At 47.1% G+C, this 139,115-nt stretch overlaps 19 protein-coding genes; 9 read left to right on the top strand and 10 right to left on the bottom strand.

The window, feature by feature from the left end:
• Positions 1–15,995: 15,995 nt before the first annotated feature.
• Positions 15,996–21,236, bottom strand: GSTUM_00004324001 (uncharacterized protein). XM_002835555.2 has 3 exons: positions 18,827–21,236; positions 17,729–18,714; positions 15,996–17,596 (listed from the first exon to the last, which is right to left on the bottom strand). Exons 1-3 carry the CDS (start codon positions 20,953–20,955, stop codon positions 16,713–16,715), a joined length of 3,999 nt encoding a protein of 1,332 aa, XP_002835601.1. The 5' UTR covers positions 20,956–21,236; the 3' UTR covers positions 15,996–16,712.
• A 6,208-nt stretch (positions 21,237–27,444) lies between these two features.
• On the top strand, positions 27,445–30,200 carry GSTUM_00004323001 (uncharacterized protein; the record flags this gene model as incomplete). XM_002835554.2 has 2 exons in its annotated part: positions 27,445–28,721; positions 28,785–30,200. The coding sequence occupies 2 exons, from the start codon at positions 27,445–27,447 to the stop codon at positions 29,920–29,922; spliced, it is 2,415 nt and encodes an 804-aa protein (XP_002835600.1). The 3' UTR covers positions 29,923–30,200.
• A 2,687-nt stretch (positions 30,201–32,887) lies between these two features.
• On the bottom strand, positions 32,888–34,246 carry GSTUM_00004322001 (uncharacterized protein; the record flags this gene model as incomplete). XM_002835553.2 has 1 exon in its annotated part: positions 32,888–34,246. The coding sequence occupies one exon, from the start codon at positions 34,244–34,246 to the stop codon at positions 33,029–33,031; it is 1,218 nt and encodes a 405-aa protein (XP_002835599.1). The 3' UTR covers positions 32,888–33,028.
• Positions 34,247–35,493: 1,247 nt separating this feature from the next.
• On the bottom strand, positions 35,494–38,198 carry GSTUM_00004321001 (uncharacterized protein; the record flags this gene model as incomplete). XM_002835552.2 has 5 exons in its annotated part: positions 35,494–36,361; positions 36,417–37,365; positions 37,419–37,675; positions 37,754–38,127; positions 38,183–38,198. 5 exons carry the CDS (start codon positions 38,196–38,198, stop codon positions 35,648–35,650), a joined length of 2,310 nt encoding a protein of 769 aa, XP_002835598.1. The 3' UTR covers positions 35,494–35,647.
• Positions 38,199–41,486: 3,288 nt separating this feature from the next.
• On the bottom strand, positions 41,487–42,292 carry GSTUM_00004320001 (uncharacterized protein; the record flags this gene model as incomplete). XM_002835551.2 has 2 exons in its annotated part: positions 41,487–41,811; positions 41,871–42,292. The coding sequence occupies 2 exons, from the start codon at positions 42,290–42,292 to the stop codon at positions 41,748–41,750; spliced, it is 486 nt and encodes a 161-aa protein (XP_002835597.1). The 3' UTR covers positions 41,487–41,747.
• Positions 42,293–45,290: 2,998 nt separating this feature from the next.
• GSTUM_00004319001 (uncharacterized protein) lies at positions 45,291–46,283 on the bottom strand (the record flags this gene model as incomplete). The annotated part of the gene is made up of 1 exon (XM_002835550.1): positions 45,291–46,283. The coding sequence occupies one exon, from the start codon at positions 46,281–46,283 to the stop codon at positions 45,291–45,293; it is 993 nt and encodes a 330-aa protein (XP_002835596.1).
• A 10,303-nt stretch (positions 46,284–56,586) lies between these two features.
• GSTUM_00004317001 (uncharacterized protein) lies at positions 56,587–58,944 on the top strand (the record flags this gene model as incomplete). XM_002835549.2 has 5 exons in its annotated part: positions 56,587–56,969; positions 57,053–57,154; positions 57,221–57,388; positions 57,466–57,833; positions 57,884–58,944. The coding sequence occupies exons 1-5, from the start codon at positions 56,878–56,880 to the stop codon at positions 58,942–58,944; spliced, it is 1,791 nt and encodes a 596-aa protein (XP_002835595.1). The 5' UTR covers positions 56,587–56,877.
• A 5,483-nt stretch (positions 58,945–64,427) lies between these two features.
• Positions 64,428–66,007, top strand: GSTUM_00004315001 (uncharacterized protein). XM_002835548.2 has 5 exons: positions 64,428–64,675; positions 64,733–64,801; positions 64,937–65,154; positions 65,210–65,342; positions 65,416–66,007. The coding sequence occupies exons 1-5, from the start codon at positions 64,615–64,617 to the stop codon at positions 65,745–65,747; spliced, it is 813 nt and encodes a 270-aa protein (XP_002835594.1). The 5' UTR covers positions 64,428–64,614; the 3' UTR covers positions 65,748–66,007.
• A 262-nt stretch (positions 66,008–66,269) lies between these two features.
• On the top strand, positions 66,270–67,009 carry GSTUM_00004314001 (uncharacterized protein). XM_002835547.2 has 2 exons: positions 66,270–66,486; positions 66,551–67,009. Exons 1-2 carry the CDS (start codon positions 66,310–66,312, stop codon positions 66,800–66,802), a joined length of 429 nt encoding a protein of 142 aa, XP_002835593.1. The 5' UTR covers positions 66,270–66,309; the 3' UTR covers positions 66,803–67,009.
• Positions 67,010–78,401: 11,392 nt separating this feature from the next.
• GSTUM_00004312001 (uncharacterized protein) lies at positions 78,402–84,374 on the bottom strand (the record flags this gene model as incomplete). XM_002835546.2 has 5 exons in its annotated part: positions 78,402–79,189; positions 79,263–79,616; positions 79,713–81,260; positions 81,344–83,933; positions 83,998–84,374. 5 exons carry the CDS (start codon positions 84,372–84,374, stop codon positions 78,638–78,640), a joined length of 5,421 nt encoding a protein of 1,806 aa, XP_002835592.1. The 3' UTR covers positions 78,402–78,637.
• Positions 84,375–88,392: 4,018 nt separating this feature from the next.
• GSTUM_00004311001 (uncharacterized protein) lies at positions 88,393–90,473 on the top strand. XM_002835545.2 has 2 exons: positions 88,393–89,042; positions 89,251–90,473. Exons 1-2 carry the CDS (start codon positions 88,733–88,735, stop codon positions 90,150–90,152), a joined length of 1,212 nt encoding a protein of 403 aa, XP_002835591.1. The 5' UTR covers positions 88,393–88,732; the 3' UTR covers positions 90,153–90,473.
• Positions 90,474–92,144: 1,671 nt separating this feature from the next.
• GSTUM_00004310001 (uncharacterized protein) lies at positions 92,145–96,093 on the bottom strand (the record flags this gene model as incomplete). XM_002835544.2 has 3 exons in its annotated part: positions 92,145–95,744; positions 95,801–95,851; positions 95,928–96,093. 3 exons carry the CDS (start codon positions 96,091–96,093, stop codon positions 93,334–93,336), a joined length of 2,628 nt encoding a protein of 875 aa, XP_002835590.1. The 3' UTR covers positions 92,145–93,333.
• A 1,120-nt stretch (positions 96,094–97,213) lies between these two features.
• GSTUM_00004309001 (uncharacterized protein) lies at positions 97,214–100,707 on the bottom strand. XM_002835543.2 has 3 exons: positions 99,804–100,707; positions 99,039–99,689; positions 97,214–98,905 (listed from the first exon to the last, which is right to left on the bottom strand). Exons 1-3 carry the CDS (start codon positions 100,138–100,140, stop codon positions 97,683–97,685), a joined length of 2,211 nt encoding a protein of 736 aa, XP_002835589.1. The 5' UTR covers positions 100,141–100,707; the 3' UTR covers positions 97,214–97,682.
• A 4,777-nt stretch (positions 100,708–105,484) lies between these two features.
• Positions 105,485–106,966, top strand: GSTUM_00004308001 (40S ribosomal protein S18; the record flags this gene model as incomplete). XM_002835542.2 has 7 exons in its annotated part: positions 105,485–105,523; positions 105,625–105,743; positions 105,829–105,855; positions 106,048–106,087; positions 106,291–106,418; positions 106,486–106,739; positions 106,806–106,966. The coding sequence occupies 7 exons, from the start codon at positions 105,485–105,487 to the stop codon at positions 106,847–106,849; spliced, it is 651 nt and encodes a 216-aa protein (XP_002835588.1). The 3' UTR covers positions 106,850–106,966.
• Positions 106,967–107,433: 467 nt separating this feature from the next.
• Positions 107,434–108,493, top strand: GSTUM_00004306001 (uncharacterized protein; the record flags this gene model as incomplete). XM_002835541.2 has 5 exons in its annotated part: positions 107,434–107,448; positions 107,503–107,554; positions 107,610–107,670; positions 107,720–108,353; positions 108,412–108,493. The coding sequence occupies 5 exons, from the start codon at positions 107,434–107,436 to the stop codon at positions 108,436–108,438; spliced, it is 789 nt and encodes a 262-aa protein (XP_002835587.1). The 3' UTR covers positions 108,439–108,493.
• A 1,718-nt stretch (positions 108,494–110,211) lies between these two features.
• On the top strand, positions 110,212–112,406 carry GSTUM_00004304001 (uncharacterized protein). XM_002835540.2 has 4 exons: positions 110,212–110,835; positions 110,899–111,238; positions 111,294–111,680; positions 111,734–112,406. Exons 1-4 carry the CDS (start codon positions 110,382–110,384, stop codon positions 112,158–112,160), a joined length of 1,608 nt encoding a protein of 535 aa, XP_002835586.1. The 5' UTR covers positions 110,212–110,381; the 3' UTR covers positions 112,161–112,406.
• Positions 112,407–117,956: 5,550 nt separating this feature from the next.
• Positions 117,957–118,804, bottom strand: GSTUM_00004302001 (uncharacterized protein). XM_002835539.2 has 2 exons: positions 118,463–118,804; positions 117,957–118,394 (listed from the first exon to the last, which is right to left on the bottom strand). Exons 1-2 carry the CDS (start codon positions 118,639–118,641, stop codon positions 118,310–118,312), a joined length of 264 nt encoding a protein of 87 aa, XP_002835585.1. The 5' UTR covers positions 118,642–118,804; the 3' UTR covers positions 117,957–118,309.
• An 11,691-nt stretch (positions 118,805–130,495) lies between these two features.
• GSTUM_00004300001 (uncharacterized protein) lies at positions 130,496–132,308 on the bottom strand. XM_002835538.2 has 4 exons: positions 131,184–132,308; positions 131,104–131,150; positions 130,972–131,036; positions 130,496–130,912 (listed from the first exon to the last, which is right to left on the bottom strand). The coding sequence occupies exons 1-4, from the start codon at positions 132,186–132,188 to the stop codon at positions 130,863–130,865; spliced, it is 1,167 nt and encodes a 388-aa protein (XP_002835584.1). The 5' UTR covers positions 132,189–132,308; the 3' UTR covers positions 130,496–130,862.
• A 160-nt stretch (positions 132,309–132,468) lies between these two features.
• GSTUM_00004299001 (uncharacterized protein) lies at positions 132,469–133,952 on the top strand. XM_002835537.2 has 4 exons: positions 132,469–133,027; positions 133,134–133,152; positions 133,221–133,276; positions 133,345–133,952. The coding sequence occupies exons 1-4, from the start codon at positions 132,659–132,661 to the stop codon at positions 133,657–133,659; spliced, it is 759 nt and encodes a 252-aa protein (XP_002835583.1). The 5' UTR covers positions 132,469–132,658; the 3' UTR covers positions 133,660–133,952.
• The last annotated feature ends 5,163 nt before the right edge of the window (positions 133,953–139,115 follow it).

The following is a 139,115-nucleotide window of genomic DNA, read 5'->3' as shown; positions in this document are numbered from 1 at the left end:
CTCCACTGGACCCTGAGAATTCTCAGAGTCTAGCCCACCCCCTCCAACCGAGACCAGCGTAGTACTGAAGTGACCGAGGGGACAGGCGAAGAGGGGATAACCGTAGGAGCTTCGGCTGCCAACATCTTGAAATAACTGCAATTGATAGTGCGTTCATTCTCGAGGGCAGCTGACAAGGCAGATATCTTTTTCCCAGTACGATGAAATCGCCGAGAAAGGATAAAGATATGATGCCGAAGGTGAGAGACTTCGGCCTTCAGGGCGAAGTTCTTCTCGACGGCACGACACAAAGCCACCGACGAATGTAGAGTGGATGTGGCGGAGGAGACAGAGGCTCACTTAGCTATTGCGACCATGAGGAGGTGACCGTAGTGAACAACTGAAAAGATAAGTAAAAGGAGGAAAAGACTTCCAGCAAACGTAGGAGGAGGTATAACAACGAAGTCTCCAAAAGGTATTCGAAGTTAAAGACTTGAAGCCTATTATGAGATAGAAATCAAGGGCTCTGATTGAATCATCACTGAACCTTCATGTCCGACATGGGGTAAAAGAAGGAGGAAAATTGCTTAGAACAATGCGTGAAGAACCTCTTCTCCTTGGTCGCATCAGCCTCCTTATATAGTGTTCTTCCCACCTATAGTCATGTGACCCAAAGTGGTCACATGCACAAAACCAAATCATAACAAACTAATCAAGTGACCAAAGTGGTCACACGCTCAAAACCCATAACCTCATAGCAAGGTCATGTGCGAAAACTCATAAACTAATCATAGCACAATAAACAAGTCATATGACTCGAATGAGTCATATGCGTGAGACCCATGACATCATAACGAGGTCATGTGCAAAACATAAATCATATGCGTAAGGCATACCTGCAAGGCATACTCGTAAGGCATACTTGCCAGGTGCATATCTCATGACTTATAATCGAGTCATGTGCGAAACATAATAAATCATAACATAATAAATCATATGACCCAAATGAGTCATATCCATGAAACAATAACATACCTATGACTCATAATCATGAGTCATGTGAAAATCTTTTCCATACCAAGCCATGTTCATGACAACTCCTCTATTCCTGCCTCTAATGACTACTTAAACCGCCATCAAGCTATCCAGAATGATGCTTTCCAAGCTGTTAAGACTACATGATTCTAAAGTACAACTACTGCCCAGAAGCAACGGCGTAAATATATACCTATTCTGCCCAGCAATATACTTAGTCCATGGAAACATGTTTATTACCAATGTTGGACGTAGCAAGAAACTGCAACCCGATGGCAAGGACCTTTCAAGGTCTTATCCTTTGATAATCATACAGAAAACTATGCTATTCAGATGGACAGACGCATGTACCGCCATAATACCAATATTTTCCATGTCTCCATTGTCAAATGTTTGCACCCTAATGATGACTCTAAGTTCCCTGGAAGATTCCACTCTCATCCTGCACCTATCATTATCGATAAGAAGGATGAATAGAAAGTTGAAGAAATCTGAGACCACCGCCTTTGGCATGGAATTGACCAGTTCTTTGTCAAATGCAAAGATATCCAACAAGTAAAAATAGTTGGGAGCCACTGGAAGGATTGGAGCACGCTATAGACATGGTGAACAAATAGTAGGAAGACAACATACCAAATAATTCCCTACCACCCACAATTAATTACATCACAATGTGCTGGACACTAACTATGCTAGAAACAGAGTAATGACAACTTGAACTAGAAGCCAAAGATGGATTTTGGGCACTATACTTCGAATCAGAATTTGAAAGCAGCGATGAGGAAAACCAGACTGTGGAACAAGTCCTCGACAACCTTGTCTAGTCACTATTCATTATCCAAATACCATAACGATATCAAACTATGTGGAACTCAATATGAGTGTTAGGCAGAGACAACTTGATAGACTTCAAGGTTGTCTAGGCCAATCGAGATTCGTTTTTGTAGACGGAGATTGTCTAGGAAGGCTCGAACTTTACTCGTTTCGCCTATGACTAGTAGGAGCAAGGTAAAATAAATAAAGTAGGGTAGAACCGTAAAAACAATATTATATTGTTAAGGTCTCTTCGCTGTTGCTTGATGATGTCTAAAGCTTAGGAGGTACTTCGATATTTATATTCCACGTCTGAGTGCTCGCAGACTACATCTATTTATCATACAACTATATACTTCTTCGATGGTAATTCACAACGTCGAGTTTTCTTCCAAGGTGCAAACACCTGTAGACTCTGAAAACCATCACGCCCTCTTCGGTAAATACGATATTTCTTCTTAGGAAGCATGCTGTCCCCAATAGTAATATCCCAATTAGCAGAATCTTTTGACTTATGGCCTAGTACTTAAGTCAAACTGAGTTGGCTCCAATTGTCTTCGCTATTGATAAAATGATCAGTTTTATCCATGGCTATATCTGCAAAGGTGGTCATCATTACAATTATTGTAGGTCGTCTGACTCCGATCCTTTGTAACTCCATACCCAACCAATAGATTTTCTTTGGATGACTTCCTATTAACTCGTAGGAAGCCACTCCACTAGGCCAGTAATTAATCCCTTGGTCAGCAACCCTTGGTTGCTCTCTGGGTAGTAGGTTTCAGTAACCATTGCAGTATTGAGAATTACCCCATGGCTACAACATATTCCAAAACCCAGTTGCAACACTCCGTGAAGTTCGTTGGCTTCTTTGGTAGTGTCTTTTGGAGTTCTAGGCTCTTCTGGTGGATGTAAATGTATTAGTCTCTAGTAGAGATCCTTTACCATTTGATACCATCTCTTTGTGCGAAATCGTCCCGTTACTTACGGCCCATGCCAAAGGTGTCATATCTTTGAAGCCAAGTAACTCTCTGAGTAGTTGACATAATTACCCTGTTCCACTTCCCAGGCCTAGCTGAATGTCTCCACTCATATATCCTGCAATCAGGATCTGGTCGAATGGACAGCGACGACGTATGTAGTATTATTCTAACACCTTCAATTCTGTAGTAATATAGTCACAGGACGCAACTGAGATTAATATATATGCTGATGCACGGGCCCCGTAAGGGAGCGGGAGGGGGGTGTTGGAGACCAGAGATTCCAATTCCGAGTGGGGTTACCCTACTTAAGGTGGTTCCTGGGTATTGGTTTCTGGTATTCCTAACAGTGAGGCCACGACAACAGCATGTTGGACTGTTATTAAACCGCAATGTTATCCAACCTGAAAACTACTTCGCTATCCTCTCGGTAGACTACTGTCCTGATTGCAATAACACTTCGGTAGACATAGAGCATGAATCTGGTATTCGTGACTACTATGACCTGCATTTCTTTGAGTTTCGTTGTTTCCTTAGAATTTTCTCTTGTCCCTGGTACAATACTTATGATAAAGAACTTATTGTAACGTATTCGCAAGGTGCTAATCACGTTGTCGGTAAAGATACGATAGTTGGCAGGTGGCCTGCTCTTCCAGAGAGGAGGCGAGAGCTGAGAACTAAAGGAGGCTTCGAGGGTAGTCACTGAGGAACAAAGAAGTAACCGTTCAACCAAGTATATTGAAATACTGTCTGTCGAAGTCTGCCTTTTCTATCATAGAAACAGGCGGTCTTTAAATACACAAATCTGTTCATGTCTGGCATGAACGAAACTAATCAAAGGTATCAATTGATACTCTTTGGTAAAACTCCTTAAGTATCAAAGCGATACTTAAAACAAAACATAAAACAAAACCAAGTATCAAACAATACTTAAAACAAACCAAGTATCAAAGCGATACTTAAAACAAAACATAAAACAAAACCAAGTATCAAACGATACTTAAAACAAACCAAGTATCAAAGCGATACTTAAAACAAAACATAAAATAAAACCAAGTATCAAACGATACTTAAAACAAACCAAGTATCAAAGCGATACTTAAAACAAAACATAAAACAAAACCAATAACCAAGTACCCGTACCGGTTACATTCCCCAAAACAAAACAACTATTTAAACAAACAAAACTTAATAATCATCAAAAGCGGAGTCTGAGAAACTAAAGGCTTCAGTTTCCGCTAAAAACTCTTCATCGTAAGTGTCACACCAGGGACAAGAGGAAATTCAAAGGAAACACTTTGACTCGAAGAAATCTAAATCACAGTAGTCACGAATACCAGATTCGTGCTGTACATCAACCCAAGCATGATCGCAATCAAGACAGTAGTCAATCCAGAGGATTTCGAAGTAGTCTTCAAGTTGGATAACATCGCGGTTCAACAGCAGTCCAACAATCTGTTGTCACTGCCTCACATTGAGCTCCACATAGTTTGACATCGTTATGGTATTCGGATGGTGATTGGTGACTAGATAAAGTTGTCGAGAGCCTGCTCCATAGCTTGATTCTCCTCATCACTACTCTCGAATTCCGATTCAAAGTATGGTGCCCATAATCCATCTCTAGTTTCGAGTTCTGCATGCCATCACTCAGTTTCTGGCATCGTGGGTGTCCAGCACATAGTGATGTAGTTGATTGTTGGGGGAAGGGATCCATTCGGCATATTGTCTTTCCACCATTCATTCACCATATCCATAGCGTGCTCTAGTCCTTCCAGTGGTTCCCAACTGTTTTCGCTCGTTGGATATCCTTTCCATTTGACTAAGAATTGATCATTTCCATGCCAAAGGCGGTGGTCTCGGATTTCTTCAACTTCCCATTCATCTTTCTTCTCAATGATGATAGGTTCGAGTTGAGAGTGGGTTCTTCCAGGGAACTTAGAATCGTCATTTGGGTGGAATCGTTTGACAGCAGAGGCGTGGAATACTGCAGTATTGCAGCGGTACATGCGTCCATCCATCTGGACAGTGTAGTTCTCTGTATATTCGTCAAAGGCTAAGACCTTAAAAGGTCCTCGCCATCGGGGTTGCAGTTTCTTGCTGCATCCAACATTGGTGATGAACATGTTTCCATGTACCATGAGCATATTACCTGGTGGAATAGGGACATGTTTGCGTCGTCGCTTTTGAGCAGTAGTGGTACTTCAGAATCTGGCAGCCTTAACCGCTTGGAAAGCGTCATTCCGAATTGCTTGATGGCGGTTTAAGTGGTCATCGGAGGCAGGGACTGAGGAGTTCTTGAATAGAGTTGTAGGTAGGAGAGAGTATTGGCGGCCAAAGACTGCCTTGTATGGCAACATCCCCAAGGTATCTGAAAATCCGGCATTGATATATGAAGCAAGTTCGACAAGGGCTGGTTCCCAGTTGGTTTGTCGATCATTGATCATATTTCTAATTCCGGTCTTAACCTCGCAGATTTTTCGTTCTGCCTGGCCATTAGTTTCATGGTGTCCTGGGGCAGCCATAATGTGGTTTATTCCGAGGGAGGTCAAGGTTTGCTTCCAGAATCTGGCGGTAAAGTGCGGATCCGCATCACTGACAATAGATAAGGGGTACCCGTGGGGGGTAAACAAGTATCGTTGGAGGTTATTCCAGGTGTCTTTGGAGGAATCGGTAACCTTCATTGGTATTAACCAGGTGTATCCGGAAAATCGATCCACAGCTAGCAAGATGGTGTCATATCCGGCGGACTTGTTGAATGGTCCTGCGAAATCGATGGCATAGGATTCAAATATTTCACATAGTAGTTGGAGGGTCTGAGCTTTCCCTTCAGGAAGTTGTGTTCGCTCCTTATTTGCCTGACAGAGTTCGCATTGCCTGACAAAATCACGGAAGTCCTTTCGCATTTCAGGCCAGTAAACATATTCTGAGACATATTGGAGGTTGCGATCCGCACTATGGTGTCCTTTGTTGTGGATTTCGGTAATAACATATTCTCTAATAGTCATTCCATTAAACATATGGCCTTTTGGTATGTATAGGCAGTGTTCACCATAACTGGTGCTGGTATAGACCATTCCATTTGATATGTTGTAGGGGGCGAGGTCTCCATACCTGGAGGCATCCATGGCTTTGAAGTAAATCGGGTCATGGCGGTATCCTGCTATCATTTGGCTTCGGAAAGAGGAGGTTAATTCTTCTGTGGTCGATCTAACATCTCGTTCATCCTCGATTAAGGATCCTCTTGTTGGTTCGATAGGAGCTTCCTCTTCCTCAAAGGTTTCATAGAGTTGACATCGATGCTCGGGAATAGTAGGGGGTATGACTGAGACAATGGTTTCATTGTTATATACTCGTAAGGGTCCACCATATAGTGGTCGTGAATCGATTATGGGAGGAGAGGATGGCGGGGCTGACTGTGGGGGGTGTAAATAGGATATTGCATCCACGTAGGCTGCTGCTTGTTCGAGTTCTTCAAGACCTTAGTATCATGTTGGAACAGGATTAAGGGTATGAGGAGGTTGGGTCGATTCATCTTCATTGATCATCTCTTCTGCTCCTTCTACGGTATCGAAGCTGGTGTCTTTGGAATCGTCAGCAGGCATATAGTACGGTCGCTGGTATCTGTTGCCGAACTTGATCTCAGTCTGGTGAAAAGGGCAGGTGTCGTGATAGCAGTGGGACCAGTGGAGTCTGCTTTGTTCAAGTTCGTGAGGAGGTGTGCTGCGGAGTGTGCAATTGTCTTTCCATTCTTCATCAATGTCCTTTCCTCGTTCTGTTCCGGCAGCACTGTACATGGTGTAAGAGAAAGGATTGGAGGGAGTGGCAGAGCTGGCGGCAGCCATCGATGGTTCTTGTTTATAGGAGGTGTCGTCAGGGCTGTCCTCGCTTTGTCTTGTGTGGTCGTGAATAAGGGGAGGGTTTGCGAGGTCTTGATTCTCATATAGGCGGGAGAGAGCATCAGCTAAATAGTTCGTTCTTCCTGGGGTGTAGATAATTTTTGCATCGTATTTGCTGATTTCGCCTATCCATCTTGTTCTTCTTCTTCCAGGTATCCTTTCTGTTTTAAGGTTAGTGAGAGGTTAGTGGTCGGTAACAATAGTGAAGGTATTGCCCATGAGCATGTGGTTGAAAGCGGTGAGGGCATCAATCACAGCAAGGGCTTCCTTGTCTGTTATCCCATAGTTCATCTGTGAATTAGTGAACTTTCTGCTGTGTAAAGCGGCCGGTCTTGCCGTTTCATGGGAGGCTCCTTGTCCAACCCATGCTCCAGCTCCAATATCCGATGCATCAGTAATCAGCCATATTGGTTCTGGTTTGCTGTAGTCGATAGGTTGTATAACGTTGGTGTTTTTTATCAATTCCTTGATGTTGGTAAAGGCTTGGTCATGAGTGTGGGTCCAGACAAATTCTGCATTGCTGGTAAGGTCTGTGAGCGGCGCTGTCACAGTGGCATGGTGTGGTAGGAACTGGGCAATATAGTTGACTAGTCCTAGGAATCGCATGAGTTCCTTTTGATTCCGGGGTGTCGACCATTCCGTTAAACAGGCTATTTTTCCTGGGGCTGCATGTATTCCTTCATCATCTATAACATGTCCTAGAATATCGAGTTTGTCAGCAAACAGGATTGATTTGTTTCTGCTAGCGTAGAATTTAGCTTCCCTAAGTTTGATACAAACCAAACCTATATGGTAGGCGTGTTCTGTTACAGTGTTCGAGAAGATGAGAATATCATCAATGTAGACCCAAACAAAATGGTGGAGGTATTCGCTCAGGAGGTTTTCCATAATTCGCATAAAGGTGGCGGGCGCATTCATATCACCTTGTAACATAACTCGGCTAATGAAACTTCCGAAGGGTGTTTTGAAACTGTTGTAGCGTTCGCTTTCTGGATCTAACCTTGTCTGGAAGTAGGCATCACTTAGGTCAATCTTACTTCAGAATCTAGCCCGTCCAACTGCATTTAGGATCTGGGTTTGGTTTGGGATAGCCGAGCTGTCCATAACCGTGTTTTCGTTCCGTAGCTTGAGATCTACCAAGGGGCGGATTCTTTTGCCATCTGCTTTGGATTGAACAAACATAGGAGCGGCACCTGGGGCTTCTGCCCGGTAGATGACTCCTCTTCTTTGTTGTTGGTTGATCCAATCACAAAGTGGGCTTTTGTATGCGTCAGGAATAGAGTAGGTGGGTTGGTTCTTGAGATTGGAGGGGTCTCGGAGGCAGATGTAGTGGTTCACCTCTCTCATAGGCGGTAGTTCTTCGGGTATTTGATCAGGGAAAACATCAGAGTATTCATCCAATAGTTTTTGGGTAGTTGCTTCACAGACTGCGGCTCAGTACTCTCCGCTTGTTGGCTTGCATGAGACTCTGACCTTCTGATCTGGGAAATCGATGGTTGATTCCCCACACCTGATTATAGCTTTGTGGCGGTTCAGGAATGGCATGCCTATTAGGGCATCGTATTTGGCTAGGTTTCCAATCAGCATTTGCTGGGGGGATAGTATAGCAGAACCAAGTCGAATAGTCGCAGAACAGGTTTTATGGCTTGTGGATCGTGATCCTTTTACTGCCATATTGACTGGTATGGGTTGGTTAAGGTCTCGGGTTGGGAGTCCATGGACAGAGACAAAGGCATTACTGATCATATCTCTTCCGATTGTGCCAGTGTCGAATTGGACTCGAGCCCTTTTGCCATTGATCAGGATAGTACTTTCCAGAGCGGTGTGTGCTTTGAATGTAGCTGGAGGTCGAACACTGTTGCATTCCACATCGATATATCCGATATGGATCTCTTCATATTCACTGGATTGGGCGTTATCGCTTTCAACATTGTTGGCCGATGCCTCTTGCTTAATTGCCTTTCCTTTTCCTTTCTTCGTAGGATAGTTCTTTGCCATGTGTCCTGTTTTTCCACATTCAAAACATTCTCCTTTTTCCCGTCTCGATTCTTCGGAGGATTTTGTTTTCTTCTTGAAAACTCGTGGGGTATCGTCTCCAGAGTTGCTGGAGGCTTTGTGTCGTGGCTGGCTATTCCTACTAGAGGATGTTTGTGTTTTGTAGGCCTTGGTCTCATGGAGAATGGAGTCCTTTCGTTCTGCTCTGGCAATTATTACTGCAATATCATCGCCATCTTCCTCGAGTGGTTCTACTTCTCGCCGGAGGGTAGGGTGCACGGTGTCGTAGAATCGTCGCTTCAGGATGTATTTGGAGGTACTTCCTCTCTCCATCCGGTCCTTATACATCACTAAGTCCGTAGCCACATCGGTGATTCGCTTGACATGCGTTCCGTTAACTTGCTGGAGCTGGTTGAATTTGTTGTATAGGAGGTCGTTGGTTATAGAGGATTGGAATCGTCCTTTCAGGTAATTGAGAACTGTAGATCCTCTTAATCTTACATTCCCGCCGAAATCCTTATAGCATTAGTGGTATGCGTCGGTTGCCTTTCCTTCGCAAAATGATCCAATGATAAGTCCGGTTGTAGGGTCTTCCACATCTTTTCCTTGTAAGAGTAGGAAGTGTGAGAGTTCTGTTGCCCATTGTTCAAAGGCTTCAGGTTTGAGGTCTTTCCCTTCTCCGGTGAACTTCGCTGGGAGGTGGAGTTTAAACTTAGGGGGTTCAAATGCTGCGGGTACCTCCTCTTCTTCAGGCCTTGCCCGAGACTTCCCTCCTCCAGAAGGCCCTCCTCCTGTGCTAGCCATATCTGATTCGCTACTAGATTCGGGGTCATTTGGAGGTTCAAAGGAAGGCTTCTTTGCTGGAGTAGAAGGGAATTCTCCTGGAGGTTGTGTATCTTCCGTGTTTGCAGGATCGCCCGGCTCTTTAGCAGAGCGCCGGGGTTGTTTCTTCCTTGTAAGGTCTTGCCGTGGGATTTGCTTCCCACTCCTGGTTGTCAAAGACTCTATCTTGGGTTTGAGATGAAGCCGAATGTGCTGTGATTCTGCCGCTTCTCTCCGCTAGCGTTCTGAGGTGGATATCGATAGGTTGATCAGGCCTAAATCCGGGGACAGGTTCTCTCCAATCACTTGCTGAAGTTAAAAAAATGTAACGTGTTCGCAAGGTGCTAATCACGTTATCGGTAAAGATACGATAGTTGGCAGGTGGCCTGCTCTTCCAGAGAGGAGGCGAGAGCTGAGAACTAAAGGAGGCTTCGAGGGTGTACTGAGGAACAAAGAAGTAACCGTTCAACCAAGTATATTGAAATACTGTCTGTCGAAGTCTGCCTTTTCTATCATAGAAACAGGCGGTCTTTAAATACACAAATCTGTTCATGTCTGGCATGAACGAAACTAATCAAAGGTATCAATTGATACTCTTTGGTAAAACTCCTTAAGTATCAAAGCGATACTTAAAACAAAACATAAAACAAAACCAAGTATCAAACAATACTTAAAACAAACCAAGTATCAAAGCGATACTTAAAACAAAACATAAAACAAAACCAAGTATCAAACGATACTTAAAACAAACCAAGTATCAAAGCGATACTTAAAACAAAACATAAAACAAAACCAATAACCAAGTACCCGTACCAGTTACACTTATAGCAAAAACTAAAGCCTTTAGTTTCTCAGACTCCACTTTTGATGATTATTAGGTTTTATTTATTAAAACAATTGTTTTGTTTTGGGGAATGTAACCAGTATGGGTACTCAGTTATTGGTTTTGTTTTTTTTTGTTTTACGTATCGCTTTGATACTTGGCTTGTTTTAAGTATCATTTGATATTGGGTTTTGTTTTATGTATCGCTTTAATACTTGGTTTGCTTTAAGTATCGTTTGATACTGGGTTTTGTTTTATGTATCACTTTGATATTTGGTTTTGTTTTATATTTTGTTTTAAGTATCATTTTGATACTTGATTTGTTTTACCAGAATATATCACTTGATATCTTTGATTAGTTTCGTTCATACTAGATATGAACAGATTTGTATATTTAAAGACTACCTATTTCCACAATGGAAAAGGCAGACTTTGACAAATAGTATTTCAATATACTTGGTTGAATGGTTATCACTTTGTTTCTCTGTATACCCGCAAAGAATTCTTTAGTTCTCAGCTCTCTCCTCCTCTCTGGTAGAGCAGGCCACCTGCCAACTATCGTACCATTTACTGATAACATGATTAGCACCTTGCAAACACATTACAAACACCCTCTGCAATGCTATGTAAGAGAGAGATCTCACTTATTGGATTAAGCTGAGATCAAAGAAGAATACTGATATTCAGTATCAAATGTGGTATGAAAAACAACGAGTCTCAGAGCTATCAAGGTATCAAGGAGGTAAGGTCATTGCCTGTTGAAGAACTAACGAATATGAAGTAGGATTATTAGAGTCAGTATGGGATCAGTTTGCGGGAAATTACAATAGTGACATTAAAGTTACTAGAGGATTATCAAATTACAATTATTAATTGGCTTCGCTTTAATCATTAAAACTTGCAACATCCAGTGGGCTGTTTTTGGAAGATTTTAGTTGAACATTTTGGCTGTCGATATAAGCTGTCAAATATCTGCAACCTTAGTAAGACCCCTCTTCTGTTTGTGTTTTTAGATGAAAACAGTTACAATATTACTCATGAGAAAACTATTTAGGCAAAAGAATCCAAATCTGGCTGGGAAAAAAGGAAAGCTAGTTTAGTGTTCTGTATATTTACAGATGGTATTCTTCAAATATTACCTATAATAATTTTTTATGGTACAGGACAAACACTAGGCAATAAGAAGCAGCAGTATGATCAATGAGTACTAGTTCAGTATAACCCTATAGTGTACATAAATAAAGATTTATTCAAGTAATATATTACGAACTATCTCCTACCAGTTCTCAGCAGCCGACCTATACTTTTTACCATGGATCTCATGGGATCTCACAAAACACAAGTGATTCTCGAACTTCTTTCTCAGCATAAGGTTATTTCTTCCTTTATTCCTACTAGACATACCAGCCTTGTACAGCTCCTAGATGTCTCGGTCAATAAACCTCTCAAAGACAGGCTACAATTTCTCACCAGTGAGCGAATTTTAAAACTTGAGTCTACCGATGAGTTTCAGAAGTAGACTATTCATAATTGTGGAATAATAACTACTATCTGTATTAGTGAAGTATTTTATGGGTTTAACAATGAAAAGGGAGAAGTTATTGGTCATACATTTAGAAAGGTTGGGCTAGTGTTAGGCAGAGACAATCTGATAGACTTCAGAATTGTCTAGGTCAATCAAAATTCGTTTCTGTAGACGGAGATTGTCTAGGAAGGCTCAGATTCACTCTTTTTATTTATAACTACTGAGAATGAAGTAAATTCAGTAAAGTAAGATAGAATTGTAAAAACAATATTATATTGTTAAGGTCTTGTAACGTTCCCCTTTTTGCTAGTTAGTTCTGGGTGACGGGGAGCGATACTTATCTCTTCTGTCTCCTTCGTTGTTTGTTTTACGATAGCTCTAGGCCTCTGCCTATGTTTCCAATAGTACAAGACCTTTGTCTTTTATTGGAAACACCTCTCGTAAGCTTTCTCTAACTCATCTTCGTGACGAGCACTTCTCGGCGTAATGATAACGTTGCAATCAAGATAAAGATCGTAAAGGTGTTTTATATTCGATAAAGTCATAAGTAGGAAAAGTACTTAGAACAAAGCGTGAAGAACCTATCTTCCTTGGCCGTATCGGCCTCCTTATATAGTATTCTTCCCGCCCGTAGTCATGTGACCTAAAGTGGTCACATGTGCGAAATCAAATCATAACAAACTAATCATGGGACCAAAGTGATCACATGCTCGAAACCCATGACCTCATAATGAGGTCATGTGCAAAACATAAATCATATGTGCAAGGCTTACCCGTAAGGCATACTTGTTAGGCGCACGTCCCATGACTCATACTTGAGCCATGTATGAAAGCATCACAAATCCCACACATAACAAATCATATGACCCTAATAAGTCATATGTGTGAAACAATAACGTACCTGTGACTCATAACTATGCGTCACGTGAAAACCCTTTCCTCGCTAAGCCACATTCGTGACAGGTCTCTTCTCCAGTGCTTGATGATGTCTAAAGCATGGGAGGCACTTTGATATTTATATTCGGTGTCTGAGTGTTCATGGACTACATCTATTTATCATGCTACTATATACCTTTTTGATTATAACTCGCAATGTCGGGTATTCTTTAAAAGGTGTAAACCCCTGGAGACTCTGAAAATCATCAAATCCTCTTTGCTAATTATGATATAACTAACTTGGAACCATACTGTTCCCAATAGTAGTTATCTGATCTTTAGAATCTTTAGACCTGTAGCCTAGTTTCCAAGTTGAACTAAGTTGTCTCCAATTGTTTTCGTTATTGATGAAATGATTAGTTTCATCTACAGGTTGTATCTGCGAAGGTAGTCGTAATCACAACTCTTTTTTAGTCGCCTGACCTTAAACCTCTATAAATCCTTACCTAACTGATAAATGTCTTTTGAAAGGCTTCCTACTAATTCGCAGAAAGCTATTCTACCGGATTGATAATTATTCCCTCGGTCACCAATCTTTAGTTGCTCTGAATGACTCTGTGAAGTCATGTATGTATCCTTCTTAAGTCACCGACTTTGAAGCTCAATATCTCCTGATCCAAGTGATAGATTCTTATCCAGTAACTTCTCTCATGTAGAGGAGAAGTACTTCTATAGGATAGAATTATAATCCCTCGTTCGGAGGTTCTCAGTTGTCGTGCAGGGAGCCTTGCAGTTGCACGTGACATTGGTAGAAAATAACTCAATACCAGAAATAACTTTGACGACAACAGGAGTTGAACACATGACCTTCGGTAAAGAGTCGCGTAATATTCCAATTGAGCTATGTAACTGAGATTGACATGTATGATGACGTGCGGGCCAGTAAGGAGGCCAGAGGGAGGTATTGGAGACCCGAGATTCCAATTCTGAGTAAGGTTACCCTACTTAGGGTGACTTCTGGGTATTGGATCTCAGTATTCCTAATAGCTAGATCTTCCAATTGGTGGAAGTTTGGATCACATATTAGATATAAAAGGTTTTGTTATTAGGAATACAGGGATCTGATACCTAGAAACCATTCTAATTAGAGTAACCCCACTTGGAATCGGAATCTCAGGTCTCCAACACCCCCCTCCAGCCCCCTTACTGGGCCCGTACATCATTATACATATTGATCTCAGTTGTATCCTGTGACAATAATGACACAGGATTAAAGGTGTAAGAATAACACCATATATGTTACTGCCGTCTCTCCGACCAGATCTCATTCACAGGTGATGGGATAGGGGACCTTCGGCTAGGTCTGGGAAGTAGAACAAAGTATATTCATCTACTACTCAGAGAGTTACTAGGCTTCAAATATGTGACATTAGTGGCATGAGCTGTAGGTAACGGGACGTTTTTGCACTAAGATATGGTATCGAATGATATGGGATCTCTACACATGACTAATACATTCGCACCCACCCTATGATAACCAGAAGAGTCTAAAACTCTGAGGAGTACTACCACAGAAGCTAATGGACTTCACAGAATGTTACAACTGGGTTCAGAAATGCACTATAATTGTAGGAATAATTCTCAATACTAGAACAGTGATTGAACTCCATTACCCAGAGCAACCAAGGCTGGCCGATGAAGGAATTATCTATCATTCCAGTAGAATAGCTTTCTGCAAATTAGTAGGAAGTTCTCCAGAAGATATCTATTGGTTGGATACAGAGTTATAGAGGTTTGAAGTTAGGCGATCTAGAAAGGTTACAATCACAACTACCTTTGCAGATACAACCTGCAGATAAAACTGATCATTTCATCATTAACGGAGACAATTGGGGCCAACTCAGTTCGACTTAAAAACTAGGCCATATGTCTAAAGACTCTAATGATTGGATAATTAGTATTCGAAACAGCATGATTTTTGATTAACTATATTGTAATTACCGAAGAGGGTGTGGTGATTTTCAGGGTCCCTGGGTGTTCGCATCTTCAAATAGTACCCAACATTGTGAGTTATGATCAGAGAGGTACATAGTTGTATAATAGATACTTGTAGTCCACAAACACTCAGACACGGAATATAAATATTGAAGTACCTCCCAAGCTATTAGGCATCATCAAGCAATGGAGAAGAGACCTTAACAATATAATATTGTCTTCATGATTCCATTCTACTATACCTACTTTATTTTGCTCTTAGTAGTCATAAACGTAATGAGTGAAGTCCAAGCCTTCCTAGACAATCTCTGTCTACGGAAACGAATCTTGGTTAGCCTAGACAACTCTGAAGTCTATCAGGTTGTCTCCACCTAACATTTGTGGGCCTCAAAATTGGCAATTGGAGACAGGATTTGGGGTCACCTTCTCATAGAAGTACTGTGGGCAATGTAGAATATCAGGAGATTGAATTTGTATCTACCGAGCTTGAAGATTGTGGTTATTTCAGCTGACTGAAGTGTTGACGTTAAAATTAAGGAATCTCGGCATCATGGAGGATCACTCGACCTCTTGGCTTAATTTCGCTTACCCGATTGCGCAAGTAGAAGCCACGTTGTCCGACGGTGGATTTAAAGGGTTTTTGCGGTATTATGATCTGCATATCCGATCCGACGAAAGCCGGCCCGAGCCAGACCTAACCTAACTTAACCATCGCGAGACACCGTTCTGCGTGTAACTTATCAACCTTCTAGTAGACTGCGGTAGACTATCCCCACCCCCGACGAGGCAGCCCTGCGCAAGTAAGTTACATATGTTTCGTCCAATCATGTGCTGTTACCATGATATCATAGTATGATACGGTACCAGTACGACTACAGCTTATAGAAATGAGCCATTTGATCAACTGATAATAACATCCCCCTCCCAACTTAACCCTATGTCAGGGCAACAATAGGGAATTATCATCCCAGCACGCCTGGATGGATGGAAGGAGGTATGATATGATATGATACGAAAGAGGGCGAAAGTGGGATCGATAGATATCAACTACTTGGTCGAAAATACCAAAGAAGAGCTGAGTGTTACGGCATTGGGCGAAAGGGTTTCGGACAAGCTATAAAAGGAGGAAATTGTTTCCAACTGCCTCGATGTCTCGAGGAGTTTGCGCCGGTATCTATAGACAGCACTGTACGTATGGACGGGGCTGCGCAAGCATCCTACACGCTTGTACAGTGCTTTCTGGCTACGGGTACATCAAGTGAAAACAAAGTATACGAATCAATATGCTCAGCAACAAGAGTTGAGTATGTACTTTCCGCCTCGATTAGTAAAGTTATGTAAACAAGGAAGAAAGAAATGAAGTCAACCCATAAAGAGAATAAACGAGAAATTATAAAAAGCAGCGCCATACCAAACCAATACGACAACAAATCAAAAAATACAAAAGCGCAAGCAAACATACACAGACCCGGCTATGAAAAGGGAAGGATATGAAATGAAGATGGAAAAAAGTGGGCCTGTTTACACAGCTCAAAGGACTAAAAGACTAAAGGAGTAAAAACAATGGAAAGAGGAGAGCAACAAAAAAAGACCAATAAAACTAGCTCATGTGTGGGCAATCAAGGGCAGAAATAAAGAGAAAATAACTATTTATAATGCAATGTGAATGGCCGTTTTTTTACCCGTTGCTCCTCCTTCTACCCCGGGAATACCGGGAGTAAGAGGCGGAAAGACGTGAAACGGGAGCAAATCCGAGCACCGGTCCTTTTCCGTCTTCCCATTCTCGTCAATCGGGGAGAGAGGAAGGGAAAGGGGGGAGGAAAGAGGAGAGAACAAAGGCAAAAAAAAAAACAAATACGATCGTCCGAAAGGGGTTAACATGCAGCAAAACCAAATTCAATCATCCCTATTCCCCACCACTTACATCATTCATAAACTCATTCTCACAGATTCCGCGGCGCTCCACAGCCACCAGTCTATGTTGAAACCTCCCCAAGATCTTCAATCAAGTCCCAATCAGGTCCAATGTCATCTCTCTGATGACCACCTCCATGACCGCCTTCCTCCCCTCTTTCAACCCACCCTTCACCCTTGGTCTCTCGCCATATGCTCTGAATGTACTTTTGTAGCGTCCTTAGGCCCCGCAAATACCCCCTATCAACACCATCCCGATCCTTAGGCGGACACGTTGTGACCTTAGGCAACGGATCCTCGGCAGTAACGCAATTGGCAAAGTCCACAATCTTGAGGTCAATATTCCTGTCGTGATCCATGCCATCATATATCATAAGCAAACTGCTAGCATAGAACCGGTAGCCAGGAAGTCCCCTTATCATGGCTTCCAGCGCTCTGAGTTTCTCGAGTATAGTAGGGATGTGGCGCAAGACGGAACTATTGGTTTTGCCATCGTAAAGGAAACGGATAAGTGCAGTCTGGAATTCACGCCCGGCCTTGAGGTCTCTACCGAAATACTTATCTTGAAAGAGATAGGTCTGCTCCTTCACGTTCCAAACTTGCATTCCACAAAGTCGAACACCTAAATCACGAGAGGTGGTAAGGGCGCATTTATTTGCTTGTGATTGCTTTTTTTTCTTAGAGGCTTCGACGCCATACTGCCGGGTTCCCATCTTGAGGTCAAGGACACAGGGCCTCTTCATGCCCGCTGTCAGGTCTTCGAGGAGAAGGAAATGTTCCACCCGTTCGATGGGCTGCTGTAGTACTTCTTTGGGTATAGGGATATTAGGGGTTTCGTTGATGGCGACAGGGTCTGGAGATTCTGTTGCCGGAGGGATAGAGAGAGGTGATGGAATGGGTTGGGGCTGCTGTGTCTGTGAGGTGCTTTCCGAGGCAGTAGAGGGGACTGATGGTGGTGATGGTGGTGGTGTTGGGGCTCTTCGGTCCAAGCATCTGGTTGCCCAAGTCTTCTTTCCAATTGGAATGCTTTCATCTTCGTCCATCTTAAATACTTCGTCTTCCCGGTCGCCTCCGTAACCTTCATCCTCTGCGGCATAATCACAAATTGGTGGGCTCAACGATTCTGGCTTGCCTGACCTTTTGCATATGTTACCACTCGACCGCCTTCTTGGAAAGCCAGCCCTCCGCCTTTCAGGTGTTGTCGGGGATCTACTCAAACAAGACCTAGCACCGCCAGTGATGTCGTTGCTCTTCGAAAGAGTCCTCAAATCTGTACTAGAGGCGTGTCTCCTCTCTCCCTCAATACGAACAGATGTGATTTTGCGATCCTCGGGAAAGGCTTGATGTCGGTGGGACGGCCCGAGATCCGTGCTACTCCTCCTGAAGCTGGATCTGCATCCTCTGCTGTCAGCGCCCGGGGGTGACCCATGATGGTGCCGGTGACCATGGGAGTGATTGCAATTGTAATGGCGTGGCCTTGAATGTGAGCGAGTGTGATGATGACCGCGGGGAATAGACGGAGATCCAAAAACCTCCCTCAATACTTGTTCCTGTAATTTGCGATTCACCGAAGTAGCACCCCAGATGGACTTCCTTGGATGGGCTTCGCCCTGGATGATCTCGTCACCGCTACCCGTAGCATTAGCCTCCGGCGTATCCGACACAGCCTCTGTGCTTTTCTGCCCTTTACCCTGAGTCGGCTCCGGCGATCGCCCTTCTTTGTCACTGGCGGAGCATGCTGGATTCGAAGAGTAAGATGGGGCACTGGCCGAAAAGCGAAAAAGATTTTCAGGAATAATGTGTCTGTTGTTCTCGAAGACCACCTGGGGAAGAGGAAAGGGTGCACCCCCAGAGGTCGCCTCCGAGTTATATACAACATTCGGAGCCTTCGTAAACTCTGTCTCGGTTGGTTGAGAGTCTGCACAATTTTTGCCGCTCCTAACAAAGACCTCGCTTTCCGTTGCCAATCCGCTCACCTCAGGTGAGCCTGTTGCAGCCTCCTTTTTGATGGTTTTCTTCTTCTTTGGTGCTCTTCTGAAGGTAACATTAAGAACCCCAATGTACCTTGATATTGTGAAACACGTTAGCCCCACAGCCTCTCGCAAGAAAAAAAGGAACAATCGAAAACCGGAACACAACTACAAATCATCAAAGGTTTAGAAAAACACAGGCTTACTTTGGTAGAAATCCTAAAAGTTGCGGATGCCTCTTCTCAACAGCCTCATAAAATTCATTTTCTTTATTACTCAAGCTTTTACAAACAGCTCTGCGGGAGAATCTGAACAATGCTGTATGACCTCCAACTTGATGATTGTATGGTTTTAACTCAACAGCCCCCAAAGGAACTTGAGGTACGGCCTTCGACTGGGCACTGGAAGAATGCTGCTTTCGGTTGCCAAGAGTTTGATCGTACTTGATATGAGGGCGCCGGGCAATGGGCGTAGCAGTTGGGGTGGTATCCTCAGTTTCAGATAAAGCAGTTCCATAGCCACTCCCACTACGATCATTTTCGCCACTTGAAAGCTCATCGTAACTATCCGAAAAATCAGAAAACCCTGACGCAGCCGACGAATAGCCTTCCGTATTGGAGTGGTAGCCTTTGTAATCATCATCCGCGATTACGGACTGTCGGCGGCCTTGGTAAATGTATTCGTCGTCCCCAGATTGGATAGATAAATCGAATTCTGGACTTTCTTCATGGTCCTTATGACGTGTATCATCATTCTTCTGTTTATCAGCCTCGATCAACGACCTTTGTGAGGCCGAGTTACTATATTGACCCTTCACTGGGCCTGCCTTATGACCAATTGAGGAGTCTGTGGCGGCACGATTCGGAGTCGGATGTGGGATATATAGGGCAGAGGAAATTTCATCTTTATCAGATTCTTCCTCTTCATCGTCATCGTCCTCCGGGTGGTCTGGCCTTTCAACCGGTTCAAAGCCGTCAGGTACTTCTATGGATAGATCTCGGCACCCAGGAAAAGGGTATTCGGTGTGACCTTCAGGAACCACTGTTGTAATCGAGGAAGGGGACGAGTCATCAGAGCCCACGCAGACACTTGACGAATCACCGTTGGTAGGGGAGATACTTTTGGGGGCCGAGTCTAATCTAGAATTAATTGTCGACTGAATCCCAGAAGACTCGTTCCCATCAACTGCTCCGCAAACAGGATTGGAATAAGAGGTCGGTATAGATGTTTTATCAGAAACTTTGGAAGAGAGCTCATCACTTGATGATTGAGAATATGCATCTTTCGTACTTTTAACTGAAAGGACATTAGAAGAAAGGTCTAGAGGGGGGGCATTATTTTCCTTAATTGTCTTGCTTAACTGTGCGACAGAAACCATTTTTCCATTACCTTTTAATCTTTCTTTCCTCTCCTTCTCCTTTGCGCGCAGCTTCTCTTGTCGCTCCCTCTCTTTCTCTTTCTCTTTTTCCTCGCGCCTCAGTTTCTCTCTCCCACGTTCTTCAATAGCCTGTTCATTCTCCCGGAACAACCCAAGTCTTTGTGTTGCCTTCCTGCTACGAGAATTGCTCTCACTCGCCATAACAGCAGCAATGGATCTCCCAACGTCATCCTCATCTTCCCGAATTGGGCTGCTCTGTATCGGAAAACTTGCCTCTCCATCAGCATCATTTTTTGCACCCCATCGCGCTACAGAAGTGCCTAGTCTTTCGTTAAAATCAATAGGACTATCGAGGCCAAGCTGAGCCTTGAGGATAGCATCAGAGCCAGCCCCATCGGTTGGCTTCAAAATGGAAGTTCCGGTCAAAGGTGTAGAGGGGCGATCAGTCGGACTGTCGGCAGGGCTTATGTAAGGTGGAAGGGTGATGTGGGGGTTCTTTTCCTTCTGACGACAGGAAAATATACAACCGTCTTTATGCGAATGGGCAATTCTAGTATCCGGATGTATACCCCCGCCGAGCGTAAATTTAGCCTCTAAAGGGAAGGATGTAGATTGAGGTCTCCAATAGCGAAATAGAGGACGAGACAAATCGGCTTCATCATAGGAATTTCCGTAGATCGGTTCGCTGGGACCAACGCCTGTGCTCTCGACAAGAGAGGGTGATGACGCAGATGGAGAAAGAGTAGTTGACGACGAAGTAGAAGTTTGTGAGACAGAAAGGGTATCGTCAAAGCTTGGGGATGTATCGAAATGGCTGCTGATTGTTTTATGTTCTTCGCCACTATCAGCGGTAAATGACGAGGAAGTAAGAATTGGAAATGTTCTAGAACGGACAGGACCTGAAGGGGCCAAAGGAGAGTCCTTTAGAGGTATGGGGTCATGGAACGGGACTGGCATGAGGAGTCATTGAAGCCTGCTGGAAGCCAGGTAAACTTGGGGGAAAAGTGTAGAGAGATGACGTTATTGCGAGCCGTGATATAACCTGGGAGAAGGCAGTGGAGAGGAGACAAGCGAAGGTGAACTTTTTCTCGCACCGAAAAACTGGGGGCAAGACACCGTCTCTAAGACAATTCTGGCGTGAGTAGGGTTCCTTTAGAGAGAGGGGGGATGGGGGGAAAGAGGATGATCTTGTTATCCCCTTGCTGAAGGATGTGTAGGAGTAGGAAAAGTTGCGTTGGAAGAGGCAGCAGAGTTGAACCAAGCAAATGGACAAAGCAACGCAGCATAGAAGGCACAGAATGAAAAGGCCCAGCCAACCAGCACCACACCATACAACAAGGCCATAGTAACCGAAAAGAAGAAAAAATTGTACGAAAAAGGAAAGAGATCCCCTCTACTGAGGAAGTGGAAAAAAGGACTACCGTAGAAGAGAACCAAAGGGAACCAGAGAGAAATACCACGAGTTACAGTACAAGTATCGGTACTTGAGCTTGCTATCATAATTACCTGCAGAGTTCCAATCCCAAAACAAGGAGAGCCCAAAGCACTGGACACCGCTCTCCTTTTGCATTGGCCCAAAACGAAGAAAACACCAACGAGTGTTATACGGCTACTCACTCGTAGGGCGTTTTCTCAATACCGACAAACGACCGATACCACATTCATTCACCACATTCGCATTCACAAACAATAGCAGCAACCCCTCATCAGGTCTCCGCAGTGTTGTGTCCATACGGCAGTGTCCCAGTGTCGACGGCCCCGTACAGAGCTGGACTATGGAGCAAGTTATCGTCGGCGGACCAGGCTGTCTATCCCCAACGTGTTTATGCATGCTACAGCTCTTTTCCGTCACGGGCACATTTTATTGGCTCTCGTCTCCCCGATCGGGGCACTGTGCATGGGAGCCGACTCTTGGCCAAGGACCTCCCGGTACTCGAGTAGGATAGTTCCTGAATTCTCAAAATTCCAATCTAATGTTGATACGATGTCTACTTGAGGATGGATGGTGGCTATTCGAGTACAGTACTGTACCGCACAGCACCGTCATTGCGCACCTGGTTTATGGGGAAGGGGGAGAGGAATCAAGATGAAAAAGAACGAACGAGAAGGAGAAGAAGAAAAAAAAAAATCCGCAGTCTTGGGTCCAAGCCATTGGGTTTCCTCCTCCCGGAGTATGACCAATCAATCTTGAGCTATGAGCAGCATGACAAGTCTATTGGAATCTATCTTCGGCTTCGCTACATGAACGAACAGTACAGACGGATCGATCTCACGATTTCAATGACCGAAATTGTCTTCCCCGTTTAAGGTCCAAAATGTAGTCGCTTTCAGCCACTGCCGTAGGTGCCTGGGGAAAAAAGGCTGCGGGATTTATCTTCCGCCCCCCCATGGGCTCCCATCCTACAGCTGCTTTTGTCTCACACTATTTTATTCACTTGCGGCACTGCAGTCTACAAGTGCGATACAAGTACTAGTACTCGAGTACAAGTACATCTGCAATCCAGTGGTCAAACCCCACCACAAGGAAACGCCAATTACCGCACAAAATGGTAGGAAAAACAAAAAATGGAGGCTCGTGTGATGTTGGTGATTTTCACCCCCTTCAAATCCCTTCGCTTGGGCCATCAGGTTGTTTCGCCGTCTGCTGACTTCCCAAGAAATCGTTGAACCCCCTGCCGTTAACCCCGCAATTTCAGGTCATTATCTGGCTCAAGTGAAAGCCGCAGCTTTCGGGTACTCTGTGGTCGTACCTTTATCAAACTACACTGTTTTGGACAAGCGGAAATACTTTCCTCATCATTCAGCGTAGTTCGATAGCCCTACTGTACCCATACTTAATAGTATCGTGGTACCGGTGTTTAGGTGCTATGGTATCATAGTAACAGTATTCTGGGAGCTGCCGTTTCCAGGCTTATCGACAATGGCGTTGGCAGCTGGCATCTCCATCTCTAGGCGCCTCAATCTAGGTGAAATAAACTTTTTAGCCTGCCCCCCCCTCCCCCTGTATGCGATTAACCACTTGAGTGATCATCACCAAACTGAGAGTGGCCAACTCTAGTCATGCAGTTGTCGATAGAACAATGCTTATTGCTTTATGCACTATGGTGTTGGCCACTTTCCCCATGGATGAGATCTCATCGAGGACGGGCCCCCTCTGGCCAACAATCAGCGACAGTTCTTGTTCGATGGCTACAGTAATATCCATCCTGCTGCAGACTATAACATGTGGGCTCTCTCCCTTCGGACTATGGAAAGGAAAAAATAATGAAACAAAGGACGAAAGAAAGCTCCCGGCTACCTCCCCGCAGCTTCCCATTCTGCCACCCACCTTCTGGCAGACACATTCGAATGATAATACAGCGGTGACTGAGCTTTGAGGGGATCGATCAGCTCTGTTGTGCACGCCCCACTGCCGGCGCAAGTGCTCGAGTACCGGTGAAGGCACATACCGGCGGTACTGCACCGTACCGTACTGCACCGCACTGTACGGTACAAGCACCGACAACCACTTGTGGTAAGCACTCGCAAACACAGATGCAAGTTGTATGCATCACCACACTTAATGCTAACAATGGGGCTGACGCGTACAGTTGGCAATCCTATCTCTAATCTCAGCATTAGAGTGGATCAGCTCTCTCTTATCGACCCCGATACAGACCGAGCTTGCTTCATACTTCTCCCCAAAGCCCACTTGGGGTTATGATACGGTAAGTAGGTATTCGGGTGGCCGAATAACAGTTCCGCAAAACTTTTGAGTGTTGCAATCGCCCTCTGCGGCCAAGATTTTCAAAATTCTTGTATGCGCACCCGCATATTTTTTTTCTCGCCCCAAGTATCCGCTGAAGCCAAAGTCTAGACCATTAAATTTTCATCCACTACAAGTCAGCCGGGGTTCTGAAATCTTGAGTGGGCCCTCATCCTAAATCACATGCGATCCGGAGCGGAGCCTTATACCTGATACCAGTACTGACCTTATCTAGAGGCTCCTTACTCCATGATGGACCGAATTGCAACGGCGTCGGTGTTCGCCTGATAAGAACACGGTAACATACTATCAGGGAGGGGGGGGGGGCAACGAACAGGAGGGGTATAGAGAATAACCCCACCAAAATTTGATGTTTACCACCAGATCCCGGAGCATCATTCGCCATCCCCCTCTGTTTATTGTTCACCTTGCTCCATCGTATTACCTAGTGCGATGGCCAGTGATTCCTCGTCCGCTTATAGCCGGAGCCCTGTGGAACATTACTGAAGAACTCTGAGACGCTTTGTTTTCATAGTATTATTATAGGGATCCAAAGAATGAATCCGCTCAACACTAAAGCTAGGGAGCAACGTTCCCGGGTGTTTACCAGGATTCTCCAGTACTCGTATGTGCCCGAGGGGCATGTCTTCGGTTTGTGGGGATAACCCAATCTTTCGGCGAGACCCCTCTGACCGAGCAAGGCTCAAATAATGTGTTCTTATATCCCTGACAACCCTTCCGGTTACAGTGCATCTCCCCTGGGTGAGCGAGGGCCCGAGCTCAGCCAACCCAGCGGCCTACTCTATTGGATAATATACCTAGGGGTGGGACAGGATGGAAAGGAGCGGACGCGAATCTTGCACTATCTGAACGCCAGCTTCTTGAAGGACCTGAATAAACGAAGAGAATCCCCATTAAGCATATCAATTTGTTGCCTAATACTTCCCCGTCTTTCACCAGCAACCCCTGCTCAAGCAATACCGGTATTTATTGAGAACGCAGGGTTCTACAGTACAGTACAGTAAGCGAAGGATGGCATGGTTTGACAATCTTCTTTCACCGTACCCGATTACAGGAACACCGGAATTGGCTTGCGCAAGGACTTCTGGGATCTCCCGGCCATCTAAAAATTTCAACCTATGGGCGGTGGTGCTATGCTATATGCGATGCCAGATGGTACCGTATCTCAAATTATCGTGTGGCCAATACAGGAATTTCTTCAGGCGTCTTCTGCAGCCACACCTTCGCAGCACCAGCTCTATTGAGGGAACCACGTACGAGTATCATGTACTTGTATGCTATTAAAGGGCCGACATGAAATGTGACTCAAGGCTTTCCCGTGATTAGAGTACACAATACAATATTATTCGTTGCAAAAATGAAAATATAGAAAAACAATATTCATGCGTGACCGGGAAAATGGTAGTTCGGACAACCGTATCCCCCCCCGCTGCGCAAACAAGGAGTAAACAGAAGTCTCGGGGCACGTTTAGGTGCTGGTCAGATACGATATCCAGAAACTGAAGATCAGGGCTGGAGCACGTGGCAACACGACTGGCTAGGGATAGCGGATTGAATTTGCACTGGTAGCATGTCTGGGATGTACGGGTAGTTGTACTCGAGTAATATGGATGATTGAAATCCTTGTTTGTCGTCGCCGGTGCTCGGCGGTAGGAGTACTGTACGAGTACTGTACATCCTATCCTCCCAACAAGCGGCAGTGAGCCAGGGCATTGAGAGATAACTTAGCGAATGGACATAATTTACCCGTCAGGGAGTCTTGCTTTTATCCAACGGTGTTATTGAGCCTATGTTTTCGAAATCCCTTTCACAGCGCTAGAGCTTTTGCCGTGACTTCTCAGCTTGCCAGGCGTTGAAAGGTCGAACTGGTGATTTCGAGGAAGTACGGTGGTGTTGGCAATGAGCAGACCGTGAAATATCAACTCTAAATATAGCGACTCCGTGCCTACGGCTCATAGCTTTTGAGACGGCGATCCTCACATAACGTCGTTTCATATCCTCTTGTAATATATGATACCTTACAACAAATCCCCAACAAATCATAGTGTCGAGACTGAGATATCAAATTCTAAGCAGCCATCAACCACAGCTACTACTCATCCATCCCGCTGACCGGCAATATTATCGAGGCTAAGCACCAGTGTGCGCTCCTAAATGAAACAGTGCTTAAGCTGAAAAACTATTTTGAAACCCTTGCCAGCAGAATATCCACGGAACGCTCACAAAATTCTGCAATACCATTGTTGGGAGGTTGGGCCGGGCAAATCCACAGTGCATCGCTATAGCGGCGGTCGAACCAAACTACTCTAGAGCAGCCTGAGAGCGCATAGGAAGAACTGGCTCCGTAATAAGCAACAGAATCTCTCCGCGTAGTGCTTAAGCTGTGGTTTGACATTCTTCAATTCTAGTAGAACAAAGAGAAGTTTGCCATTTCGGACTTGAGTTGTTTTCCCAGAACGAACGAACCACTTGTGACCAATGGTGATTTTCCTGTCTGAACGTTTCACTTAAGAACGCACGCTGGTGCTTAACCCCGATTTTATTATCTTAGCCGTGACAAGTCAACTTTCGCAGTTAAGGAGCCTCAAGTCCTACTGCCAACGAGGGGACAAGCAGGAACTCAATTGGCCAGACTTACAAGTAGTCCGCGACGCTACGAGAGGTCCCGTGGCAAGGTCCGGTATATCTACTGGTCCTTCCAGCTTATAACGTTCTAGAATAGACCTATGACAGAATTGGGGCCGTGCTTGCTGTCATTCTGTCGAGTTTTCCTGCGGAGAGATATCCCTCAGCTCCTGGTGCAGTGGGGTACCTGACGTTTGATATAAAATGCTTATTGAGGGCCCCAGAGGGGGTTCGGCGGGACACTGGAGGATAGTAACATTACCACCGGACAGTTTGAAGCCAGCTCACACCATCATAATATTATTTTGTAAACACAGAGTAGATATGCTGGCAAACACTGTAGGGAGGGTGGATTTCCGGCGATTCGCTTTTTGTTCTCAGACAAGCTACGATAGTTTTATCAGTTCGATTTTGTGTATTGATGACATGGCCTTGTTTTAACTTCCCCTCGTAATATTGTGCTCCCCTTTGGTTCTTTGACAGTCCGTTTGTTCATGACATGGAACTTGTTTGACTTTTAAACGCCCTTTAAGGAGCTCCTACGTGCAATCATATGGCTTAATGAAAATAATCGCGCTAACCCTTAACTTCTCTCTTTCAAAGGATGTTTTATGAATCTAGCAATCGAGTGCGGGGCAGGACCCGGGTTCCTTTCCATTCATTATGAGACACCAAGAGATTAGATAAAGAAATGCCATACAAAGCAAATCGAAGCGAATAAAAACGTAATTCTAGGCCTCCCATTGAATTTTCAGGAAGTGTCCCCAAAAAAAGCAACAACTTCAAAGGTATTCTTTGTCTTAGACTGCCATCCTCACAGCCGTGCGAGTGATTGTGGGTGTATCTTTGGGTTAATCTGAGATCTAGATGACATCACGTGAAGTCCTGGACGCGTAAATTGGGATCAGATAAGCTGCGTCTTCCCACAGCGCGGCGGGTTTGTCCGTTCCTACACTTTTCGCGTCTCCCACCACAACCACTTGCACACTCGCTTCGTGTTCTCCTCTGCTGACCTAACCACATTTAACGCAAAGGGGGGGAAGGATTTCACAATCATGCCTCAAAGACCATACCCGCCTCTCCCCGAGAACCCAATTCTTATCCCCTCCCCTTCGGATACTATATTTGCTGGTGACTCCTCGGATGAAGAATCCCCGGCCGCCCAACGAGCCAAGAACCAGCGGATCTTGGGGCATGCCCAGAGTTACCTTAGCGGTCAACAGCTATACATTCACTCCGCACGACTGCGAGGTCCGGTGATCAACAATCCGTGGGGAAAGGGGGCTAAGCAAACAAAGAGAAAACCCATGGCTCGGATGGAGGAAAAGCACAAGACGAAGAAGCGGAAGGCTCTATGTCAGGATGATGAGAGGGAAATTCTCGGAACCCCTACGCAAGTACCGGAATGGGCTGCATGGAGCACTGAGAGAAGGAGGGTCAATAGGAGGACTATTACGGAATCTTCACCCGATGTCGAAGAGCTCTTACGGCCAGCCTGCTTGGATCTTGGTGAATCAATCGTCTCTCGGCCAACGATGAACCGTGATGAGGTGCAGGGGAGGGAGATGCAGACGGCCGTGGTGTTTTCGAATGATGTTACCCCTGTGGCTACGCCAGTCAATCGAAAGGAAAAACATAAGCAGAAGCTTCCAACTCCTCCAGTGTTTTCTCCGGGCTCCTTCTACAAGAAATTAGGGACCAAGCCCACACCTAAAGCAGCTCCAAATCCCGCACTTAAACCTGCGCCGAAGAATAAAACTAAGCCCACAAAACGGGTATCTCGGTCGGTTTCTCATTCACCGGTGTGTAGTAACCGAGGAAGGGCTCCTGCTCAGAGTCGTACGCCGTCAACTGCAATTTCCCGATCGAAAAGCAAGCCTGGCGAGCTAGATGAGAGTATACACCTTGTCGCTCCCGAAGCTAACAGGGCGATGCCACCACTGGCCCCTGCGGATGCGAAAATGAAGCGGATACGAATCAATTTCGCTACAATGTCGCCATTTACGAATCAACCAACGGGTACTCGGGTGGAAGCTAGAAAGACTCCAAAGAAGAGACGGAAAAAGGCTGATGATAGTGGTATAAACAAAGACCCAGAAGACCACTCCTTGAAATCTATGGCCCGGGATCGGGCGACGAAAGAACCTTCAATCGTTGAAACCGAAAGGCAGACAGCTAGAGAGCATGATGTGGGCTTTGGAGTAAATAAAAATGTCATTGAGAATAGGCAATTTGATAGGAACGGCAATGGCACTAGGTCCGGGGCTCAGGACAAAAACGTCGAGATTGTGACATCAGGGAGCCCACCTATTGAAAACTTTGGTTCTCACACGTATGTGTACCCCGCTGCGGTTCGCCCTCACCGCCCTCGAGTATTCACTTTAATGGTTTGTAGGTCCGAGCCTCTGTCTTCAGACGGATCTATTTCTCTACAGCCTGCTCAGAGAACAGCACTCTTTATATCGCTGTCTCCAATTATGACAGCCTCCGGAGAGAGATCTACGGACGACAGTCATTTAAAAGTGACTCCTGCTGCAAAGCTACTCACTGGGAAGACGATCCCCCCTGGCCGCGTATCTTCAGCTCATCGCATTGGAGGTCAGAAAGCAAATCCAAAGCCAATAGAGAAACCCCCAACACAAGACACTACCGCAAGACCCTCAGCAGTAACCAATGAGCTCCCACAATCTCATGGACAGAGTTACTTCTCAGCACCCGAGGTGGGGAGAACTGGGGACGAGATGGCGGATGAAGAGGACCCGGAACCCTGCCAGGGCACTCAAACACAATTGATGGCCGCGAAGAAGGGATTCTTTGATGCCCTCAACGATTCCCCATTCTTTCCTCAATCGAAACTGAGCACTACGGCCGAGGAAACACCGAGTGTGTTGCGGCCCGATTCGTTCCTCGACCTTGGTGCTTGCAAAACGCCGACGTTGAGTTTTGGCGGAAGTTGGAGAAACCGTGGAAAAGTCACAGACACCGATTCAAGTTCGTCATTCAAAACGCCTGTGCCACGAAGCAACTGGAGGCCATCTGGTGATATTCAGGTCCCGGGAACTAATTCACCACCACCGCCACCGACGAGCACGGAGTTTCCACAAACGATCAACACTCCCAAACCATCAACTCCGGAAGGAACTACGTTTACTCCATTTGCAGCATTCGCCACACCAAATGCTACACCCGAGCCAACCCAGAAAGATATCAGCCCATTAACATTCTCCCCCCTTCGGGATGTGACCCAACACCCATCTCGCCAAGAATCGGGCACGAAACCCTATGTAAAGTTTGTGGGGTTTGGTTTGCTGGATGAAGACGAAGATGCTGCAAGTCTTGATCTTGGGCCAAACAATTTCCCCAAGTCTGGCCAAAAGGCCCCCGATGAGAAAGAGGATTTGGTAAAAGAAGTGATGGGCTTCATGGGTCAGCAAGTCTGGGATATTGATGAGGAGCTGAAGAAGATGGCTAGAGGGAGTCAGAGCACCAAAAATACTGATGCTGGAAAGAAGAGAAGGGGTCTTAGAAGGTAGTTGCATTCGGGGTGGTTTCTATCGCTTTCTTATTTTATTTTTTCCCCTCAATGTTATTCCTTTGTATTTGGATATCCTTCCTGTGAATAGTATCATATGTGGGGCAATTACAGGCGCTATTGGTGGGGTGTTTATGGGGGTTATGTTCCGTTGACGGATGTATCGTGGTTGAGAGTGCGGCCGAGGATCTGTGGTCGGGGTGGCATTATAGTGCGATAGCTGGATTCTGCATGCGATGTATCATAGTGGGTGGTATTTATATGGTAGTTAGGAGTTGGTCAGACGGTTTTCAATGGCTATGACCTTGATAACGTTTGGTTTTTAATTGACGAAAACGCGGCGCCCCGCAGGGGTGCCGAAGGCTAAGCAGGACCACCGCACCTTCCCTTCCCACATCCTTCCTGCGTCGCTCAGCCAGTGCTTACAGTCGTCCAGTCCGTCCTAGACGGGGTCAGGACGACGGAGGATGACAATGTCTCGTCTTTGGACGGAGTGGACGGGGCGACGGCAGTCGGATGGCACTAGTCCTGGGTTTCCTTTTATGGACTCGGATACCGGTACCATATCACCCCATTAAAATTTTATTTGTTTTACCTTATTTCTGTTTTAACTTATTGTAGCACTAGTATGTCTTACTGGGAGCACTATATCTTCCTTATATTATTCATTATAATATTACCATAATACTTGTAGTGTAGGGGGGGAAGATTTTAGTAATTTTTAAAGGATTCCTAATTATAAACAGGAAAATAAAGGGAAATAAAAAAGTGAGTGATATCCTGTAGCTTAGTCAGCAATTCTCAATATACAGAGGGTTGATTTTTACTGTCCGGAACCATACCAGTGTGTGTCTTAATTGGGTGCACTGGCCAACTATAGTCGACTGCTGTCCGACTGGGAGTACTGCTGGTGTTAGGCTTTTTCTGGTTATATAAGATAATGCTAGTTATAACCTCGGCTGAGTGCAAACCAAATTCTACGGTTTTGTGCGGCTGTCTAATTTGGAGGAAAATAGTCTTCTATAAAATTTAATCATGGTAGCTTTGTATGAAAAATAATACACGATATTCTTTGGCTTTGCGGAGGTATCCGACTTAGTGAAGATAGGTTTTTGTGGGGTTTGAAGGGGTTTGGCATGCTATGAATATCAATTGAGTTAACTTGGTGTGTGAAAAGCCACCCTTGGTGGGTTCTGTAGGGTCCTATCACAATACTCGGTGAAAAGATATTCTGGGCATATGGGAACGTCCGGTCCGGGAGCCAAACCTGGTTTCATAGGTCTCTTTATGGCCTCAAACTACCGCTTGAGGCACTCTGGAGCATCATCCCATATCGGTCGAGGAACAGAAGGGTGCTTAGTCTATAGCTTCCGACAATTCACCTCCGCTGGCACCCTTCTACACCAGTATTGGCATATTTTTTTATTCCTTCCCTCAAGTATTGTCCATCTACTCGAGTGTATATATCTCCTACGCCCTTCAGCCATGCACCATCCTTTATAGATTATGTATGGTACGTGTTTAGAGAACAAGATATGCTGTACGCCCACTGGACCGAGGTCTCGTACACATCCAACGATCCAACCCGAGAAAGTATCACGACATGAAGACAATTCGTGCGGGGTGTGTTATTATATCGAATGAGTGGGAGTCGATTTCTGCCGATTCCCGCTCACCCCCCCACACACGCCAAGGTTGAGTGTTGATCCTTCTAGAATACATGAGATATTAGTCTGTGGAATTCCTGGCTATGATATATACCATTTCGCTAATTGGAGGAGGACAAGGGGGGAGATAATGGAATGGGATGGGATGGCAGAAGCGTCACCCGAGCATCTCTTGTCTACTTACTACTATACTTGCGCTGTGAATGACCGGGTTGTATAGTACCGTAAATGTTTGCCAATGTGGGATTCGAGGTAAGCTACTCTAAATAGATCTGGTGGTATCGCCACTTTGGCCAATCTCTGGATTATTGGGAGGGGTTGGTGGGCGGTGTAAGGGGTTCACTTCGAGACCTTGAGAGTCTGGTGTTTTGCTCATGTAAGTGTTTGCTCACTTCCCGTACAGTTATATATATATATATATTGGAAGGAAACAATTTGTTCCATTCATAGTCGCAACCCCAATAACACATACAGTAATCTCCAGGTATCATAACGCGGAGATCTTTCTTTTGGTATTTCCCACTATCAGATATTTGTTGGCTCTTTTCTTCCGCCCGTTTCTGCTCCGCCTTGCCTTCCTTCCAGGTATTATAATATTATCATATGCTTCGCTGTTCGTGGAAAGGGAGGAGGAGGGGATATGGTAAAAAAGGGGGGATTTGTCTTCCTTTATTTCATTGTATGTATGATATAATATCCTACAAGATTCCCCCCATTTCCCGCCTTCTCGCAGTGCCCCAGCGTGCAGGCAGGATGCGTACCCATATAGGATGAGATGGATCGGACACGACACGACTTTTCTCGGGGTTTTTACTGTAATGATATTATGTAGACTATATCACCCGACAGGATCGTGCACCTAGCGTGATATTAAAGTGCAGGGCACGATCGATATGACAATTTCACCGAGGATGTTTTTGTAGAAATAAGTGGAGGTTTTGTTTTGTTTTTTGATAATTGGGCTGGGAAAAATGTGATGCCTTTTTGTTTCGGCTTGTGCAGATTCCTGCATTTCGAGAAAGGACGTTCGCCGGGATAGAGGATCCGAAAGTGCGGATGGGGCGAAATGATTTTTGGGGAGGGAGAGCGGCCATTGCCTAACTTATATAAAGACTTTTGAACCTTTCATTCGGCTCAGTGGGGTCTTTGAGAGCTGCTCCGGGGCATCTGTGATCATTCCGACATGAGGGGTCCGATATGTGGCCCAATGCTAAGACACTTAAAGAGTGTCGCAAAACTACTGACTACCCTTGGGACTCGGCCACAAGGTGTATAACCCATGACTCAGAATCAATAACCTCAAAGACACAATCAGCTTCAATTGAAACCCACGGCAAAATGTCTCGAACAAACCTGTCACGCCATCGCTGATCGGCAAAGCAGCCAGCCTATGTGTGATCTATTTACATTTGCCGTATCTAGCTGGATAGGGCCACCTTACTATCCCCATCGCCGGTTCCTGGAATCACCTTCCGTATATCCATCCCCCGATCCCCCGCTTCGCTCCTTCTCGACCTTGGCGTCGAATTCCTTCTGCGCTTCTTGCTTCGCAAGTTCTCTCTCCTCCTCGGACTTGGAGAACGTAAAGCTGTCCGTCCCCGGCTCTCTATTGGCACCTTGGCCGTACCCCTTCATTGAGGCACGACCTGGCCACCCCCCTACTTTCGGCTCACTAGTATACGTAGTATTCCCATCACCTTCACCTCTGTCGGTCGGAGGGCGTGTTGTGGGAGACTGGCCCTTCCTTATTCGTTCCCAGGCGGACTCGCTTGTATTGGAATGTGTATTTGTCCACCCACCCTGGCCCTGGCCCATCACCCCATCACCTCTCGTCGGTGAGGCGTCGTCGACACCAAACGGGTCATTCCCAGGATGCCCACCACTCCGCTTCCTAGCCTCAAGTTCGGCGACTTGCTCTGAAGGCCGCCCATGCGGGAATACCTCACTAGCATCCAACCTATCCTCCGTCCCATCAGAAATCTCCATCCCGCCCAAGCTCTGCCCATCGTCCTGCGCCCCCGGATTTTCCAAGCCCTCCATCCTCCGAAGTCTGGGCCCGTTGGCTTGAATCTCGTGCACGAGAGCTTCCTTCTTCTTGTTCGCCGCGGCAACCACACGACGAAGATTCGGATCCAGTCGTTTTTCAGCCTTATTCTTCTGAAGCGCTTGGAAGCCCGCACTTGTGAGGCCGTACATCCGCCCAACGCAACCCCAGACAGAAAGCTTCAGTCCTCGACTAAGCCACTTGGCGGCATTGTCTCTCTGTGCGCCCGGTTTCGTGAACACACGGACCATAGTGGTAGATATAACGCCGGGTTTGCGGTTCCGGAGGAGAAATGAAATCAAGATTCCGGCGGAAATACCCAGGACGTCCCCGTAGGATTCGTACGAGTAGAAGCGGCTGTTGTAGTAGGTCAGGCCTTCCCGCTCCGCGGGCGTTAATTTCAGCCCAAGGAGCGCTGTAGTCTGCGTGAGTGAAGTACGGACGAAGAAGTCGCGGTTTGCTTCGGAATAGCCTAGGAGACCGGAGAGCGGGGCGAGGCCGGGCGGGGATGGGTAGTTTCCTGTTGAGGACAGGTCGTAGGCGTCGTGGTCACCGCTGCCAAAGGGGTCAGGCTCAGGTACCGGCATATCATTACCGGCTATGTCGTGAGGCATTGCGTTTTGGTGGAAATGGTGAAATTGAGATGGCGCTGCTATACGAGTTGCTGCAACTTGTGTCCGCGTATTTGAACCGAGTTCAACCGACGTCATCTGCTAGGCGCTGGGAGTTACCCGCCCCCAGATCTGCCCTAGAGCGGTCATGGCTTCTCACTCGGTGTTTGTGGTGGGGCCGGAGGAACCAAGCCAACGAGAGAAAGCATCAAACTTAACCTTATAATGTTATGTATGGCACCTGGGTGAATTCGTTAGATTCTAAGGTTACAAAAACACCCTCGTCTATGCGGTAGCGGCTAATTAAATTGATGGTAAATAGCATCTAGAGCTTAACTTATACCGCGCGGGGGCTTGACGGTGGATATTCAAAACCATAGCTTTGCACTCAGCGCACCGAGTGAACATCGTGAGATCCAGAAATCAATTGTGGTCTGGTGGAAATCGCGATTGTTTGTTCCAAAAATTAGGGCAATGTATCTTCCGAAGTGGGGGAACTTGTAGGTTGTTATGGATTTGGAACGCGGAACACATGCTGCCCGCTCCTAATTCCCAAATCCATCCGATGCAGATGAATATCAACCTACGATAGCAAGACATACATGAGTTCCGCAATTAAAGCCGCAAGTCGAAATCTTGTAAGACAGAAGAATCGTAATCGTTTCATAGATGCAGAACAAGGCCGTATTTAAATTCTCCTTTTCCAGAGCATCAAAAAGGATCTCAGCTTTTGCCTATTTGTTCCAAGATGCACTCTACTTCCAAGAGAGCCTCCAGCTTTCATTTAAATTGCTCCGTGTCCAACATAGGTACTCGTACTACCTATATCCCACGGGTAAGGTCACTACGTCGACTGTGTGCCATACAAGACGTTCGATTGGCTAATTGAGTATATGGAGAACGAGGTGGGCGTTAGAACCTTGTTTTACTTGTTCGCAGCAGGGGTTTCAAATATCTATTTGGGCATTACTGGGCGCACTAGAGATTATATTATTAGGGGTTTGAGCTGAAAGGGGAATGGAGGTTCATTATAGCAGTATCTGTATAATACCGAGTTATAACTGGCCGAATGTCTGAGTGTGCTTCATACATTTCCTTCTCACGGGATGCGTGAAAGCCCCTAGGTCCACAACACACGGAGACCCATACTCTTGCGAGACCGGGTCAATTGTAACCACATCTCGCATTCACTCACCTTAAAAAGGCAAAACCTGCGTAAACTTCACTTTTAGAAGAGGATCTACCATACGTCTCTCAGGAAACCCTTTAATTTGCTGTACCTGACCCTAGGAGACGGAGTAAACAAAGCCACACATCACTTGCCCAACAAAATCCCTTGTCCCATCATTTCCCGTTCTCCATTCAATTCTCAATGTCCACCTAAGCTGAGTTACCTTACTACTCCTACCGCCTGCTGGACCTAGTAGTCCTCTGGCTAGGTAACGGCTCAAAATCATCATCCTCATCGTCATCGATGTCCTCGTCATCACTGGGAGGGTGTATAGCCCTGTGAAATAAGGAGTTACTTGCCTGACTTTCACGCGCCTGGGTATTCTGTGTAGCACCAAAGTTCAGCTTTGCCTGCCTCGTCCTGGCTGTACTGGCTTGCGAAGCTTGCTGATTGGCTGCGCGTGTGGCACCCGCTGGTCGCCGAGGAGCAGCAGCTGGCTTTGCCGCAGGTTTACGTGCTGGTGGGGCGGCGGTGGTTTTCCTGCCTCGACTACTGAACGTCAGAACAATATATTTAATGAGAGGGAATGGGGTAATAGGATAATACGTTGTTTTTGGTGGAGGAATGCTCGGTTCGTCCTCGTCATCCTCAATCATTTCGACATCATCATCGTCATCATCTTCAACAACTTGCTTCCTGCCACGGCCTTTTGCGGCTGGGGCAGCCTTTCTACCCCGAGTTGAGGCCGCTGCACTTCCTCTCCCTCGACCCCTCCCACCTCTAGCTGCCGTTTTCCGAGTGGGGGCTGCCGAGTCATCGCCGTCATCGTCGTTCTGGTCTCCATCATTATCACTTCCGGACCGAACCAGCGCTGCCGGCTGATCCGACCAATGGCCATCAAGATCTGAATACCAATGGTCAGGCTTTGGTTTTAGTTTCTTCCTTGTCTGTCAGGTTGTCAGCACCCTTCAGCTAGAGCGATGAGGAGAATGTAAAACTCACCCTCTTCGGCTTAACAAGCCCCTTGGCAAAGAGCTGCTCAAGATAACTCTTCTGTTGCTCTACAGCCTCCGAGATAGTCTCCTCATTTAAATCGTCAATCTCCCTCAATTTCGTCAAGTAGCTTTTTAAGCTGTCCTCGACAAACATCTCCACAGCATGTTTGTCATCCTTATCAACGAATTGTCCAACCGCATCACCAAGTCCATTACTCGGTAATATCTCTAATGTAGCATTGGTCAGAAATTCTTGAACCAATTTCTCTACCTTGACATTATCTATAGATCCGCCGTACTCTTCAAGTAAGGAGTCTTGGACGTGCGACCCACTATCTTCAAGCATGCCCCCAACCTTCCTCCGAGCTGCGGACTTCTTTCGATAAAACTGAATCACATCATTCACGTTCGCGACCTTTCCAACGAAACGATTGGAGAATCTCTGCGGGTTTTCGGTTTCGAAGCGACCACCCTCGGGTGCCGAATATTCCACCCTAAGCCGGATTAGCGGCAATGGAGCATCCTTTCTCTCGACTTCAGGGTCTTCCTGAGCATTGAGCCACTCAGTAACAGCCTCCTCTATCAGGTCTTCGACTGTATTGCAAAGAAAACTAGTAACCGCAGTCCTATTCGTGTTTTTTTTCCATACGTTCTTCATCTGGGGTTCCTCCGCAAGAACAATCTCTTTCATTACAAACGGCCGCACAGTCTTGAGTCTTATCTTCTCTAATTCAAAGCCACGACCTGTGATCGAGAGTATGCCAACATGCTTCGTAACAGCCTCGCCTTCGCACAAGGATGTGGCTATCGAAGATCCGGGTTGAATGACATGGAAGCCCATTTCTGGATTGAACTTTGGCTCGATTAAACATTCGTGCTCGTGCCCCCAAATAACCATATCTAAGAACTCCTGGAGGAAGTTTTCCGGTAGATATCCAGTCTCCGTATGTCCATGACTAGAAAAAACTAAATAAACTTCGCCTTCTCATAGGAGCAGGAACGAACTGACTGATTTTGATGAACACACATCAGATTGAACCACTCCTTCTGCTGCACATCTGGCCGCAGGAACTTAACTTTGCCGTCCCTGAACGTCCGGAACAACCTCTCATCCCTAACATTCGACAGCCCGTATAAAGCCAGCTTAGTAGATCCCTTCTGTAGCAGCACCGGGGTAACGGTAATATTATCGTTCTCCGGAGTCCGCCCAAAATAGTTCAACAAACCCGCCACCGATAATAGGTCTAGAGCACATAACCTCCCCTCCTACCACCCCAAATTCATCAGCAAACCCTTCGAAAAAGAAAAAAGAAATGAATACTAAAAAAGCAAACAAACACATACCCCGCTCGGGTCATCATGATTACCATGAATCGAGAATACCGGAATAGCGACATTAATATCCGGATCCTCATAATTGACGTGACCCCCCGCGCTCTGAAACGTCTGACTGGTATCCGACAGAATCTCAATCTCGCAAGGTTTCTCACCGTAGCAGTTCGCTCGCAAACTCTTCATGACCTGGTACATGGCTTTTCTGGAAGGCTTATTGTCATGGAAAAGGTCCCCAGACAGCAGCACCATATCGACATCCCGATCTTTCGCCAGGGACATCACTTCATCGAATGTTTTCCATGAGTCGTCGCCGCGGATGGGGTCTCGTTCGTTGTAGCCGACGTGGGAATCGGTTGCTATTAGGATTCGGAGGGTATTGGCATCTGGTCAGAGGGAATTAGTAAAGTTAATAATAGATTTGGGCATGCATGGACGGACTGGATCGAGGAGGCATCTTGGGTAGATCCTGATATGTAGCGCCTATATCGATAGAGGTCTTTTTGCAGTTGGAGAGCGATGTGAAAGGTTAACTTAACGCGGTGAGTAAGGGAAACGCGTTGCACAAGTAGTGATGGACGACGTCACCTGATGGCTTGGCGGGACAGCACTTTTAGTCGAATCTTAGTGGATCTAACTTAGTTCTAGTGATGGTTTGTGATTCAGTCATAGAAACCTAGCTCTCATCCCGGCTTTGCTGCTCGGAGTTTTATACAATGCACAAAGTCTAGAGAAACTCATCCTCCATACAGTGCTTAAGCGAGAGCAAGAAGCGAGTTCTGCCCACCAACTAGCCCCTCCACCAGATCTTCGGTAGTCTCATCCCCAAAGAATACCCGGGAACAGAAGATATCTGTCAATGTTTGCGCAGTATCGCGACTCGAAGCAACGATGGACAGCCCACTCAGAAGTGGCCCTCCATTTTTTCTTTGAAAAAACTCCTCAGACCTATGGTAACAAAAACAAGAGTCCAATTCGCCACATAAAATGCCTTACCAAAGAAAAGGAAAAAAATGAGAAGAAAAAAGACCCCCCTTAGTAAAATTATACACAAGAATCGTAGCCTCTAATTGAAAATTCGCTCCACCATACAGGGCGACCGGACGGTGATCATTCCCACAGCTTAACTCGTAAGGTTATATACTATACTCTGGGGGGAAAGACATGTCCCCCGCGACCGTAGCCAGAGCTTTGGCGTATCCAACAAGGTGTCGAGCAAGTGCTCCTTGGAGGAAAGGAAAGCAAAAAAAAAAAGCAAAAAACAGAAAAAATACAACTCGGGCAAACAAGGCATATCGTCGTTATTTGCCGAAGCGGTCGAAAATTGAAGAGTGTCTGTTGGAGAGAAGGTGTTGCCGTGTCCTTAAGAATGTGGATGTGCCCTCTCCGCCTTTTCTGCATAGCCCGCTCTTATCTCAATGGTCGGGGATGCAGAGTACTGTTGCGCATCGAAGCACTTACCAATGGCTCTGCGGGCCGGGTTAGAATACGGCGCTTTTGCGGCTTTTGGCCATGGATTTTAGGGTGGACCTTTCCATTGTTAATTACCTCCGCCCAAGTTTTAGGGGGGGGCACGGGATGTGGAAGACTCATACTAGCTGGCACGGTCTCGCCAAAGGCTCTCCGGCTTGTAGCATCTGATCTCTTGCCCCGCTCTTGTTCATCCATTTTGGTTTTAGGGGCTACCGATGCAGCTTCAGCCTTCGCTTGAGCTTCCTTTTCCGCTTTGATTTTCTCATCTATCTTTGCCTCTTCCTTTAGGTACTCTTGCTCTTTTTGAAATTCGGCCCAGAGTTGCTGACCGAGCTCGTATTCCCTCTCTGCAATCTCTTCGGGGTCCAAACCAGCGTTGGGGTCGCTTCCGAAGGTATTCAGTCCCACAAGGTGCATTCGACTCTTTTTTCTCCTCGCTTGGTATTCCTGAAACCTAGCCCACTCATCGAGGATCTCCGGCACTTTATTCCACTTCTTGAGATCGTCAGGATTGAAGGATGCTGTAGATTTATCTAGGCTAGCGGAGCGTTTCGAACGCCCCCGGCTAGCCGCTGGAGTCTTCCTGAAGCCGTTTGTATGGCGCTTTGAACCAAGAGGCATCCGGGTACCGTTGTTGGCAATTTTTGATGGGGAATCACTCGTAGAGGCTAAATCCTCGTCTTCATCAACAGCCACCGAGGAAAACTTGAGCTTTCGTTCTTCCGCCCCTTTCTCCACCAGATCTTGCTGCTCGTTGTACCGAGTCGGGGACCCTCCTACTAGCAACTTGACCTGGCGAACACAGAGCATTTCAGTATGCACCTGACGCCGTTTGCGTTCCTTGTCGGCTTTGGTGAGATCTTGCGCCAATTCGTGATTTCCCGATTTGAAAATAGCGTCGATAAATATTTTTGCGGCAATGTCCTGTCTTGAGAGGCTGTCCCTAAGTGTTTCCAACTCTTTCAAGAGGTCATTGTCGGCCAATGTCAAACCCCCGTGTGCGTTACCTTTGGGACCCTTAAATCGACGAAAGTGACGAAGTCTAGGATCGGATTTTGGAATTTTCCAAGTCTCGGGAGATGTGCCGGATATTTGCGGTTCTTCAAATAGCCAGTCCCAGCGGGACTCCTGGCAGCAACGTCTCCAAAAAGAATCGAAGACATTATTCGCGAACTCCTCCTTTTCTCTCTCGGTGTATGGCACGACGGACTTGTGCTGAGGTTTGGACTCAACTTCATCACCAAACCTAGCAATTTCCCGGGTCTCAACTTTTCCTGCCCAGGAGAATCCCCGGCAGAATCGGCAACAGCCGTCTTGTTGTTGATAAGGGCTATCCCAATTGATCTTGACGGGATTCTTCTCTCGTACTTCTTGCCAGTTGATCGGTGGAGGACCGTATCTATTTTTCGGCACGGCAATTCTCATTCTCTCCAGAAAACCGTTGTGACTCAAGGCTAAAATCAGTGTGTCCCAATGCTTCGGGTTGTTTTCTCGGTCGTCGTGAACCTTAAGAATAGCATCGGTTGGCAACGATAAATTCTCCTTCAATTCGGCCCGGAACACTCTCATCTTGATCCCTTGTGAGTGAAGAAAGTCAACCCATGAGGAGAACTCGGTCTTCTTGAAATTTTTCTTGAATTCCTCGCGAACAGTCAAGGGTTTCCGGAGTGCCGCTGGCGTTTCACGAATAAGAGCGGGAGTATCTAGAGCTCCGTAAAGGGATGTTGTGCCCTTGGGAGTGTTGGGCCCCTCTTCCGCAAACCGGACTTTCTTGGCCGTTTCTGCTAGCCTCGGCGCTCGCTTCTTGGGCTGGGGTGTTTCCAGTGGTGACGGCGAGGGTGATATTGCTTTTCTCTTTAGCAAACCCCGCTCGTTACGCATACGATGTCTGAATTGTACAGAGAACTGTTAGACTTCTGCGTGGCCAGGAGTGATTGAGATGGCTTACGGAGTGGCCCCGGCATAATGGGGAGGAAGGTCTAGCATACTCTGACCCTTGCCATTCTTCCTAGGAGTCCTCTGTCGCTTGGATCTCGATAGCGGATTATGTCTTGGGGCCCTTGTTACCCTCGCCTTTGTAATTCGCCCGTCTTTGACAATTCGTCTCCCACTAGTAATCGCTTCAGCAACAACAAACCCAGCGTAATGCAATGTGGACTTGATTCCTCTGCAGACTAAATCGACGCCCATCCAGACACCAGCCACTAGACCCATAGCTGCATAATCAAACCTACTGAAATCATTCATCAGGGAGCCCGCCATTGGTGCAGATGACATTTGGGGTTTAGTGTTAGTGGTGAGGGTCGATTTTTGAGCGACTTCGAGGCCTGGTGGGTTAGTCTCAGGTGCGGGCCCAGATAAGGATTTAAGGCGCATTGGCGCCGTGGATGTGGGGGTAGGTTGATCCGGCGCATTTTGGGTGATGGGGTCTATGGCCCAGGAAGGTTGGAAGCCATGATCCTCCTCCTCTGTCGGCCTTGAGGGAGGAGGGGTATACGGTTCGGTAGGGGAATGAAGGGGGACCCAGTTTTTGTCAAAGATGCCTCCGGAAGACATGTTGCGCTAAGCCAGGACTTTGGGGCGGGGGGGGTAGGTGACTAAAAATTTGTCAGTGTGAGTGTTGGAGACGGGATACCTGAACCAAGTTTGTGATTACCGTTGATAGAGTTTCGATAGCGCTGCCCAGGGAACCGTAGGGGGTTGGGGGGGGGGTATGTAGAGCAAGACTTCAAACCCGCAAACACGCAGAGGGAGAGCCACTAGGTGTTGATAAGACGAGCGCGCGCGATCGGGTGTTAGTTGACGAGATAGTTGTTGAAGGAGGCAGCAATCCCCGAAAATAAAAGCGCGGGAATGGTGTTCAGGATAGGATAGACTGTTGGACCTCAATGAGACTCGAGCGATGGCTAAACTTGAATGAAAGAGTGTGGTTTGTGGGGAATCTTTACTCAGGGACGGTTGAATGGGTGAAGAGAATTGGAAATCAATGACAATGGCAAGAGCGTTTCGACTGATGTTTTTCTTAACGCGTGAGAGGAACCAGAGTGGATTCTTGGCAACAATGGCACAGTAAGCCATCGAGTCGCGCAACCCCTTTTGAGGCTCCCCATTGAGTTTCCAAGATCTCCGAAGCAATCTGACACGTGGTCTTGGCACACGAGCCATTCTTTGTTCAACCTTGCCCTTCTCTCTCGATGCAACAACTCTCCTACGAATAGTATTGTGAATAGTATTGTGAGATACGATTCGGCAGCCTGGTCTGTTGATTGAGACAGAGTCTCTTTCTTTATCATTCACATCACGCATCTCTGCCTTCCAATACCATTTGCACTGTGCGGTACAATTCTAATGGGAACCTCAAACCGTATCAAACGCAGGTATCACAGTACTGTACAATGCTCGAGTACCGTAGTCTATCCGATAGCCTTCGGACCCAACCAACAAAGAGACCGCGGCTCAGCACTGGGGTATGATATGATACTCGAGTCTAGCCAACCAAATTCCTAGACCTTCGGGATCCTCATCCACAAACCCTTATGCATGAGCCCCTCCTCATCCCACTCCCCCATGCTCTCATCAACCACAAACCCCGCCCTCTCCCACAACCTCACAACCCTGGTCTGCGCATGCACCAAACACATCCTATTCCACGCTGACCCGTCATCCCCAGTAAATTCCTTCCTGGCAGCCCACTCAACCGCCGCATCGATCAATTTCCTCCCAACCCCATGTCCCCGATAAACTTTTGACGTAGCCCACCGTCCCAGCTTCAGGTAATTTGCGTGCTCCTGTCCAACAGGGATGGGGCCGCCGGGATGGTGTCTTTGGGGGCCTGGGACTATTCGGATGGTCCCGATGGGCACTCTCTCTGAGGCGTCAGCGTCAGAGTCGTAGGCTACTATGTGGTAGCTGCGCTTGTCGTCGTCGTCAAGTTCGTTTTCTGCTGCGACGCCTTGCTCTTCCACGAAGACTTCCTTTCGAATAACCATTGCATCTTCGAAGGTTTGCGATGTGATGCCCAAGACGGGCTCTTGGGAGAGCACGACTGTGGGATTGGAGGGTGACATTGTCACTTAGGATTTTGTTGGATCGGTGGTGGTATCATAGAAAAACATTTAGCTTTCGGCACCTGTATTTAAGCCATTGTATCCCCGGGAAAGGGCTTGCGCGGGGTAGTGGGGCAATGTGGGACAAGAGCCTCAGATTTGTTTGTGAGTCAGACCCGCGGGGGCCGAACTTAACTCCCGTGATCTTTTCACCGTATGAGAAGTCCTGACTGGATCATGAAGATTTGCGATCGATTTTCTGGAAGCTATCGGCACTGGAAAAGATTTTCAGTAAGGTGCGCTGGTGTTACAGTTCTGCGCGGTATGAGTCCTGTTTTCCCCTCTCTCCTAACCTAGCCATCCGAGCATACTTATACTCGTAACCTGAGAATATCAACGTTACCCAATCTCGGGATAGAAAGAGTCTGATGCAGAACTAACTATGGCGAGCGAGGTTGATGAGCGACCCTCTTCGGTAATTGAGGCGACGGCATGTATTAGAATATTGACGTTTTCCGTTGAGGATGCCTGGACTATTCTTGAGTTCGGAGGTTGGTCGAAGCTTGGAGCTTAATGCACCGAATCATATCTGGTGATGCTTTCTCCCCTGCTCGCGATGAGTATGATATTTGAGGGATCGGGGGGGAACGATGGCCTCTTTCGAATGCTGGTATAGTACAATATTTATCTTATCTACCACTTGGGGCTTTCCTCACTTTACTCTCAAGCAAAGATAAACCATAAATGCTAGGTTGGACACAGGGGGAAGGTAATATGGGCTCCTTTTCTCCAAAGTTGGGAGTACGATGAATCCAGCATCATAGTGAAGATCCTATTCCTCACAATTATTCAGCAGAGTTTAGGTCAAACGGCCACCTCTCTTCTCTCCCTATCACTCGCAATCTGCGCACTCGTATCCTACGACCCCACTAACGAAACCCAACAAACGACAGCGAACCACAAAGTTATCATAGCCAAACACCCATCCCATCCCCCCCAAAAGGAAGGAATCCCCAATAAGCCCAACAAACGAGCGACCTCCTGTGCAAACGCCCATATAAAACTAATAAACCTCCCCTCCCACCTCTCCTCCTCTTACACAATTCTAAACCACCGAATTCGCATCGATTGGCACGCATTTCACACTCCCCTGGAAACCGCCGACTTTGCAGCGTATCGCACCATCCCGCACTCAGCACGTGCGTACATATCTGCCGTACCAAAAAAAATAATTGAATGTGTATCTTCAGCTGCAGAGGCTCTCTCGCGCCTACTGGCCCTCGACTCGTCCGTCGCCACCCCCATCCGCGCGCCCCAACGCATTTCGAGGGAAATCCGGACTGGCACGCCGTGGTTGGTATGGGGGTTACCGAACAGCCTCCTCCGCCGCCGCCGCTCCCTGGAGTAGGTGGTGGTGGAGGGTTGCCGGATATGTTTGTGGTTAGAGCTTAGGGGAGTTATTGGAATGGTACGATATCTTGTGGTGTGATGGTGTTGTTATCTTCGATTGGGGAGAGGAGCGATGGAATAGAGGGCTGATTTTAGTAGGCATTCGGGTTTGCGAGGTGGGGTGCGGATAGGTGCAGAATTTAGTGTGATATGGTGGCTACCTGAGCTGGAGATTGGGGTTGGAGTTTGTGGTTGTGTGGTAGTGACATATGAAGATGGGATGAGAGATGAGATAGATGAATTAGATGAGGTCAATGAGATGGGGGTTTGTTTGTTTGCTTTTTCGTTTGTTTGTTTAGCTAGATTGCCTGATAGGATAGGGTGGAGGTAGAATTATTATAATTTTTTCTCTTGAAATGCTTGTTGCCCATCACCAGATGCTACGCTAAGCGGATGCCTGACTAACTTGGGCTCTCAGAAAGGCAGAATTAACATCGTAAGGAAGAAATCCATTCCGCCGCCACCGCCCATTCTAAGAAACCTTTTTTTGTATAAGCCAGAACGCCGGGTAAACAAATAAGAATAATGATCACATCACGCATCCAGACTTTGAAGAGATGGAGGAGAGATAAGATAAACCCTCACTTCCCAACAACCCATTCCAACCTGTCCGCAATCTCCCTCCACTCCATCCTTCCCTTCTTCTCAATCTCCCCAGAGATCGACTCCAACTGCCTCTCACCAAGCCTGACGTACCACCCCTCCCCAGTGATAATCCCAACATCCTCCCCACCCCTAACTTTCCCGACCAGCCCTTCCCGCCTTAGCACCTCTACGCCCCACTCCTCGCCCCTCTTCCCACCCAACGCGCTCACTCTCCAGGCCCCCGGAGCCGCAACCTTCTTCTTCAGCCCCTCCACATCCCCCCTCTCATTCTCAGCGCCGTTCCTCTCAGCTTCAAGCCAAGTTGTTGTCTCCGCTTCTTTCTTCGCCGCAATCTCATCTTCAACCAGCGCGCATCTTCGCTTCTCCTCGAACATTTCATCACGTTCCGCCGTAGCACTGGCACGCATCGCAGCCTGGGAGTGCAAGAGCTCGTGATATGCCCTCCGCTGATCCCGTCGTGCAAGTGAGCGTGCTTTCTTAGCACCGACGTTGCGGGTGTGGGGGATGTGTGGCCTTGTCTGTCCGCTAGCTGGTCCTGCTGCTGCCGCCGGTGTGGTACCATCACCTCCCCCAGCATTGAATTGCGGTAATCCAGCGCCGTTGGCGGGAGCTCCCTCCTCTAGCTCTGGTGGGACGACAAAGTCTGGATTCTGTACTTGCCATTGGCGCATTAGCCCCCCGGTTTCGGTGTCTTGGGGGTGTTTCTCTTCCACCTTATCACTATCGCCGCCGTAACCTTCTTCCGCTTCCCCTATGAGGGCTTGCTCTGCTTCTACGAGCAGAGGCTCTTTCGCTACGGGCTGTGTCTCAGGCACCACTTGCAATCTGCGCTTGTTTGTTTGCTCGTATATGTACACCACAATTGCGCCCAACACCAATAACAGGGCGAGGAGGAGGATGAAGCTGTGGACGAGGGGGATGGTGAAGTTGATAAGTTCTTTTATGATCGATGACGCTAGGGAAGACATTTGTGGATTCTTGGGTTGTGAGTGGAGGGATGGAGGAGGTGGTGCGGTGATGATGAGCACCTGCTTGGTTCTTACTGGAGTCTCTGGTGGCACTAAGGGGCTTGGCGGCACGTGGCATTTTCATGGATGATCACTCGTAAGATTTTCTTTGTTTGCGGTAGTGTAGGGGGCTGCTGATGGAAATAGAATTGGGATCTTGCTTTAAAACGGCAAAATGGAGTAAGTGGAGTGGAGGGAGGGCTGTTGCATTGCTATGCGGTTTTTGCTAGCTTGGGAGCTTGGTGAGCTTAGGTTGATGTTATAATATATTCTCGACTTAGTTTATTAGCAGCAATAGCACAATTAGAACACCAGGGTAACTACTCTTTGTATTCGCGATATTATAGACTAGTATCTCCCAAATCGACAAGCATCTTTCCCATAATCTCGAGCGAAAAATAAAATAAAATAAACCCTTGCTCTGCGATTCCGTACTCGGTTCCGGTTCTCCCCCCCCCCCATTATTTCCCAACGAACTTCCAAAATTTGAAAAGCCAAGTATTAACAAACCAAATAAACAAAAAACCAATGCCAAAAGGTATAATGCAAGAAGTAGAGTACACAAAAAAAAAATGCAAGTTGCTAAATGACTAAAAGAAGCGAAAAAAGAAAGTACGACCTACTACACTAGAATCCCTGCCCCCCAAACCAATTATCTATATAATTCATCTGCTCTGCAGTCAAGGGTGCAACCAAATTTTGGTTTTCATGGGCGGGCTGGAACATGGCGAATTCCGTATCAAACGAATTAATACCCGCAAGCTCAATCACAGGCTCACTAGGAGTCTTCTGCGGTGGGTAGACCTGCGCGGTCCCAAAGCCCTGTATCGCCAACCGGGCCTGGGCAGCGGGTATGTGCGGAACCTGCGTGGAAGCAAGAGGAAAGCTAGGGGTAGGAATCAAGCCGCCACTCTGTTCTTGCTGTTGGTGTTGTTGGACACACTGATCAGCGATGTATGTAGCAGCGGGCTGGGGGCGCGGGCCCCGATGGCCTTGGCTGCCTCTATGCATAGTAGTAGTGGGAGCGGTCCAGGGGATGGGTGAAAGTGACCTAGATGCAAGGTTAGGTATTCCTGCAGTGGGTTGGGGGGTTGGGGTGGGTACTGTTATAGGGGTTGATTTCGATATTGGGGTAGGGGGTGGGATTGTGATTGGGTTGGGTCTGTGGGTGGACCTTCGAGTTGTTTTGCTGGCTGGTATAGTTGGAGGAGGAGGCTGGTAGTATTGGTGTGGTTGGGTGTGAGGGAGTGTCCAACCTTGTTGGTTCAATGCCTGGGCGTTATCTGCCAGAGGAGTAAATTGGGTTGTGGTCTGCTGGGGAGGAAGCTCCCAACTCAATTGAAGGAGTGCCGGGTCAATGTTTTCCTTGGCCCATTCTTCACCTGCCAAAGGAACCTTGCTCCAGTTTACAGTGTCAAAGAGTTCAAGATATCCTAGGTTAGGGTCAATATTGGGGTATTGGTTCCCATAGGTATAGCCTAGGAATGGAGCTGGGGTTGTTATATTTTGCGGAATAGGTGCTGCCATTAGTTGGCCGATGTCATAAACCATCTCAGGATCGGTATAAACAGGTGCCTGAGATGGAAGCCCGGCTGGATCTATTAATTGCCCAATGTCTTGAATCTGCGAGAGATCAGTTGGAAGATCGGAAGTAACCGGAGCAACAGGATCTTCGGCGATCTTGAATTCACCCCCGGTTCTCTTTATCTTTTTAATGGGAGGTGAAGTTAGGGCAACCTTGGCATCCTCACACTCAGAGACAGACCCTCCAGTGCCTTGGGTAGTCTCGCTAGCAGTAGAACAAGACCTCGTCCGCTTCTTGGCCTGTGATGGAGACCTCACACCCTTTTTCCCCGTCTTTCCATTCCTAGAAGCAACCATTTCATGGGAGCGGCCCTGACTCTCCATAATCCTCATTGTAGCAACCGTCACACCGGAGCAACGCTTTCCACCCCAACCACGACGGGTAGTGACTTTCTGGGCAATATCATCACTCGTAATCCCCGGAGGGGCACGTACTCTCTTGCGGCCTTTGCGAACACCCGAAAGCCATAATGCATAGGCGAGTGTATTCTCAGGCGCCCAATCACTGCTGACCGTATAGCCTTCGACTGCCTCGATGCGCCAGTTAGTGAATGCGGAGGCACTAGCGGGGGAAACACCCATCTTGTTGATGCGCGTGCAGTCTGGCTCCTTCTCATATATGCGCCTGTTGTCGGTGGTGAGGATGTTGAGGACGACGAGTGGAGCAACAGGAATGAGCCGCTCGAAGCAGTGCAGGTGGAGATACCCTGCCGAAAAGTAGGGGTCGTTGTCATCCTTTTGCCCTTCCGCAAGGCGCCCGGTGACTTCGTCTATGGCGACTCTGTGGTCTCCAACTTTGAAGGCCCGGTCCCAGTCACAGACTTTGGACCTGCACTTTATGTACTGTGGCTCTCTATACCGGCACTGGAAGCTATATGGGTGCTTTTCGATCCTCATGTTGAGGCGCTCGCCATTCGGATGATCTGTCAAGTTAGCCAGTCTTTTTAGAAGGGTCAGGGCGTGGGGTTATGGTGAGAACATACCTCGCACAAATCTCTGCATGCTCTCCTTGTCGAAGACAATATCTCCATGCAGATAGCCACGAGTAGTATACTTAAACTCAGCCCATGGCTTTAAGGGCTCGTACACAGAATAGACTATTGGAACCTCTTTGTGTGAATCCTTGATTTTCTGCATCGCAGAAACTTTTCCAGTGACCTTTAGATGGGATGTTGGAGCAAGGCTTTTTGGGATACTTGTGGCAATTTCCTGATTCACAGGAGGCTCCGTCAAGTTGGAGGGACCTCCGTTGTCGTCAAGAGCAAGTCCTTCTCTGAGAGAAGACGCCGAAGAAGAGGAAATCACGATGGGGGGGATTTCATCCTTAGGGCTGAGAAGAGCTTTCGTAGGAAGTATCAGGCTGGGGTTCTCAAAGCCAATAGGAAACTGTTCATCTTGACCACCCTCTTGGCAAGCAGGAGATGAACCAAAAAGACTTGAAACATCTTGGGGGGGGTTATTGTAATCGGAGACGGAAGCTTCAGCAAGAGCGCGCGGAGACGATTGAGGCTGATCAAGCGATGCAAGGTATTCCTCGAGGTCGAAAACGGGAGGATATAAGAGCTCCCCTTGCGCGGGAAAAGGAATACCGGTGCAGATTGATGCTGGCCCTTCACAACCCGAAGCATCCAGCAAGCCAAAAGGCTCTTCACTGCTGTAGAGAGCAGAATTCAAGTTCTGGGCGCAAGAGTGAGCCGGGGTTCCAGCAACGATACTATCAAGATTTGATAGTTCGAAAGGCAGGTTGTAGATGTCTTGCTGCAAAAGGACAGGATCGACGGAATGCGACAGAGGGTCCATGGAGACGGGTAGGAGATCGCCAAAAATGGTACTCTTGCCATTCTCAAGTAGATCAGTGAAATAGCTCGCCGGCAAATCGCCGAATTGCATCTGGGTGAAGTCTTGTGACATTGTGAGTGATATTTGAGATTTTTGTCTGAAGCCTTGTGAGAGTGATTTGGGATTCTTCTTGCTTTGAGTATATCTTGTTATCTGTGTACTTGATAGCGTAGAAGATGAAGAATGGGAAAAAACAGCCCAGCTGATTAGTTATATAGGACTAAAAGGAATGTGTTTAGGTAAATTTGAAAAGATCGTAAGATTCTCAAGACAAGAAGGAAAGTTGAAAAGAATGTAGATGCCCAAGATGAAAAGAAATGGATCCAAATGCCATATATCAGGATGGGCCCGCCAAAAAAGAGACAAAACGGAAGTTCATGTTCAAGATGAAAAACGTGGGAATCAATGGTTTTATCTAAGTCTATAAGATTTTTTATCAACTTGAATGCACCAGATCTGGTCGGTAAGCTAGGGAGATTTGTTTCCAAGCTAACGTTTCGGAAAAAATGTTCTTTGTTGATTTGGTATCATATCTACTAAAGAATAGTGTGATATTCAGTCAGGAGCTGTCACATTCTGACGGGTCTGGCTGGAACAGAGAAGCAAAGCTAGGGCACCAAGAACACATAATCGTCAAGCCAAAAATACATCTCGATCACTACTGTACCTCAATTCATAGCGGGGGGTTGATTCTAAGACAACCGAGAAACCCTTCAGTAGATATCTTGAAAGACCGTCAGGCATACATCACCAAGAGTAAATAAAATAGCCCCGGGGCAGACACCAGAACTCAGGTTTTGGGTTGAGAACCGAGTCCCCGAAAAATAATGCCACGAGTGCTGCTTTGTAACTAGTTTCACCTCTGCTCAACTGAGAGATAGGTCATAGGTAATCTAGGAAATATCATATTAGTGTTTGGCGAGCCAACTTAAGCCTACCACCAATTTGGCTCGTCCTCGGCTTGAACTTTTCGGCACTATACTGAGATATGGGCACCGGTGGGAGTGGTGAGACGAGGTTCTCCTAGAATAGGTGACGGTGGTTAATACGGGTGATGATCTGTGACTAGAGAAAATCTTGAGTGGGATTGAGTTTCATCCACAGTCCTGGAATTAATTGAGCCTAATGGCAAACCAACTTGAGTTCAAGGCCGAACCCGTCCCAATCCGGCTCGGGTCAAGCACCGGGCTCCCAGTGTATCGGGGGCCAAAAACTCAAGCATACTAAACCACGTTCTTTATTGTCACTAGTTAAAAATAACTGGACGCGTCCCAGTAGAAACAGGAAAAATTTCCATAGAACCTTCCAGCTAACAAAGACCACAAGTGATAATCTCTGCGGTGAATAGCGCTCATTAAACTAGGATACTGCATCAATAAGAGCCCCATGAAAGCCATCTCAGTCTGTATACTACGGATAGGAGAGTAAGGGGTTTTATGGGGTCGCCACAGATCTGGATTAAACCTACTGCTCATCGATACCAATAAATCTTTCCTATTGCTAATACCTGTAGGGGTTCAGTTATTTTAGATAGGTGACAATAGGTTGTTCCGTTAATGAATAGAATAGGTCTGCCCGATCTTAGGCAGCTGCGAGAAAGATTTCACTAGTAGCAGAGAATACATCCACCCTTAGATCTTCCGGATAGCAGACTTACTGTGTGGGGAATATTAGCAGATATTAGTGTTTAGGACTTGGTGTCCTCACACTCCTTGTAGGGATTTAGGTATTCTAACTGAGCTCAAGACTATATAACTTGTCTCCCAACTGACACTAGAGTTTATGTATGTCATTCCAAACGCCCATTAGATCACTGATCCACTGCAGAGGCCTGGTAATGTTTTGGTTTCCAAAGCCATATGGGTTTAAAGCCACAAATAATTTTCTGCTTTTACCTCTACATTTTTATTAAAATCTTGAGTTGCAGTAATCCTATGATACTATTCACCACACTCGAATAAGCACCCCTGGCCCGTGACGTTTTCCCTACCTCAAGGACAGATGATTTAGTTTAATAATTTATAACGGGACGGTTGGAACTACTGCACACCTGCGAGTTGTGCGAGGAGCTGAGGAAGTTAGGATCGCAGCCACTGCACAAGCTAGGATTTCCACAGGACATCACCCAAAACCATAATACTTGTTGTACTGTTTAGCGCACTTTTCTTTAGATTAGTTCTTATAAGAGAAATATTATACAGTCCCTAAGGCAAAAGTGTTTGTGAGTCTGCTTAGTCAGATATCTCCCATTTTCTCAAACACTTTTGTCTAGGGACCGTAATTAACTGAAGAGTAGCCACACCCTAATTGAGATGCACAGACTGGTGGGCATTTAAGGAACTCCCTAGAGCAGAATTTTTTTTGTAATTTAGGACCAGGAGTGAGTGACTGGTTGGTGAGGCTGTTTTTGCCCAGTTTGCCTCACAGCGCTGCAAGTTTAGGGTCTCACAACCAACCCCAAATCACTGACACCCAAATCTCTCTCACAATCACTACACTTTTTACGTCCTCCACCTCTTCTCATTTATTTCTCTCCTCCTCCCTCGCGCTTCTTCCTCCCTCCCAATCCACCCTTCCACAAAAGCCCCCTCTTAGACACTCATCTTCTCTCCTCTTGAAGTCAACTTTCTATCAAAGGTTTTTATTCCCCCGGAGCCAATACCAGATACTAAAACAAACATAAAAATTTCCCTTCGCCACCTTGCGTGTATTGTTGCTAATAGAATCCTTGCAAAGTTTAGGAATCGATGAGTTCTAAAAAGCGTCAAGCCTTTTATAATAAAGTTGACAACTCTCGGGTCACCAAGGATCACCCTACCCCCACCTCCGTGGCACATGACGGGCCTTCAAGTAGGTTGAGGAGTAGGCAAAGTCTCTCACACGAAGAACCAGCTACCAGTCTCAAGGAAGTCCAAAATACCCCACCTCCAGAGCCAGCCTGGAAGCAGAATTTTGAAGTTGTTGTTTGGGAGCGCACTCCAATGCAGATTCCTGTTGAGATTCAACAGAAGCGGAAAAATTCCTTCAGTGAGACAATCATCGATAGATGGCCTATTGCGGTTGCCCGTGAAGCGATTGAGCAAGAAATTGCACTTCACGCACGCGGGTTGCATACTAGAGATGGTGCCAGTAGTTCGGAGAAAGAGATTGTTTCTAAGATGAAGTGGGCTAATAGGCTCTTGAGAGAGGGTTATTGGGCTTTTGTTCAGAAAGTTCCGGCCTCCCTTCCAACCCCATCCACCCGCCGTTCACAATCTTATCGCAAAGAAAATTCTGAGAAATCCAACCCTCATGGTTCGGCATGTGAGTTTCCCACCTGTGGGAGGTCTCTTCAAGGTGGCCATTACAGGATTTCCTTCGAGCCCCCTCTACACTCAGGAACCTCCTCGGGTTCAAAGGTTATCGTCGACTTGACCCAGGGCGATGACGAAGAAGAAGAGGGTAATACTTCTATTTCTAATGACGATGAAAAATACACCTTTTGTCTGGAGTGTTTCGATAAGCTTTTGATGCCCTATACACAGGGTAGAGGCAAAGCCGAACCTACCGATCCGTTTTCCCAGATACCTGCGACAAACGAGATGTTTCATCCACCTCAACCGGGATATCTTCGCCCAAGCCCGTCCTGCAGAATATATGATAGGATTCAACCGGAGACCAGACCCAAATTCAATGGATCCTTCAATTTATCGCCCAAGGAGCGAGACGCTATTAAGACCTGGAAGAGCTACAACTATAACAAAGGGCTCTCGATGATGAGTAGAAGGAATGGTTTTATGTTTGCCAGGGGGCTTGATTTTTACCAGGAAGATTGCAAGGCCAGCGGCTTGGATGGCATTGGTATTGCTGAACTCATGTCCGTTTATTTCCCAGAGAACTCGATTTCCCACCACTCCATGCAAAAAAGTGCGACCAATCGCGCCTCCGGTGAGTCGGGCCACTGAAAATTACCATAATTGGCTACAGTATGTGCAGTACGGTATTGCTCAAAATTTACCACCCTCAGTCACTTCTCAGTGGTTAACCTATTAGAGTCTGAGGGTATTTTACCTTTCCTTTCATTAGAGAGACCATCAGTCAACACCTAACCAGCGAAAAATCTGATACATGTATCCAAAACAGTTTCATGAGCTACTATTTGCTTAGTCAACACTCAAACAAATATTAGTCTAACCCGTTTCGTACTTATACTTGTGCATCCTCTTGCTTTTAACCAAAAGTAGTGACGTTGTTTCGCTCTGCCCCCAATTGTGCAATCCCACCGACCATCTTGCTCAAGTAGATTTCCAACTTACCAATTTATTGATTCTCTTTCCAGCGCACGCTATGGTAGAGTACGGTACTCGAGTACAGTACAGTACCTTTACAGAACCTGTATATCGCCGGGAGGCTAACCAATAACACCCATCGCCATAGCGATTAGCGTGATTTCCAAAAACAGTTCCGTTGGAACGACCACTCACTCCTTCTCTGCACATTCTCGCGCAGTTTGCCTCAATCTCTTAGACAACCTCTACAGCAGTCCGTAGTGTCCAAATGTGAAAACATATATATCCATGAACGCCCCCTCCCAATATCCCTTCCTCTCTAACTAACTCTCGCCTTACAAAAATTAACATAGGGAACATTGACCGCTTGAGATACACCCAAGATCATGCGCCCCTCCCATCGCTCCTTCCTTCTATTTGTCCTCGGAGAATCAGCAGCCCTCAGTGACACCAACAAATCCCCCCTCACTCGGAGCATAAAAATTACAAACAACTGCCCAGAGGGCCTCCACCCGGCCATTGTCGGCTCAGCCGGGACCCCTCTCAACGAGACAGGGTTCTACCTTGCCAGAAATGATGCCCACACAATTGTCGTTCCCTCATCCTGGGTCGGGCGTGTATGGGCACGAACAAACTGCACATTCGACAGCAACGGTCGCGGGCACTGCAGCACGGGGGATTGCGACAAAAAGTTGATGTGCGGGGCCACGAGCGGTGAAAAACCACATACGATTGCGGAGTTCACAGTGACGGGGCACAAGAATGAGACGTATTACGACATTAGCACCGTGGACGGGTACAATGTTGACATGGCAATTGTTCCCGAGGAATCGGCGGGGCCTGCCTTGTCTTGTTCGTCTAAAATAAAACAACTCCCTTTCCTCGTTCTAGCAACCACTCATTTCTTAGTTGCGCTAATATTGGTGCGAATACAGGTGTATCAAGACCCGAAAAAGGGGCCCCGCACTGGTGCCCCCACGAACTTTTGCTCATCCCTCCGAAGGAAAAGTTTAGCTCACTCTTCGATCCCGATGACGATGATTCAAAGGAGTATTTCAGCCCCTGCCACAGCGCGTGCTCAAAATGGGGTCGTGAACAGGACTGCTGCTCCGGCGAATACGACAACCCGGAGAAGTGCAAGCCAGGACTCTACTCGAAGCGCATGAAGGAAGTATGTCCCGACGCATACAGTTTTGCCTACGACGATGTCCTATCCACGTTCACGCTGCCGAGTGGACCTGGCTTTCAGGTCATATTTTGTCCAGATGGGAAGAGCTCCGCTGTGAGTAAGGGCAAGGAGGAAAAATGCGATGATCGGGAAGAACCTGCGAAGCCCCAGGTTTACCAGCCAAAGTCGGGCGCGGAGGGTTTTAGAGGCCCACGGGCCTACAGGGTCTTACTGTCCTTGCCGTTTCTGGTTTTTTTTATTATGCTCTTCATTTAATATAGGGATGTGAGGGGAGAATTCTGTAACCTTAGATAGACAGACAGGTTGACTGGTGTCGCTTTTCGGCGTGGTGTTTTGTTTCTGGTTCGTAGACTATCTCTTGGTTAACCAGTCGTGCTTAAATTCTGCTATATCGGCCACCCTTTATATATCTAAAGAAATACGTGGTCAGTGGTTTTTAGCGGCAAATTTGTGAACTAAGATCCTGTTTCTGTAAATAAGCCTGTAAATCACCCTTGTTATTTATAGTTAGTGAAGTTGAACACGATTACAATACTGGTTGTCATAGAGAACAGATATAGAGAACACTTGTAGATAATGGGGAACATAGGAGAATAGAGTATGATACTATGCTGAAAGGGGATGAATACCCCTATCACGCTAGCCCCTCTCTCCCTACACCAATCCTACTTATAGATAACATACGAGGGAGGATTGCTTTAATCCCTACAGGATCGAAAAACCATAACATACACAAATATTTGGAGCCAAGAGGTAATGCGAGTACTGTACCGCACCCAATTCCCCGTTCAAACAGAATTATAGGACATTGTGGGGGGGGGATTTGGTGAACGCAAACGGACTTGCCATTTCAGCAGCTACAATTTCTAATCACACGTACTTTACAATTCCTACCTCAGGAGGTCAGTACTACGATAATCACAATTTTTTATTCGATGGATCAATTAACCACATCACGCACTCCATTTAAAGCTCCTAGACAAGCAGCGCCCCGATAGATTTGGGATATGCGGCACTAGTGAGAATGCCCCCCACAAGGACAATGTTCAAGGATTGTCTGTCATGGCTTGGCACTCGGATACCTCCCATAGGCCTACCTGTGGCATCTCTTTCTCACCCCAGGAAGACCGAGCGAGATAGTGTTACACAGTGGGTGCGGGGAAGTTGAGGGTATTTTGGAGAAAGGCTCTTCTGGTAAGTTAGATATTCTACTGCACTTGATATTTGCCGCGGTAAAGAGGGTTCGAGAAGTCCACGAAGGCTCCACTTGGTAGGATATCCTACCGTTACCCGGCCTTCAAAGTAACTTGCCTGTCGGCGCTCCCAAAATCCAGGATGGCAAAGCCAAATCAGCGGCATCTTCCATCTTTTCAACCGACCAGAAGGCATAACACAGCATACCTTGAAAATCGCGTGATATCATATTGAATCCACCCTACTCGCAGGGTTAGGGTCAATCCGCCCCATATTCAACCCAACAGCCCACTCACCCCCGTTAAACCTCAATTTCACCCGTTCCACAACGGAAGTTGTGCAATGCTGAGTAACACCTCGGCAAATACACTTACTTCATCGTAACCCTATCACATCACACATCTCAATAAATACACGCGCGCAGCACGCACGGAAGACGCGACAATAACATTCTGAGAATAACAGGCGGTGTTCATGAAGGATGGACTTGTCGGCCAGTGCGAGCAGCATTCCGCCAAAGGACTTGCCTCCCATCGCGGCGTTGTTTGTGATTTATTTCGATATCAAGGCTGGGTGAGTGAGTGGGTTTGTGAAGAAAGGGGTGAAGAGGAATGGGGAAGAAGAGAGGGGAACAGAAAGCTAACTATGAGGTGTAGACAAACTATCATCTGGAAGAAATTTGCGCAGGGAGTCTCGCTTAGCGGGGTGGAATTTAAATCGCTGCCGAGTGGGCTGCATAATTTGGTGGAAGATTTAGTGTTTGTTTCTCCCCTTCGGAGGCAAGATCTGTAGGAGAGGGGGGTTGCTGATTGGGCGGGGGTTAGGTATTTCGTCCAAGCACCATATGCAGGTATCAGTGCTTTCATCAATACTCCTGCGGCGGAGGCAGAACGGAACGCCTGTATGCTCTCCGTCGGTGTGCTCGTTCCACTTAGCTACGGACGGCTAGGGAGGAGTTGGAGACATGCGGAGAATTTGAAGGAGCTGGCAAAGTGCGATATCCCCTCACCCCCACCCTCACTCTTCCAAGATGGTGGCACTAACGCAGGGCGTTTCGACGGTGATTCAGGAAATTTGCAGCAAACACAGAAGACCATGCACCGTTAGAAGAATACTACGAATTGAATAGGATTCATGAATCCACAGAAGCTCCTGAGTCGCCAGCGGAGTCACCGTCAAGTTTGAGGTATCGGCCTTCCTCGAGATACAAGCCTCCGTTCGATAGTTTGAACCGCCATAGCCGGACGAGGTCCATATCGGATACTACGGCTCTTGCGGCCCCCGGGCAGGCGCTGAGTCCATATCACCCTGCATTGTCACTGCCGGAGTTTGTGGATACGTTTGGGCCATTGGTTTTCCCGCTCTATAGAGCCGCGTTGACCCGACAGCGGATATTGCTTATTACTGGTGCACCAGTTGAGTTGGCTTGCAACTTTGGTTAGTTTCATCCCAAGACTTTTGAGTACATCTTGTTAATGAGACGATAGTCTACGATATATCAATCCTTTCCAACATCCCCCTCTCTGTCGCTGATCTCCTTTCCTCTGAACCCTCCCGCCTTCGTCCACTCTTTAGCATAGGAGTCCACGACATCCCATTGCTAGAAGAAGAAGCCAAACGAATACACCCAACATCCCAGCCCCCGCACGACCGCGACCACCTCGGAGGTGAGCAGGGTAGCTGGGTAGCTTGTACAACCGATGGCATCTTATACCTAAAGAATGAGCTATACGATGTAGTAGTCTCCATGCCCCCAGCACACTCCAAAAACGCAAAGAAAAAAGTCTGGCCCACAATCGAGTGTCCCGCTGGCACTCCCATAAAAGCCACACAGCGAGACCTAGCCAGATACAGAGCACTGAAAAGGTCCCTCGCGCGCTACAAAAACACCCCCCCATCCATAGACCTCTCCTCCCCAACGCAAGAAGAAGACCGCGACTCCCGCGAAGAAGAAGTCTGTGAAAAGCCCACCTGGCGCGAAATCGCCTACTCATCATTCATGTGGTGGGCCAGCGCTGGAGAAAAGCGCCGCGAGACTGAGACCGCCGCGTCTGACGAGCTCTTCTTCGAAGATAGCAAGCGGCCCAGAAGCGAAGTTCTCGACGACGCCGTCACCAACGACGAGGAAGTCCACCCGCTCCTGCCCACATCCCCGCGTCGGAACAATTCTTCGCCGTTGCCGAGATCCCACCACCGACGGAGGTCGAGCGCTTTCAGTGTTGGTGGTGCTGGTGGTGGTGCCGGCAGCGATTTAGGGAACATGGAGATGGATATCGTCGCGTACTTCCATAGACTCACAGGACGGCTAATGGCGTATCTAGCTAAGATTGTGGACGACGGGGAGGACGATGGAGGTGCTGGTGGGGATGGAGAAGCCGGGGATGGTGACGAGGTGTTTATTAGCCTTGAGGACTTGGATAAGTTGGGATTGGATCGGCATAGTGAGCTTGACGTTACCTTTGTGAAGAATATCTGCTTGCGGTACTTTGGCCGGGAGGCGGCAGTGGAGGGAGTTGCGTGGGAGTGTTGTGGGATTAGGTATTGCTAGGCAAGCTCGAGGGATCTCATTCGCTCTTTTTTTGTTTCTTTCATTCCGCTATTCTCTGATTATATGGATATACTATTCGGTGTTCTTTTCTTCTATAGTCTAGTCAAACCGGCTCGTGTACGTTATGGCATGGTATTTTATTTGTAGATGGATTTGATCAATAGGTGTCATCTCCTCTCCCCGCTTCTCTCATTCCTTCCTACCTTCAATGGTGAACAAAGCCCCCCCTATCATACACCCCCCCCCCTTTCCCTTTCCCTTCCCTTTCCTCTCCATCAATCAAGGACAAACTCTCCCCTCCTCCTCTCCCATTCTTCCTCCGTAAAGCACTTCTGCGACCAAGCATGCACTCCGGCAATCTCCTCCTTCAATGCCGCGTTCGCCGCCCGATGTCGCATCAGCGTAGTCTTGCCCTTGAACACCGGTGACCTTGACTCCCTCCATTAGCATGGGAGCTCGAGTGGAAGGGGGGGGGGGTGGGGGGTAAAGACACTATAATTGCCTCGAACATTTGGCCGCAACCACCGGAGGTGTCTTTTAAGTGGACGAAGGAGGCGGAGAGTTTGGTTGTTATGGAGGATGTTAGGGTTGCTACGGTTACGGGGGCGGTTGTATTGACGACGGCGGGTGTGGACATTTTTTAACGTCTGATGAATGGGGATGGGTGGATTTTGGACGACGACGGACACCTTTTTTTCAAAATTTGCTTTGCGGAATTGCGGGTGGGGTAAGGTATCATAGCTGTGTGTGGTGGCGGTGGTGGTGGCTTGGCGGTAGGAATCTGGTTTTGGTTGGTCGCTGGGTCGCTCGGTCGACCATTGGTTGTGGGTTGATGTTTGAGTGAGATGCTGTGAGTGAATTGTTGAAGAGTCAGAGGGGGAATGGTTTCGATCATTAGCACACCATCTGTAGGAAAGATAATTTGCCCGGAAAGCACAGATAAGATTTCCCGTTAAACCGTGAAAGAAGAAGAACGCAAACTCTCGGGGTCTACGGCCGCTGGAGGTCTAAGCTGGTTTTTTTTTTGTTTTGTTTTGGTGGATTGAGTAAGCTTAGGCCCTGCTTGGTTCTATTATCCAATATTGGCCGGATGTATTCACCCAATTCCGTGAAATAATATCATACACGAACAGATACCGGAGATCCAGAAATGAGAGCAAGGAACTCTGCCCCGTAGTTTCCCTACAGGATACAACAGCTCTTGGAATCATGAATCGACTCTCGAGCATCAAGCCCTCTCCACAGCGGATGAAGTCTCAATGATTCTATTGGAAATATACAGTAGTATATCCCGATATTATTCTGGCCCAGCCAGGATGTGTTCATATCAAAAGTCTTTTAATATCATAGGTACTCATGTTGCCAATCTAAACCGTCCCCCAATAATGACACTATTGGAGTGGATACCCTCCAGGTCTCACGGGGTGGGTGCTATAATTGATGTGTATCCCAATAAAAGTTGGAAGTCATATATTCCTAAAAAAAATATTTCTAATCGCAACCGAACAATCCCCCCTCCCCCCAACTAATAAGGAGTTTTTTTTTTTTTTTTTCGTTTTTGCCAAAATTTATGCGAAAGAAAAAAAGAAAGAAAAAAAAGTGGAGAACAGAATAGGGGCTTAATCATTCTTGGTGGAGTCAACACTTTACAAGTAAGGCCTCACACACACACACTGTACTGTACAGTACACCACCGGGGTAGGTCGGATACTCGAGCGCTGTGCGGTATAGTTAATAGACGTCGAGACTGAATACCTCTGCGGTCCGTACAAGACACAAATTTGCCTTCCCTCCACGATACCAGCACTATTCGTACTATGAGTAAAAATAAAATAAAAATTCGCTCGTGTTTTAGAGACCACAGTAGTCCGGTTATATCGCACCGTTTATCTGGAGGATGTGGAGTTGTGAGGGGTGGCCTATCCTCCCTCTCGAACCGGCATGATATCTGTTTCTTCCTATATTTCCTTGGCACCTGGGTTGGATACTCACGATTGGCCGTTGTCCTAGTAATACAGTCTTGGAGGGTTCCCGTTCCCTCCCTCCTCGGTCTACGGGAGGAGCAGACAGGCAAGGAAAAAATTTACCCACTCTCCTGGTAAGGGTCTGTGTCTCTCTCCAATTGCCTTTGGCGAATTGCTCAAAGCATACCAATTCGAGTTCCTTCCCTCGAATCGGACTCTCACAAAAAAAGGTTGCGGCAGTTCTCGCACTGTCGTCGTGGGAAGGAGTTTCTATGAGGAGGTAATGATTGCACATCACGAAATTAACTAACCACCGTTATACATTTGTTTTTCTCATTACTCATATATATATATATTTGATCTCGGCCCGGCGGTTGTAATCATGGACTGAACGTCTTGCTCGTTCCCCACCCCCCACCCTTCGATCATCAACAATATTTGTCGCGGATCCGGTGAATTGTTAAAACTCTGGAGTGTTTGAAGCAAGCGAATACTAGAGAACTAGTAGTGGTTCGCCAAGGAATTGATCTCGTATCATGGTACTTGTACTACGGTAGGAGCACCAGTTTTTTTTTCTTTTTTTCTTTTTTTCTTTTCCCCGTGGAGCGGATAGAGTTCTCAGTTCTGGTTCGGTGAGGAGTAGAGTGATTGGTCTTGATCTTGTACAAGTAGACTGGACGGGAAGTCTGGATGAACCGACCAACCAGGTTCGAGTCTGTGCTGTAGACTATGTGGAGGGTGATGGGAACTCGTAGCACAATACTGGCATACCGCATTGCCTCGCTATTGTCATGGTGCCGTAGTCTTGGTCCAGGTGCTCGCAGATTCCATTATCCATACACAGTATCCCCGTGGGTTCTGTGCGAGTACTGTACGAGTACTGCGCTCTCTCCCCGACCCCCGTCTAGAAATAGCTCAGCTCATATTACTCTTACAGTATTATGCTAGCATTCTACTCGAGCATATACATCCGGCCCGGTCCATTATTATTGTCACTCGCTAAACGACTAAGACTACAAGTACTTGTAACCTTCCAAACCCATCCAGGAGTTACAGCATCGTACCCTGCTCAGTCACCCGTTCATCTCCTTCAACACATACCAACCCTACGTATATTGTAATACCCAATCCTACCCACCGCAGCATCTACCAACGCTCCATTTGACTCGGCGCAAAAATTACTGCCGTCATCGTTCCCCTCCCCCCGTTCCAAGGGTCCGTGGGGCCCGGCCCCACGGAGCGTTTTACTTTCCGAGCAAAGTATCATGTATGCAAAAAAAAAAAAAAAAAAAAAATTGCCTCTTGCCTTGGCATTTCGAGGACGGCCTTGCATAAATCCAAGAGTGAGGGGTGGTCAAACAATCGCACGTGCGGGATTACCCCTCCGCTCCGATTTCTTACTGTGCGAATAGTTTTTAAGGTTAATTGTTTGGCCGGGTGAAACTGGGTTGTTCTCTTCTGGGTAAACAAGGCGTATATAGTACTTGTAAGGGATGGAGGGGTGGAGGTTTCCTGGTTACATTCGATAGTAATAGGAGTGGTTCGATCGATATAGCTGCTTGAAACAGGGACTTGGGGTTTCGGGGTGGGTCAGGGTTATGGTCTGTGCTACCGGTATGATATTATTATGATGGCGCTCCTGCGCAGTACGAGTACGGTGGGTCGGGAAGGGGGTTTGGGGAATGGGAAAGTTGTGCTTTTCAGTAGTTCAGCTGAGCGGTAGTAGTGTACGGTAGGTATCACAGTATCAGTATTCATAGGTGAGGAGAACTGGATGGGGAGTTTTGTGGGTAACTTGACTTGATATAGCTGGTATTTCAGTCACAATTCCTCGTTTACCCGAGCGCGATACACCACAAGGGCGCGAATACTAGTATCGTGCTTTATGTACAGTATGGTATCCAAACCAGGCACGACGTTCTAATACCTACAAGACATGAGATGACAAAGATTGTGGAATGGTTATCATACCCGGGGCTCACCAGCGTACCCTAACTTGAGTGCTTTTTCCAAGGAACCAATAATAATAGCCTTACCACCGTAGGAACTCGAATGGTTGAACCTCGCGCTTGGACGTCCAATGTCCGGAATTCCCTCTCTTAGATAGGCGAGCAAAAACACTGCGAAAACTTACTCCCTCGGCCCCAGCTCAAAATAAGAGGAAAAAAAAGAGAGCGCTAGACCTTACCAGCAAGGGCAACTTCAATTATCATACCTAAGTCGAGGCTCGGTCACCAGTATTCGAGTTCTTGTGGTGGTATCGTAGGGCCATTGATTGTTTGGGAGAGCGCTTAGGGTACTGTACTGTACAGTACGGTACGCCGACGAACTCCAGGCAAACCAGAACATCATACTCGGTTGGAATACATAAACACCCGCATCCATAGTATCATGGATGGAGTAACAAAATATAGACCTGGCACGTCCCAACACAAACGCCCGGCACGGGAGCCTCGCATTTGTTTCTGGAAAGTTTCCCCCTCCGCCGTTCCTGGAAGGTATCACAGCAGGGGGGCGCGGGTATGGGCGCAGGTACAGTACCATGCTTGCCCCAAGCCATAAGTACCCGACAACAGGGGTACATTTTGTACAGTATGGGTGCTCACACACACCCACCGATGTTTTTCCATATACCTATTTCTTCCCTTGATCCCCAACTTATGGCCCGGGACAAGCATTGTGCTGGTAAGTTACAATACTTGTACAAGCAGCGTGGGCTTCACTTGGCATGTTGTCTGCAAGGAAAAACGTTCCAACCAAACCCTGGGGGGGGGGGCAGTAGCAATAGCGATTCCATAAGGTTGACATTACTCGATTCAGCTCTCACAAACATTCCGGACCGTTGGGATGCGAAATCCCCCGGTTTCAACCCCTTTGTCAACGCGGGAGTGCCATCAGGTGAACTTTTTAACCAACAAACTAACTAATGGTTGATACTTGTATCATAGAACCAGTAACCAACCCCCCCCCTGCCAAGCCTTAGGGAGGCCAATGCTGATACCGGTATGCTTATTCACGGACCCAACAAGCACCTGACAAGGCCCGTGAGGGTTCTTCAGGGAGTGCCTCGAGACTCGTGGAGTTCGAGATGCGAGTGCAAAAAAGGGGATTAGCCTTCGGAATAGACTAGGAGGTGCAATGATGCAGCGGGACTTGCATGGAAAGGATCCAACATGGGGCTCAAACTATCTACAAGACGCCAAGATCTTGGCGTTTTAAGGTGGTTTGGGATGAGTGCTTGATGATGATGCTAGTTGATTTTCTACAGTTATCGCTTTTCTGCATTCTTCCCCTTTGGGACAATGGGGCACCTCGGTCACGGAGGGCATCGGATTTTGGGCTTTGAGTGCATGCGTTGGAGTTAGAATCACGGATCACTGATTCGGTATCACAAGGGAGAAGAGGATGCAGATGCAGAATGGAGAGGGGGAACGTGTTCCTATGGATTCTTTTTTCTCTTGAATAAATACCCATTCACTTGTCCCTCAACTTGTTTTCCACTTCCTCACTCCTCCCTCACTATCCTTCCTTCCTTCGAAGCCTCCTGTTCTTTACATTCTTAGTCCGCCTGTGGCGATTTTACTTTCAAACTTCCTTCTTTATTGTTTCTTCCGCGCAGTCCGGCACAGCGTTCTTTTAAACCTTTACGTTCTCTAGCCCCGGAGGTTTCAACCCATCATACCCTAATCTTATTATTATCGACAACATGCGCTTGCTCGCCGTTTCAGCCGTCTTGTTCCTTAACGCCGCGCTTGCAGTGCAAGCTGGTAGGTCCTCTTGAATGAAATCTAGTGTAATATCAGACTAACCTTTTGTCTCTCCAGCGCCTCTTGCCCACGCCCACCATCCGAGAGGCTTTGAGCTCGTTGCTCGTAACGGTGGCCGCGGTGGCGGTAACGATGTTGATATCGACATCGACATCGACATCGACATCGAGATTGACGACAAGAGGAGGGATTACGAACGCCGTAAAAAGAATAACCGGGATGAGTTGAACGCCCTCTTGATCCAGATCGAGATTGAGCAAGATAACAACAGGAGGGAAGAGGAGAAGAGGAGATACGACGAGAGGAAGAAACAGCAGGAAGAGGAGGAGAAACAGCAAGAGGAGGAGCTGCAGAGGTTGTTGGAGCAACTCCAACAGGAGCAGGAGAAGAAGGAGGAGGACGAAAGGAAGAAGGTGCAGGACGAACTCAAGAAGGCGGAGGAGCTGAGGAGGCAGAACCGTGATAGGTATGAAAACAAGGTGTGTTCTCACTCGCTCCATAGTACTTTACCGATCCGATTCTAACTCAACCAAGGACGTTGTTGTCGTCGTTGTCCAGATCATAGTGATTGTGGACTCCCAAGGAAACCCCTCCCCCCCGCAGCCACATACTGTAGCCAAGGTCCTCTACAAACAAGAGGGTGCTGTCGCTACTGAGACTCAATATGGTACGTTACCCTTCACTATCCCCACTCTACCTATGATACCCCAAAACCCTTACTAACAATCATCCCCCAATAGCCACTGAACCGGGGACCCTCACACTCGTCCAAACCGAAGCAGCAGCCAACGCTACCGAGGCCGCTGGTGCCACGGCAACAGAGATCACTGTTACTGATGCCACCGCTACTGAGACCGCGGCCGAGACCGCAGCCGATGGAGCTGAGGCCACCGCGACCGACACCGCAGGTGTTGAGGCAACCGGGTCTGCTCCCACCGCCGGTCCTACGGCTACGGCTACCGCGACCGCTCCCCCCACCGCCCCTACGGGCAACCCGACCGCTCCCGTAACCACCACTTCGGCAGCTACTGCTCCACCCGGAGGCACCCCCACTGCTCCCGTCGCAGTCTAAAATCAGTTTTTTTTTATATTTTTATATGACTGATGGATAAGAAAGCTATGGTACTGCTGGCACTCTACCCACACATCTAGAAGGAGTGAATATTGTCTGACGATTAAGAATGTCCCCATTTTCCATTTTCCGTTATTTCCCTTCCCTCTCTCTCCCTCTCATGCTTTCCTGGAAGGTGGTGGTCATCATGTAATTTAATAAATTATTTTCATATTATTATTTCCTTCATACACGACTCAATTCAATTTGTTGTTACTGCATTATTATAACTCTTCTTTCGTGAAGGGAGGGGAGGATGTACAGTACAGTACTGTAGTCCCCGACATGATACTTGTGGCAGGATCCCAGTAGGATATGATAGGCAGGGTAGAATAGACAGGGGTCGGCTTTAAGGTTTCACACTCAGTTACCCATCCTGTAACATGGCAACCGTTTGATCTGCATCCATTCTTAGCATCCCTGCAACTCAACCTCACCACACTTGCTCACACACACACAAATTCCACTACCGATATTCAACCCCACTACACACCGCATAACCACCCCCACCAACCCCAAAACAATGACCACAACAACCACAACAGAGCTAACCTTCCCCCTGCCGCGCACGCACAACACCACCGTCCACGCCCACTTGACACTATCAAAGAACCACATCCTTCTCCACCTAACCACCAAGACCCCCGAGGCGGCCTCTCAACCAGCCACGCTGGGGTCTTTTGTATATGCCCTCCCACCTGTCCGTACCCCGTACCCCCCAAGCCTGCTCCGCCTCGACTGATTTGTTTTCATTTTTTGTACAGACCGGCAACCACAAAAACCCCCTCTCGACCGCAATCTACGTGCGCGAGAGCACCCTCGAGACCGCTACTCGCATAGCAAAGATCCTGGCGAAGCGCACGGGGTTGCCGGTGTATGTGGGGAATTCTATGAGTTTTGCTAGCGCGGGGATGGGCGGCGGGGGTATGGAGGAGGTGGAGGGGGTTAAGGGGGTTGTTGAGGTTGTTTGCGGGGAGGTGGAGGCGTGGAGGAAGGGTGCTACGGAGGGGGGGTGAGGATGGGGAAAGTGGGTGAAGGGGGGGTGGATAGTGCGGGGTGGGTGTTTGTGGCTTGGGTAGTGGCAAGCGGATTTGGGATGGAAAAGACGAATATTTGATGGAGGGCGGTAATTTTGTGGGTAGTGGGGGTAGGGCGGAACGCCTTGAATTGTAAACGTGAAGGGTGTATTCCTGAAGAGACAAAAAATGAAGGAAATATTGTTCATCCCGTCCTGTGGGCATTGTTTCCTTTGATAGCTCAAAATACCTCGGGTTGGTCTCTGTGATTTTGTTTCACGATTTCTTGGTTCGATCCTTAGCGGCGACTCCGTAGTATCATAATACCCATAACCCATTCACCACCACACTCCCGCACACATCCTCTCGATTGTATTTGCATTTCCGCGTGTTTGGGGGGGGGGGGGGGCTTTAACTTGGTTTGGTAATATTGAGCTATCATGCTTTTCGCAAGTGAATTTGTTTAATGGCCAGGTATGATAGATAGATCTACACTTTCGTACATATTACTATTGGAAAAGCCTGCTTCCGCGACAAGCGGTATATCCCTGAATAACGCCGTTTCTCCCTTCTTCACGGATTCGATTTTTGGTATATAAGCACGGAGCATGCGCGATAAAGTCGTATCCGCATAGCAGGTGTCCTGATACAGACGCAGATCTCGTGGGAGGCGGGCATTTTGGGGTGTAAGTTAGCTGGAATATCGGTACTCCTATTGTCGTCGTGGGGTGTTTTTGTTTTGGTCAGGATTAAATTTTCATAAAAATGATAGTTTTCTAGCGTGCCGGGTGGGTTTTACTTTTTGTTTATTTTTGTTTTTATTTAAGAGCGGGAGAGAGAATAAATGGGTAACTTGGAAGCATGGCGACGTCTGTCCTTTACTGTACAGTGCTGTGCTGTGCGGGAACGATGCATAAAGGCTTAAGCCGTACTGTGCAGTACTAGTACAGTAGGCCGGCAAGACCCCACTCAAGACTTCGAGGGTAGAGGTTTTACTGATTACTTTTTGCTTACTGGTGTTTTTGCTCATTTGGATGTTTTGCATGTAAATTTTCCTTCCATTGTTCCTTACGTTCCGCCCACTTTTTGGGGTTGCCAGGTTTCTGGCGGGAGGTGAGGGTCTGTTCCTAGCAGGCAAGGAAGAAAGCGTGCGTTTTTGTTTTTCGAGGACGATACATAATAAAAAACGAATAAAATGGAAACACCACAAACAACCTGCAACCGGCTCCTGCAAATTCCTACATCCTAATACAGATAGCATACCCCTTACCGAAACGAATCTCGACAACATGTGAAAAGAAGGCGGGGTGGCGGCGAAATAATAAACGTAGTGAAGGAACGAGGGGCCCCAATCAACCCATTATAAGCGTTTAATCTTTTACGCAGTTAATAAGGAATTTAAGTGTTCGCTAAAAAACAAGACGTAATACTTACCCCGCTCTAGACTGGCGCTTGGTGGCGAAGAGGTCGTGTCCCGGCCGGGCGAGGTGTGCAAATCTCACAGTGTGTCTGGCATGAAAAACTACAGCAAGGTCAAAAATAAAATGCGAGGATAATAAACCAGAACGACTCACGGGCTAAGGAAAGGTTAACAGAGATCCTGTGAGAATGCGGTTAGTAGTAGTCAAATCATATTACTCACTTGCTATGGTGCCCAGATGATCGTGAGGCGTGCTGCATGTTAGTGGGGAAAGTAGGAAGAGGGAAGAAGATATTTACTAACGAGCTGTAACATAGTGCAAAGTAGGTATTAGCGATAGCTATCAGAAGAGATGATAGAGCTTTGCATACGAACTATGACGGGCAAGTAGTAATTTGTTAGCGCTCTGAACAGGTACGGTATGGGGGATTTGCAGTGCGTACCTTCTGTTTTGGGAAGAAAAAGGGAAATTAGTCTGGAGTTAGCAGCATTAACGAGGACCATAGCAATTGTCGGTTGTATACAATCTGTGATGACGGGGAAGATATATTAGTAAAGTAGCAATAACAAGCGATAGAGGCGTGAAGATCTGCTTACAGCCTGAAGGGAGCAAGAAGCCAGGTATCAGCAACTTTCTAGCCCAAGAGCGGTGGTGAATTCCATTCACTTACCTTCTACAACACTCAGCGAGCCAGAGGTCAGCAATTGCCTCGTCCCAGAACTGTGGTTGGTCCCGTTCACTTACCTCCTACAACACTCAGTGAGCCGGAGGTCAGCAATTGCCGAGCCCCATAACCGTGGTTTATCCCATTCACTTACCTCCTACAACACAGCGAACCAGAGGTCAGCAATTACCTTATAGCTTTAATTCAGTTGATTCAGATACGTACAAGCTACAGTACCCCCAGCTTGGTAATCAGCTATCGCCTTTATCATTAGAGCTATTATAGAATCACCTACCTCCTGTATCTCTCGCGAATCAGCAAACCCCATTCTCTTATCCACTGGTATTGGAAACGTTAACTTACACTCTATGCTCAAGTGTCAATCCGCAGTTAGCCACGATGGTTGCCCAATATTCCTAATGCAATTCACGTACTTGCTATGTCCCAAGACTCTGGTCAGCAGCACAACAGCGTACAGGAGACATGATGCAGGGATCATACTTGCCTTCTGTAACGGAAGAACAAGTTCTGGATCAGCTCTAGCTCTCTCTGATTACTGCAAGTTCACATACCGTCTGTAAAATAATATTAATTTATTAGCCACGCACTACTCATTTCAAACTGAGAGGCCTCTTCACATGCAAAATGTTATACCCCTTCCCATAGAAATAGGCTTTGACGCTCTTCTGCAATAGTCTTTTGGTGATACCCTCGTCCCCCTCGACAGCTGCTATGTTCAATGCGGTGCCGTAGAGTCTGGATCGAGCATTTAAATCTCCTCCCTCCTCCAATAGTCGGCCGACTACCGTCCCCTGCCCAAGCAATGATGCCATCATCAAATGTGTGAAATCTTTGGGGAATATATGGTACCGCCGGATGTTGAACCAATACACCTGAAACCATGTCAGACAGTGTTTAGATCCAGCTCCACAAATCAGTCGTGTAAACTCGAATAACTCCATCCCATTATCCTGCGAATCTCGAAAGTGATCTGCCCAGTGTCGCACTGCGTAATCGAGAAAGGAGTATTTCTCAAGATAATCATTAACCGCCTCCTTCGAAATCCTGCCGCGGGCGTCCATCGCTAATGGGCTGCCCGAAAACTCCTCTCGTGAGAGATAGGAAATACAGATGTCAGCAATTATAAAGTTAGAATCCTTGGGACTTAGTGTATACTGCCAATTTCCCCGGCCAGGCAAAGATCCCTTGATCAGGAACTCCCTTGCGGTTTGGTGGACGAGGTAGATCTTTGAATCAATAACCCGCACGAAAAGCCCACACCAATTTTTCACTGTTGTTTCGGGGCGGGGGTAAAGATCGCCTTGTAGGACTCTCATTGACTCATAGTCCCGTCTGACAGTAAGTGCATTGTTCATCTCAATAAGGGTCAGAGGTCTTGCAGCCGCCACTACTATATTCAGAACTCTGCGGGCCTTGTCGTGGTCTGTGCTCTTGGAAAGAATCTTGGTGTATAATTCATCAAGACTAGCCGGAGCAGTAGAGACAATGTCAATCAATTCCGCTCGGGAGCCGTCCACACTATTCCGTAATAGTTCGAGGATGAGAGAAACCCAAAGGAACGTCCGGTCAGCCGATGATCGGAGAAGCTCGCGCAAATATTCCAGGCCTCCATGGTTTCCCCAGACTAACTCGAGGTTCCGGATACCCTCATCTATAACACGGGTAACGTCAGTGATAATGGATTTGATTTCGTTCTCCCCTTTCAACCGGATTGTCGTTCCCATCGAGCTAAGTTCTATCTCAATTCTGTGGTAGGGGCGACTTGTGACAAGGAATTTCAAAGGTACATTGGAGGTCTGTGATCCAGGGAGGCAGGTTATGCGGCGGATAAGTGGAGCAAGAGTCTCTTCCTCGCACTCGTCCAAGGCATCTACCACACAGATCACATCGCCGCACCCGCCCTCAGCCACCGCCTTAGCCAAAATATCCCACAGCGTATCCACCTCCTCCGCAAACTTCTCGCCTTTAGCCTCAAATGCTTCCTCGGCATATTTGCTGAGGGGCTTTCTCTGTACAAACAGCTGGTGTAATATGGCGCAGAGAGCGAATATCGCGCTCTTCTGTTCCGTATTGTCGTCCTTAAAGAAGAAATAGCAAACCGTTGCGTTCCTTTGGCTTTCTAGGTGAGTTACGAGGAATGAAGCGGTGACAGATTTGCCGCAAGCAGGGTCCGCCGATAGCCAGAGGAGGCCTGACGCTTCTTTCTTCGACCAGTCTTGATACTTTTGATGCTCGGTGACCCAGGTGCACGTTCCCTCAGCTGGCTTAGGCACCCGATCTCGGTGCGACTTGTATCTAGACGTGTATAGGCATTGTAAGATTTTGGCACGGTTCTTGGACGGGTTCGTATCCTCGCGGTTGAAATTAATGGTGGTGTTTCCGCAGTTGGCGTTATTGGCGTGGGAGTTGCCGCTATAATTGCCTTGAATGTTGCTGTTGGATGGAGAGCTAAAATCACCGCTACTGACACTAGTTCTTAGAAGCGCTAATATATTATACAAGCAACAAGCAACATTCCCCTAGCATACCGTTGCGGCGAGGAATGATCCTCAGAGGGGGTGCTCGATAGCCGATTTCCCATCTTATCGGTTGATTCGTGAATCGGTAGAAGCTGCGAATTGACTATGTTCTTTGATGCTTGTAAAGATAATTTCCGGCTAGGTGAGAAAGAATAGAAGAACCGGAAGGGTTGGGTTAATATCACAAGTTGGGGAGCCTGAAGACGACTTTTCTCTCGGAGGGCGAGATTGTTCTTGTGAAATCCTGGAGTTCAGCTAACCCCGTACAACTTATTCTTCATCTACTCGAGTACAAGGGGGTGGAAGGAAGTAGTGCAACACCATTGCAACGGCTTCCCCCATGATCGCATCTCTGCTTCCAACCCCCTTATTGTGATATCACCTCTATCCTTCACAGACCTCCAAATCTTCCTCAAGAATCAATATGGGGGTAAAAGGAACCTGCCACAGTGAATGTAGGTAGTTTACTTAAATAAATGTACATAGGTAGTTGAGATAATAATAAGATAAAATAAAATAGAGATCAATCCAGAAAACATTGAGCAATGGCGATCGTTGACGAAGAAGCAGCAATGCTTTGAGCGAGAAACTACCTGAGATGACCAGGTCCAAATTATTGCCCGACGAGAAATAGCAGAATGGTCTTTCAGAAAGACAGCTGCCAAATTGGAGGAAAAAACTTGTAACCGGTATGGGTACTTGGTTATTGGTTTGTTTTAAGTATTGTTTGATACTTAGTTTTATTTTATATTTTGTTTTAAGTATCGCTTTGATACTTGGTTTGTTTTAAGTATCATTTGATACTTAGTTTTGTTTTATGTATTGTTTTAAGTATCGTTTTGATACTTGGTTTGTTTTACCAAAGAATATGGCTTAATATCTTTGATTAACTTCGTTCATGATAGACATGGACAAGACTTGTGTATTTAAAGACCGCCTGATCCCACGATGGAAAAGGCAGACTTCGACAGACAGTATTTCAATATACTTAGTTGAACGGTTACTTCTTTGTTCCTCAGTACACCCTCGAAGCCTCCTTTAGTTCTCAGCTCTCGCCTCCTCTCTGGAAGAGCAGGCCACCTGCCAACTATCGTATCTATTACCGATAACGTGATTAGCACCTTGCGAACATGTTACAAAACTGGCCTTAAAGTATATCATAGTACTTGTACTTGTATCTATCACCACTACCAGGAAACAGGTAGTCCTTCCAACTACCAGAGAACAGGAAGACCTCCAATCTTCCAAGAGTCTGATCTAGATGATCTGAAGTTTTTTATTATTAAAGAAAATAAAAGAAATAGAAGACTATCTTGGAAAGATATTAAAGAAGTAAAGGGATTAAAGGCCTCATCTAGGACAATCAGGAAGGCAGCTAAGAGTATTAATTTAAATAAAAGAAAACCTCACAAGAAGTAAGTTTTCTAATAAAAATTTATGTTTTTACAAAGCTAAAATATATTTTAGATGGGGTTTGCGCCCTAAAAATATACCAATTAGATTTGGTTGGTGTATGAGAAAAAGAACTTGGAAATTGAGAGAGTGGTCTAGAATCATATGGACAGATGAAACTTCTTTCTCTACAGCTGGATTTCGACAGAGAGGATGGGTGATAAGAGAGCCTTCTGAGGAGTATAATCAGGATTGTCTGCATGAGGTCTGGGAGTTAGGAAGAGATACTGTTATGGTATGGGGAGCCTTTTGTGGAAGTTTGAGGTCAAAGTTGGTAGTAGTGCCAAGAAAGGTTAAAGTGGATTCTTGTGAGTATACTAAGTGTATACTGGATCCAGTTTTAATTCCTTTCTGGCATGAGTATTGTGAGAGATTTGATTGGACAAAGATTGTTGAAGATAGTGTACCAGAGTATCAAAAGTAAGTTCTATCTTCTTTCATATATCTTATAATTATTTTATTTTCTGTCTTATTATTATAGAACTACTTAAGAATATAATCTAACTACTAATTTAATTACAGATTTTCTACAAAGTGTAGAAAGAAAAATGAGGTAGATATATTGCCTTAGCTACTACAGTTCCCAGATCTAAACTTGATTGAGAATATCTGGGGAGATATGGAGACTTACATGGGAAAAAGGTATGGAAGAGTTGCAAGTAGAGAAGAGCTAATCAGAGCTGTGGGGGAAGCTTGGGAAGCTGTTCCTAATGGAAGGTTTATGCGTATTTGCAGGAGTATGCCAAAAAGGATCAGAGAAGTTAACAGAAGAAAAGGACACCAAACTCATTATTGATTTAGGGTTTTATTTTTATTTTACTTCAAGGGAATACTGAGGACTATTTTATTTTATCTCCTTTACTTATTTTATTTATTAAATGTTGTTGTGGAATGAGGTAGTACTATACGTTGTCAAAAATGTTGATGTACTGAGATTTGTGTTGTACAGAACAAGTGTTGCATTACTTTTTTCCACCCCCTGTACTGTAATCGGTGGATGCCGCATACCCCACTACCCCACTCTAGATAAATTCACCCACCCTATCACAGCCGGGCACTCATGCAAGAGATAATTTTCAAATTCGTGCAGCTACCATAGATCTGGTTACTCGCCAATTGCGAGGGCTACTCGTACTTGTACCGTACTGTACTGTACTCGGGGGTAGGGGTATTTGGGGTCCCGTTATACAAGCCTACGTCTCTCTTACATCCCCGTACGAATACAAACAGCTGAAATCATGCCGCAAAAAGGAACTTGTGAGCAAAATCTACAAGGAGTTTAAAGATACTCAATCAAGATTTGAGCGTCTCGAGGTTATCCCCCTCCACGAAGATGCTCGAATACCCTTCTGGTCGACAATACTTTGAGTGGAAAGCGGGGATTGCAGACTTTCGCGACACGCGTTGGCATAACACGCGACGCCGGAACACAACAGCTTAGCTGAGATGGGGTACCGGTACCGGTATGTCTGGGAATGGGCGTAGAAGCCGTTATTGATGTCGAAGGGGGGAACAACTAGATTTCTGTAATTTAGCTTGTATCATATGTCGGCCGTTTATATGGTGCGCCCCAGCACAATCGATTGTCTTCTCATTAGGTATTGGGTTTTTTAAACTAATAACGAAATGAGCACGGTGGAAAAATGTATATATAAATTTATGTATAAAAACTAAAACCTGAAATCCGTCATCCCTTCGACTGCGGGAAGCATCACCAAAAATTACAGCCCTAGCTGCTAGTCGCCTTCATGTCACGTGGTTCCTGAAGCAACACCGGTGGTGTGTGTTGTGTGAGTTGTGTGATTGGTATAGTATCGGGATGGTGGAAGCAAATGGGCGAAGACCGACTCCTATCCAAGGAGGAGCAACCGAGAGCTCTGTCTGTTACTATAAAACCCCCCTCACTGCACTCATTGTTTCAGCTTTCTCTTTTTTTCCTCTCTTGAACATTCACCAAAGCGAAACCCCCACCCATCATAGCTCCGAGTGATTGCCCGTGCGACCAGTTTCTTTCTCAAAATCGGCACGAGCGGGGGGTGTCCCCAGCGCCTAATTAGCTACAGATTGCTATCGCACCATGTACGAGCTTCTAGGGTGTATATACAGTGATCGTTTCAAACTTTCCTTTGATGGAATTCTCGTGGGAGACAAAAAAAAAACTAAAACTTCTTAGAATAGGGTAGCTGGAATGTCGTAGTGAAGTGGGTATCATAGATTGCGCTTTAAGGTAAGGTATACCCGGACTTCCAGGAAAGCAATTGATCGCGTAGTCGAGATCTCGGTGTATACTTCTGTAGCAAGATCGAATGAATGGCAGCCCCGAACCGCCGCTGGGCTGAAAAGGTAGATATCACTCGGGAGTGAAGATCGAAAAGGTTCCGAGATCGACCTCTCTCCGGAATGTATCAGAATTTTGGGGGGGATAATATGCACTGGGGTAAGTTCTTGTGACGCTCCTTCATTTTTTTTCTCATTAATTTTGAGCATTGGTTTTTCCTGTAAGGTTTCAAGGAAAATGACATGGTAGAAGGGAATAGGATGATAATATTATTGGGCTGCAATGGGGTATAGAGCATACCTGGGCGGAAACCTCTGTTCTCGTTCCTATCATACGTGCCGACCTCAATGGCGCCCTCCTGGTCAATGGTAAGAGCAACAGTCACGGAGCTCAAATTCAATGGCAAGCCTAATTGGAAAATATTATACCCTGAACGAAGCACAATGGGAATTTACCTCCACCGCACCGCCGAGCGTTGTAAGGTCAATGACCGAATTCACCCTTCTAGTACGCGCTCTGCTCACCATTCGCAGTCCCAAAATTCAAGGGCCCCATTGTGTTCGCCCACACTACCAAATTACCCACAGTATAAAAAGTCATAACCCATCCTCTACCCCTCTCCCTTCCCTTCAATCTCCACACACATCCTCAGCTTTCTCCAAGCATCTATCCCCCCAACCAGAAAAAAACATCAACACTTTCGACTCTTCACCTAAATTCTTCAATACCAACTACCTACTATGAACACTAATACTCCCAACACCAGCGTCGCCAGTGACAGCGCCGAAGCCCCTGTTGCCCGCTGGGGGGTGACAACCGCCTGGCTGAGCCAAATCACCAAAAGCATTACCGGGACCATGGAAGCCCTCCAAACTGGTTTTGGCACAATTGCAGGTCACCTCAATGTCCTCTCCAGCGCCACTTCCGGACCCAGTGGGCCGAATATGGGGGAGGAGAATGGAAACATTACTGTCGCCGGTTTTACTCCAGCGACGCTTATTGACGCTCCCTCTATCACCCCCCCTACCACTCCCTCTATCATTCCGCCTATCACCCCGCCCATCCCTCCTATCACTCCGCCCATCTCTCCTATCACTCCCCCTATGACTCCGACTCTAACCCCAACAGTAGCCCACAGCGCATCCCCGGAACACATGAGCATTGCGACAAGCTCCGTGCCCTCGCAAATCGTACTCAGCGAAGGCGCTACCACTGGTAAAGCTGTGAAGACCCCGCGCACAAGAACTCCCCGCCAGGCCCCGCAAGGTCCACCGCGCCGAAGCCTGCGTATTATCGCGTCAGCCCAAAAGTCCAGGAAGGGGGTGTCCGTTACTGGCTCCATTGCGCAGGAGGGTGGGGGGACCGTCGTGGATACTCCGGTTCCAAAGAAGGAGACTGTTGCAGGAGGTCTCGGAGGTCAGATTGAGATGGAGCCCGTCATCAAAGTCAAGTCCCCGATCCTAAAGCCCAGGGCTGGTACGGGCATTACCAAGAAGAAGGTCACCGCGGAGTATCTCAAGGGTCTCCTTGTGGCGAACATCAAGGCTCTGGTTGAGATGAAAGGGGAGAGGGGGCTAAAGGAAAATCAAGGTATCACCGCCACAACACCTACTGTGATCCTGACTGAGACCCAGATTCCCGCTTCACCAGGAGTTCATCCCCTATCTACAAAATCCCCGAACACCGCAATGGGCTCCACTCCCTCGCCCGATAAAGCCAAGAAAGCCCCACGCACAAAGACACCTCGCAGGAAAACGCAAGGCGCGCGCATTACCGAGTCGGCGCTGAAGGCGGCGCAGGACAAGCCCGCCGCGCAAGAGGGTGGGGCGAAGGTTGACGCGAAGCCCAAATCCCCAATTTTGAGGCCCAGGGCTGGATCGGGAGTTACAAAGAAGACTGGAGCGGGGGGTTCGAAGGGCCGGATTTCGGCGGAAGCTAAAACTAAGGCTAAGGAAGAGGAGAAGGTCAAGCACCCAGCTCTGATGATGCCCAGGGCTGAAGCAAGGCTCAGAAAGGGATGTATCAGAGGTCGTCCCAGCCTCGCAGCGAGGAGGCAGGCTCGTCGTAAGCTATTGGTTTAATAAGCAAAAAAAACAAAAAAAACATGAGATAACAGAACTCGATGGGATAGTTATGCATTTTAAAAGTTGTCGTTTGAATTCATACATAAAAAATAAATAAAAATAAAAAATAAAACATTGCATATAGAGTGTCTGCTAGTGTAATACAGTAGTCTACAGACCTAGATATTCTTATCGACTTGGGAATCACGTTGCGCTCGACGCATGGTTCACCGGGCATTACCGCACAGTATAGCGAATCCAAAGGTGCAAGCTGAAGGCCGTCACAGGGCACGCCCACGAGGTCCGAAACACGAGTGTAGCGCCCCAGCAAGCGATACCCATCATTGGTGTAATAATATTCAAAGGATTATCGTACATCCCGCGTTCAAATCGGGGTCACCATTTCACTCCAGTAACGCAGCGTACTCGAGTGAGATCCTGTGAATTCTCATTTTTTCCGAAGTTGGGTTGCCACGGCAGTAAATTTATCAAAGCGCCATCATGCTTTCCTCCAAGAATAAGCTTGCAAAGGAATCCACCCCCCCACATCCCCCACGATACCATGAGAGCAATGGTTCACCCAAAGTTGAGACCCAAATGCGAGGGAGGGAAGAACACCAAAAAAAGGAACCCCTCACCCGGAGAGCTTCTCGCCCGCCCGGCTCATTTATATACGTATCGGAACAACTCCAACCCAAATTTTTAGAGAGGACCGTTTCTATAAGGTTTAGCTTACCTGCACTTCTGCCCAGAATGCAAAATATCAACCCGACATAACTTCCCTTCTCTCTCTACTCGGGCCCGATCCCACCGACCAGGCAGATGGGCACATCTTTCCAGTGGGGCGGCTTAGCTCTCCGCCGAGGCCGGGGAATCCAATTGATAGAAAGAAATGAGGGCGGTTTAATACCGATGGGAGGTGGTATTCGGGAAAATGGAGTTTGATTGAGGGGGTGAGGTGATGGTTGGAGGGTGGCTTGACGCACCGTCGTTTCTTATAAAAATTAATTGCGCTGTAGCTGGAAGGGTAGTTTATATAATAGCTATGATTACATGTCGGGTAGTATGATAGCTTTATTAGCTCGGTGTTCTGTTATATCCGCACCCTTACATGTACTCCAGAAAACGCGATTGAGAAGTGGATAGCCAAGAAGAGATACCGGATTGTGAGTGAGAACGAGTTGGTCCAATCGATAGAGTAACATAAATTTGATATACTCTAAAGTATCAGAGAGCATTGCTAAGCATATCTAAGCGATACAAGGCATGAATACGACACTACCGATGATAACTCCATCCATTCACCCGTAAGAAAATAGCATAAACAATTAACACCGCTAATAACACGCCCTCACTCACCGATTCTGAGGGGGAAAAAAGGTACAAACAACTTTTGTCAACCCCCTCCCCCTATCTATCAAGTAAACATAGCTTGCAATTCCCCCTCACCCAGATGTTGCTCAATCCCCACAACCAGCAAATGCGCCGCGGTCTCAACACCCTCATCCTCATCCTCCATAAGCTCTGCAATTATCGGCATACTCTCTGGCAAAAAGCTCAACCACTCCTCCCCAGCCTGTGCGTAAATATCCCTCAATGCTTCAGCAGCCGCAATCCTGACCATTGCATCCTCGGCTTTCATCTGCTCCAGCACCTTTCCGTTGATCGCCCTCGCGTGCTCTTCAGAGCCCTGTATCGCACCGACTAGTTCTGTCAGGGCGGGGTATACGTATTCGTGTACAGCGGGGGCGGAGGTGGCGGCACGGGCTAGTTGGGCGGTGAGAACAGGAGCGATCTTGCCAAAGGTTGTGGGCGATTGCCAGAAGTCGTGGTCGTCTGATTTGAAGGCCACACGCAGGGCTTTCAGAGTGGATTTCCAGAGGAGAGGGTGAGTGGCGAAGATGGTGTCATTGGTGAGGATATCGACGGCGTTATCAAGGGCGAGACCGAAGTAGCTGGTGAAGATTGACTGCGGTTGCGATTAGTTATCAGGGCGGTATGACATTTTTGTTTTTCTGAGGCGTGGTGGATGTATAGCCTACCTCTAAATCGCTACCGAGTAGGTATAAGAAGTTCCAAAGTGCAATGCATCGGTTGATGCTAGTTTCCGAGCCCTTGCTGAGGTCCTCTACAGCCCACTCGATAATTCGGAGGAACATGGGTTTGAAGTTTCCGTGGTTGAGTCGGTATACGAACTTGAGGATGACTTTGAGGGCCTGGTCCTCTAGCTCTTGGATTCTCTCTTCTTCGATATCCACGGTCTCACTAAGATCGAGGAATCTTCTACGAAGATCGAGGAGCAGTAGCATTAGGTCGAGAAGAGGCTTCAAGCTATCTGTTGTCCGGAATAGCCTCTTCGTAGCCTTTGAGCGCTTCTCATCCCCTTTAGATGAGCTCTCCATCTCTTCGAGAGTTATCAGCGCCTCTTCAATTGCCTATATAAAAAGGGTTAGTAAAATATTCTACCATAACAAATAAAAAAATACGCATACCACATCACCCCCCTCAATAGCCTGATCCCACGTCGCAGTATAAACACGAAGTATAGAATCTAATTGCATTTTTTGACCAATAGTCTTCAAAAAACCAACTCTTACACCCACTTCGTCCTCCTCCTCTATGTCAGCTGCAGAAAAATACATCAACTTCATGATCTTCTCCAGCCAGCTCGTCATAAAGCCAGGAAGGTTCTTGACCAACTCCTCCAAGAACGCAATTGCATAGTTATGAAAGACCTCGTGCTGACTGCGAAAACCCTTCTCCAAAAGTTCCAAACTACGGGGGACCGCCTTTGGTAGAATTGGGATAAGGTGCACCTTGAACTTGGCTGCTAGGTTGGTGAGGCACACCAAGGATACAGCCTGTGTTGAGTCATCAGAGCTGTGCAGTCCTCCGTGACCAACAACCGCATCGGCAATGTTTGCGACGACGGTGGGCATTTCGGATCGGCAATGTTTGATGATACTAGTGATGCATACGATAGCCTCTGTGCTCAGTTTGTCAGGATCGTGAGCAGAAATCAGAGTACTTATTTTAGGCACGAAGCTAACAATAGCCTTCGTAGAGGCGCTATCGATTCTGTGCATATTCGTAAGGCGATCTCTGAACATCTTCAAAGCATCGCCGCGGAAATCGGATTCGGGGTTGAAGATAAGATGTTCAACGATGGAGATAAATCGGGGAATGTGTAGGCCGTAAAGCAGACAGCTAAGAACACGGGAGGCAGGCTCGTACACATAGCTTCCAGAACCCCACTCTAACAGGCCAAGGACCCTCTCTAACGCCTCGGAGAACTTCTTTCTGCGCATGTCATCGCTGTCATCCACCTTGGCAATGTAATCCTGGAGCTTCTTGTTTCCGATAACAATGAAGAGTAAGTTAAGCAATCTCTCTGCAAGTTGGAATTTATCACTCTTGTCGATTTCGAATAGGTGTTTCGGCAACCCATGCTTCCTATACCTAAGAACCTCCGTAACTAGATCCAAGTAACGATTGACAGTCTCAAGCTGAACATCAATGTCAAAGCTCTCCACAATCATCTTGCATGCAGAAGTAACAACGGCTTCCTCCCCAGTCGGATGCTCAGCATTAGTAGATAGGTACTTTTCACCTAGCTTTGCGATAACAGCAAAGAGAAACTCCTCCGCACCCAATGTTTTTGTCAATGCAACAAACAGGCGCACTCTGCGGTGTGAGGGAATATGGGAGTAGCTTGCCGCAAAGGTTTTTACCAACTCCGCTATCCCAACGACTTTGTTGCCTTCTTGTGATTGAAGAGACTGTACTAGTGGTGGTATGATTCGTTTTATGGTTTGCTCGATAACAAATGCCGAGTACTCGTCATCTCTTCGGAGGGTATTCGCCCCCATAAAGGTAAAGATTGGCATGACGCTGTGCTGTACCCGCTCTGGAACCACATCTGCCAGGTTTGCTAACAGGAGGATCGCTCTATTCTGAACTTGGGGGGCCGCTGCTGCGCGGATACATTCAACAAGGACATCTGGTCTCACGCTATCGTCGATGTCAGAATCACCGGAACGCTAGGGAAAAAGGTATTAGCTTCAAAAGGCAATATCGTACGTTTAAAGGCAGTATTGTTGAAAGAATTAATTGTAAATAATACCTGAATATTTGTCACAATAGAGCTCATGCAGTCAAGCAAAACCTGATTCAAATATGCCATCCCCGAAAAGTGAGAACCCGCCAGATCCGCCAGAATACCGAAGAGAGACTTTAAGAGACTGCCATGCCTCTCAGCACCCTGTGCATACAAGAGATCTGTCACAACTGTAGCCCTTCTACGTGCGGCTTCCTGCTCTTCAGTCTTTGCCTCGTTGCTCGTTCCGTCGGACCCTCTTCTTCTCTTCTTACCGGGCTCAACGGAGATGTGGGATGAAAACACCTGGAGTTGGGTCCGGGCTTTGTCGAAGAATTTTTGAAAGGCTGCCGTAGGAATCCTCAACCTTTCCAGAACATCGACGCCTGATAAATCCTGTGCCACATCCAGCTCGATCTCAAGCAACCCCGTAGCAATCTCGATTTGGACATCCAATTCAATCGCACTCCATATGTCCCCGATGCGATCGGCTGCAGCCTCAAGGAGAGAGCAACTGACATCCTTCGTCAGGATATCGATTAGGATCCTGGGTTCGTCGGCGTTCACCACTTGAACCATTTGTTTCTCAATAGCCACCATATCTAAGCGTTCTGTCTGACATTGCTTGACCCGCTCGTTGTAGTCCTCAACAGACAGCCAGTCGGTTAGTGCAGGAAGCAAGTTTCGGGTTCGGATATCCCCAGCAAGGTTAATTTTGTTAATTTGTGAAAGGAGCCGGTACCGAATCTCCAGCTTCGGAGCGTTGACCGCATGGCTGCTGAGAAACACAAAAATGCTTCTCTTGAGCGAGCCCTTGAGGCTAGAACCAATGCCTTCACCAGTGCCCACAGCTATTGCCAACACATTTCCAATATATTCTGGGTCTTCAATGCACCCAAAAAGATCATTAGCGGTAATGTGCTCCATCAACTTGATGACTTGATCCAACTCTAGCCATCTTACTTCATCGCTGTCCCTCCCCTCGCCATAGATAGCGCCAAGACCCCAGTACGGCACGGCTCGAGAGGAACGCTTCCTCTTTTTCTTTGACGACCTATCTCCCAACACGGGTTGCTGCAATCCTTTGTAATACTCGAGAAGCACCTTAGTTAAGTCAACAGCATGGCTGCGAACCCTTCGGTTTGGATCCGCAAGTGCAATCAAGATGTGCGGAAGGACCGCTTGGTAGTCGATGCTTACAGTCTTAGAAGCCTGTTTCTGTATGATCTTTGCACATACCGCCAATGCGGAGGACCGCATAGATACGGGATACTTGTAAGAAGCCCAGCATTCAATTAGAAACGAGATCTGGAGGGGGTTATCGGGCGGCAATCCCTTGAATAATCGTAGTTTGATGAATTCCTCTTGCCTCCCGGATAAGACTGCCGTGGCGAAGAAACGAAGGAGGTCCTGAAGGAGCATCTTGGCCTCGGGTGCTAGGATTGATTTCTCACCGGTACTGTTCGGTATAGTAAGAAGAATATCTTCAAGTGTTTGAGCCTGGACAGATGTTTCTTTGATCGCCTTCTTTGCCGGTCCCGGGACAGCAGCAGCAGGAAGCGGACGAATCACAGTTTGCAATCGCATTTCGAGATCATCGACATCAATCACATCAGCCATAGCTTGGGTGAGACTCTTTCCAATCTTTCCTTCATGTGCCGGACCAGCCCAATTCACCAAAGTCTCAGCTAGTAATTCTCTGATCTCATCGGTATTTCCTCCACTCATCGCTGCGCTGCCCACTTTCTGAGCAACCTCGACAAGCTTCTTGGTCACTAATAACCGCTGGTGTGATTCCATCTTTGCTCGCTCCAAGAGCGATATAATGATCCTAAGTCCCTTAGCGTTGTACATTTCTCCTAATTTTTTAAGGACACCCAAACAGAGCGCAACCACTAGCCTATCCACTCTGTACCTCACTTGCATGGATAGGAGCGCCTCATCCAATCCCCTATTCCCAAGCTCTGGCTTATCGAGTTTCAGCAGGGCACTAATAACCTCATCCGGTAACTCTACGTCATCCCTAAACCGCGATTGTGCTATATAAGCCATACAGGTCAACCCGGTCTTATACGATCCAACAGTCCAATGATTTACAATTGACTTTATGATCGCCGTCAGGACAGTGTCCGTCAAACTCAATTTCGTAACAAGAACGATAGTGAGCATGTGGCAACCTGTCTCTAGCTCGGGGGAAGATCTGGCCGAAAATGCCTGATCTAGAAGGGGGAGTGTACAAGTGAGAATATTCTCTGCAGTTGGCACATTCTTCGCCCTGCCGGATTTGTTGGATGAAAGTGAATCGCACATCAACGAAACCGACGCTGTAATCGCCACTGAGAAAAACGACACCAATTGGTGGCTATCCCGTTTTGTAGAGACCGCGTTGGTCGTGTGGTCGCATAGGAGTGTGAACAAGTCCCTATGGTGGGAAAGTGCGTGGGTGATAACATGCTTTGGCACCGGCGACGGCCTCTTGAGATAGGGTGTAAGGAAAATAAATTCTCTAGGGAGATCCTTCTGACGGAGAATAGAGAGCATAGTCTTGAATAAATTTGGGTGGTCATGGTACGGCAAGAAGCACAAGATTAGCGATACAGTATTCTGGTCTTGTACTCTGAATTCTATTTGTCAGCATAACTGCCATAGACAAAGAAACTGCAAGGGGAGTGAAAAGCTACCTAAACTGCCTAACCAGCCACTCCAGAGCCCTCAGTGCGGGTTGCAATAGCATTCGCCCACAAAGTAACTGTAGGAAACCATCGATGCTCCTGCTAAGAGATTCCGCTGATGTTTGCGACAAAACAAATCTATCAACATTCTTTGAATGCTCGCTAAACAGACCCTTCTCATAGAGCATAAATCTCCTATCCAGTTGACATAATTCTCGGAACCCTTCGATTGCAATGGAGAAAATGGTATCTGTGTCTTGCGCAGCAGCGACAGATGGCGGGAAAAGCAGGGAAACGGAATGAATCGACTTAAGCTTTTGGGTATTGAGTGTATTCGTTGAAGTCGCCGCAATTGCCGACAACTGGGCTGCCAAATTAGAAGCCATAGCTGTGGTAACAGAAAGTGCTGAGTGCGGTAAGAAAGTGGAATCGTGGGACGAGAGGTAAATTTTTTTTCTTTTCTACTTTCCTGTAGATTTGCCAAGATTTAATCTCTTGAGGCTCAAATATGCCAAACAATCCCTGCAGGATGGTCTAGGTTACCCGGTTCAAACCGAAAACCCACAAGGTCGATCATTTCACTCTAGACCCTGTCAGACAATGCCACAAAGTCAATGATATCTACGCTGCAAACACTTTCAAGAGTCGACTCTAACCCATCCCGAACACAATAAAATTTTACGCTATCCACTGATCCAAAAAATAAAAAAAATAAAAAAAATACCATCCGCTACTACCCCCTTATCGATAAGATATACAATGGCCTTAAAGCCACCTTGGTTCTTCGGTAATTATCGCAAGAATCCGATGATGGTATAATACTTTTGGGAATGAGAAATTGCAAAAAAAAATAAAAAAAAATAAATAAATAAATAAAGAGAAAATCAACTACCTTTCCATGCAAAGCGCCGCGAAAGGGGAGCGCAATTAGAAAAAAATAAGTCAATCCAACGAGAGATAAAGGAAGGAATGAGAAAAAACTCCAAGAGATGATTGAAAAGAGTCATAATAGAGAAAGCTTTTCCACATCCATTCCTCTTCTCCGCACAGGTACCATATCCTACTGACGGAAACAAACAAAGGTACTCAACAAGCCGTAAAAACAACTACACAGACCATATTTCCGTCACCTGCCAACCTCAATTACTCAAGCAATTTAATGTCATCTACGTGCTCCCCTGGACAACCCCATCTGACTTCTAGTTGCTCCTGCAGCTCCGCTAGTAGCACGCATCGGACCTTTGACAGGCGGTGCACCCATTCCCGTCCCGGCAGACGGCTTCTTCAGCCCGCCGTTCGCAGTACCACCACCGAGCATCACATTTGCTGCTGCAGGCCCAGCACCACTTAACACTTTCTTCTCCTGGCGAGGAATTGGTGGCTTTTTGGCAGCATTTTGTGGTTGCGGTCCCTCTTCCCTTCCCCTCTTCCTGCTCATGGCAGTAGTTGTTCCAATTTTGGAACTGTAGCCGCCGAGCCTGCTGGTTGGCCTGTCGTATTGAATTCTGCTACCAGGTCTGCTCTCATATCGGTCGCGACCACCGAACGTTGAGTGAGAGGCAACACTGTTCGTAGGACTGGAAGGGAGGGGTACATGTGCGGCGGCCTCTGGCTCTGTCTTTCCGGATCCGGCGGCAAACTGGCAGCAAACTCCGAATTTCTTCTCAATTTCCAGAAAACGCCATGTCTCTTCAGCAGTAATCCTTGCACGGCGCTCGCCTTCTAGATTGGCTACCGACTTTTGAAGCTGGACTGAAGTGACCTCCAAATCTTCTCGTAGCTGAGCTACCTGAGCTTGGAGAGCCACTATTGTTGATGACATCTCAGCAATCTCAGGGTCCGGCGTAACCAATTTCCGAGTTTCCAACTTGGGAGGCCCAGGGGGAGGAGGGGCAGAGTTTGAGCGGCGTGTGCGGAATCGGCGCGCTGGGACAGACTGAATATCCAATTGAGCCTTTGGAGACTTAATAGCAGCCCCGGTTTGATCTTTTGGCTCGACATTTTGCATCTGGTAATGCTCGGTCTTCTGAGTGGAGCTCACACTCTGCTGTTTACCCCCGGCTTTTTGCCCAACCCCGGTATCTTCAGCAGTTTCTTCGACCACAGGAGGAGGTAGATAACCCTTCAATGATTCCAAGTTGATAGCACTAAACTCCCTGAACTCGATAGTCTCCCTTCGTCTCCGTTCTTGTTTTCTCTCTTCCGCAGTCACCTTTGGAATCTTCGTGGAAGTGCCATTGGCTATCCCCTCGAAAAGCCCAACAAATGACTTAGCTGGCGATCTCGAGCTGCCACGCGAGGCATTACGCGTTTTTCTGACCGTTGACGGGGGAGGTTTAGTGGGCGAGCGACGCTTCTTAACAGTACGTTGAAGGTCATCAGAAGCCGCCAAAGACTTCATTTTCTTCTCTGGTGAGAAATCGACAAATTCACCCATATCCTGTGTTTGAGAAAACAGCATTTCCTCAAGCTGGCGAATCTTCGCCTCCTTCTCCCGCAATTGAGTGTTCAAAAGGCTATTGTCAACCGAAAGCCGATAGGGATCGATTACTGGAGTGCCATGGATACTGTTCAACTTCTGTGGAGAAGCAGCCGAGAGACAAGGAAAAGGAGCCGTGTTTTCTTCTGCAAACATTGACGGGAGAGTATTGGGATTCATAAACGAAGCTGCACTGGCCTCAAAAGAGTCAATAGTCTCCTCATATGCACTCTTTCCACGGGGACCCTCCTCCATTGTTCGGCCAGGGAGGATACGGCGGGCCGTACGACGGGATAGGGTCGAAAAGGGTTGAGAGCGAATCCGTGGTTGAACAGGAGTGGTAGGATTGAGCGCTATGGTCTGGTCGAGATTTCCATAACCGTCGTTATCGAACTCCTCTCCTTCAGAGGTAAATCGGTCCAAATCAGAACTTGACTCCGTTCCAGAGATATCAGAAGAGTTGTAAACTATCTCGTCTCGATTTCCTCGCCTGGCCTCCGTTTTCGGTGCGGCGCCAGGATGATATTTCCCACCCCTTCGACTCGGCCTCCCCATAGGGGTTGCCATATCCTTAGGCGTCAAAACGTGGAAGGGGAGCAATGCCGGTGTAGGCGTGTTCAAATTCTGGAAGAGGTTGTTAGGGTCGTGACGAAATAGATCCGGTTGAGTGAAAGGTGCCTTCGCCCGGATTGTTTGAGGGATGGATTCGTCATATGTTCTAGAAGAACGATTGCCTGGCGTAGCGGCATAAGTTGAAGATGAATTGAAGTAGTTTGTATTATCCTCTGCAGGAAGAGGAATCGATTGGGGGGAGGCCATGATAGTGATAACGCAACGCGGGGAGGAAGGATGCACTAAGCCTTTCAGAAAGAGACTCTAAGGTGGAAGTGTCTTATGAAACGCAAAGAGATAAAATATTCAAGACGATAAGGATGAAGAATGGAAGTAGGAAGAGAGTTTGCAGCGTGCAAGGGGAGGGGAAGCAGAAGGATAAAGACAGACAGGCGTTGTTTTGTGTGTGTTGACAATATTCGGTTGTAAAGCGAGGGCTGAGGATCTTGGCAATGATGGTCGCTATGGCAACGCAAGGATCTTGTTTACAGCATTTTCTTCAATGGCAAGGATCACTTGCACCTGTATTCCCTCATTCTCTCTACCAATTGCTACAATAAATTATAGCTTCTTCCCCAACGTTGATAGAACAAAACATAGTTGTCTAGTGACCCAAATTCTCCCTATCTATGATACAAAGGGAAGAGTTGGCACCCTGTCCTCCAATAGCGAAAACCTAAGTCCTGCTTATGTAGAGAGAGAGAGAGAACAAATTGCATTCCCTAGCTTCACTTGGTGTCAGTACCTTGCATTGCCCTGCTTCTCCGAAACTGTGGAATTTGGAGACTTCTTTACCCACACATAGACAGATCCCCGTATATATTTATACCACTGCAGTAAAAGAGGCAGGATAGAAGCTATTTCCCTTCATATCGATCGCTCTTACCGCCCCCTCCTCCCCTCCTCCTCGTTCAAGCGCTTGTCTCTCAAATCTTCACCCTGCCTTCTCCTTGTCACACATCCAACCTCCCTCCCTCCGTCTCCTTTACTCACTTCGCTCTTACTATCCCTCCACCTCCTCCTATCCCTCCATTCTTGGAGCCGTTCTTCAATTTCAATTTTCATCGGAACACGAATTCAACACGTGCCAAGACTTTAATATTTCCTTCACTTCACTCTTTTCTCTCTTTGGACTGGCATCTCGCTCTCTCTCTCCCTCGCTCTCTCTTCTCTCTTGTCAGCGTAATTACAACTACCTCTCCTCTTCTTTCTTTTCCTTTAATCGTTGTCTTGGAGCATATTGGAGGCTTATTCTTTAGCACGCGTTAGTCTCTTCAATTCTTTCTCACGGTCTTTTCAGACGAAGGAAGGAAGGGGCCCAGCAAAGTCTTACTTTCCGACGTGACTCGCACGTCATGTATTAGAGCATCCAACACGCTCTCGCCCTCTCTCTTCCCTTTTTTGTTCCCCAACCCGCCTGCTCGTCAACGTTCCCAGGGGGGACTAATATCGAGTGTCTTCGCCTGACAACCTGCCTCGACATTTTCAACAGAGGCCGGTCCGAGATAACTCCCAACCTTTGTACACCACACTATCCTCCACATCATTTATTTAACTCTGTTATATCACATACACTCACTCGTTGTGGGAGACGGGCGCCGACAGAGCCTAGTCTTACCACCACCCTTTCTTTAAACTTACAAGTTTAAAGAAATGTCACCAACTAAATCTCGTCCCACTATTGCTAGACGTGCCGTTTCTGCTAATGCTAGTTCGTCCGCCTCGTCTATCCCGAGGCTTGTCAAACAGGCCACTGGTACAACAAAGTCATGGAAGCCAACCGCCGACCTCGCCTCGAAGACCCCTCTTAAAAAAGTCCCTTCCTTACTCCAGGATGAATCCGTGAACATTTCCCCGCCAAAGCCACTCTCGTACACTTCTGGTGCAAATAAGGAAAATGTCCCCGTTACTATCTCGCAGGGGAGGATCACTTATGTTGGCACCTCACCTTCGAGACAACCAAGTAAGTTATATTTGTTTCGATCGACGCTTCCGCCATTATACATCCTTAGTGCTTCAGATGCCGAAAAGAACCCATTCAAGTGTTATCACGTCAATATGCTGAACCTTTCTTTTTTTTTTTCCCCGCCTGCTTACTCTTCGCATTCATTTTGTATAATGTTTTTTTTTTTCTTCTATGTGAAACATAAAGTTGACGCACTTGATTCCAGCCGGCATATCTAAGCTCCCTAAATCGTCTCTTGCTGCTCTTAAGAAGAAGGCCAAAGGACGCATCCCTCTCCGCGAGCTAAGCGAACAGGAAGTGTTCGAACGCGATGAGGCGGTTCTCGGTGACCTTCGTCGTAGACGATCCGGGGAACACGGGGCATTTGAAATCGACTCAGTTCTCGCGAATCCCCAGGCATCTGCCAATGAAGGTGATCGTGCAATCTCCGTCTCGTCATCTACTACACATGGCTCTGTCTCGTCCCAGTCCACCGCAGCAACCGAAATTGACGGCGAGGGTGATGGTAATAACAATGGGAAAATCCGTGTCCTTAAGAGAAGCGATTCTGAGGAAGAATTGCGTGCGAAGATCAACGCGATTCTCGAGAACACCGCATCTGCAAAACCAAGCACTAACAACAAGCTGACCAAGCGCAAAGGTCTACTAACTAAAGCTACACGTCTATCCCCCATGAAAGCATCCCACCCCGCCGTCCGTCAGTCCTCTCCGTCCCCGAAGAAGGCATATCACTCCGAAGCGGCCTCGTCCTCCCCTAGCGCTGTCTACTCCAGTGGTTCACCCTTCTCTTCTCCCCTGAAAGCCTTAACCCTTCCCGAGTCTCCCCTCCGCATCTTGCGCTCCCCCTCACCAATCGCCAAGCCCGCCCCCGTTAGGACAGGCCTAGGAAATAAGGCTATCAACACTATACTCCAGGACAAGTCTGCGGACAAGGAAAAGAAGGTCATCATCACGAGCGGCAACACCAACCAACCCTTAAAGAGGAAGACCATCACGAAAAAGGCAGGAAGCAGCAGTCTCCGCAGAGCCACAGGCTCTATTCGCTCTACCTCCACCATCTCTTCCACCAATTCTTCAAGACTAGACGAAATGCGTAAGATGCGATAATGCGCAATGCGAAGAGAGAGAAAAATGGGCTGGGGTAGTGATACTATCGCTGGGGTCTATATAATGTCCACGTTTCTTATATAACGACTTTGTCTCATTTCTTCTCGCTTCTTCCTTCTTCCCTTGTGACAGCGGATTCCACGGAGTTTGATTTTAACTTGCGTGCTTTGAGTTTTTGTTCTTCCTTTCTTTCACCCGATATACCCCCCCCCCCCCGCCAATCATCCACTTCCCCATGCCTTGTTTTTATTTGATCTTTGTGCGCGAGTTGACTTTTGTTTAAAAAAGCAATTTTTATGATTGTAGCTTTGCTTCGAGTTAGCATACAGTAGGTTGGCCGGTGGGGGTTGGTTGTATAGTGTGAATGCGGAATGGATCGGACTGGACTGGGCTGGGGTGTGTCGTGTGTGGGGCTGTGTTTAGTGAATTGAGCTTTCTATGAATAAATTCCGTGAAGGTTTTTATTCTATTTTTCTTTACTCTATCACACTCTGCTTAATCTCGGCTAGTATTGGGTCGGTTACGGGTGAATTTTAATGTCTTGGAGAAGTCTAGATGGTTATTGGGAAGCGTCAGTACACCCAGTTGACATGGGATAGGCCGAATAACTCCAAATTTTGGGGCTTTGATGCCAACAGAACCCGGCGTGTGTATTACTATAAAATGGAAAATGAACAAATACAATGCCCCGAGCCCACCAGGAAAAATAAATCCTTCGAATTATTCCGCCCACCCATGGCGGGTTGGTGTCAGATACTTCCTTTGAGAGCCCATGGTGCCCGGCAAGACGGGGGGTCCTGTATGCGAAAAATACATTGCAATTGGTCCCAACCACCTCAACCCAGCAGTGGATAAAGGGTGTTTGACATAGCGAGTGATGAGCCGTGAACGGTCATAGGACATCACTCGCTAGCCGATCGGCAAGGGGGCACAGAACACACCTCAAAAGTGGGGGTCTTCTTAGAGACTACTACTACTGCACAGATTCTCCTACAACTGGCTTCAAAGCGCTTTGGAAAAGTTCGTTCAGAATACACCGCGATTCTCACCCCCCCTCCAACCCTCATCCTTTCGCTCCCACCGCAGAGGACCCTTGCGCAGACTTACACCGACGACATGCCAAGGACTCACTATGGCTTTGCGCTCCCGGAAGGGAGGAGGGAAGGAAGGCAACGAACCCTCCAATTCCCAGGAAGGTGGGTTGGTTGCCGTGCGTGCGAGCTCGGCGGTCAGCTAGGAGTGACCGGTGCACTCAGATTCGCGGGGCTGAGCCTGAAGCGCGATTGAGGTGGGGGGGGGATTACTGTGAGGACTTAGTCCCCACAGTTCTATTCACGCCGGTGAGGAAAAAAACTTGAGGAGGAGGTTCAGTTGATCGTGGGTTGGGAAGTATGATAATACTCCGGGAGCATTTAGTAATAGGAGAGGGAGGGAGTGGGAAGGAAATTCTGTTTACATCACTGTTGTATTCCCAGGATTGGATACGACGTGTTGCCGATTTTACTGATTCTAGTCCTACTCGGTGTTTCCTATACGGGTCTGCCTTTTTGTTCACCGAAATATTTTATCTTCATAAAATATCACTCGCTCTTTCCATTTCTTCAACACTTGGATGTTGAAATATTCAGCGCGCGAGGTGACCAACTTGCGTCCTGCTGGCTGGGTGGAGGTATTTGGTGGGATGGGAGGTATCTTCTGGGTAGGAAAATCCCTGTTTTGTTGGGTACTACAGGCCTCAAGGAAGGAGTTGATCGCTACTCCGCCCGGGTCGGGGTGGGGGATCCGAAGAGTTTCGGCCTATCTCCTCACTAAGGTAAACAGCTTATATTATTTTCCGGCAGTAGGAAGTGCGCTGTGTGGGGGGGATAGCGATGGGGTGAGATTGTTGCGCATTTGCGAAAGTTAAGTGTATATTATATATGAGCCGGCCCACGGGTTGTATCTGTCCTAGAGTTCAGGTAAATTTACGGCACTGGGCATATTCAATCAATACGGTATTTTGTTAATTCAATTTTTAGCGCAGAGTGTGATATGCCCGGCGCTACTACACAACCATACCCCTCCCCCTCGAATTACCAAACAAATAGCAAATTTTTTTTTGCCATGAATGATAATTAACCAGCTAGTCAATCAACTTTTACACCCAATCTTATGCTCTTTCCAATCCGTCTTTTGACATGCACCCGAGCAGTACTCTACTTTCTTGCATCTCCCACACCTCATCAAATTCTCCGTCTTCCCACAGACCCTGCACTTCCCAGCCATTTCCTTCTCCAGCCTTGCCTTCTCCTCCTCCTCCTCTTTCGCCCTCCTCGCTTTCTCCGCTTCCTCCTCCTGTGTAATCTCAGCGTACATCCCCTTCAGCGCCTTGATCCTCTCGTACCCCACCGGCTCCAAATATGACACAGGTTGAATCGGTGAGATTGCTGCACGGGTAACATAAGGGGCTAGTCCCCTCCATTCCCGCTTTCCTAGAAAGTCTACGGAGGGGTTGCCAGGCGCACAACTGCACAATGGTGAACGGTGAAAGTCCTTGGTAAGTGGTATTCCACCCCTTTTGAAGGTGCAGTTGTCCTTGTGCTCCCAGTTTCTACAACGCTCAACGAACGCCGGGAGGAGATCACACCAGGCGGTCACTTCGTCTGTGGAGGTGGCCATAGCAGAGATGCCCGAGTGGGACATGTTCCTGAAGGCGATCTCGACAGCTAGTTCGCTAGCTGGGGTAATCGGGAGGATGCATGCATCCATGACGAGAGTGTGAGAACCAAGGTCGAGGCGGAGGTCCGTTGGGAAGATCAATAGGAGGACTTTTCCGATGGGTGATTTCAAACCAAGAATCATTTGTCGCGAGGTGCCGTAGACACCGGCATATTGGCCGAGGAGGTGCTCAATGGTTTCTTTAATGTCTACTACCCAGTCCTCACCTACGTGTACAGCTTTTTGGCGGATTATGGACTCCCTGTCGGAGAACATCATGTTTAGGTGATTTGTGATCCAGAACAGGGCGGGAGGACTTCGAAGGTCAAGTTGTGGGAGGATGTCGAGGCTTAGATAGTGGATGTTCCAGTTTGCCGGGCGGCCATTTGGGAGACTTACTGGGAATTTCTTGTGAGAGAAACCGCCTGGGGTGAGGGGGTAACAGGCGGGGACTGAGACCTGTTTTTTTTTAGGGAAGGTAGAGTCAGTATGGGACGTGTTGTTGTATTTGATAATGAGGGCTTACTTCGATATAGGATGATGTCCTCGCGATTTTTGTCTTTGCTTGAGCAACATCGACGGGGAATGGGAATGCCATCGTTTGCCTGAGTCCCCCGAACTGGACCTGGAGTGTGCAAGGTGACGACTGGATTACCGTAACTTCTGCACCGCTAGACAGTTTGTCCTTCGCAATCTTCACCAGGAGATCTCCTCGGATCGTAAGGCTAACGATTTTCTGGCAGGATTCGTCAAGCTTCACTCGGACGGGGCTTATCTCGACGGACCTGAGCGGTGACGGAACAAATGTTTCCCTTTGGAAAGATAGGGTCCGAACTTTATCCATTTCAGAGGAAATATATGGTCGTGTCCTCGTTACGATCACATTTTTCGAAATGAGATTTGTCTCGCTCAGACGCATCATTTGTCCGAGCCTTAGCAGGAGCGCTAAAGCTCCTGTGGTTCTAGGTGCCATAGGCACAGCTCTAAAAGCAACGATTGTGTCGTTCGGGTGTGTTATCAGGGTCCACGATGGAACCCAGAAAGACACAACGAGTGGAGAAGTCCCGTGCCATCCGTCGGGCGCCTCGTCAATGACAACTCTATCCCCTTCTCTCCTAGCTTTTCCAAACACCGGATGAAAGCAGCTATAGTAGTTCTGGCCACCTCTATTCCACGTTTCGCAGTGCAAAAAAGGATTGCCGGCGCCCCCTCCGGTCTCGATGAGTGGCTTGAGGGCACCTCGAGACACGGTCAGGACAATGCAGACCACTGGAGGGACGTCCTTCCAATCTTTAAACACTCCCACATTTGGCTGGGCATCAGGGTACACTTGCCTGTAATTACCAAGGAAATCAAAAGTGTGGAGACCCATGACATGCAATTGAGCAGCCAACTCTTGGTAATTACTTTTCCCCAGTGATAGGTTCGTATCACTCACAACCAGCTCATTAAACTGCCTTATAAAATCGTCCCAATCCGTCTTGACACGGTCCTTCACGAGTTTTAGTAGAAGAACCAACGTCCCGCGGGTGTAATGTATCAGGTTGATATCCTTCATATGCTCGTCTGGCTTAAACATTTTTTGATAAACCCCAAAGATGAAACGGGCCAGTTGTGTCGATTCGTACTCCAAAATCTTCGTTTGTATCCCATCAACTTTGACCGCTAGCGGATCACTAAGGGAGGCCAGCTTCCAGGTTATTCTCTCCTGGAAAGTGCCGTCACCGCCGTCCTTCGGATCTCCCACGAGGGTTAGAAGAACCGCGTGAGTGCTTGAACGACTGTTGACGTGCATCAGATACGATATCGGTGCTAAATCGAAGAGTAGCGAAACCGCCGGTATATCACCACATATCCGGTCGGATAGCGCGTCGATGGGAGTGTTTCCCGGGCGGAATTTTGTTTCGCTGTATACGGACGACAATGGCGATCTTATGAGAAGTGGTGTAGTCATGAGAAGGAGATTGATGAGCCCGAGATGGTCAGTGAGATTCGAGGTGTCGATAGCATTAAACATTACTGGAGCCCTGTTCTCCGAGTCCTCATTATAGTCTCCACCGTCGAGACGTAAAGGAGAAGTCGTCCATGGCGCTGCGTAATATCCCGTGTCTATTGACTTTTGAACTCGACAGTAGTTCAAGGCCTTGCAAAAGGACATAGCATCCCCATTGAAAAATCGTATCGTCAACTTATTTTTCTTATTTGCGAGTGCATCTTTAAAGGACTTCACCCATTCAAAGAACTCCCGTCTCGCTACCTTCACAACATGACTAGGCTCAACCTTCTTCTTGTACACTTTGGGCTCCGACTTGAGACCACAGAAAGCCGGGCCGATATGGATACCCAGAAGTGGGTCGGAGCCATAATGCAACGCCAAAACCTTTCCCGAGAAGGAATGAGAAAGCGTAGGGTTCGGAATTGTGGTAGTAGCGATAACCTTCGGGTCCATCGAGTAGGTCCCCTTCACCCAATAATGGCGCAGGAGAGATTGGGTACTCTCCACAGCCTCCATCGTGAGTGGCCCGGAAGCGAGAGTGGATGATATGTCGTGCTTAGGAACTTTTAGCAGAGTACCAGCCAATGCCTTGTTGAATTTCTCGCCGTACTCCTTCTTCTCGCGACCCACTAGCTTTGCATTTTTTATGTAGGTCTGCCACTGTGCACGGAGCTTGGAGAGAGTCCGTTTGTCGCACATTCGCATAAACGAAGCATAGCGGCTGTTATTCCAGCTGCTAATATCCGCCGAAACATTAACCAGCTTCTCGCATTGATCCGAGAGAGCAGAGAGTGACTCCCGATCCAGCTTGATGTGATAAAATATATTCCACAACTTTTCGCTCCTCGCCTCGGATTTATTCCCCTCGAAAATCAATGCTAGTAGTATAACATTTCGTGCTGAACATCACCCAATCAAAACCCATTTCCACCAAAACTTTAAGAGGGATCCTGACCTAGAATTCCCGACTCAATATCGCAACAGGTAAAATCGTAATCAAAATCCACTACCAGTCGCCATCACTGTAAGCCTCCAAACTCCATGACCGAAAGAGATACGCAGAAGGCGACAGATAACCCCACTTTTAGCACACTGAACCGAAAATAAAATACTCCTCGGATCCCCACACCCCAACGATAAGACCTTCGCCGGCTCCTCCGGCGGAAGATCTTGTGTCAAACATGATGCAACTGTATTCCCAATGGCATAGAAGAACGGCTCTGGCCAGTAGATAGTTTTATGCGACATCGTAGATTCCTCTCCCGCGCCTAGTATTAGAAAATTTGATGATGTTTTTGGTCGATGGCGATAAAGAGGGAGGGAGAAATAGGAGGGGGATGTGGGGGGTGGTTAAAAGTGGAATGAGTGGGGTGGTAAAACGCCCCTGATGGGAAAGAAACAAATTGCGGGGAGCAAAACAGCTCAATAAAGTGCTATATCACAATCCGGGCTGAGTGAGTAAGGCAAACTCCTAAGGCGAATTGACAACAAAAAATTAGGCTGCCAATAGAAGTATTCTATAACCCAATACTATCTATACACCCAGTGCCTACACCAGATGGGTGCAGATAGAGCACTGGATGGGGGTTTACTCGAGCAAGGAGGAATACGATTCATGGTAAATGTCTTGGCTTGGTTTGCTGGCCGGCTAGCCAGCTGCACATTCGTTTTTCCAGCAGAATTGCTGCTGCGAGTTGCCGGTTTTGCATGTTACCTTCAATATAATTTATTTACCCATGCTACCGCATCTTTGTTGAACATTTGTTGAGAGTGACTGTCTTTCGATGGGTGAATGTTTTCGAGGCCTACCTCGAAGGCTGCCTTCGGCGGTATGATGTATGGGCAACTCACTTCACCCAAACATTCTAGGAGAGCCTACCACACATGCCCATTATATCATCAGTTATCACTCGCTCTAGATTTAGTTTTCCTGCAGATCAAACTCTAGTTGCGCTGATTGAACCGCAAGGTCGAGTAGCATTGTCTCTCCATTGCTTGTGACTCGATAATTGTTCCATGGCTTTTATGCATGCTGGTCCCCTTTCATCTATATCCTTGTCATGCAGCAGCTGAACCATCACAGCCGCAAGTCCTCAACCCAAGCAAAGACAACTCGGTCCCACCACGCCGTTAACAGCCCGCAATCACACACCGTTAACCCCACCATCGGTGAATGTAAAGCAGCAGGCCCCACCCATAATAACGAAAATCGAGTGATACATAATGAACCTCCGCCGAGTCCCGGAATGAATGTAGAATTCTCGCACCTAACGAAGTGAGGGCTGAAGTTTGAGCAAGGTTAGGGAGGTATGATAAGAAGCGGAGTTTCTAGTAATATACGCGCTTTTAGCGCGTAGCACAACACTAGTAGAGCATCTGAGTCGACATATATTGGCGAGTGGAAAGAAATACCGAATCCTGTGTGCTCCGATCCTCCACCCTCACCACGAGCCCCGTAAAAACTACACGTTCCTATGATACCAGCAATACTCGAGTACAACACCGGCACAATAACCCAAACACATATCATCTATGTCACTTTTGCGCTCATAAGGAGATGGAATTCGAAGAGGCAGAAAGAAAAGAAAAAGAAGCCCCAAATCCCAAGTATCCCATCTTTGCACTGATGAATAAACACAAGAATGCACCCCAACCCACCCTTCATCAAACTCATCGCGATATCTCAATCCAGCCAAATCGAGAGGTATAAACAGAAAAAGAGCAAAAGAAACAAAGTCTCCAAGCTAGAGGAACAAAAAACTCAACACGCTCACAGCACATTAAAGTTAAAAATCCTCCCTTTTCCCAACAAAAAAATAATAAAATAATAAACCGAATCAAAGCCAGACTGGTGCCTTGACAAGGATAAGCTTCCCACGGACCTCACAGGCCATGAAACCAGCCAGTCGAACTCTATCGCCGTCTTTTGGTGCAGTAGGGTCTTGGGCGGGTTGTGGTTGCTGTTGTTGGGAGAGCGACGCCTGGCTTCCAGAATTACCGTTATGTTGCAGACCCTGCTGTCCAGTCGAGGGAGAAAGATTCGGGCTCGTAGGCTGGTGAGCGGTCCCTTGGAATGCTTTCTTGACTCTGTTGAGGCCCGCAAGCTTCTTTCCAGCACCTTCCTTATTCTGCATTGCTCCTGTTGGAGGTGGCAATGCCCCGATACCAGCTTTGCCCGCAGGCAAAGGTTTGTCGTCTTTTGCCGGCGCCGGGGGTGGTAGCGGTGATGTCTCACAGCTCTCCATGATGTGACTTTGCTGGTTTGTATCCAATTGCAATTTCTCTCCTTCTCCTTCTAGTCCTCTGGTGGGGGTTACGAGGGGTGGTAATCCAACCTCTCCCCTCATGAATTTGCTATCGAATCGTTCACCCGGAAGAGGGTACCATACCCTCACATCTCTAGATTCCAGAGGAAGGTTGGCGCCAAGGCCCACGGCGATGTCGACAATCATCTGGATGCCTCCTAATAGCCCAGGAGGAGAAGGTTCGTGAAGATGCATCTGTAAGCTCTCGGCCAGCTGCTTCACAAGATGTTCCGACAAACGCTGCCGGTACTCCATCGCGTGGGGGCCATGTATACTATCTCGTAGCCCGTCAAGTGTCGTAAGTCTCCAATTGCACACTTTAGCGCTAAGGGCATCGTCATCCTCAATTGACTGCAGCGGTGGAGCATTGATTCTAATGCCATGCTCAACCATCTTGAGTTGGGCACTTAGATTAGCATCCAATGCAGGATGAAAAAACTTCTCCAGGATTTCGTCAACAACCCATTTAGAGATACAAGCCCTGCCGACAACCGTCATTTCCCGACCCCCCTTAACTTCTGCACCGGAATTTATGACACCTCCAAGCCAGGAGGGAATTGCCTTCCAAGACTGCCGAATCTCGAAGGCCACATTCTTGATCGCACCATCAAGGCGATCAAACCGATTGGCGTATTCATTGTCATCAAGGGAGGTACGGGACTGGGAAATACGTTGATGTGCAAGAGTGTTCTGCAGGCGCTCGATCTCGGACTTGCTCTCGAAATACAGATTCTTAACCTTGCGGTATTTGGCCGCTATATGAAAATTGCCCTATTAGCATATCTCGCTATCAAGCCCCCAGAAATCCCCATTTTTCGCAATTGACTTTATATGGCAAGATTAAGTTGTCGGAAGCTTCCCAGTTGCACGCGGTGGAGATAAACCTACTCAAAGTCTCATGATCCTGCAGTAACTGCGGGACATTGATAGCTTCCGGAGCTGATCCGGATCGTGACTCGGCTCTGTTTTCAGGTGTCATCCTCCCCATCGGCTGTCCTTCGTACTTAGCTGGATCATAAGCTAGGGGCTGGTTCCCCCCGGTGCCGCCTCCAGCTTGAATTTGATAATCCTGCTGGTTGGGGTTACCCCTCCCGCTTGAAGCGTAAACATTCATTTGAGATAACGCAGATGCTTCACGAGATGGCCCAACTTGGTTAGACTGTTCCATAGATCGGCGGGGTTGGTTATGAGCCTGATTGGCCATTGCGTGATTACCTTGTGATTGCTGTTGCTGCTGAAGTTGGACTTGAAGATTAGCAGGGTTTTGAAAGCTATCCTGACGCTGCGGGTGCGGATGCTGAGAGTATTGCTGTTGAGCTGGGTCGGTATCGGCACGCTTAACGGAGTAATGCTCTCCTTCGCTCTCCTGTGGAGGAGCTAGCATAGACTGGGGTCTACCCGGGGAATGAGGGGGTGGCCCGGGGGAATGCGGTGATTGTTGCAAATAAGGATCTAAATGGTCGGACTCGGTTTGTTGTTTTTGCTGTTGCGGAAAGGATGGTGGAGTGGACTGATGACGGGATAGTCGTCGGGAGAGACCTGCGTTGCTGCTGTAAGCGTCTGGTTGCGGGGAGAGAGGTGGGGCAGGGGCTTGGATTTGGCAGTCTCGGTCGTAGTAAGAGGCAGAACCAGCGGAAGGAAAGGAATTGGTACCGGCAGGCAAGCGACTCCCGTGATTAGAACCTCCGGGATTATTATTGTTGCCAGCGGCGTTGTTATTTTCGAGAGGTTTTCGAGAGGAAGGGTTATAGGAGGATAGCGAGGAAGAAGAGGAGGGGTTGTTGGCTTCTTGCTGTTCAGCCGCAGATCTACTATCTGAAGGGACAAGCTGGACGGTGGCGCCTCCGTGGCTTGAGTGGCGGCTCAAGGAAGAATAGGCCTGCTGGAGAGGTCCAGAGATGGTAGGGCGAGGGGAAGCAGAGGAAGGAGGAGGAGTGGGAGTAGCGGATGTGCGATTGTGCTTGGAGAGGAAAGATGGAAGGGTGGGCATAATGGCGGGAGGCCAGCGAAGTGACTCGGAGGATGAGGGGAGGGTGTAGGTGGGCGCGAAGGGGGGCAAGAAGCGGCGAGGAACCAGGAAAAATACCGTACACAGGCAGAGAGTGTGGCGGGATTCCTCTGGTCAGGCAGGAAGGCTCCACCGGTTAGAGAGGGGCAGCAGTGAACGGGTCGCTGAACAGGCAACGCACGGGGAGCGAGCTAGCAATAAAACAAGCAGACAATGGATCAAGCCAAAGAATGAGCAGTACCCGCGCCGTACCGTATGCTACCGTAGGATTATTTTGCCGTATAGCACCGAATGCAACCAAACTCGGCCAGACGAGGGGAGGGGGGGGAGATAATGTGAAAGAAGTGGGATAGAACAGAAAGATGCACAAGCGGTACGTGCTGATGATCCCCCAAGAGGTATGCACTCGGTACGTGTCAGAAAGAGACTGGGCCTCGATCAAACTTTCCGAGATGCTATCGAGGGGAGGTTTAGGTTCGGAGCGGAAGAAGAAAATAGACTGGGTGAGAGGGCGAGGGTGTGTATATGAACTGACGGGGGCGTGGTGCGGGTACAGTACGAGTACGAGTAGAAGAGGGTGAAGAAAAAATGGTTCATGGAACCTTTCACTTGCATCATACTCGAGTACAGAAAGTGAGAAAGGTGCACCACCGGCTCTGCTCCCTTCCTTCTTTTCTATCACAATTATCATATCATACATCCTACCGTTCTGGGGGTTGTGGCTCTGGCTTGTGGGCTGGCCCCCGATGCCTTGGTGCTCACTCCTTCCCACGATCTGTACGGTACGTGAGCCGCTGTGCTCAACCCAACAAGCTTCTCTGCAGTGCATTCGAAGCGATATAACATCTACTGTACTCGTACAATACTCGAGCGTCCTCAATCGGCACTCCTCCCATACTCGAGTAATCCCAACCTTTCCCCCCATTCACACCCATCCATCTGCTGTGCCCTCAATTAATTTCCACTGCTCTCAAACACGGAATGTTACTCCAACGCAATTCAGTACAGTACGAGTACAGTACGAGTACAGTAACTCTTATTCCTCGCAGAAAGCTCTTCGGCTACGTTGCAACTAACCTTAAACAGAAAGCCACTTATTTGCAGTCCCCTTTCCCCATTCTCTTACCGATTTCAACTGTTTACCGCGGCATCTCAACCAAGTTAACCTCCATTACACCCCCCAGCTGATGCCCCTCTTCTCAGGTTTCAGCCTTAGCTTTGAACAAGACTACGATATGATATCTTACTGCACGAATTTCTAAATATAACCAATCGGGGCGATGTCAGCGTGCAACCCCGCTGTTATTACTTCCACTGCATCGGCAAGGGTTCTTCGAATGAGCTGATCGGTTTCAGATGTGCAACACTGCGAATCTTCCAGCCCGAAACCACCTTTACCCTACGGCACCGTCTCGGTAGAGAAATCGTTGGATAAATGGAGGTTCTACCGTACGGTACTGTGCCAACAGCAGAGCCTCATGCCTTCCCCATCCTCTCCATCATCCGCCACTCGCTAACACGAGGCCACCAACACGGGGCTAAGAGACCTTATTGAGAAAGAGACACCAGGGGGGCCCGCCTGATTTGGCGGTGCCGAGCCGAAATCAAAGTATCATACGCGAGTATCTTACATTAGGCTACCATACTCGAGTAAATGGACAGAAGTCCAGGTGGTGCTGATTCTCCCTCCTCGAGAAAATTTTAATAGGCGCTAGCCTGATTGATGCTCTGGTGACAGAAAGGAGTCCTTGGGTCCAGGGTCGTGATTGGCGCAAATCATGTCAACTTCCAATATTGCATACGAGTGCTTAGGTGCACATACTCGCCGCTCGTAACATCATGGGTGGAAAGGCTCTTCAATACGATTCATTTTTGTGCATATATATGGCCAAGACATACCATCTACCGGTAGCGGTATGATAAAAGGTTTCGCAATGCCATGGCACGAACAGCCAAACCTTCGCAGAAGACTAACGGTCTTTTGTACGAGTATGATATCTCCCGAACAATGTACAAGTAGAAAATTCCTGGAATAGGCTGAGCATACAGCCGCATCCGTAAAGTTCTAATGCTCTCCCAGGTGCCCCTAGCCCTTGGAAGCGTTTCGTTAGCCTTCCCTTTCCTTCTTATTGCTATTCAGTAAAAACTAATTATGATAAAAGTCAATGCCTCTAAAAGCATATCCGGGAACAGTTATCCAAAAGCTATTATTGTTCTCTTGTTGTCAATAGACAGTTCTCGAGATATCATACAAGAAAATGTATGAGAACTTTACGGTACGGACGCGTCTGCACTAGCGCTCGTACATACAAGTTTCTAGTTAATTGAAGTACGTGATGCTTTGAGAGAGAGAGATCCTTTGCCTCCTCTGAGAATAACAAAGCACAAAAAATTTGAGAGCCCGTGCTGTACGAGTACTGTACTAGTACACACAGCTCCCGGACACTACTATTTTCCAAACCATCTTTAGAATTTTTTTCTCTTCTTCCCCGCGGTCGGTAAACTCTTCAGCTTACGGCATTGTTATTATTATCATTTACCGGTATACGGTTACAAGCTCCATTAAATTTTGCGAAAGAAAAAAAAAGGTTAAATGAATATTACTAAGAATTACCTTCACACTCGATCATTCTATTATACAGTACGTACGGTAATCTACTCGCCGCGCTTAAGTGGAGTAAGCATTGCAGACGGGGGTGGCAGCACAGGATCGGCATGGTTTTTCACAAGATCATCAACCGCCGGGTTTGCTGCCGTGTATAGTAATTATTCCGCGGGGGCCGTTAGGGGGAGTTCTGATCCCGAGCGCAGTGAGTTATTGTCTACAAGTAGTGCCTAGTACGTGCAACCACGGATTTTCGAGTGACATGCAATGACAGGAGTTTAATACTTTATTTATCCTTGTTTTGCCGACCCGGCTTCAACAGCAGGAGAACAGCATTTTACCGGTACTCGAGTACGAGCTTTTACGAGCGCGTCGGCCGGAGCGAAGGTATGGTGTGGGGTACCGTAGTGTATCATGGTGCAATACGAACACGCCGTTGGGGTGAGCAAAAATTATTGATACCTACAATAATGAGAAAAAGAGGGGATGTGGTGCTTTACCGGTACTTGTACTGGTACAGTATCGGCCCCTTCGGTCGAAACGGCATCATAGGCAGTTGCCGGTACGGATATCCACTTCGAAACGCTACTTCAGACAGTGACCCCCTGAAAGTTGCCTTTGGCCACGCGGGTGCTCTATTCTACCTATGATATTCTATTACTCTAAAATCCACGCATGATACATGATACTCAGCATCTGGATGGAGGGTGAAAAAAAAAAAAAAAAAAAAAAAAAAGTATAAAAGAAAAAGTAAAAATACACTACTCGTACTATACAGAGAATTCTACAGGTAGCCCCAAAGAAGCTGGTCTAACTCCAAACACCGTATAACTTACCGCAATGCTCACAGGACCCATAGTGAGCACGTAAAATTACATAATATGACAATACCGGAACCCCTTCTATAGCCCGTAGTACTCGGGGCAGTAGTCGCCACCGATTTCTTCGTCGTGGCCCAGTGTAGCCTTCATAACGATCCCTGACCTTCTGAACTCTTGTTCCAACCTCAGTGATGCTGGCAAACCTAGGCCACCCCCATCACCCACCACACTTTCCCTCCTGACGCCCATATCGTGACTTGGCCTGGGTGCGGGAGTTGGTCGGGTCTCATAGCTAGGGTTTCTGCTGTGACCTCCACTATGATCCCTACTATGGTCTCTGCTGTGATCTCTACTAGGCACCCGACTCCGATCCACGCTTGGACTCCGGCTAGTTTCAGCACTCGAGTCGAACGCGGTATTTGGAACTGAAAGTTTTCCGGGGTTCTGAGATGGGGCCATAAGCAGGGTCAATAATTGGCGTCTCGTGTGCTCTTCCTCCGGGATCAGATCAGGGTTCTCCAATTCCTCACGGAGGACGCAGACGTTCCGATCTCGTTGGCGAATCAGGTCTACCCTTCGCTGTCCCGTCAATGCAGCAGCTCCGTAGAAGCTTGGATCTGTCAGCGGGTAATTCTTGATATGAAATATGGTAGGTACTTACAGAATGAACACTCCACTCACAACGACTGCGGATATGGCTGTTGCACTCCATTTCTCTTCCCCGGGATCGTATTTCTTGCCATGGACATTGAATAGAGTACTAAGCATTCCCAATGCCGACCCAGTAAGTCCTGGTCTTTCGGAAAAAATTAGTGACCTATAAATCGTTGGGGGTAGGGGGGGTAATGTACATAAATATGGCCTCCACTTGGAACAGTATGTTCCTGAAGGTATAGCACAGCATTCCAGTAATTATGTACCCGGTTAATAGCAATGCCACTGCAGATGCCCTCAATATATTGGAATCGATCCTGAACTTCGAGTCGTCATCATCAAACGCTGAGGGAAGCACCACAAATCTTGACGCAATTAGTCAGAAGAACAGCCCATGATCGGCCCGGGGGGTGACAAACCCAGCAAGCATCATCCAATTCGCGCACGAGGCAACGAGTTTCCATCCCCAGTGTATAGCATCCAATTCCCTGTAGAGTTCATCGAGATGCTGGTGCCGAATCGGTTTCTCAAACGTAGTAGACGAGGTCTTCAGCTTCATGATATCTATCCACGTCGTGCAGCGCTTTCTTCACGCCCGTCCCGTTTACTGGCTCCCACACGATCTTATAGATGTATCGGTATCCAACCCGTGGCGAAGCTCGCTGAGCCTGAGCGCTTGCGCCTGCCCGGGCAGTGTGTCTGCGACGACTGATTTTATGCTTAAAAGAGAGAACGATGCCCCGTTTCCTGGGATTAAGGAGGGTAACTGGAATGAACCGGTGTGCCAGCGGAATGTCACTAGGGATGGGGAAGCTAAAGCTTAAGAGCATTGGTACAGTACCGGAATTTGCATATGAAGGGTAGGGGGATACGGTAGAGGAAGCTTCTTAGTAGGCGCCGCATTGATTATCTCGAATCCCATGAAACAGTGTTTAACCTTGCTTGTCCCTGGGCTTACGGAGCAGCACTTTTACGGGCAGAAGCCTGCACCGTGTTATAAGCGGATTACTGAGTAATGCGGTGGCACAGCTCCGTAATATTTGGAGAAACTCCTAACCGTATTCCAGGGCTGTGCAACTTTAATATCGGTATCGAGGGCAAGCGCTCTGCATGTTGAACCGTGGGCACTGAGCCTGGGGTCTCGAGTGAGGCGTTGTGATAAAAGCTTCGGTATCTCACGCGCATTTCCGGTAAAGGGTGGTATTTAGCTACCGGTGTGTATTTCAAGAACCACTGTGTAATATATATGCCTTACTACGCAAAACTTTTTGAAATGGTATTTGGGGTATCATAGTCAGCGAAAGTCCAAGCCCATCTGTGATTTTACGTTACACAAGTGGTGGTTTGGGGTTGGTCCAAGGTAACTGATTACTGACACCACTAGAGGCGGCTGATCTGATAAGACAATTAAGTTGGGGTACAACCCTTATCTTCCACCCAAGCAGTCCCAGCCTGAATTCAACACAGCGACACCCACAAATCCTCCCTATCGCGAAAGCGGCGCTGTTTGGTAGCAAGCTACAACAATCAATAACGACAACATCATCCACAAAATTCCAACTAGCGGTGACCGACACTTATCGATCCCAGGGAATCCTCATATCGGCCACCCACCATGTAAGTTCCCCCCGATGGAGATGCGATTTTTCGTCCTTAAGCCCCCCAACGGGGGAGCAATCCATACAGTGGGGGGGGGAAACGCTATATCCAATTTTGAATATCCATTTCGACCCCCTACTGCCGGGGTCCGTTGGGTGTGGTTACGGTTACGATATGGAATAGGTGCTGATTAGGCTTTTCTGGCTCTAGGTCGCTTGTCAGTGGTGAGAAATCGAACTTCCAATTCATCGTAGGTAACCTCTTCACTTGGTTCTTTCCGGAAGCTGCTGGTTGCTATATGGGGCGTTTTGTGGTGGCAGAACGACTGAAAAGCAGGCTTTGAGGAATTGGGGAGACCGGAGATAGCAACCAACAGGAGATATCGGATTGGAACACAGCCATATGGCTGATAAACACATTGGGTTCACGGTACTGATGGGTTGCTATTTTCAGTTGCGTCTCCTTAACACCAATGTCGACGGTAAACAGAAGGTCATGTATGCCTTGACCAAGATCAAGGGTGTTGGAAGGCGTTATTCCAACTTGGTCTGCAAGAAGGCTGATGTCGACTTGAACAAGCGGTATGTTACGCTTCGGGATCCACTATCGCACTTGTTCATTCGGTGTTACTAACATACATGCGTTCAGCGCTGGTGAACTTACTACCGAAGAGCTTGAGCGCATCGTCACTATCATCCAAAACCCTACCCAATATAAGATCCCTACCTGGTTCCTCAATCGCCAGCGTGATATTATCGATGGAAAGGATTCGCAGATTCTTGCCAACTCCCTCGACAATAAGCTGCGTGAGGACTTAGAGAGACTCAAGAAGATTCGTGCTCACAGAGGTCTCAGACATTACTGGGGTCTCCGTGTTAGAGGACAGCACTCCAAGACTACCGGTAAGACTTTCCGTTACGCAAACAGAGCTACCAATTGTTTCTGGTACTGACGTGCTATTTATTTAGGTCGCCGTGGGCGAACTGTTGGTGTGTCGAAGAAGAAGGGTTAAACTATTTCCTTCTTCAGGGATCCTTTTTGCTTGGGATGGGATACAGTATTACTACTCTTCACCGGTGGCAGTGGTAATGTGCAGGGAATCGGAAAAAAAATAAAATGGTTTTCGTAAACTCTCTCAGCATCTCATATTTGGGAATGAAATTCCAAGCGACTGGGGTTTAGGGGTCTTCTTGCTGTACAAAGTTATTCATTTCTTCCTCTTGATTGTGCTTCTGAATTGCTCTGATTATGTGAATGAAAATGTAGCGCACACTGTAGCTGTGGTTTAAATGAAGTGATCTGTAGTCACCCGAACCACTTGTAACAATTCATGGAGTTAACAATTAATAAAGTATTCTTGGGCCCCTAACAGCCAAGCACAGGGTGCGGCACAACACTGGAAATACCGGTATCATATCCTTCTCGAAGATCAAGGAACCCTGATGTCCGATAGAAGGCCTGGTTTTGAGTCTTGGCATTCTGACGCAGACAGTCCGAGACAGAGCCCTCACCCCACGCCGCCCCACCTCTTTCTTTTCTTTGTTTCTCTCTCTCTTGCACAAACACCATTATTACCTGCTCTAGAATTTTCTCACCATGCCTATTAACCAGGTATGTATTGAACACCCGGTGATTTAGACTGCAAGAGCTGATAAGCTCGTGAAGCCTTCAAATCAGATTAAACTTACCAACGTCGCGATCGTTAGGCTGAAGAAAGGTACATTCCTGTCTTCCAAACAAGCCAGCACGCATGTTTACAAATAATGCGCCAGGCAAGAAGCGATACGAGCTAGCATGTTACAAGAACAAAGTCCTGGAATACCGTACCGGAGTGTATTGTCCCCCCTTCGCCTCGCCAGATCCTTTAACTAACAAGTCCTAGTGAGACGGATCTGGACGAAGTCCTCCAAATCCAGCAAGTCTTCACCAACGTCTCCAAAGGCGCTGTGGCACCTCATGCCGACCTCCAAAAGTCCTTCGGGCCAAAATCCACTACCGAGTCCATAATACTAGAAATACTCCAAAAGGGCGAACTTCAGGTCGGTGAAAAAGAGCGCAACGCGAAACTCGAGCAAACACACACCGAAGTGATCTCAATCGTGGCGTCCAAATGCGTTGACCCAACCTCTAAGCGCGTCTACACTCCTACCATGATTGAGAAAGCTCTTGCAGAGTTGTCTGCCAAGAAGAGGGAGGAAGGCGAGGAGGGTGCACCGAGGTGGAGTGGTGTCACGGATAAGAAGAGCTCCAAGGCTCAGGCTTTGGAGGCTATCAAGGCCTTGGTGTACCATCAGCCTATTTCTATCGCACGAGCGAGGATGAGGTTGAGAGTTGTTGCGCCAAAGAGGGTCAAGGAGAAGGTCATGGAGTTTATTGAGCAGGTTGAGGACGAAGTGTATGAGGGCGGCAATTGGGAATGCACTGCGTTCGTCGAGCCCGGAAAGTACAAGAGCATCGCGGACCTTGTTGCGTCAGAGACCAAGGGGAAGGGAAGAGTGGAGGTCATAGACACTGCGGTGAGTACCCTCTCATCAGATGAGCATTTCTAGACTTGGGAGCTAATGTGCTTCGCAGGTTGTGTCTGAGGGCGATAATAGTTAGACGGCTTGGGGGAGGGGGAGGGGTGGATCGGGGGGGTGATAAAATTGAGCTTTACATCATCACACAATTGGGGATACCGGTATGGCGGCCATGGAGTTTTGAGTTGTATCTTCTTCTATCCGGAGGCATACCAGAGCGGTGATCGCTATGGGTGCTCCTGCGTACTGCGCGTTGGTTAAGGCCATTGCATTAATTCTAGGCTCATGCGAAATAAAAGTTCCATTCACCAGCATTGTGCCGAACCCGTCGTTCAACCGTAATCCGCGTAGCAGCGCTGTGAGGGGTTGGCGCGGTCTTTATCTCCCGATGCATAAAGTTATGAAAACGTATGGTAGCATTGTCCTCTGCCGCTAAGACTCAGCGTTGATGAGTAGACACACAGGTAAATTACTGTATCGTACCATTGTCTGCCATCGATACTCTGACCTCACCCACCCCAAGACACATCCCCCGTTGAGAACATGCCCACTCTACCCTCTTTGAACAGGTTGCGAGAGGAGTGGGATGGAAACGACCCTGAGCGAGCCATAGTTATTTTAATCTTTAAAAATTGCAAAACCTCACTCTTCAGCAGCCTTTGCTCATGCGGTCGGGGGGGTTTTTTTTTTTTTTTTTTTCGTTGGACTTTTGGGTGCAAAAGTACAGTTACTGTGTGATATTTGTAAACCTATGCCTAGGGCGATAAAAAACTACGGGTGGTGACCCGGTAGGGCTCCAACATTCCAAATTGGGCACTACGATACCAGTATCATACTAGTGTTATACAAGCACATCAGAAATATTTGAACCCCGCAATAATGGGGTTTAAACGACACGGGGATTTGTACTCGTAGAAAACAAGAGTACCGGTAACCATCAATCCAGTTTCTCGAGTGACAGCACCCAAGACCTTCAGCCCTGGCCGAGTTCAACCAGACGAACAATTGGATTGTTCCCCCTCTTTAATGATATGTACGGTACTCGTACCGGTATATGAGAGGATGTGATATCATACCCGAAATGGGAGGCAAGTTACGTTACTTGTGCCTCGTGACCTCGTGCTGTCGGAACACGTACGGTACCGTATCATGGTATCGTATCGTAGCCAAAACCTTGGATCCGAGTCCGCAACCCACACTTGGGGCCCCCGAGGTCAGGGCTGAGCTTCACTTTCGTTCGTATCGCAAGGGCATCTTTCGTAGAGCGGTTCCAGCTGCTCTGGATGTGATATTTTTACGGTGCTTGTACAAGTGCCATGGGTGAAGTCTTCGCACACACCAAAGTGGCTTACCATCAAAAAAATGTTAAAAATTGGTGAGGTCACAAAGTAGTGTGTGCGAAGACTTCACCCATGGCACTTGTAGGGGCATTTTCCATTTTCCATTTTCCATTTGTAACTCTGTGGCTACTCATTTATCGCGTCTCCATACCAGTACTGCACATGCGATGGCCGTTGTATCGCGCTTCCGTCGTACTGGCACCGGTGCTGTAATATCGATGGGCTCTCCGAGATTAGGTGCAGCAGCAGGGCATCTGCCGGGTTCGGGGCGGCCAGTAAACCGCTTTAGGTCGGGGAACAATACAGCATGACCAGGTGCACGAGGTTGGTTGGGACCTGCGTTCGCGCTGGAGGTGGCTCCTCGGTCTGGCATTGTTCCCCAATTGGTTGACAGGGCCACGCCCAGCCACCGATATTCTCTCCCGCACGCAAGTTTGATCTGGCTGGTACGAGTAGAGATGGAGTGAAAGGCCGCGCGCCCCCAGTAGGCTTTTAGTAGGGTATTGCTTGGAGCGAGTCATCCCACCCTTCCAACTGCAAAACCCCTCTCTTCTCTTTCCTTCGCCTCTTCCTCTTTCCATCTCCATCCCTCTTCCTCATCTCCCTCTGTCCTTTCTTCACATTCACCCTTCGTACACAGTGAAATCGCTCGGTAAACCCATCACCTTTCGTTGATTCCGCAATCATGAGGCTTTCAGTAGCTTCTGCCATCACCTTGGCCCTGGGGGCTTCAGCCTTTGTGCCTAATCCTGAGCAGCATCCTATCGTCTCGAAACTTCCTGCCTTTCTCTCATCTGCTCTTGACCAGTTCAAAGTCGGTGATCTCTCTTCCGAGTCTATCTCTGCCTGGGCAGAGATCGCGAAGCTCTACCCTGAAGATACCGTGTCTGCCATTCAAGCCATCCAGAGCAAGTCCAAGCCCAAGGCTGGGATCAAGAGGCGACCGGATAGCCACTGGGACTACATCGTCGATGGTTCCGAGACCGTCTCAGCCCTGGGGAGCAAGGTCGATGGCCACGGTAAAATCAAGGGCAACAGGTTAAGGATCAAGAAGCCTAGTGATCTGGGAGTTGATGCTGGAACCAAACAATATTCTGGTTACTTGGATATAGAGGAAGACGACAAGCATTTCTTCTTCTGTAAGTTTTCCTTTGAACGCGGTATCATTGCTTGTTTGTCGCGATATTAACATCTCTCGCCAGGGTTCTTTGAATCGCGAAATGACCCCAAGAACGACCCTGTTGTCCTTTGGCTCAACGGTGGTCCGGGGTGCTCTTCTTTGACTGGTCTCTTCATGGAGCTTGGTCCTGCTTCCATTAATGCTAAGATACAAACCGTTGATAACCCATACTCGTGGAACTCCAACGCTTCGGTCATTTTCCTTGACCAGCCCGTCAATGTCGGGTACTCGTACTCTTCGAGCTCTGTTTCAAGCACCCACGCTGCGGGAAAGGACGTTTATGCGTTCTTGACCATGTTCTTTGATAAATTCCCGGAATATGCTAAGCAGGACTTCCATATCGCTGGTGAATCTTATGCTGGGTGAGTTGTCGGGTTTCCCAGTTTTTGATTGGATTTCGCGTTAACTCTTTGCAAGACACTATATTCCTCAATTCGCCGCCGAGATTCTCTCTCATAAGAAGCGCAACATCAACCTTCAGTCTGTTCTCATTGGCAACGGTCTTACCGATGGTCTCACCCAATACAAGTACTACCGCCCCATGGCTTGTGGTGAAGGTGGGTACCCATCTGCCTTGAGCGACTCTGAGTGCAAGAATATGGACAATGCCTACCCTCGTTGTGCCGGTATGATCCAAAACTGCTATACCTCCAAGTCTGTGTGGTCTTGTGTCCCTGCATCCATCTACTGCAACAATGCTATGATCGGCCCTTATCAGCGCACCGGATTGAATGTCTATGACATTCGCGGGAAGTGTGAAGATTCTGACAACCTTTGCTACTCTGAAATGGGCTGGATCTCTAAGTAAGTTTGCTTGACACTTGACACTGGGATTTTTTGCCAACGAATCAAATCAGGTATCTCAACGAGAAGGATGTTATATCGTCTCTCGGGGCCGAGGTTTCTTCTTATGAGTCTTGCAACTTTGACATCAATCGCAACTTCCTCCTCAATGGAGACTGGATGTTGCCATTCCACAAATTTGTCGTCGAACTCCTCAAGGAGATCCCTGTCTTGATCTATGCCGGTGACGCTGATTACATTTGCAACTGGCTCGGAAACCGTGCCTGGACTGAAGCTCTCAAGTGGCCCGGAAAGAAGGCCTTCAACAAGGCCAAGGTTGAGGGCTTTATGGTCAACAATAAGGAGGCTGGAAAGTTCAAAACTTCTGGAAACTTTACCTTCATGCAGATCTATCAGGCCGGTCACATGGTTCCATACAACCAGCCCGACCCGAGCTTGCAGATGTTGAACAGATGGTTGAGTGGTAACTACTGGGCTTAAGTGATGTCTTTTTGTCTTGTGTACTGTAGCCGGTCAACTTGTTGGGCATGATGTTCTCTTTCTTTCTTTTTGTAATGGGTTAAACTCATGGCTCTGCAATATTTTCGGACCGGATGAATTGGCATGGGAGTGATACATATAATATTACGGAGGGTTTGATTTTTTTCTGCTCTTTCTCTTTCTTTGCTTCGTCGCGGTGTTTCTGACGTATTGACTTTTAACAATGGAAGGTGTTTTATTCTTCAATGCATGAGAATGAGGGTTATTGAAATGAATGACTATCCAACGGCTTTCACAGGGAACCTTACTCCTATCACCTGGCAGTATCGCACTGTACTGTACCTACACTATCTGTATCAGGTGAATCAATTCGGTGGATTTTTTAATGCAAGAATGAATTTCCGAGCTATCTAAGAGTCACCTAAAGTATATAGCAGAATGTGGACCGAGTGCCGTAGTGTATAAGTTTATGCCATCAATCATCATCCAGCTACCGTGAACTGCCGTCAACGCCTCTATCATAGAAAACAGATAAACTTTTGAACAAGATAGAAAAGATAGGAAGGCAGAAACCCCGATACATAAGGGCGAGACATGAATGGAGCACAAGGGGGAGTAAAGTTAAAACATATTAACGAACTGGTAAATTGGTAAATCGATAAAAGAAAAGCAATAAAAGAAGGAAATAGGAGACGAATGAATAGCTAGCGGGAGCAAACGTCATACCCCACTGCCTCTATAGGCACCGGATCGTGTAATCAGTGTGATGTATATGTCCTAACCCTACGCTTTAATAGCAACCCAGAACACGCCCTCATATTCATGCCTTAGCATGCTCTTCTCATCGTCCACGTACCCGGTCTTGGCCCCCGTGATCACCTTCTCTAGCTTAAACCCGCACATCTGGACTAGTGCAAGGACTTCATCGAGGCACAGCTCGAACTTTCCCGCAGCTCCCACGTCCTCATCTTCCCCGCTATCCCTCCTCTTCCGTTGTTGCTGCTCCTGGGCATGCTCTTCAAAGTGCCAGAGCAGCGGTCCAAAGTTCACCCAGATCCCGTCGTCGACAAGCAAGTGCTTGATGGTCTCAAGGTAGGAGATTAAGTTCGGTGCTGTGTCGATGAAGAATACGGTGGCGCAGACGTCAAATTTTTGCGAGGGGGGGAGGTCTTTGTAGGATTGGCGGAAGTCGCCCGCTGTCATGCTGAATCTGTCGGTACCCGTGAGCTCGAGAAGGGTTTCGGGATGGACGTCTGGGATTTGGATGCCGCGGAGGTGGTCGGGGCGGGTGGAATGATTGCTGAAGATTGAGATGAAGGGGTGGAGGGTGTGTTGATATGCGGTGGTGGTGTGATTTAGGATGTAGTTGCTGGCCATCAGTTGGTGGTAGGAGAATTCATTTCCTTGGGAGGTGTAGCCTGGATTTGGATGTTAGTTGAGACGAGATGAGCGAGGAATAGAGGGGAGTATCGCAGTGGAGAATGCACCTGCGACAGCGATATCGAAGGCAAGCCTGCCCAGGCCGGCTCCCGGGACGAGGACTCTAATAGCCGACCTGCGATCAAACCATTAGCTATCAATCTCCCTAGTATAGGTAGCTGAAGAGCCATACTTGTCCTCGACCATTCCAAATCTCTCCTCCAACTCCTTCATGACCCCGCCGTAGCAAATCTCCCTCTCTGCCTTCCCTTCATCACTCCAATCGCGATAAAATTGCTTAACCGTGCTCCGCACCTTGTCCAGATCCCCATCACTCGCACTGCTCTCCCAGACCCTAAACCCACCGCCAGTAGTCCCGAGATCGACCCCGAATGCATCCACGGCAGAGCGGAATATGGCCTCGCTAAGAACTGCATTGTCTTCGATTGCGCGGTCGACGATATCCAGGGTACGGAGGTAATTGATGGGTGGTTGCTTGAGGAGTGCTTGATGTGTGGAGGAGAGGGCGAAGAAGGAGATTCGGCGACAGTGGGTTAAGTTTTGGTGGGCGGCGCGGCGGTAGAGGCTGTTTTCCGGACAATTAATTGGGAATGGATAGGAAGAGGGGGGAAGAGGGAAGGGGGCATACTGGAATGAAGAAAGAGCAGAAGTGAGTGCTTTAAGCTCCTCCGCATCACCGTGTGAATCGAATTCAGGATCCGGGTCAACGTGATTTGTGGACATGGTTGGGGGTTTTATTAAAGGGATAATTAGTCTCTTAATATTATGATATAATATTTTATTCTATTCTCCTTTCCCTTTTTCCCTTCCACCCGGGGCTGTGGCTTTGTTGGGGTGGTTGAGGGTTGTTGTTTCCGACCTGAAGGAAGGGAAAGGATGGGGGAGAGAGAGGGTGTGAGAGGGCGTGTCACGTTGGTGGGGCAGAACTGGTGGGGTCGAATCAGCACAGAGCCTCTACGCGTCTTGGCAGGGTTCAAGCAACGAAGGGTAAGTTAAGGTGTGGCAACGGACCGCCTTTAGAGCCATTGGAAGCGGATAGCTAGTGCCAGTATAGAGCTCTTTGAGGTGGATCGTATTGGCCTTCTAATTCGGGTATCGAGAGGAGGGTTGGATGTACTATGGGTGCCCTGTGATGCAGTTAAAGTTTACCTTGCCGTTGGCATCGGGTGCGTGCTTGCGGATACTGGAGGTGTTGATTCGCTGCTGCGAAATCCGGCAAAGGATGAAGATTTAGCTCACGGGCTCTCTCATAGAGGTTGCTGTTTTGTGAGAGATTTTGCCCGGGCACTGTAGGCTACAATTTTAGAGCGATCTATGGCAGTCGAGAGCTGTACAAGTACAATATTCGGACACTTGTAACCGGACAGCTGGTTGTATGATATTCCTAATGCTTAGCCTCAAGCATTGACATCTCAGGATATGGCACTTAACTTGTCTATATTATGGCGCACAATGTCCTATCATAACATAAAAAAGAGAAAGTATGATAATTCCTTCCCCTACAGGTAATTACGGTTCAAGAAAAGCATTAACTCCCCGGCCCAATAGCTACACCCTCGGCTATCAAATATACTAACCCTGCAAAGACCGGTTCTCACGTATCCAGTGTCGTCAATTGCATTGCTATATTCATATCCATACTTGCAGCGACGTCCGATACAGGAGCCCTTCAGATCAAGAATGATAACTGAGAAGCGCCGGGAAAACAGATCCTTCGAAAAACTCCGATTCTGTAAGAGGCATCTAGATGGAGAGGCCTTCATACAGCCACTAGACAAAAGTCTCGATTAAATAGGGCCCTCTAACGGGCCCAATGCGTCCTACACAGCGCCGTAATCCCCGGCAAAGCGAAATTTGGTTTCTCCACGACTTTTTGTCTCGGGTGACTGCCAGTATATGACTAGGAGAGAGCCCGCCCATGTACGCAATTGTTCTGTGGAGTTTCCGTTGCGAGAGGACAGCTTTCCCTTCGCACCTCCTGGAATATGAACACGAACTCTATTTTTAGAGACTGGTGAATCGAGAGATGGTTGGGTATCTTAGCTTTGCAGTGCTGATGTACAGTACTCGAGCAGCCTCTCCACCGTTATGCATACTTAGTGAGTTAGGTGCTGTTAATGGAGCTGAGCTGTCATAGAAGCTCTGATTGGCGATTGCGCTCTAGTAATGGTGTTGGCCCCAATATTGATCTTTGGTGCCAAGGGGCTAATGAGTGAATTGAACCAAAATCGAGCTTGATAGGAAAACTCACGGGAGATCACTCGGACGCAAAACTTGCTGCCTGAAAACCTCCCCTTCCAATCTCGCAACGTGCGGATAATACTCGGAGGGGTTGCCCATATATTTTGGTCTGTTGGTACGGCAACTACTGCCTTAGCCAGGATCTCGAGGCAGAAGACTGTGGAAATAATCGTACTATTCTGTGAACTTAGCACTCCGTATCTCTGAACGCCGTAACCCATGATAGTAAAATTTAACTTACCAATCCCACAAACTCCGCGAATGGCTCTAGAATGCCCCTCCAACCACTCACCCAATGGTCAAAAGCCCTCACTCAAACCGGCCGGCAAACATCCGCTCCACGAGGCCCACAAAAATACTCTCTCCACTAGAGGATAATTTGCCTTCATATGCTCCCACCAACCTGTATAAATCAGCCCGGGCACTCAACCACCATCCGCCCAACGCCTCTCTTTAGAACTTCCCTTTTCCCTCTAGGGACACTCCCCCTCCACCCCAAGCAAAATGTGTTTCTGCAACGTCTACACCCTGACCGCCTGTCCAAGACTCCACAAGATAAAGTGCTACTACCGTCTCTGCTCCATGCACATGCACCTCCTACCACCATTCTCTCAGCCCCCCTCACCTTCTCCCTCCCCGTGCAAGCTCCGCACAACACCCTCTTACGAACATTTAGCTGAAGCGCTAAACCCCGTCGGCACACCCCCAAGAGTCCCAGGATTCCCCACCTCAGAGGAGAAAGTGGCCTACCTACATTGCATAGAGACCATAGTCCCGTACCCGTCCCCACCGCAGGAAGTCCGGCTGGCGAAAGCCGGCTGCGGCCTGAGCGGGTGTAGGAAGCCGGACACGGTGGGGGGCATGGGGGAGGCGTGGAATGGCAAGACTGAAGACGGGGAGGCGAGGTTTGGGTGCCCGGTCTGTAAGGCGGAGGAGGTGAAGGCCGAGGGGGAGTTTTGGGTGGAGATTGCGGCAGGCGTGGGGTTACCGGGGGATGACTATGTGAAAATGGGGGAGGGGGAGGGGTCTGCTAGCGCTCGGGCGGCGGCGGGAGGGGGGTCGCAGGCCCCACCACCACCGCTTGTGTACACCCCATCTCCGGCGGAGTTTGCGAGGAGGAATAGACCGGGTCCACCTTGCCTGCCGACTATGGTGATACCGAAGGTGTCCGCGCCAGAGAGTATGAGCTCTAGGTCCATGATGGGAAGAAGTAGGCACACGACTCTTGCCTCACCAACTCCACCTCTACCTGAAGACTCTACGTGAGTACCGGTAGTTAAATTTAAGGTAAGAAGGTAGAATTGGGAAGAGAGGAGAAAAAATCCAAAAAAATTCTAGCATTAAATATTACGCATCGGGGTCTCTTGAGTTGGTTCGGGAGCCTGGGTGCCACTGGTCCCCAGGCAAACTCGACACGAGTTTTCGCTAACCAGACCAGCCAGACCATTCAGAAACCTGGTTGCTCTCTTCCCCCTCCCTTGTTTTTGCTTGCACCTACTCGAGTACATTTTGTCGCCTTTGGTATGATAGTCAATCGAACAACTTATTCTCCGCGCAAATACCGCTTTGGAAAAAGAAAGCAATTGAAAGCACAATCCAAGTTAATGATCATCCTTCTCCATCCCGGTTTCTTAAAATATCATAATTGCTACGATGGGGGCTGCATCGCCCTCAATTACCGGTGAGTTAGGGCTAATTTGATACCGGTTTAATGTGCGGGCGGCGTGGTGGGGGGAAAGAGGGTGGGGTGGCGTTGGTGAAGCTGTGGGGTAGCTAGTGCGGGTAGGCTAGTCTAATGGTAAATTGGTATCGCTGGGATATCACTGGATGACCGCGGCGAGCTCTAATGTGGGGTAGACTGCTCTAAGATTCAGTGAGTTGACTTTGCCAGAGAGAGAGTTCCTTATCAAATAGACTACACTATTAAGTTATTTAATCGGTTGGGGTTGTGCAACATTCATACCTGTACCTATGGTCCAGCATCGTCTCTACGGTATGTCTGGGATCGCACGAGAGGCTGGCTGCTTCAACTCCCGCAGAGCTCCTGCTTCTACAGCTTGACATTAGTGATAGTTGAGAAGGGATCTATGGCAAAATTTGTTCAAGTTTTTGGAATTTCGATTGAGAAACCGATATACTGTGGATTAACTATTCAAAGTTATCGGCTCCCCTCAAGAAACTCCGAGAAGAAAAAATGTTCCTAGAATAAAGTACGATACAAGTAAAGTATCATACAGGTGAAGGTATGGAATGTGAATAGGAGCAAACCCTGGAAAGGATAATGAGGAAAAACCCTAGCATTGCTCAAAAAAGAGGAAAGGAAGTTGAAAGTACCGGCGCAGAGAGCAGTAAAACTCGTACATCAGCGGAAATCAAACGAAGAGGACCTTCGCCGGGCGGGCCTGGGAAATCTACCTTGGAGGGAGGACCTGAAATACAATCCACCTAGCAGCCGATTTCGGCCCAGTCTAGAGTTCTGAGGTTGCTGCATTCTCTTTGGGCCACTCAACGTGACAATGGTTGGTCTTATGGTTATCTTGCGGTTTGAGGTTTCTATCAACCAATCCCTATTAGTCCCCACTGCCTTCAGGAAAGTGCCTAACACCACGAGAAGTACTTACGACCCACGGGGCGGCGCATTCTTGCAGCATCGCCTTCCACACGCTCTGGTGACCGAAACCTCGTCTGCTTGAGTGTCGGCCATACACTGGGCGACGTCGTCATGGACGTATCCGCATACCAGAGTGTTCTCTTCAGTCTGGCAGCCGCAAGAAAATGTGATGTTCCTGTAGTGGCACATTCTAGGTTTCTTTGCAGTGGTGTGGTGGTAGGTGAAGTGGTGCGAGTGATTTTGATATGAGGGCAGAAACGGTGCCCAGAAGGTTCGCCTTCGTGTGGGTATTTGAAAAGCGAGAAAATATTAAACTGTACTGACGATCCACGGAGGGAGAGCGAAGAAGTTCTTATAGTAAAGAGGAACTTTTAGCATTTTCTTTCGTATTCTAGAGCCCAACTAAAAAGTGTGTCCTGTGTTAGACGGGATGTGCATGCGGCACACCTCCTTGACCGCAACTCTTTTTGATCTTCACCAGCCCTCCAAGTTTCGAATACCCCACTTTTTGCGTGCAGGGTGGAGCTGTCCCTGCAAATCGACCGGGGGCCCGACATTTTTGTCGAAAAAGCGTCCGCAAGTAGACCCATGTGCTGCGGATTATTGCTCTTCTGGCGAACCTCGGTCCTCAAACGTTAAGTCCATGCCGCAGTGTCGTCAAGCAACCTACGAGCATAGATATTAGCCCGCAGGTCCAGACCGATTAAATCTCCTCGCCTACCCTTGAGGCCCTGACAATTGTTAGCCTCTGAGGGTCGCAAGAGCATTTTCCGATCGTACTAGTTGATTATGTACTCGAGTACTCGAGTACGGTGGCTTCAACCTCTTTTTCATATGTTCTAGAGTAGTCTTCACTAAACTTCCTTTCTCGGGGTGATCGCCAGGGCCTTTCTAAAAAGCAATCATTCGTGTGTTTTACGCCGGAATTCAAGAGCCATGATTTGTAGGAGGTGGCCATTTTCAGTCCGGGTGGCCTCGAGATCGTCGGTCGGCCTTGTGTTTTTAATATGCGAAATGACGCCATAGCGCTTCAGGTATGGCACACTTTGTTCCTAAAGAACTCCATGTTAAGAATCTGGGGTACGGTACTTTGGTCCAAGCTACTATATGTACTAGAGTACTTGTACTCGCACAGTAAACAAATGCTTCTCTAGTCTTTTCAGGGTGGGTCTTTTTTATTTCAGAAATAATTGCAAGTGCGGCTGTATGAAGCGGATTTAGATTAGAACTTGTACGGCGTAACGCCCTGGCAGGATACCGTTCAACACCAGGTTTTATTTAATCCGTGCTGTGAGTGATAAGTGTCCGTACAACGATCAATAGAAAAGGTTTCCCAGCTCCATCAGGGCCCGGCCCCAGATCAAGATCTTCTACAGTACTCGCAATGTCGTGACGTTTGTGAACACGACCGGGCTTGCATTAGTGTATCTAGGCATGCATTAGTGCAATCTAGATTAGTCAAAGTAGAAAGTGTTTCATACTGTAAATAAACACAGAGGAGCCTGAGCACGAAACATATTATCTATTTGAGAATTGCAAGATACTGGAGCTGTAAGTAATCTTACAAAAAAAAAAAGATAAGTATATAGAAGGTTTACTTGGAAGGAAAAGAAGTGAAAACAAGTGAAAATAAACTAGAAATTGAAGTTGTTTCCTCCTTCATCCGCAATACAGGCTTCAATCTGTTCAGACATGGAATTTATATGATGATTTATTCGATCGCGGGGATAGTTTTTCCACTCCTGTATATTATATGTAAATTAGTTAAAGTAAATATTAAAACAGCAAATACTTTTTTGTAAAAGGCCCACATACCTGTTCAAGAATGGTGCAGATTTCTCATGCAGTCATATGGGGACCAATAAGCTCATGGAGCTTATCTTTCAACTCACTCCAAATGGTCTCGATGGGATTCAGGTCTGGAGAGTTTACAGGCCAAATAAGCTTATTATAGCCCAATTGCTCCTGTGGGATATTATGATAATGGTGGATATGTACGGGGGCATTATCCTCTATTATAATAATATCCCGATCTGGAAATTCAAGTTTAGACTGCATAGTGAATGGGTAAAGTAGAGGTATCAAAATCCGTTCACGATAGATAAACCAATCTATTCCTCCCTGCCGATCCTTTTTACAAACTTTCAATTGAGTTTCTGGGAATGGAATTTCCAAACCAATTGACCTACATCTAGCATTTTCTGCTAGCTCATACTCATATTCTCTCTGAAGTATATGTAAAGCTTCTGTTTGTTGTTTTGCATTTTCATATGGTGAAGTGTACATATAATAAGGCAAATTATTTCCTAATATAAAATATATTTAATCAGTTTTAATGTACAGTAAAAGGATAATAATAAGAATAAAATAATAAACAAATATATATATAATACCATCTTTATCGTACAAAATAGCACCCCAAAACATAACTGTTGCACCTTGTGCGAACTTTTTCTGAATGTTTTGGGGCCGGTAAGCTTCACCGGCACAGTGGAGAACCCCATGAGTATGACGAGATCAGAGACTACCAGTCTCAAAATATGATTCATCTGTAAATATCGTACCATGCCAATCATGATAGCGATACTGATAGCAAAAGGCAAGTCTGGCAGCCTTTTGGGCTGGGTTTAAACTTAGTTTTGTTGTCGGCTTTTGGTGATAAATTTTATTTTCTTTTAATACTTTCGATACAGTTTGTCTGCTAATATCTAGACCCGCTGACAAAATTAATTTATTAATCAGTTATATGTATATAAGTATTTCAAAAAAAAAAAAAAAAGAGTCTTTACCAGCATCAGCAAGCTGAGCAAAAGTCATTCGGCAATGCTCTGCATCCTTTAATGTAGTTTCCACTAGATGTTCCTTCTCTCTTCCGGTCAGAGTTTCATTTGTACCCTTTAATGAGGTTGGTAATGCAGAGAGGTTTTCAGGTGCACAGAGGTCTGTTATTCTGTTTTCGCTTACTCACTGTTTTCCTGTTTTAATAATATTTGAACACGTGCTCACTAAAACACTAGTTCTTTCTGAGATCTACCTTATCGTCATCTTCTAAGGCACGTCCAACATGGCATAACCTATAATTTGACCTCTCTTGCTGAGGGAAGTTGTCGGCCTTCTCAGAGTTGACATTTTGGTGATTTGATTTCAAGAAGTCACAGGTTTGCTCCACTCTGAATTACAGTGAACATTATTTGTACTTTTGTACTGATTTATATCAGGTTTTACAACTTGTCCACTTCTGATTGATTACCCCTGAAATGCCCCTAACATACACTAATGCAAGTCCTAATGCAAGCCCAGTTGTGTTCACAAATGTCACGACATTGCGAGTACTACAGAGGTACAGCCAGTAAGTTTTGTACATTCCACTAGCAGGGGGGTTGCATTAGCGCAGGTGGTGGGAGCAAATCTGGTATAGTACAAGGAGTAAGGTGAACATGAAAATGTGAAAATTTTTAAAAATCCAACATCATGATCGTGATACTAGTACAGTGATTGCAACATGGTGATTCCAACTCAGGGAGTACCTTGAAATTGACAAAGAACCTAAAGCGATACCGGTTCTGAAATGGAATATCCTAGGACTTCAAGTTTTCATCTAATGTGGAAGCAGAGACGGGACTATCAACTTTCATGCTCAGTTGGATGGCGCTACGCCCAAATTCAAGATAGAACTGGTCATACTTGTTGTCAAATCCAATATACATGTACCTTACTAGCTAATCCAACAAAGAGACCAGAACACTCTCCGTTAAAACTAATGCAGGATGGGGCACCAGGTTATGCAGTAGCTGATACAGGTACTGAACTTTGGGAAAGAGGAATTCATGTCATTTACTGGCCTCTATTCTCACCAGACTTGAATCCAATTGAACGAGTATGACATGTTATGAAAAATTATTTGCAAGATAATTTTCCTGAAAACATGACATATGATTGATTATGGAATGCGGTAAATAAATCATGGGATACTATTGCATCATTCGGATTTAAGAAACTGATTGAATCCATGCCAGCAAGGTGTTAAGCTGTAATTGATGCCAATAGCCAATTTACAAAATATTAAAATCTTATATGGCAATTCTTTACTATCTTCTGCAAAGTCTAAGACCATCCCTTCATACAGATCCTAGCAGCCTATGAGTCCCCATTCCCAGCTGCCTTCTACAGCCCCACCTACTCCTAGCAGTCTCCCACAGTCCCCAGCAATTCCCCGCGGTCTCCTACAGTTTCCCACAGTTTCCCACAGTTTTCCTCAATCCTCCACAGTTCTCCTTAGTTCTCTGCAGTCCCCCACAGTCTCCCTCAGTTCTCCCCAGTTCTCCCCAGTTCCCGGCAGTCTCCGGTAGTTTCCCAGTCTCCTGTAGTCTCCGCCCATCACTAGCAGTTCTCTACAGTTCCACTCAGTCCTCTGCAGTCTCTAGCAGTCCTCCACAGTCCCCCACAGTCCCTCATCATCTGTGGTCCTCCACCATCCCTCTTATTGAATGGTGGATTGTGGAAACCCGTTGCCAATTAGGCAAAGAACATGAGATTGTGTGAGGAGGAAACAGTAGTGCCTCAGATGACAGTGAGCAAAGGTATACCTGGTTGCAGGGCCATTGCGTGGTCATAGCTTCCGCAAATGGGGTCCAAGAACTCTCATCTCATATAGCAACCTTGAGCTCCCCTTCACTTGAAGATAATCACACTTCCTACAGCTCACATTCTACAGCTCATGTTCTTGATTGCCCACCTGCTTCTCATACCAGGCCCCAACATGCCCTCATTGCCATATTAGAACATATCGGTGGTAACAATTTCCCAGGCAATGGTAGCAACAACTTCACCAATGCCTCTATTGGTGGAACCAGAAAGCAGGTTTTGAGAAGGAAGGTTGATTGTTAGATTTCTTTCGGTGTTCTCATTTAGCCCTCTTTTTGTTTTCTATCTCTCATACTTCTTTTGTTATATTCTATACTGTCCATATCTTTGGAAAATTGGTACTGTTTTATTTGTTAGAAGAAAGAAAAGATCATGAGAGCAGGAAAGCAGGAGGAAACATTTCTACTTGCTTAAAGTTTGTACAGGTGCTCTGGTGATCTGAGTTATAATGGTCAAAACTTAGTTTGATTCCAAGCCAAGACTGGTCACAAGGTACCATACCTAATTCACTGTCCTTACTCCCAGTAGTACAACCTCCCCTGCTATTAAAATGTACAAAACTTACCAGCTGTACCTCCATAGGTCAAATTGATTCGTCCAATCGGTGGTAAATAAACAACACCTCAAAATTCCCATCCTACTAATCAACCACCCCTTAACAATAATGTCTTCTGAAAAGATCGGCCATCTCTCAGACCTTGAAAAAGGGCAAATTGTTGCTCTGAGAAAAAAAGAACTTTCTTTTGTTGAAATTGGAAAGCTCTTAAACCATTCAAAGAGTACAGTTCTCAGTTTTCATAAGTACTATCAAAACAGAAATGATGAGAAAAACCTTCCAACACCAGGAAGACACAAAATTATCAATAACAGAACCTTCTGCCACCTAGTCTGAGAGTTCAAGAAGGCACGCCACCAAACCCTGTCAGAATTGCATAATGATGTTGTACCATATGCCTCTCTGAGTACTGTTAAGAGAGCTTTGGCATCAGTCAATATAAAGAAGTGGAGAGCAAGGAAGAGAGCTCTTCTGGAAGATGAGAATGCTGTCAAGAGATTAGCTTGGGGTATAGAGCATAAGGATTGGACAAAGGAGGACTTTGAGGATGTCATCTTTAGTGATAAATACATGATTGAAAAGTCCAAAGATTCTAAGGGCATTTGGGTATTCAGAATACCTGAGGAAAAGTGGCACAAGGACAGCATTCATGGGATTACACAAGATCCTGGGATAAAGCTGATGGTATGGGCTTGTATTTGGGCTAAAAATAAAAGTCCTCTGATTCCCATTTTTGAGAAGAGTGTGAACAGATTTGTATATATTGGAGTTTTGGAAGATGGTTTAGTTGATACCTGGCTCGAGGTGGAGGACATAGTTAGGGATCCTATATTTTAGTAGGATGATGCAAAGATACATACTGCAAAGGATACTATGGCTTGGTTTGAGGAAAACAATATACAGGTTATGGAATGGCTACCTAATTCCCCTGATCTCAATCCGATTGAGTACTGTTGGAAGAGGGTAAAGGAAAAGCTACACCAGCGCTTTCCTGACATTCATAAGACTAAGAGTGGTCCAGAAACTGTTAGAAGACATTTAGCAGAATCTCTTAATGAGGTTTGGACTCATGATATAGAGGGAGATTTTTTGGAAAGGTTGTGGGAGTCTATGCCTAGGAGAGTGGCTGCTGTTTTAGATGCAAAGGGATGGTATACAAAGTATTGATTTTTTTATTCTATAATTTCACATGAGAATTTTCTTATATCTATTCAATCTCTAACTAAATTTTCACTTCATTCTGTGTAGTTGTGGTTGCCTAGGTAGTAAATTTATAGTGGTGGTGGAGTTGTGGTTGCATCGCCGGACGAAACGATTTGACCTGGTACTTTATCATATCAGACTTTTTTTTTTTTGAACGCCGCTCTCGGAAGCCAATGTGTAAGGAGTTGTGGGACGCTAGATGCGTCCACTAGGCAAACAGGAAAGGCTGATCGTGTCATGAGCTTGTCGAGGTTTTTTCTTTCACCTCTTCCTGCTTCCACGGATAATGATGTCCCGCTAGGTGTCCATTGCCCTTGGCGTGGGGTCGCTAGAGGGAGGAGAGGATCCTGATCCATGATTCACAGTTTATGATTTTGTTCTAGCCCAGCATAAATTTATCGGCAGGTTACCGGTATCGTCACACCAACGAATTGGACACTAGCCCACAGCTAGCTGACATAATCATACTGTTTAGCAGACTGACCTCTACAGAGGGATCCGTGCCCCGCCGTGCGAGGTACCGTTGGGGGAGGGGCGTTTGTCCTTCCAGCTGAGCGTGGTACAGCACGATGAGTACCGGCCACGCAATGTCACCCAATAGCCCCAATTCCACCAAAACCGGTGGTCTTCGTACCAGAGGTTAGCTCAGGAAGGCTAGTCCTGTGAAGTGTCATAGGATATCAGTCGCTCGCTAATCACACAGTATTATGATAGCATTTAATCCGAAGTAGCGGAAGAGTAGGATTTCTAGCCTAGACATCAGCTTCTGGTCATTTCCGGGCCAATCCCAATTTCAATTCGAGAAAGCCCTTACTATAAAGTAATGGATAGGAGATAGAGGACCCCTCGCTCAGGGGCCTTGAACCACTGCGCTCGCCAGCGGTCTTATTGTTAGATGACAGAAGACCGTTCTTGGTCATAGGACGATATCGTAAGAAGGTTGTTGTGAGCGTGATAGTGGCCCGCTGGCCACGTAACAAGTGCTGTCCATGGTTATACCCAGGGACTTCTTGAGTGTCTGGGAGCACGATACTTGGGTCCCTGATATTAAGCGAAGAGCATGTTTAGATTATCTCCAGAGCGCCACCTTGTCTCTATAAATCCTCCTGGATTACTCCATAGTATTGCTGCTAGGACAGAGCATGTACGGCCAGGATTTAGCAGCTCTGGGTTTCACCCAGTCCTCACCCGAGAAACTCTGAGGTGCTAATTTACCACTTGCTGTACTGGACCCCCAGTACATAAACACCTAGGAACTTGAATTCTTCGATCTGTGCTTGGGTGGTTTGTTTGTTGCGTACTATCTATCTTGTCAGAGTATCATACCAGAAGGAAGGCAGGGAACCGGCAAAGAGCCCACAAAGGAGAAGTTTATACCATCAGTCAGTTTCGAATCCGCAGAAGGCAATATGCTACTGGCATTTCTCCTATGATTTAAGGTGTCAATAGAAGCACTGTAGGGACATGTGTCTATCATTAGTATCACATATCTCGCTTCTGTTTGCCCTCCACACCCTAATACTAGAAGCACAGTATATGTTGAGTTTCCACTACACCAATTTTCTTGCTCTGAGGGTTGATGGAAATTCACGAGTGACAGTTTAGCCTGGCAGACAGGGAGCAAATAAGATGCCATTCTTGGATCCTGTATATAGCATCTACAATGCCTGCACTAGATAGACTATATCCTTTCAAGTCAAGTCACCCCCCCCAAAAAAAAAAATTCTTCAGCGGAGTTAATGGCACACATCGGTATTGTTTACGTATCATATTATCATATCCCGCTCACGATAGGGTAGGCCCGTCGGTATCCTCGACGCGGACATAAGCAGTTTTTAAAGAGATCCTATTCAAAACAGTATGCAAACACCCGCGATATATAGTATCATACCGTGCCCGTACAACTTCTAGTCCCAGAGTACCGATAGGCTTAGCAACGACGGAATATTATGGTCCACTCACGATAGATGATTGCCCCTGCTCATCCTTGGAGCAGCTCAACGGAGGATCACGAATGAAACCAGAAGACTTAAAACAAGCCTCTAATTCCACAATATCTCCTACAGATTCACGGACGCAGGTGTTGTATGCATCATACCTCTTTGGCTTCCCAATCAACCAGTTACTAGTGTTCTCAGAAGCTTTGTATTATAACGGTGCACTGTAGTTACCCCTAGACCCTATCCAATCCTAATTCCCGATGGGTTAAGCTCAACTCATTGAAAAGTGTATTGTTGTGCGTAGGGGGTAGGGGAAAGTATGGCAAATGTGGCTACGATAATAATATCATGATAATTTAACAGAATATCTATGATATCGATAAGCTATTGGCAGTCAAGACTTCACCATACTTTTTCCCATGATAACCCGAGTTTCCGGTCGGGTATGGAGGTTAGTGATGGGACGGACAAGGGTACGGGTGGCCGAGGACATCTACGGATTCCCGCGCCATGCGCATATGTTTTCGGCCACCAGCACCACTACCCGTCTCATCACTAATAACCTCCATAGAATACTGTAAATTAGCCGGGGAAGCTTGTTTAACTCCCGCTTTCCTGGCAGGCAGCCACGCTGGCTCGATAAATTTAGTATCATATCTCCGTGCAGAGGTTCTAATCCCCGCTCTAAGACAGAAGCCCAATAATCTTCCCACCCCACCGTACCGGTACCGAGCTGAAAATGAATGTCAGTCGAAAGGCCTCAAGCTCCCTTTCTCGCCTAAATTTACAGGTCGATCAACCATGAATCGACGGCCCGTCTGGGGAGATAAACTTTGCCAAGGCGCTATTCAACTTGAAGTATGATAATACTCTTACTCGACTACGATAGTCTATGATGGGCTTCTAAAAGGGAGATTCAACCGATGTTTAGAAGAGAATTGCTACCGTGATAAGTTACGCCCTGCCGTCATGCCATCATCACCCCTTACACCAAACAACATAACTCGAGCAGCCCGTAATCTGAGCAAAACGAATGAACGAGTGAAATCAAAATCCTCGCAAAAGAAATGCCCTTCAAGTATAATAAGAAATATGTAAGAAAGAAAAGGTTTCCCAGCCAGATAGCTTAAAAAACAATTTACACCGGGACAAAGTGCACCGGTATATGCGAAAGAGCCCACGATCATCAACCATCACAATGCCCTCAGCCAGCACTTTCCAACAAAAATAGCAACTGTCCCAACAATCGTTACCAATCATACAGCCGCACGTAACGTCACGTTGCACGCCACAAAAGAAATCACAGGCTCTCACTCGAAATAATTTACCTTCCCTCCCTTCCCTTTAGGACGTACTCGGCCTTGTGTATGGGAGCTGAGTGGGTAAAAGGAAAAAAAAGGAAAGAAAAAAGAGAGGCTACACAATATCTCGTGAATTAGGTTGTATATTGTCTAAAGTTACCCCATAACTTGGCTTCATTCTCGAACCATCTCACCACACACGCTCGTTAAGCTCTATGCCCCCCCCCCCTCCCTTCCTTCCTCCCGGAAAGAAGGATTCGAGTTAACAAGTCCATTCGCCTTTTACTGTGTTTTACCTTACATCACGGAGCCGCTTTTCGAGGATCCTTGTCGGGATCTCTTTTGCCTACCGTCGCTTCCTCTCTCTCTCTCTTCGCGCGCGCCCCGCCCGCCTTGTTGTACTCACGCCTCCCCCCCCTCCCCCGCTTTCTAGGGATACGGTAAGAGCGGGGAATGATAGTAATGATGATGATGACGATGAACTTCTGGTCTATCCTGACCTTATTGTTGGCAACAATAGTGGTTGGGGGATTGGCGCATGAGATTGACGTCAAAAATAAAGGTATGTTTGAAGATGCGCACTCGCTCCACCCCCGCATCTGCGATAAGGCCCTGCGTCAGGGATGCAAACGGGAACGAGAGATAGTAACCGGGGTTTTCTTTTTGATCTGCTGCGGTATTAGCCTCGGTATCCAGGGTCGCTGGAAAAGTCGCCTTTAAAATGATGCAGTTCTACCCTGGTAATAAAACCGGTGGCATTCCTGGATTATTCGGAGATCCTTATTACTGGTGGGAGTCTGGCGCTGTGTTTGGTGTATGTTTCTATTCCATTTATTCATATCACCCAACCTCCCCCCCCCCTCTTCTGGTGGTGACGATGGCAATGACGATGATGTGGGAATGGTTAAAAAAAAAAAAAAAAAAAAGTCATTAGTAGATTACTGGGCCTACACCGGCGACACTAGTTACAATCCTACCGCAAGCGAAGCGATCCTGCACCAAGTTGGCCCGGACAAGAACTTCATGCCACCGAATCAATCCCAGTCACTCGGGAACGACGATCAGTGTTTCTGGGCACTGACCGCCATGTCCGCGGCCGAGAAACGATTCCCCAACCCGCCGGCTGATTCACCGCAATGGCTGTCGCTCTCCCAAGCAGTGTTCAACACCCAGGCTGCGCGGTGGGACAAGGATAGCTGTGGGGGTGGGCTGCGCTGGCAGATCATCCCGTTACATAGCGGGTACGCTTACAAGAATACCATCTCCGCCGGGTGCTTTTTCCAACTGGGCGCGAGGTTAGCACGGTATACCGGGAACGCGACGTACGCGGAGTGGGCCGAGAAGACGTTCGACTGGACATATAATGTTGGATTAGCAACGCAGGAGCACAGGTTTTTGGACGGGGCGATGGCGCAGAAAAACTGCTCGGATATAAATCGTTTGCAATGGTCCTATAATGCTGGGATGTATTTGGCTGGCGCGGCCTATATGTATAACTTTGTTTGTCCCCTCCCCCCCCGCGCGCTCGGTCCTTAGTGTATCGCACTGACGGAGTTGGAACTAAAAGACCGACGGAGCCGTGAAATGGAAAACACGAATCCAAGGAATCCTCACCGGTACATTGGAAGACTTCTTCACCGAACCCCCAGTCGGCCCCAAAAACATCATGTACGAGGTGGCCTGCGAGCCGTACCTGACCTGCAACGTGGACCAGCGCTCCTTCAAAGCCTACCTATCCCGTTTCATGGCCTTGGCCGTCAAAATGGCCCCCTTCACCAGGGACACCATCATGCCGGTGTTGTACACCTCCGCCACCTCCGCTGCTAAGCAGTGCTCCTACGGCGAGGACCAGAACACCTGTGGCCAGAAGTGGTACACGAATGAATGGGACAGTCTCACGGGCGTTGGAGAGCAGATCTCTGCCCTGGAGGTTATACTGAGCACTCTTGTCGAGAGCCTCGACCCACCGGTTACCCAGGCTAAGGGCGGCACGAGTAAAGGTGATCCGGCCGCTGGAGGGGGAGGTAGGGGGATTAGGTACACTGGGAATGACGGTCGTGGCGGGGGCGCGGATGGGTGGGTCAATTCCAAGGGGGAGTTCGTCCCTCATACACCGGACAAGAAGGATAGGATTGGGTCCATCGTCCTTACGGTGGCGATGGTATTGGGTGTACTTTGGATGTCATGGTGGATGGTGGTATGAGAGCTGCATATAATGATACGGTACGAGTTGCATGAGGGGCATATATTGTCGCCAGAGGTTTCTTGGAATGTCAAATGTATAGAAGTCATAATGGATCATGTAAATACGGTATGGTATTAAGGCCCCGCACGCCTTAATAGCAAAAAAGAAAAGGAAAAAAAAACAAAAAAAAAACAGGAGTCTATTGGCGAGTGACGAATAGTGACTATTGTATTATCCCCAGTTAAAAATCCAATTCTCGCCTCTCAACGCAATAAGCCTTACCATCTCGACTCCCTGTCATTCTACTCATTAGGAGTTGTGGAAAAATAAAAAAGACTTCGTGAATTTTTTTTTTTTGTTGTAAGGAAAAAAGAACTCCAAACACCAGCCATCCATCAGCCAACCGAAGATTTCCTCCCGGACCTGAAACCCGTTCATAATAAGAAAAAATGCAAATGTAGGCTCACCAGTGAAAATGCAGCCCCATTTCCTCCCCTCGATGACCGGCCTTGCCCCCTTTTTTTGTTTCTGGAGCTCGGGCTTTTCTCAAAAGCATGATCTGGAAAATGAAGAAAAATTGCCTACGAGAGCAGATCCGAAACGTTCATTGGCATTTCGTCGATTTGAGTACCTTTTTTTTGTTAGCTTTGGGATAAACAAGGATGCCCGAGGGGTTAGAAGGAGACGTACTGTAGAAAAGTTCGATATCACGCAAGATTCTGACGTCCTCGCTTGTGACAAAGTTGATAGCGACACTGGAGTAGCGTTAGCATCAATATCATTATCTGTAGTGAGAGGGCGATATTGAGAGCGGTCAATTACCCTTTGCGACCGAAACGGCCAGATCTACCAATTCTATGAATATAATTCTCGCGATTACTCGGCAAGTCATAGTTGATGACCAAAGAGACCTGCTGAACATCGATACCTCGGGCCCAAACATCGGTGGAGATGAGCACGCGAGAATTTCCCTGGCGGAACTCCTGCATGATAGCATCGCGCTCTTTCTGCGGCATTTCTCCGTGCATGGCGGAGACAGTGAAGTTCGCCTCGCGCATCTTCTCCGTTAGCCAGTCGACCTTTCTACGTGTGTTGCAGAAAATGACTGCTTGTGTGATTGTGAGGGTGTCGTAGAGATCACAGAGAGTGTCGAATTTCCATTCTTCCTTTTCGACAGCGATGAAGTATTGTTTCAGCCCTTCGAGGGTCAATTCGTCACGCTTGACAAGGATGCGGACGGGGTCTGTCATGAACTTCGTAGTCATGTCCAGAACGTCGTAGGGGAGGGTAGCGGATACGACGACAACCTGGGTGCTCGGGGGAAGATAGCGGTAAACATCATAAATCTGTTCTCTGAACCCACGATTGAGCAATTCGTCTGCCTCGTCTAGAACCAGCATCTTAATGTGTTTGGTTCTCAAGTTCCTACGGCGAATCATGTCCGCTACGCGACCGGGTGTGCCGGAGACGACGTGTTGGCCATAATCGAGCTTGCGTATGTCCTCGCCAACGTTGGTCCCGCCGATACAAGCGTGGCACTGAACGTTCATGTAGTCACCGAGCGCCATGACGACGGACTGAATCTGGGTCGCGAGTTCTCGGGTAGGGGAAAGGACTAGTGCCTGGGTTTCACGAACCGCCGTGTCGATGACTTGTAGGATGGAGATGGAGAAAGTTGCGGTTTTACCGGTTCCGGATTGAGCCTGGGCGATGGTATCGCGACCTTTGCAGATCTGGACGATGGCTCTGCTCTGAACGGCAGAAGGAGATTCGTAACCGTAGGCGTAGATTCCGCGAAGGAGGCCTTCCTTCAGGTGCATGGCCTCGAAGGTAGGTGCCACTGTAACCTCCTTGCTGGTGCTGAACTCAAGACGAGCATCCTCCCTTCTATCGATTCCTTCGGCCATGTTGTATCAAGATTTCTTTTCTCTTTTGGAAAGTTGTAAATTGTTTGCTTGGGATGAGGATAGGGGAGAAGAGGATAGAATGTTCTATAAGAGGTGGACGGCACGAATAGAGAAGCCTGCGAAGGTCAAGTTAATCAGTCTTGCTCGAGTACCAGTACAAGTAGATTGAAGCGATCGAGCGAGCGCCGGGTAACCTGGGAGAAATCACCTGATGACTAAACCCAGCTTTGTGCCAAGGGTTAACTGGAAGCTGCAGGCTGTCTCCCCCACCCCCCACCATGTCCCGTGAGACTTGAATGACTGTCGCTCTGCCCTGCCCTCTTCGCCCCGCTCACCCTTTATAATTTCGAACGCTACACTTACTCTCCACCTTACCTCCCATACTTAAACACCCGCCCTCGCAATATCAACTGTTATCGCAACATATAAATTTAACAAGGCTCTAAACTGCTGGAAAGCGAGCAAACAACATGAATCTCTATTCCACTATTATGTCGATACAAGAGTACATCTCAAGTCCCTCACATACCTCGACCTTCACCAGCACTGGCCAGCTCACCCCGGAAGAGTTCGTCGACGCTGGGGACTTTCTCGTCTACAAGTTCCCCACTTGGAGCTGGCAGCCAGCTGCCCCGGGAAAGAGCGTTACCCATCTACCTGAAAACAAGCAGTTCCTAAAGCTCCGTCACGCTCCATGCCATTCTCGTCTTGATGATAGTTTTTCTCCTTGGAATCCTGGTGAGGCTATTGAGGGCGTGGATGAGTGGGAGGACAACATTCCTATCAAAGATGGGGACCCTCCAACCTCTGCCAAAGTAAGGACCGTAGATGACAAAGGCGTCGAGGAAGAAGAGGAGGAGGACGAGGAAATCCCAGATATGGATGACGATGAAGAGGATGACGATGAAGCCATCATCAAGGAGAGCGTAAAGGGAAAGAGCGCAGACGGAAAGTCTGGAAAATCGTGAGTTTGCCACCCTAACGCCTCTTATCTTATCTCACGTTTTGAAGCATAGCTTACAAGTTGAATAGACCCCTACGCTTCTACAACCTTTACCTTGCTTACTCCAAATACTACCGTACCCCACGTCTATACATCTCTGGGCACGACGGGGCAACAGGGCTCCCACTCACCCCACCTACGGTTATGTTCGAGGACATCGCTCCCGATTACCGCGAGAAGACTGTAACTATTGAAGAGTTCCCTCCGGAGGGCACACTTATGGCAACTGTGCATCCATGCAAGCATGCTGAGGCTATGAAGCGTATCTTCGACAGCATGCTCCGACGCAAAGAGCGGGAAGAATGGGAAGAGGTGCCTCCCGCAAATTCCGAGGATAAAGAAGATGAAACAGCTGTCAGAGTGGATATTGATAGCGGACTAAGAGTTGACCAGTACATGATTGTGTTCGTCAAGTTCATAGCCGGTGTCGTTCCTGGGGTGGAAATGGATTATACCATGAGCATCTAAGCTAGGAGGATTCAGATGGGTTTCTAATACCTCCTTTACTTTCTCGTGTCCTTTTTAGCACTACCTTCTTATGGATGGTTGAGGGCTGCACGGGGCTCTGATTTTACTTTTTTGACATTTTCCTTCTTTTAAGTTGCACTTTTACTTTACTTTATTCGCTGTATGAAGGGGTTTGTGGTGTTTTGTTGCATTCTGAGATATAGGAAGCTTCTTCCCTTTCCCTTCTCTTTTACGTGTAGTTACTGTAGCTATTGCTTTCTGGTCTGAGTGAATCGAGTAGTTATACATGCTTACATCTTTAGAATATGGCATCTGTTTCTTTGGGACTCGTGAAGATACTCTTACTGTGAATTATATAAATAAGGTAGGGATATCACCCCAGGAAACCCCTCCCGATGTTTCTAGACCGTGGGGAAGCTCCTAGAGTAACCTCTTCGGGCCTTGTCCCTTCTCTGTCCAACGTATGGTTTAGCGAATACGCCGACGAACCCTGCATGCTGCCGTATTCGTCCTCTAGGCATCAGCTACAAGTACATGGGCTCAAGGCAGAATAGCCAATGGAATACCGTGCTGGTGTTGTCTAATGTCACAATCAATCACTCGGGATTGACGCCTCAAACCTGCGCTGTAACTTATGTCGCACCACCCACAAGACCTCTATTTACGAGTAAGCTACGGTATCGTAGTGGCATGCCCGAACCTACTGATGTTACTCTTCACTCGCTCGAACTCCTTCTTTGTACAGTCCCTTGGATCAATAGGAACACTCGCCTTCAGCTCTTGTACACTATGATTTTTTGATCCTGCGCTATTGGAGAAATTGTTCATAGCTTCTTCTCCTAGCTTAGAATAAAGGGCCATAATGAGATTCTCGTGGAGCTAGAGCCCGATGCACCTATACTTGTACTCGAGTATCTGAGCATTCCCAGCTTAGCTTAACTTGTGCGATATCATTGGTAGACCACCTGCCACTGTACGAGGGTGTAAGGGTAAGTGATCGGAAAGGATATGATTGGTGGATCTTGTCAACGTCGGAAATCAAGATTCAGCAATCCAAACCCAGCTTTTGGAGTGAGGTCATCCAAGATAGGGTCTGTCGCCACAGCCATATAACCACTAAACTACCATCAAAAACAGCAACTTTGTGATTTCACATCCAAAGTCAAGGTCAACTGATCTTGTTTGCTCTGAATCCTATCTGATCCATGTCCGAAGTCTGTCCACAAAGTCTCCCATATTTTATTTATTTCTTATAATAAAGTTGAAGGGAACCCAGAGTGAGCATTTTCTGAATAACACAAAGCGCCAAGAAACAACCTGTGATGAATGGCTTCATATCATCACTCTTCATGATGAGGCAAAAATGAAGTAGAAAGATATTACGGCCTTAGTGAATATAAAGCTAAGCACTTGCCATGATATTTATGCTTGTTCAAAAGCTGATAATATGCCAACCAACAAGCATCAAACCCGCTGGCCACCAACCTTCGATGATGCCGAGAAAGAGTAACTATAAATTTTTATAACAACTGATAAGAGAACTCAACACTTAGAATGGGAGGATATGTTGCAGCAGTTAAGATATGCCTACTCTGTTTGTACTCTTCATAATATAAAGCGGGTGAGCCCTCAGCGAGGCAACACCCTCAACGAGGCACCACATGTCTTGGCAACAACCAAACCGCATTTCATATCCCCTCAGCTGCTGAGACATTCAGTCTAGTTTGAAATGTAGAAAACTAACTATGTGGAGAAATGATTGACATCACGTGATATCAGATTGGCATTTATTTTGCTGTTACATACTTAGATACTAATACCATATGTTATACCATGAAATACAGGAAAACATTCACGACATAAGGCAATATTGCATTCTCTGCAACCATAGTTAATGGATCTAACCTTAGCATCTAGTAATCTGCTTTCAAACCGTTTCCACCTGCAAAAAATACAAGATAAAAATGTGGACCGTTGTTTTGAAGTATGGGTAACCAGTGGAGGAAATAAAATCGGAAAAGGTTTAGAGTTTGAGGCTGAAAGGCTAAACTGGCTGGTGGGACAGTGAATATATTTTGTTGAATTAAGGGAGCAGGAAGATCAATGATGGAAGGAGAAAGAGAAGAAGAAAGAGGGATGGCCTGGGAGCATTCAAGAGACGGAATACTGTCATTTGACGAGATCGGGATGGTGAAAAATGGAATTGGAGAGGGTTTGAGAGGATCAGCTGGTAATCTGAATGAGTTTGAAGGAGGGGAAATAGGGGGAAGCATTCTTGCAGGAATGAGTGGGTTCAAAGAAGAGACAGAATTGGCCAGGGAAGAGTAGAAAAGGCTAGGTGAAATCGATGAGAATGTAGAAACCGGAGGAATGAGACTATTGGAAGTAGTATAAGGAATATTGGCTCGAGAGGAGGAAGAAAGAGCGGAGGAAGGAGATATCCTAGAGCTTGATGAGGCCTGTGGCGGGAAGCTTCCAGATATTGAAATGCTGTGACTAGCAATATCTAAAATACTTTAACTTTCAAACTAAAAACTTTTATAATAAAGTGAAGACGCAATATAAAGCTTACCTGGTTTAGATAGAGAAACAGTTGATTGTTCTTGTAGTCCAGTTTGGATTAACCTTTCAGCCACTTCAGAGCAGAAAAGGTAGTGTTGACTACGAGTAATACGATAAGGGTAAATTGTTTTTTGTATTCGATAGCAATTGACCAGTGATGTATCCAGAAGCCAGTAAAAGAGTGGATACCAGTTGCAGCAACTTCGCTGTTGGGTAGAATAGTAGGAGCATAGCTGGTCGGCAATGTCAACTCTCCCTATATGGTAGTTATAGTCATCAATAAACTGAGGAATAGGAAAGGTCTTTCATGACTAATCTCCAAAGATTCCCCAAACTGTATGGGCATTGGTACTGGTTCTTTTGGGCAAGCAGTATAATCTTTCTACTGTTGAAGTAATATCGTGATAGCTGGTCATAAAGAAGACCGTGCTATTATTCTGTCAAACCAAGCAGCATAGATTTCCCATGATATCTCCACTAGCATGACCCCAGGGAAGGACCTTTCTTGCTTCCTCCTTTTCAATCTTCAAAGAACTAGGAAATCCTGCAGCATCAACTCTAGTAGTTCCTGCTGCTCCTATCCCTAGATCCCTTAGCCGCTCAAAAAGTGGTACATTTGTAAAATAGTTATCTAGTATTAGCTGCCACCCGTAATTACCTGGAAGCAGCTTAGCTAGCTGTAGCATGCCCAATGAGGTTAGTGTAAGATTTGCTGAAGGAGAATCCAATCCAGCGATACCCTGACTTGCTGAATACCAAAGAAAGCTATAGGTATACCTATGGTCACAAAGTGCAAAAATCTTGTATCCTTCCTTAATTGGCTTATTTCTTATCTTTAAAGAATGGTGACTTCCTCCATAAAACCTTACTACTATCTCATCAACCTCTACCTTGGTTGCCGGAAGGTAGTATCTCCTAAAACGTTCTTGAAGTAGTGTGGCTAATGGATCGAGTTTTTTATACCAGGGTTTTATATCAAGCTCAATCTGGAGATCAGATACATGGAAGTACCTTTTAAGCTGTTTGAAATGGTTTAATGATATACAGTTTCATGGAACTCAGTACTAATGTTTTCTGGCTAAGCAGTGATAGTTTTGAACTGGCTTCCAAGAGACCTTTCTCCAGCTATTTCTTCCAGTTTTGGACCACTACAAGGGAAGAGCTGACTCCTTGTGTAGTCCCATTTTTATTATAATCCCTATCCATACTTTCAGCTCATGAGAGGTAGTCTCTTTCTATAGTCTCATTCTCTTTCCGGCTCTGGGTCACTCATGACAGTGTCCAAGTCGGTCAGGCACTTTACTAGGTTTTGCCTCCCGTTTCTTTTTTGCATACAAATTGGTATGCAGTGCGAGCTGCTCAAATACTTGATCATCCCAAAATAGAGAAAACAATGCGATCGGACTTAGACTATTTAACACATATGCTGGTCATTAAGCCTATTTTATATACATGTCATAACTGAAACACCTATCAAGAAGAAGTTGCAGAAATTAGTTTAGTAGCTTACAGGTACTTGATGCTCAGGGAACAGTACTTGGAATAGTTCAAACTTGGGTAGGCCGGGCAGCATAGTGGCAGGTATCCGGGATTTTGTTTTCCGTTTCTCCACACTGGTAGGTGGTATCTGGCAAGGGAGATTTAGTGCAGAGGATCCTTGAGGAACCAGGAAAGACGGGGTAATACTGGGCAATGCCGTACATGAAATGAAGGACCTAGTGATCGTTCTTCAGTGCTTCTACCATTTCCGATAACTCTGGATGACCCACTTGGGAGCATAGATGTTATATTCGGGATCGCAGCCATTTCACTCTGGTTTTCATGGTTCTCAGAGGCATCCTGTTCACTGGGGGGACTCTGAAGCTTTCCAGATCGGATTTTCTTTCTTTAGTGAGGACCAGAATTCATACTCCTAGTTTCTTGGATTCTTCTTTTTGGTGGCATTTTATTGGAAATTGGAAAATAGTCTGATATTGAGATATAGGATTGGTACTCCCTCAAGAGTGAGAAAGCGACAGTTGAGATGAGGTTTACTGATCTGTGATAAAATTCCTTAATACAGTTAGTTTTCTACATTTCAAACTGGACTGAATGTCTCAGCAGCCGAAGGGATAGAGCAACTAAATTCGTTTTTCTTTTTTCTCTTTTCTCAATACAACCTTCCCGATACCAACATCAGATTGCCTCTAGAGTATCAATCTACTTTGGAGGTTTTAACAACAAACTAGCAACAAGTCCACCGATTCATGTTTCTTTCTGGGAGCAGAGGCTTTATTGGCCTCTGCTCTCTCTTCAAAACCTTCTTCTAGTTTGCGCTCATCAAATCCACTTTCTGCCTCTTTCTCTGGACTTCCAATCAACCTTCTTGCCTCTCCTACATCTTGCATCAATTCCTCAAGGTGTTTCTCGAATTTCTTCACCCTCCGCTCGGCTTCAGCAACCTGTTCAACAAGTTTGACTTCTTCCTTTAATAGGGTAGATCCTGTCTTTCTTTACTTTGGTAGGTTTCCCTCCTCTTCTAATCTTTCTACCTCTGTTCTTTTCCTTCTACATTCAGCTAATTTTTGTTTTCTCAAAGTGACTGAATGGATTGCATTATCATATCTCTTTTGAGTAGCTTTGCTTTCCTCATTTGTTTGGGATTCGAAGAATTGTACGATATCCTCACGATCTATCTAAGCCTTTCCTGCTATTAGTATTCTTGTTCGATTTGTAGTCTTTTTATGTTGAATTTGGACTAACTATTACTTTAGGTTCTACAGTTAATGTTCCTTCTCTTCCACTTTCGTGAGTGCTCTAGTTGACCTAACTGCCAAATTACTAATTATCTTTTTTAGTTCCCAGTCTGTTGGAGTGTTTTGCGATAAGGTTGCAAGTGTGATCAATTCCTGTCT

This window comes from Tuber melanosporum (genome assembly GCF_000151645.1).
Source record: "Tuber melanosporum whole genome shotgun sequence assembly, scaffold_11, strain Mel28".
NCBI classification, from domain to species: domain Eukaryota; kingdom Fungi; phylum Ascomycota; class Pezizomycetes; order Pezizales; family Tuberaceae; genus Tuber; species Tuber melanosporum.
The sequence above is the reverse complement of the archived record's forward strand: the minus strand, read 5'-3'. Positions and strand labels throughout refer to the sequence as shown.

Excerpts from the sequence above, each read along its gene's own strand:
- GSTUM_00004300001 (XM_002835538.2), bottom strand. The coding sequence starts at position 132,188 with ATGGCCGAAGGAATCGATAGAAGGGAGGATGCTCGTCTTGAGTTCAGC. Across the intron at positions 131,151-131,183 it reads ATGTTCAGCAGGTCTCTTTG|AATTATATTCATAGAATTGG; the intron begins GTCATCAACTAT and ends AGTAATCGCGAG. Across the intron at positions 131,037-131,103 it reads GGCCGTTTCGGTCGCAAAGG|TGTCGCTATCAACTTTGTCA; the intron begins GTAATTGACCGC and ends ACGCTACTCCAG.
- GSTUM_00004315001 (XM_002835548.2), top strand. The coding sequence starts at position 64,615 with ATGCGCTTGCTCGCCGTTTCAGCCGTCTTGTTCCTTAACGCCGCGCTT. Across the intron at positions 64,676-64,732 it reads CGCGCTTGCAGTGCAAGCTG|CGCCTCTTGCCCACGCCCAC; the intron begins GTAGGTCCTCTT and ends TTGTCTCTCCAG. Across the intron at positions 65,155-65,209 it reads GTGATAGGTATGAAAACAAG|GACGTTGTTGTCGTCGTTGT; the intron begins GTGTGTTCTCAC and ends AACTCAACCAAG.
- GSTUM_00004309001 (XM_002835543.2), bottom strand. The coding sequence starts at position 100,140 with ATGCCCACCCTTCCATCTTTCCTCTCCAAGCACAATCGCACATCCGCT. Across the intron at positions 99,690-99,803 it reads CGGGAGTCGCTTGCCTGCCG|GTCTCTCCCGACGACTATCC; the intron begins GTACCAATTCCT and ends GCAGCAACGCAG. Across the intron at positions 98,906-99,038 it reads GCAGGATCATGAGACTTTGA|CGGCCAAATACCGCAAGGTT; the intron begins GTAGGTTTATCT and ends ATTTTCATATAG.
- GSTUM_00004299001 (XM_002835537.2), top strand. The coding sequence starts at position 132,659 with ATGAATCTCTATTCCACTATTATGTCGATACAAGAGTACATCTCAAGT. Across the intron at positions 133,277-133,344 it reads CAAATACTACCGTACCCCAC|GACATCGCTCCCGATTACCG; the intron begins GTCTATACATCT and ends GTTATGTTCGAG.
- GSTUM_00004302001 (XM_002835539.2), bottom strand. The coding sequence starts at position 118,641 with ATGTGCCACTACAGGAACATCACATTTTCTTGCGGCTGCCAGACTGAA. Across the intron at positions 118,395-118,462 it reads AATGCGCCGCCCCGTGGGTC|AAACCTCAAACCGCAAGATA; the intron begins GTAAGTACTTCT and ends ATTGGTTGATAG.
- GSTUM_00004304001 (XM_002835540.2), top strand. The coding sequence starts at position 110,382 with ATGAGGCTTTCAGTAGCTTCTGCCATCACCTTGGCCCTGGGGGCTTCA. Across the intron at positions 111,239-111,293 it reads GCTGGTGAATCTTATGCTGG|ACACTATATTCCTCAATTCG; the intron begins GTGAGTTGTCGG and ends ACTCTTTGCAAG. Across the intron at positions 111,681-111,733 it reads GAAATGGGCTGGATCTCTAA|GTATCTCAACGAGAAGGATG; the intron begins GTAAGTTTGCTT and ends GAATCAAATCAG.
- GSTUM_00004311001 (XM_002835545.2), top strand. The coding sequence starts at position 88,733 with ATGTCACCAACTAAATCTCGTCCCACTATTGCTAGACGTGCCGTTTCT. Across the intron at positions 89,043-89,250 it reads CTCACCTTCGAGACAACCAA|CCGGCATATCTAAGCTCCCT; the intron begins GTAAGTTATATT and ends ACTTGATTCCAG.
- GSTUM_00004314001 (XM_002835547.2), top strand. The coding sequence starts at position 66,310 with ATGACCACAACAACCACAACAGAGCTAACCTTCCCCCTGCCGCGCACG. Across the intron at positions 66,487-66,550 it reads TTGTATATGCCCTCCCACCT|ACCGGCAACCACAAAAACCC; the intron begins GTCCGTACCCCG and ends TTTTTTGTACAG.
- GSTUM_00004324001 (XM_002835555.2), bottom strand. The coding sequence starts at position 20,955 with ATGCCAGTCCCGTTCCATGACCCCATACCTCTAAAGGACTCTCCTTTG. Across the intron at positions 18,715-18,826 it reads CTTTTAGGATTTCTACCAAA|GTACATTGGGGTTCTTAATG; the intron begins GTAAGCCTGTGT and ends CACAATATCAAG. Across the intron at positions 17,597-17,728 it reads TTATGCCGCAGAGGATGAAG|TCCCCTCTACTGCCTCGGAA; the intron begins GTTACGGAGGCG and ends CACCACCATCAG.